The following is a 144,179-nucleotide window of genomic DNA, read 5'->3' on the forward strand; positions in this document are numbered from 1 at the left end:
AACAACTTTTTCGAGCCGAGAGTATCCATTGGTAGAAAATGTATGGTTATCGATGAAGAAGGGAAAAATTCTATTAGGAGAACAGTACGAAATGCCTACATTACATAAAGTTTTTTCAGTTATTCGTGAGGACAGTTTTTTCCTGATATAAGAAAAACTCGATTATGGAAGATATGACATGAGCTGAATTTCACTTTTGGAAAGGAAGATAGAAAGCATGTCAATAGAAAAATCAGATATGTAGAATGGAGAGAATGCAAAAATTTTCGGTCATAAGATTTTCAATCAACATACTGAAGAATGTATTACTTACCTACTTCCAGATACCTGTGCAGATAGGTATCCACTACCTAGTTTCAGGTAGTTGGTCGTATATAACTCTGGCGTTTTTGATAAGATTCATTTTAGTGCAACAGTGTACATACAGTAGAGGAGTTAGTGTTTGTACCATTCATTATATGATCAACGAGTTGTGTGAATGAATTTATAGTTTGTGTATAAGTACGAAATATTTGGTCCATTGTGGAAAGAGGATTCTTGTTCAAGAGAAAGTCGTACATACGAAAGTATAAGTGAATCTCGAAATGAAGTGTACTTGGAGTCTATTTAGGCATTTTTCTTCACTTCGTAGAAATGAGACGGCAGACGAATCGACTAAGAAAGGCATAGACTCGATGAAAAGGAAGGATCTAACAATTGACAAATACAAATCACTCGAGATCATTGGCAAGGGAGCCTTTGCAGAAGTCAATCTAGCCATCCACAAACCCACCGGTAGGAAAGTGGCAATCAAGGTCTTCGACAAGACTCAACTTACATCCGCTTCGATGCAGAAATTGTATAGAGAAGCTAGAATAATGAGAATGTTAGACCATCCGAATATTGTAAAATTGTTTCATGTGATTGAAACTAAAAAAACATTTCGCATTGTTATGGAATACGTCTCGGGAGGGGACTTATTTAAATATCTTGAACGCCACGGTAGGATGGAAGAGTCGGAAGCCGGAGCGAAGTTTATACAAATTGTTTCTGCGGTGGAGTACTGCCACGAGAAGGGGATCGTCCACCGGGACTTGAGTCCTATGTATAGACCGACCAGGTACAATCTCACGTGCCTTTTCCAAGAGGTAAAAATCACCAGGCGTGTTCGTTGCTGAACTCATTTTGGCCGCAGATAACGGAACAGGTCGACGGTCAAATATTGTTTGTGACAGAATATCGCAGACTACAAAGGCGGATGTTCTAAAATATTTGCATCGATTTCGAATTTTCATCCTTTATTATATCATCACAAGTATATCTAGCATTTTTTATTTCTAATAAGTGGAACGTAGTAATAAAAACAAAATCGTGTATTGGCTGCTGGGAACCATTCTTTTGGTGAAGTACAACCATTGGGTGCCGTCCCTTTCCATTTTTTCTAGTTATCAATAGGAAAGTACAGAACAGTGCTACTTTCAGTTATTCAGTCTTACTCAAAAGTACTGGCATGTGATCAAGGTTGTAGCCAGACAGCTGACCTGGATACATTTGTTTTTTACAACAATACTTGATAGATAAAGAGTGGAGAGGAATATTTATTGATCTTTACACATACAAATAAGATAAGTCACATATACACACGTACATTATTACTCAAGAATGAATATCATACTAAATATCTTGAAGAAGCATTTGGTTGTAGATCGTTTCAAAAGGACTAGCTTGGAAATAATCCGGTATGATAAGTGGTTGAATCAGGAATATGAGACGTGTACTTCTTTTTAGAAATATGGAAATTTGAGTCCTATGTATAGACCGACCAGGTACAATCTCACGTAGAGGTAAGAATCACCAGGCGTGTTCGGTGCTGAACTCATTTTGGCCGCAGATAACCGAACAGGTTGACAGTCAAATATTGTTAGTGGCAGAATATCGCAGACTACAAAGGCGGACGGTCTAAAATATTTGCATCAATTTCGAATTGGAGTCAATTGTCATTGTATCTGCTATCTTTCATCCTTTATTATATCATTACAAGTATATCTAGCATTTTTATTTCTAATAAGTGGAACGTAGTAATAAAAACAAAATCATGTGTTGGCTGCCTGTGAACAATTCCTTTTGTGAAGTACAATCCGTGCATGCCTCTTCCTATTTTTCCAGTTTTTAATAGAAAAGTAGAGGAAAGTCCTACTTTCAGTTATTCAGTCTTACTCAAAAGTACTGGCATGTGATCAGAGTTGTAGCCAGGCAGCTGACTTGGATACGTTTGTTTTTGAAAACAATACTTGATAGGTGAAGAGTGGAGAGAAATATTCATTGATCTTTACAGATACAAATAAGATAAGTCACATATACACACGTACATTATTACTCAGGAATGAATATTATACTATTCAACCAAAATAATTTTTTTTGGAGGGAAAAATCAATTTTTTATCGACCTTTTTTGGGTAATTGTTACCTTCCACAATCTGAAAAAATATAAATATTATAATGGAGAACTTTATACAAGGCCACATCATCTGAAGATCTTGATTTACCCATTTTCTCCCTCTTATAAAACAAAATGTAGGGTGTCTCCAGAGGCTCCAATAAATTCAATGCATCATCAGAACACTTCGTTACACGACTATCGTCAAACTTAAACCAGTCCATTTCTTCTTTGACCAAGGAGTAATAATGACCAAATTCAACGCCAGAACCACAGTCAACAATGACTGCATGAATATTATAATAGTGGTCTGCTAGATTCAAATGTTCATCTATTTCGAAATTTCGAAAGAGTTTTTTGCTTCCGTGAGGGGTTGAGTCTTGTTTGAAGATCATCAGTGTTATTATTAGATTGAATGGTGCCTCAGCTATACTTGTTGTCTTATAACAGTATGTTAGTTTGGTGCATGATTGACAATACAGTCGATCATCACCTGTTAAAAATTCCATTTTCAGATGATTTAACAATAAGCTTGGCACGGACTGGTTATTTGTCATATTAGGAAAAGCTAGATTTAAGATTTCATCACTATATTCCATATCGGGCCCAAAATCCTATGAAAATTATATCTAAAATATTAACATCATTGCAGAATTCTCCGGGAGCTTGATGAAAATGAAAAACAATTGTTATGAATGTATATAATTCTTTTAGAATACAATATCCGCCCGAAAAAAAAAGTAAGGAGGAAGTAGTGCAAAAATGCGCGAGTATGACCGGTGTCAATAAATCGACAATTTTTAAAATTCTCATGGAACTGAAGGAAAACAACAACTTTTTCGTGCCGAGAGTATCCATTGGTAGAAAATGTTTGGTTATCGATGAAGAAGGGAAGAATTCTATTAGGAGAACAGTACACTCTCATTACATAAAAAACGAAATGCCTACATTACATAAAGTTTTTTCAGTTATTCGTGAAGACAGTTTTTTCCTGATTTAAGAAAAACTCGATTATGGAAGATATGAGATGAGCTGAATTTTACTTTTGGAAAGGAAAATAGAAAGAGCATGTCAATAGAAAAATCAGATATGTAGAATGGAGAAGAAACTATTCAAGAGAAATAAAGAAAGCCAGAGCACTAGATAAATCTATTTTTTATTTGGATGAAACATGGGTCAATAAGGGTCATACCGTCTTGAAGGTTTGCAAGATCAGAACATCAAAAGTGGAAGACAAGCCTTTATAGAAGGTTGGTCCACTGGTTTGAAAATTCTAGTTGGAAAAGGTCGCTGTCTTATCATAACTCACATAGACAGCAGTGACGGATTCGTGAAAGATGGATTGATGGTGTTTGAATCAAAGAAAAATGGGGATTATCATCAAGAAATGGATGCCACAGTATTCGAAGAATGGTTTAAAAACATAGTTGTAAAACTTCCGCAGAGATTCGTAATAGTAATGGATAACGCAAGTTACCACAGTATACGAGTTGAGAAGCTGTCGACGTCGTGTTGGAAGAAAGCAGATATTACTGAGTGGTCACAAATGGAAGCTATTCCTTTTGAATCGACCATATTAAAAGCGGAGCTCCCCAACTTGGCTAAACGTCATAAGTCAAAATTCATCTGGTATGTCACCGATGAGATGGCGAAGACTAAAAGAATGTCGGTTCTTCGGTTGGCGCCTTATCTCTGTGAATTGAATCCAATAGAGTTGGTTTGGGCTCAAGTTAAAGGATTTATCGCAAGGAACAATAAGACCTTCAAGCTGTGTGAAATAAAGAAATACCTATACAGTGCTCTGGAAACAGTCGACCAAAAAGTTTAGGAAAAATGTATCCACAGAATAATCAGAATCGAAGCAGAGATGTGGGATTTGGATGATCGCATAGATTCAATATCAGAAAAAATTATTCCAGTTGTCATCAATCCTAATTAAACTGATTCATCCAGTGAAGAATCACTCAACGAATCTGTGTAGACTTTTTTCAGATTGAAATTATCGCAATGTCTTATTCGAAGTAAGTATTCCCATTGAATCTATAAAATAGTTTCTGAATCAACTATAAAATTCAATAAGGAATATGAATCTTCATTTCCAAACCAACAAGAATATATAAAGTGTATCTCTTAGTGCAGTCACAGTTTTTTACTTCATGAAAATGCCAGAGTCGAAGCCGAAACCCCGAACAACGCAAAATTTTGAACGTGGTTCGAATCGAAATCAGATGTTCAAATTTTTAACCGCGGAAATCTATTCTATTCGTATACTTATCTGGTGATGTTTCGAATACTTTATCCATCTTCATTATCATACCCACGATCAATTTGATATTATCAGTGTTAATGATAATAATAATATAAAATTTATTTACATCAAAAGACGAATCATACCTACGAATTATAAAGTTTTGAGTTAAATAGGTTGGATAAAAAAAAGACTCTATGTCTTCAAAACGTCATCAGATGATACATATTTCTTTCAATATGCAAATTTTTTCAAATTCAAGTTGATGACAAATTTGATTTCTTTCCAAAAAGCTAATTTATCAAATGCAGTAACTTTTTGCCCTTTCTACATGTGATTATTCTATAGATCTGCAGAAGGTAACAATTCCAAATAATAAAAAACTATTTCAAATATGAATTGTGAAAACTAATTTTGTTTAAACAAAATTAGTTTTCATCATATTTTAATTATCTCCCCATCATACATAATATATCAATGGAAAATATATTTATCTGTTCAATGTACCACTTAAACGACAAAAATGACAAAAGATAAAAACAACAATAAGAATTAATTGGCGTTCCGGGGCGACTACATTGATTCCAGTGGCGCATTTGCTTTTTCAGCTGCAGGAAAATCCGGAAAAACCTGCAGCACCATATCATCTGAAGATCTTGATCTGCCAATGTCCTATCTCTCATAAAACAAAATGTAGGGTGTCTCCAGAGGTTTCAGTGGTACATGAAAACTTTATATTAATACCCCCAGTTCGACGCCTATTAATATTATCTGAAACTTTATATCAGAAAAAACATGGAACGCTTCTTCTGGCGGTATTTTCACATTCTTTGTCGAAGTTTTCGCGTTCTTTGTCACATATCCCTATTTTAATGGCTCGTTAGTGGCGTCCTCAAGGGATATAGAGGGTAGACATATCTCAATGATTTTGTGGGTGAATTGAAGTGATATTTGCTTAAGACTATTATGTTGCTTTCTTTGATGTAGCGACATGTTTGCATTCTTGAAATCCTTTTAATCTCAGACAATACTGAACGAACTATAGCTGCAGTTGATAATGAAATAGGCATTTTAGCAATTTGACTTTTACCACTTATGAGTTGTTTCATCAATACTAAAATATCTGAGAAATATTTCATGACATTGAGAAATCATTCAAACGATTTTTTACAATTTTTTTCTCTTACGGAATTTACATAATTCGGTTTGATCCAGTTTCATTCTATTCCTGTGAATTATGCAAAAATTTTCGGTTATAAGATTTTCAATCAACATACTGAAGAATGTATTACTTACCTACTTACAGATACCTGTGCAGATAGGTATCCACTACCTAGTTTCAGGTAGTTGGTCGTATATAACTCTGGCGTTTTTGATAAGATTCATTTTAGTGCAACAGTGTACATACAGTAGAGGAGTTAGTGTTTGTACCATTCATTATATGATTAACGAGTTGTGTGAATGAAATTATAGTTTGTGTATAAGTACGAAATATTTGGTCCATTGTGGAAAGAGGATTTTTGTTCAAGAGAAAGTAGTACATGCGAAAGTATTAGTGAATCTCGAAATGAAGTGTACTTGGAGTTTATTTAGGCATTTTTCTTCACTTCGTAGAAATGGGACGGAAGACGAATCGACTAAGAAAGGCAAAGACTCGATGAAAAGAAAGGATCTAACAATTGACAAATACAAATCACTCGAGATCATTGGCAAGGGAGCCTTTGCAGAAGTCAATCTAGCCATCCACAAACCCACCGGTAGGAAAGTGGCAATCAAGGTCTTCGACAAGACTCTACTTACGTCCGATTCGATGCAGAAATTGTATAGAGAAGCTAGAATAATGAGAATGTTAGACCATCCGAACATAGTAAAATTGTTCCATGTGATTGAAACGAAAAAAACTTTTCGCATTGTTATGGAATACGTCTCAGGAGGAGACTTATTTAAATATCTTGAACGCCACGGTAGGATGGAAGAGTCGAAAGCCAGAGCGAAGTTTATACAAATTGTTTCTGCGGTGGAGTACTGCCACGAGAAGGGGATCGTCCACCGGGACTTGAAAGATAGCAACATATTGTTGGATAGCGAAATGAACATAAAAGTTGCCGACTTCGGACTATCAAGTGAATTCACCCCAGGATACAAATTGGCTACATTTTGCGGTAGTCCACATTACACAGCACCCGAGATATTGATGGGCATAAAATATGATGGACCCGAAGTGGATGTTTGGTCACTGGGAGTTATATTATTCGTGCTTGTGACGGGAACTTTACCCTTTGGCGGATCAACACTACAAGTGCTAAAAGAACGAGTGCTTCATGGCAAATTTCGGATCCCTTCTTACGTAAGCATGGACTGTGAAAATATCTTGAAGAAACTTTTGGTTGTAGATCGTTTCAAGAGGCCTAGCTTGAAAATAATCCGGTATGATAAGTGGTTGAATCAGGAATATGAGATGTGTACTTCTTTTTAGAAAATTGTTTGTGACAGAATATCGCAGACTACAACGGCGGATGGTCTAAAATGTTTGCATCGATTTCGAATTGAAGACAATTGTCATTGTATCTGCTATCTTTCATCCTTTATTATATCATTACAAGTATATCTAGCATTTTTTATTTCTAATAAGTGGAACGTGGTAATAAACACAAAATCGTGTATTGGCTGCCTGTGAACCATTCATTTGGTGAAGTACAACCATTGGGTGCCGTTCCTTTCCATTTTTTCTAGTTTTCAATAGGAAAGTACAGAAAGGTGCTACTTTCAGTTATTCAGTCTCACTCAAAAGTACTGGCATGTGATCAGGGTTGTAGCCAGACAGCTGACCTGGATACGTTTGTTTTTGACAACAATACTTGATAGGTAAAGAGTGGCAAGAAATATTTATTGATTTTTACAGATACAAATAAGATAAGTCACATATACACACTTACATTATTACTCAAGAATGATTATTATACTATTCAACGAAAGTCATTTTTTGTGGAGGAAAAAATCAGTTTTTTATCGACCTTTTTTGGGTGATTGTTACCTTCCACAATCTGAAAAAATATAAAAATTATAATGGAGAACTTTATACAAGGCCACATCATCTGAAGATCTTGATTTACCAATTTTCTCCCTCTTATAAAACAAAATGTAGGGTGTCTCCAGAGGCTCCAATAAATTCAATGCATCATCAGAACACTTCGTGACACGACTATCGTCAAACTTAAACCAGTCCATTTCTTCTTTGACCAAGGCGTAATAATGACCAAATTCAACGCCAGAACCACAGTCAACAATGACTGCATGAATATTATAATAGTGGTCTGCTAGATTCAAATGTTCATCTATTTCGAAACTTTGAAAGAGTTTCTTGCTTCTGTCAAGGGTTGAGTCTTGTTTGAAGATTATCAGTGTTATTATTAGATTGACTGGTGCCTCACCTATACTTATTTCCTTATAACAGTCAGTTAGTTTGGCGCATGTTTGACAATACAGTCGATCATCACCTGTTAAAAATTCCATTTTCAGATGATTTAACAATAAGCTTTGCACGGACTGGTTATTAGTCATATTAGGAAAAGCTAGATTTAAGATTTCCTCACTATATTCCATATTGGGCCCAAAATCCTATGAAAATTATATCTAAAATATTAACATTATTGCAGAATTCTCCGGGAGCTTGATGAAAATGAAAAACAATTGTTATGAATGTATATAATTCTTTAAGAATACAATATCCGCCCGAAAAAAAAAGTAAGGAGGAAGTAGTGCAAAAATGCGCGAGTATGACCGGTGTCAATAAATCGACAATTTTTAGAATTCTCATGGAACTGAAGGAAAACAACAACTTTTTCGTGCCGAGAGTATCCATTGGTAGAAAATGTTTGGTTATCGATGAAGAAGGGAAGAAATCTATTAGGAGAACAGTACATTCTTATTACATAAAAAACGAAATGCCTACATTACATAAAGTTTTTTCAGTTATTCGTGAAGACAGTTTTTTCCTGATTTAAGAAAAACTCGATTTTGGAAGATATGACATGAGCTGAATTTCACTTTTGGAAAGGAAGATAGAAAGAGCATGTCAATAGAAAAATCAGATATGTAGAATGGAGAAGAAACTATTCAAGAGAAATAAAGACAGCCAGAGCACTAGATAAATCTATTTTTTATTTGGATGAAACATGGGTACATGAGGGTCATACCGTCTTGAAGGTTTGGCAAAATCAGAACATCAAAAGTGAAAGACAAGCCTTTATAGAAGGTTGGTCCACTGGTTTGAAAATTCTAGTTGGAAAAGGTCGCTGTCTTATCATAACTCACATAGACAGCAGTGACGGATTGGTGAAAGATGGATTGATGGTGTTTGAATCGAAGAAAAATGGGGATTATCATCAAGAAATGGATGCCACAGTATTCGAAGAATGGTTTAAAAACATAGTTGTAAAACTTCCGCAGAGATCCGTAATAGTAATGGATAACGCAAGTTACCACAGTATACGAGTTGAGAAGCTGTTGACGTCGTGTTGGAAGAAAGAATATATTACTGAGTGGTCACAAATTGAAGCTATTCCTTTTGAATCGACCATATTAAAAGCGGAGCTCCTCAACTTGGCTAAACGTCATAAGTCAAAACTCATCTGGTATGTCACCGATGAGATGGCGAAGACTAAAAGAATGTCGGTTCTTCGGTTGACGCCTTATCTCTGTGAATTGAATCCAATAGAGTTGGTTTGGGCTCAAGTTAAAGGATTTATCGCAAGGAACAATAAGACCTTCAAGCTGTGTGAAATAAAGAAATACCTATACAGTGCTCTGGAAACAGTCGACCAAAAAGTTTAGGAAAAATGTATCCACAGAATAATCAGAATCGAAGCAGAGATGTGGGATTTGGATGATCGCATAGATTCAATATCAGAAAAAATCATTCCAGTTGTCATCAATCCTAAGTAAACTGATTCATCCAGCGAAGAATCACTCAACGAATCTGTGTAGACTTTTTTCAGATTGAAATTATCGCAATGTCTTATTTGAAGTGAGTATTCCCATTGAATCTATAAAATAGTTTCTGAATCTACTATAAAATTCAATAAGGAATATGAATCTTCATTTCTAAACCAACAAGAATATATAAAGTGTATCTTTTAGTGCAGTCACAGTTTTTTACTTCATAAAAATGCCAGAGTCGAAGCCGAAACCCCGAACAACGCAAAATTTTGAACGTGGTTCGAATCGAAATCAGATGTTCAAATTTTTAACCGCGGAAATCTATTCTATTCGTATACTTATCTGGTGATGTTTCGAATACTTTATTCATCTTCATTATCATACCCACGATCAATTTGATATTATCAGTGTTAATGATAATAATAATATAAAATTTATTTACATCAAAAGACGAATCATAACTACAAATTATAATGTTTTGAGTTAAATAGGTTGGATAAAAAAAAGACTCTATATCTTCAAAACGTCATCAGATGATACATATTTTTTTCAATATGCAAATTTTTTCAAATTCAAGTTGATGACAAATTTGATTTCTTTCCAAAAAGCTAATTTATCAAATGCAGTAACTTTTTGCCCTTTCTACATGTGATTATTCTATAGATCTGCAGAAGGTAACAATTCTAAATAATAAAAAACTATTTCAAATTTAAATTGTCCTTCCCGAAATGAAATATTTAAACAAAATTAGTTTTCACCATATTTTAATTATCTCCTCATCATACATAATATATCAATGGAAAATATATTTATCTGTTCCATGTACCACTTAAACGACAAAAATGACAAAAGATAAAAACAACAATAAGAATTAATTGGCGATCCGGGGCGACTACATTGATTCCAGTGGCGCATTTGCTTTTTCAGCTGCAGGAAAATCCGGAAAAACCTGCAGCACCATATCATCTGAAGATCTTGATCTGCCAATGTCCTATCTCTCATAAAACAAAATGTAGGGTGTCTCCAGAGGTTTCAGTGGTACACGAAAACTTTATATTAATACCCCCAGTTCGACGCCTATTAATATTATCTTAAACGTTATATCAGGAAAAACATGGAACGGTTCTTCTGGCGGTATTTTCACATTCTTTGTCGAAGTTTTCGCGTTCTTTGTCGCATATCCCTATTTCAATGGCTCGTTAGTGGCGTCCTCAAGGGATATAGAGGGTAGACATATCTCAATGATTTTGTGGATGAATTGAAGTGATATTTGCTTAAGACTATTATGTTGCTTTCTTTGATGTAGCGACATGTTTGCATTCTTGAAATCCTTTTACTCTCAGACAATACTGAACGAACTATAGCTGCAGTTGATAATGAAATAGGCATTTTAGCAATTTGACTTTTACTACTTATGAGTTGTTTCATCAATACTATAATGATAAAATTTTCTGAGCAGTATTTCATGACATTGAGAAATCATTCAAACGATTTTTTACAATTTTTTTCTCTTACGGAATTTACATAATTCGGTTTGATCCAGTTTCATTCCATTCCTGTGAATTATGCAAAAATTTTCAGTAATAAGATTTTCAATCAACATACTGAAGAATGTATTACTTACCTACTTCCAAATACCTGTGCAGCTAGGTATCCACTACCTAGTTTCAGGTAGTTGGTCGTATATAACTCTGGCGTTCTTGATAAGATTCATTTTAGTGCAACAGTGTACATACAGTAGAGAAGTTAGTGTTTGTACCATTCAGTTCGACGCCTATTAATATTATCTTAAACGTTATATCAGGAAAAACATGGAACGGTTCTTCTGGCGGTATTTTCACATTCTTTGTCGAAGTTTTCGCGTTCTTTGTCACATATCCCTATTTTAATGGCTCGTTAGTGGCGTCCTCAAGGGATATAGAGGGTAGACATATCTCAATGATTTTGTGGGTGAACTGAAGTGATATTTGCTTAAGACTATTATGTTGCTTTCTTTGATGTAGCGACATGTTTGCATTCTTGAAATCCTTTTAATCTCAGACAATACTGAACGAACTATAGCTGCAGTTGATAATGAAGTAGGCATATTAGCAATTTGACTTTTTCCACTTATGAGTTGTTTCATCAATACTATAATGATAAAATTTTCTGAGCAGTATTTCATGACATTGAGAAATCATTCAAACGATTTTTTACAATTTTTTTCTCTTACGGAACTTACATAATTCGGTTTGATCCAGTTTCATTCCATATCTGTGAATTATGCAAAAATTTTTGGTAATAAGATTTTCAATCAACATACTGAAGAATGTATTACTTACCTACTTCCAAATACCTGTGCAGCTAGGTATCCACTACCTAGTTTCAGGTAGTTGGTCGTATATAACTTTGGCGTTCTTGATAAGATTCATTTTAGTGCAAGTTATGTATATAAAACCCTCCTTTATGCTTATTCATCAAATGCTGACTAAGTTATAATAAACTTATAAAAGCTAGCCATCTTGAAGGAGGAGTCAGTTCTGTTAGTACGATTGTCAGAGTAACTTCTGTACAATAAAGTCTGTAAATCTAAATAAAGTCTTTTTAAAAAGTGGTTCCCGTGGCCCGAAACTATAATTGGCGCAGTCGATTGTAGGATAGTGGAAGAAAATCGATCCTGAATTTTCTTCAGTACCAACTGTTTGTCCACTACAAAAAACCAGCTTCGTCCACCAACCACCCACAAAAAGGACCGGATCGTCAGACTCAGCTACTACAGTCCTCCAGGAAAGAATACTGACACACCATCGAGGTAAGTCGAGTTTTCCTACCTGATTCCAAAATTTCCTTAAATCTTTATCGTAAATATTTGTGGAAGTTTCGGAAAAGTGATTATTATAATCAAAAAACGAAAACAGACATCATTTTCTCTTATAGCAATTGAAATTGGTGACAGGACTATAGAAGTCACGTAGATTAAGAAAGACAATTTAAATACCGATTTAAATTGAAGCAATTAAGTGAAAAACGCCGAATCAAAATTTCATACATTCAAATCATTTTTCTCTTTCCTCACTCATAGCAAACAATAAATGCATAGTGTTCACTAAATAGTAAAACAAAGAAGCTAAAGAATAACTTGCTGCTACTTATATCATATGCTTAATAGACAGAAAATAATCTATTTATATCACACGCTGATATAAAGAGAGTATTCATTTCACACACACACAACGACGCTTCAGAAATATTCTTGTGATAAACTTCGCAATATTATTACCGTGATTCTTTTCTGAATAAATGAAGAAAGCAAACTCTTATCTTGAATAGATTCGCTGAGTAATCTTTTCCGATAAGATCGCGACAATAATACATGACCGAACCTGAAATTGAAGATTTAGTACAGTCGCTTGTCTCTCTATCCGTTTCAAATATGTCCACCGAAATTAATTATACTTTATTTAAAATTTATTCTGACACCATACCTTTGTATGATGGATCTCCAGACACCCTCGAAATTTTTATAAATGCAATTGACAAATTTCATAATAAATATTATAGCGCTGACGATACACTAAATCAGTGTATCTTGAGTATTATTATTGGTAAACTCAGAGATAGAGCACAATTATTGATTGGTGCAAGAACAGAATTAAACACATGGATTTTAATAAGAAATGAATTAAGAAATACATTTGGTGATAGACAAAATTTAGATAACCTTGAACAACAACTTTTTACACTTGTCCCTAATAGAAACGAACACCCCCTCGATTTTGCGAAAAGAATACAAGTACTGAGAAGTAAATTAATCTTTAAAATTAATTCTATTGCCGCTGTAGACCCACAGACTAAAGCGATATATATTCGTCAATATCAATCACAGTCTTTGAAAGTATTTATGAGAAATTTAACTATTAGATTACAAGATAAAGTAATTGTTCAAAAACCAGATAGCCTTGAAGAAGCAATGAATTTAGTTTTGGAAGATGAAAATTTTAGACAAACACAAAATATGGTTTTTCAGAACCGCTCAAGCACTAACGTTCAAAAACAACACCCACCAAAACAAATAAAATCAAATTATAGTAATTTCCCTGTACAAAATTATTCACACTTACAAAATTTTCAACAAACTAACTTTAGAAATCCTACACCTTCTACTAGTCAAATGCCAAATAGACCTTTTAATAATTATAAAAATGGAATTATTATATTTGCAATTCATTTTCCGATACTTCTTGAAAATGTTTATGATTACTTCCATTTGTTCCCAATTCCAATACTCAACCAAGCTATCGTTCCTTTAAAACCCTATATAATTCTTAACTCGACTTACCATCATTATGAAGATGAACCCTGTACGAGAATTGAAAATACCTGCATATACCATGTTGACAACCAAATTTCAAAAGAAGATTGTTTACCGAAATTACTAATTGGTAAAACCGATCATCAATGCCAGACGATTCAAATTCAATTAGACCAGGACATAATAGAACCTGTCAACGATGCCTACATGATTATTATTCCCATTGATAAGATCATGATTGAGAAAAATTGTAAGGAGCATGGATACGAAAATATCAGACAACCACAGTTGATCCATATCCCACATAAATGTAACCTCACTGTTAGAGGCGAAGTTTATTCCAACGACGCCACTTCCGTTCAAGGAAACCCTCTACAGTTACCCGAAATAGATACTATTCAGCTACATCCTGAGAATAACCCTATGAAAGTTCCTGAAAGAGTAAACCTCGACGAACTAACCCGACTTCAGGACCTTGCTGAAAAAACCCAATTACATCGACTAGAAGCCTTAGAAGAAGACAGCACTTCTTATACTTTAATGTATATTTGTATATTCATAGTTATAATACTTATTACATATTTTATTTTATATTCCAAATATAAGAACAAATTCAAATGTTTTAAAAGGAAAAATAAACAAGAAAACATTCATTTAGAAAATGTTGATGAAAATAATGTTAACGTATTATTTTCATCTTAGGGATGGAGGAGTTATGTATATAAAACCCTCCTTTATGCTTATTCATCAAATGCTGACTAAGTTATAATAAACTTATAAAAGCTAGCCATCTTGAAGGAGGAGTCAGTTCTGTTAGTACGATTGTCAGAGTAACTTCTGTACAATAAAGTCTGTAAATCTAAATAAAGTCTTTTTAAAAAGTGGTTCCCGTGGCCCGAAACTATAATTTGCAACAGTGTACATACAGTAGAGAAGTTAGTGTTTGTACCATTCATTATATGATTAACGAGTTGTGTGAATGAAATTATAGTTTGTGTATAAGTACGAAATATTTGGTCCATTGTGGAAAGAGGATTCTTGTTCAAGAGAAAGTCGTACATACGAAAGTATAAGTGAATCTCGAAATGAAGTGTACTTGTAGTTTATTTAGGCATTTTTCTTCACTTCGTAGAAATGGGACGGAAGACGAATCGACTAAGAAAGGCAAAGACTCGATGAAAAGGAAGGATCTAAGAATTGACAAATACAAATCACTCGAGATCATTGGCAAGGGAGCCTTTGCAGAAGTCAATCTAGCCATCCACAAACCCACCGGTAGGAAAGTGGCGATCAAGGTTTTCGACAAGACTCTACTTAACGTCTGATTCGATGCAGAAATTGTATAGAGAAGCTAGAATAATGAGAATGTTAGACCATCCGAACATAGTAAAATGGTTTCATGTGATTGAAACGAAAAAAACTTTTCGCATTGTTATGGAATACGTCTCAGGAGGAGACTTATTTAAATATCTTGAACGCCACGGTAGGATGGAAGAGTCGAAAGCCAGAGCGAAGTTTATACAAATTGTCTCTGCGGTGGACTACTGCCACGAGAAGGGGATCGTTCACCGGGACTTGAAAGATAGCAACATATTGTTGGATACCGAAATGAACATAAAAGTTGCCGACTTCGGACTATCAAGTGAATTCACCCCAGGATACAAATTAGCTACATTTTGCGGTAGTCCACATTATACAGCACCCGAGATATTGATGGGCATAAAATATGATGGACCCGAAGTGGATGTTTGGTCACTGGGAGTTATATTATTCGTGCTTGTGACGGGAACTTTACCCTTTGGCGGTTCAACACTACAAGTGCTAAAAGAACGAGTGCTTCATGGCAAATTTCGGATCCCTTCTTACGTAAGCAAGGACTGTGAAAATATCTTGAAGAAACTTTTGGTTGTAGATCGTTTCAAGAGGCCTAGCTTGGAAATAATCCGGTATGATAAGTGGTTGAATCAGGAATATGAGATGTGTACTTCTTTTTAGAAAATTGTTTGTGACAGAATATCGCAGACTACAACGGCGGATGGTCTAAAATGTTTGCATCGATTTCGAATTGAAGACAATTGTCATTGTATCTGCTATCTTTCATCCTTTATTATATCATTACAAATATATCTAGCATTTTTTATTTATAATAAGTGGAACGTGGTAATAAACACAAAATCGTGTATTGGCTGCCTGTGAACCATTCATTTGGTGAAGTACAACCATTGGGTGCCGTTCCTTTCCATTTTTTCTAGTTTTCAATAGGAAAGTACAGAAAGGTGCTACTTTCAGTTATTCAGTCTCACTTAGAAGTACTGGCATGTGATCAGGGTTGTAGCCAGACAGCTGACCTGGATACGTATGTTTTTGACAACAATACTTGATAGGTAAATAGTGGAGAGAAATATTTATTGATCTTTACAGAAACAAATAAGATAAGTCACATATACACACGTACATTATTACTCAAGAATGAATATAATACTATTCGACGAAAGTCATTTTTTGTGGAGGAAAAAATCAGTTATTTATCGACCTTTTTTGGGTAATTGTTACCTTCCACAATCTGATAAAATATAAAAATTATAATGGAGAACTTTATACAAGTGTAGAAGGGCAAACTTTTTAGTTTACCCCGATAAGTTACTGCGTATAAATCAAAGTATTTTTCACAAAGAAAAATCTATTTATCAGTAACTTGTCGTATTTAACAATTTTGCCTATCAAAAAAATTATTAAGAAATAATACTTATCTTTTACGTTTCGGAGGCCGAAATCTGCCTCCGTCTTCAGGAATGGATAAAAAAAAAATCGAATATATACGCAGTCATTCCTTTTTTGATAGCTTATTCCTTTACTTCTTCGACAGATGTCAAAGAAGTTTTGAAATATGAAATTATGTCAATGTTGTTGATTGACAACTGAAACATTCGATGTAATACAAGGTACTCTCCGATATCAGTTTGTTGCCATTTCGCCACTATCCAAAGTTTTCTTCAAGATGGGTAGTCAGGTACGGTCTATTTCTAAAGAGCTATTCGAGATACAATTCTCTCCAGACATGAGAATATACGCTGATTCTTTTAGCTTACGTCTCTTAGAATGAGGCTCATTGGTAATCTTTCTTGTCCTATTCCATTCCACCCGATGTTCACCGTCTGATTTTAAAATGTGTTGTGATAATTTTGATCCTGTCAATTGTCTATTTTTTATATAATCTCGATGTTCATTCTCACGCACTCTCAATGGTCTTGAGGTTTCACCAATGTAACTTTTACTACAAGAACAAGGTATTTTATAAATACAAGTTTTTGTTTTTTCTTCAGTATTGTTGGGTTTTGTATGTGTGAGTATAGATCTCAGTGTATTTTTTGTTTTGAAAGTAGTCTAACATCATATCTATTTCCAATTCGTCTTATTTTTTCAGATAGTCTTGGAATGTAAGGTATAACGTTAGTTGTAAAAGGTGTCGTTGGATGTTGAGTCGGTAATTGTTTAGTTGGATGTTGTTGAATTTGTGAAGATGTTTGTATGTTCGTTTGGTTTTTAATTGACTCTTTATTTTCTATTGAATTTATCGTTGAATTTATGAAAGAATCTGGATAAGCGTTATCTTTCAAAACAGATTTAATTAATGATATTTCTTTATCGAGATTTTCGGTTGAATTGCATATCATTTTAGCTCTTTTGTAAAGGCAATTTATTATACCTTTTTTAACACTCGCATGATGATTTGATGTATATTGGAGATATCTATTTGTATGTGTTTTCTTCCGATGAATATTTGTATCTAGTTGATCTGATGACTTCTCCAACATTACATCAAGGAATGGGAGTCGACAATCTTGTTCAATCTCTATTGTGAATTTTATTGTCGGCTCCCGCTTGTTGATATAATTCAAAAAATATTCAGGTCATCATTGTTTCTATTCCAAACAGCAAAAATATCGTCAAAGTATCTTCACCAAATTTTGGGACCATTCTGATAAGTTTCAACAAAAGATTCTTCAAAATACTCCATATATATGTTACTTGAGATGGGAGATAAAGGGGAACCCATAGCAATGCCAAATTCTTGTTGATAGAAATCATCTCTATATTGTAGTTCTAATATAGAATTAACATCCAACTTCGTTCGATGTTTTAAAGTTGAGTCATGTGCCAACCTGGATTTGACAATTTGAAGAGTTTTATCAACAGGAACATTCGTGAAAAGACTTTCAACATCAAATCTCATCAGAACATCACCATCACTGAGTGTTATGTCTTTAAGTTTATCTATGAAATGGGTTGTATTTTTTAGGAAACTATTACTGTTTCCTGAAATTGGTTTCAAAATTTCCAAAAGGTATCTTGCTAATTTCTGACAGGGAGATGCAATGGAACTTACAATTGTTCCTAAAGGAAGATTAGCTTTATGTATTTTTGGTAATCCATAGAAATGAGGAGGTTTACTAAAATGACAAATTAGTTGAGTGCGTTCTGTTTTGGTTAGCATGTCTTTATATTTAGCCAATGTTCTATAAATTTTTTGTTCAATTGATTTTGTTGGATCATCCTTTAGTTTTTTGTAAACGTTTTTTGTTATATTATGTGTTCGGTATGTTGTGTTCGAAATCAACTGAGATAATTTATTTTCATAATCGAGGGTATCCATTATCACTGTGGCATTACCTTTATCAGCTGGAAGTATTTTGATATTAGTATCTGAACGAAGGGATGTTACTTGCATGTATATTCTTAATTGCGTAATTTACGTTAAATCAAATTGCTCCAAGTTTCAGAACAGAGATGATACATGTCTTCTTTCGGGCTTCACCCTGAGAAAAAACTATAACATTTTAATTCCTAGTCATAAGTTAGCCAAGGTCACTAATGGACCTCATATCATGTCAATAAAACTGTACAACAAGCCCCCAATATCCATTAAAAAAATAACTAGTGTAAAGCTCTTTAAACAAAAAGTTCGGAAACTATTATGTGAAAAGGTATTTTATTCGCTTGATGAATTTTTTCAGTCTGATTTGGAATTTTAAATTTTAATTTTTGTATCCCTTTTATGGTCATAATGTTATATAGTATATCTTATAATTATGTTGTTTTATGATTGTGACCTCATTGTAATTGTACTGATTTATGTGACTTTTTCCATGCCTTCCCTAGGTCTACGGAAATAAAGATTTTTTGATTTTTGATTTTGATTTTGATTGAAAGAAAGTTTTTGGCTTTCTACTACTCCATCTTGATACAAAAAAAAGAAGGATGAGGGAGTCTTCCAAAGAAAAGAAGGAAGTAACTATACATGGATGTGTAGATCATGCAAAGAAGTAACTTTCAGACACAAACTGAAAGAAAGTCCTCCTGAAATAGCTACTTTCATATAAACATTGAATTATACGAAAGTAATTAAATTCTTTCGAAACAAATACTTCTATATGAATACTGAATTATACAGAAGATACTTTTCTCTACTAAGTTTGTATTTCAAACATTCGTTGTGGAATAAAAATCAGATATCATTCACATGAGTTCTACGTTAAATGAATGGTAACAAATTGCACTTACATAGAACACTGCCATCCTCACTGGTATACACCGATGTTCCGCCTTAAGAGACTTGCCCTAAGGCTCTTCAGTACCAAATTGGATAACATTATAGAAAATACACACACTTTGAACCAATGTTCAATACATAATTTCATATTTCAAAACTTCTTTAACATCTGTCGAAGAAGTAAAGAAATAAGCAATCAAAAAAGGAATAACTGCGAATATATTCGAATTTTTAATCCATTTCTGAAGACGGAGGCAGACTTTGACCTCCGAAACGTAAAAGATAAGTATTATTTCTTAATAATTTTTTTGATAGGCAGAATTGTTAAATAAGACAAGTTACTGATAAATAGAAGACTTTTCTTTGTGAAAAATACTTTGATTTTTACGCAGTAATTTATCGGGGTAAACTAAAAAGTTTGCCCTTCTACACTTGTATAAAGTTCTCCATTATAATTTTTATATTTTTTCAGATTGTGGAAGGTAACAATTACCCAAAAAAGGTCGATAAAAAAGTAAGATTATACTGTTTCGCCGTTTATTTGTGTTTCTCTGGATGGGACAGCTATATATTCGTCAGTAGATTGAACACAATTTGAAATCAATAGATGTTTCACATACTTTTTGAACAATTATTGATTTAACATTTTGACATGGGGAGGTAAAATATTGTATAAGTTGACACTGATAGAGTTTTTACTTGACTTTTTCAGTCTGAATCTGCTGTCCCCCAACGAATCACATTCTCTAGTCTCATGATCGTGGAAATCACAATTTCTGTTTAAAGTTGATTCATTTTTATGAATATCTATCAGAAGTTGATATAGATGAATATAAGGTACTGTCATTATTTTCATCAAACGGTCTACAGGAGTCTAAGAAATCAGCCCCAGTTAATATCCTCACGACCTTTTTTTGTAACATCAATATCCTATTTGCGTTAGAACTATTTCCCCAGAGAATTTTTCCATATGAGATGTGAGAAGAAGAAATGTGTATTTCCACAGTTTAATGCTAAGTTGTTCAATATACTCTAACCAGCTTTGGCGGTTTTTATAATATTCATTCTAATGCTATAGTGTACACACAGTAGAAAAGTTAGTGTTTCTACCGTTCATTATATGATCAACGAGTTGTGTGAATGAAATTATAGTTTGTGTATAAGAGTATTATTATTATTATTTGGTCCATTGTTGAAAGAGGATTCTTGTTCAAGAGAAAGTCGTACTTACGAAAGTATAAGTGAATCTCGAAATGAAGTGTACTTGGAGTCTATTTAGGCATTTTTCTTCAATTCGTAGAAATGAGACGGCAGACGAATCGACTAAGAAAGGCAAAAACTCGATGAAAAGAAAGGATCTAATAATTGACAAATACAAATCACTCGAGATCATTGGCAAGGGAGCCTTTGCAGAGGTTAATCTAGCCATGCACAAACCCACCGGTAGGAAAGTGGCGATCAAGATCTTCGACAAAACTCAACTCACATCCGCTTCGATGCAGAAATTGTATAGAGAAGCTAGAATAATTAGAATGTTAGACCATCCGAACAGAGTAAAATTGTTTCATGTGATTGAAACGAAAAAAACTTTTCGCATTGTTATGGAATACGTCTCAGGAGGAGACTTATTTAAATATCTTGAACGCCACGGTAGGATGGAAGAGTCGAAAGCCAGAGCGAAGTTTATACAAATTGTTTCTGCGGTGGAGTACTGCCACGAAAAGGGGATCGTCCACCGGGACTTGAAAGATAGCAACATATTGTTGGATAGCGAAATGAACATTAAAGTTGCCGACTTCGGACTATCAAGTGAATTCACCCCAGGATACAAATTAGCTACATTTTGCGGTAGTTCACATTATACAGCACCCGAGATATTGATGGGCATGAAATATGATGGACCCGAAGTGGATGTTTGGTCACTGGGAGTTATACTATTCGTGCTCGTGACGGGAACTTTACCCTTTGGCGGTTCAACACTACAAATGCTAAAAGAACGAGTGCTTCATGGCAAATTTCGGATCCCTTCTTACGTAAGCAAGGACTGTGAAAATATTTTGAAGAAACTTCTGGTTGTAGATCGTTTCAAGAGGCCTAGCTTGGAAGTAATCCGGTATGATAAGTGGTTGAATCAGGAATATGAGATGTGTACTTCTTTTTAGAAAATTGTTTGTGACAGAATATCGCAGACTACAAAGGCGGATGGTCTAAAATATTTGCATCGATTTAGAATTGAAGCCAATCGTCATTGTATCTACTATCTTTCATCCTTTATTATATCATTACAAGTATATCTAGCATTTTTCATTTCTCATAAGTGGAACGTAGTAATAAAAACAAAATCGTGTGTTGGCTGCTGGGAACCATTCTTTTAATGAAGTACAACCATTGGGTGCCGTCCCTTTCCATTTTTTCTAGTTATCAATAGGAAAGTACAGAACAGTGCTACTTTCAGTTATTCAGTCTTACTCAAAAGTACTGGCATGTGATCAGGGTTGTAGCCAGACAGCTGACCTGGATACATTTGTTTTTTACAACAATACTTGATAGATAAAGAGTGGAGAGAAATATTTATTGATCTTTACACATACAAATAAGATAAGTCACATATACACACGTACATTATTACTCAAGAATGAATATCATACTAAATATCTTGAAGAAGCTTTTGGTTGTAGATCGTTTCAAAAGGACTAGCTTGGAAATAATCCGGTATGATAAGTGGTTGAATCAGGAATATGAGACGTGTACTTCTTTTTAGAAAATTGTTTGTGACGGAATATCGCAGACTACAACGGCGGATGATCTAAAATGTTTGCATCGATTTCGAATTGAAGCCAATCGTCATTGTATCTGCTATCTTTCATCCTTTATTATGTCATTACAAGTATATCTAGCATTTTTTATTTCTAATAAGTGGAACGTAGTAATGAAAACAGAATCATGTGTTGGCTGCCTGTGAACAATTCCTTTTGTGAAGTACAATCCGTGCATGACTCTTCCTATTTTTTCCAGTTTTCAATAGAAAAGTAGAGGAAAGTCCTACTTTCAGTTATTCAGTCTTACTTAGAAGTACTGGCATGTGATGAGGGTTGTAGCCAGACAGCTGACCTGGATACGTTTGTTTTTGACAACAATACTTGATAGATAAAGAGTGGAGAGAAATATTTATTGATCTTTGAGTCCTATGTTTAGACCGACCAGGTACAATCTCACGTAGAGGTAAGAATCACCAGGCGTGTTCGGTGCTGAACTCATTTTGGCCGCAGATAACCGAACAGGTTGACAGTCAAATATTGTTAGTGGCAGAATATCGCAGACTACAAAGGCGGACGGTCTAAAATATTTGCATCAATTTCGAATTGGAGTCAATTGTCATTGTATCTGCTATCTTTCATCTTTTATTATATCAATACAAGTATATCTTGTATTTTCTATTTCTAATAAGTGAAACGTAATAATAAAAACAAAATCATGTGTTGGCTGCCTGTGAACAATTCCTTTTGTGAAGTACAATCCGTGCATGCCTCTTACTATTTTTTCCAGTTTTTAATAGAAAAGTAGAGGAAAGTCTTACTTTCAGTTATTCAGCCTTACTCAAAAGTACTGGCATGTGATCAGGGTTGTAGCCAGACAGCTGACTTGGATACGTTTGTTTTTGACAACAATACTTGATAGGTAAAGAGTGGAGAGAAATATTTATTGATCTTTACAGATACAAATAAGACAAGTCACATATACACACGTACATTATTACTCAGGAATGAATATTATACTATTCAACGAAAACAATTCTTTGTGGAGGAAAAAATCAATTTTTTATCGACCTTTTTTGAGTAACTGTTACCTTCCACAATCTGAAAAAATATAAAAATTATAATGGAGAACTTTATACAAGGCCACATCATCTGAAGATCTTGATTTACCAATTTTCTCCCTCTTATAAAACAAAATGTAGGGTGTCTCCAGAGGCTCCAATAAATTCAATGCATCACCAGAACACATCGTGACACGACTATCGTCAAACTTAAACCAGTCCATTTCTTCTTTGACCAAGGCGTAATAATGACCAAATTCAACGCCAGAACCACAGTCAACAATGACTGCATGAATATTATTATAGTGGTCTGCTAGATTCAAATGTTCATCTATTTCGAAACTTCGAAAGAGTTTCTTGCTTCCGTCAGGGGTTGAGTCTTGTTTGAAGATCATCAGTGTTATTTTTAGATTGACTGGTGCCTCAGCTATACTTGTTTCCTTATAACAGTCAGTTAGTTTGGCGCATGTTTGACAATACAGTCGATCATCACCTGTTAAAAATTCCATTTTCAGATGATTTAACAATAAGCTTTGCACGGACTGGTTATTAGTCATATTAGGAAAAGCTAGATTTAAGATTCCCTCACTATATTCCATATCGGGCCAAAAATCCTATGAAAATTATATCTAAAATATTAACATCATTGCAGAATTCTCCGGGAGCCTGATGAAAATGAAAAATAATTGTTATGAATGTATATAATTCTTTAAGAATACAACATTCGCCCGAAAAAAAAAGTAAGGAGGAAGTAGTGCAAAAATGCGCGAGTATGACCGGTGTCAATAAATCGACAATTTTCAGAATTCTCATGGAACTGAAGGAAAACAACAACTTTTTCGAGCCGAGAGTATCCATTGGTAGAAAATGTTTGGTTATCGATGAAGAAGGGAAGAATTCTATTAGGAGAACAGTACACTCTTATTACATAAAAAACGAAATGCCTACATTACATAAAGTTTTTTCAGTTATTCGTGAAGACAGTTTTTTCCTGATTCAAGAAAAACTCGATTATGGAAGATATGACATGAGCTGAATTTCACTTTTGGAAAGGAAGATAGAAAGAGCATGTCAATAGAAAAATCAGATATGTAGAATGGAGAAGAAACAATTTAAGAGAAATAAAGAAAGCCAGAGCACTAGATAAATCTATTTTTTATTTGGATGAAGCATGGGTAAATGAGGGTCATACCGTCTTGAAGGTTTGGCAAAATCAGAACATCAAAAGTGAAAGACAAGCCTTTATAGAAGGTTGGTCCACTGGTTTGAAAATTCTAGTTGGAAAAGGTCGCTGTCTTATCATAACTCACATAGACAGCAGTGACGGATTCGTGAAAGATGGATTGATGGTGTTTGAATCGAAGAAAAATGGGGATTATCATCAAGAAATGGATGCCACAGTATTCGAAGAATGGTTTAAAAACATAGTTGTAAAACTTCCGCAGAGATCCGTAATAGTAATGGATAACGCAAGTTACCACAGTATACGAGTTGAGAAGCTGTCGACGTCGTGTTGGAAGGAAGCAGATATTACTGAGTGGTTACAAATGAAAGTTATTCCTTTCGAATTGTCCATGTTGAAAGCGGAGCTCCTCAACTTGGCTAAACGTCATAAGTCAAAATTCGTCAGGTATGTCACCGATGAGATGGCGAAGACTAAAAGAATGTCGGTTCTTCGGTTGGCGCCTTATCTCTGTGAATTGAATCCAATAGAGTTGGTTTGGGCTCAAGTTAAAGGATTTATCGCAAGAAACAATAAGACTTTCAAGCTGTGTGAAATAATGAAATACCTATACAGTGCTCTGGAAACAGTCGACCAAAAAGTTTAGGAAAAATGTATCCACAGAATAATCAGAATCGAAGCAGAGATGTGGGATTTGGATGATCGCATAGATTCGATATCAGAAAAAATTATTCCAGTTGTCATCAATCCTAATTAAACTGATTCATCCAGTGAAGAATCACTCAACGAATCTGTGTAGACTTTTTTCAGATTGAAATTATCGCTATGTCTTATTCGAAGTAAGTATTCCCATTGAATCTATAAAATAGTTTCTGAATCAACTATAAAATTCAATAAGGAATATGAATCTTCATTTCCAAACCAACAAGAATATATAAAGTGTATCTCTTAGTGCAGTCACAGTTTTTTACTTCATGAAAATGCCAGAGTCGAAGCCGAAACCCCGAACAACGCAAAATTTTGAACGTGGTTCGAATCGAAATCAGATGTTCAAATTTTTAACCGCGGAAATCTATTCTATTCGTATACTTATCTGTTGATGTTTCGAATACTTTATCCATCTTCATTATCATACCCACGATCAATTTGATATTATCAGTGTTAATGATAATAATAATATAAAATTTATTTACATCAAAAGACGAATCATACCTACAAATTATAATGTTTTGAGTTAAATGGGTTGAATGAAAAAAAGACTCTATGTCTCCAAAACGTCATCAGATGATACATATTTCTTTCAATATGCAAATTTTTTCAAATTCAAGTTGATGACAAATTTGATTCCTTTCCAAAAAGCTAATTTATCAAATGCAGTAACTTTTTGCCCTTTTACATGTGATTATTCTATAGATCTGCAGAAGGTAACAATTCTAAATAATAAAAAACTATTTCAAATATGAATTGTCTTCCCCAAAATGAAATATTTAAACAAAATTAGTTTTCACCATATTTCAATTATTTCCTCATCATACATAATATATCAATGGAAAATATATTTATCTGTTCAATGTACCACTTGAACGACAAAAATGACAAAAGATAAAAACAACAATAAAAATTAATTGGCGTTCCGGGGCGACTACATTGATTCCAGTGGCGCATTTGCTTTTTCAGCTGCAGGAAAATCCGGAAAAACCTGCAGCACCATATCATCTGAAGATCTTGATCTGCCAATGTCCTATCTCTCATAAAACAAAATGTAGGGTGTCTCCAGAGGTTTCAGTGGTACATGAAAACTTTATATTAATACCCCCAGTTCGACGCCTATTAATATTATCTGAAACGTTATATCAGAAAAAACATGGAACGGTTCTTCTGGCGGTATTTTCACATTCTTTGTCGAAGTTTTCGCGTTCTTTGTCGCATATCCCTATTTTAATGGCTCGTTAGTGGCGTCCTCAAAGGATATAGAGGGTAGACATATCTCAATGATTTTGTGGGTGAATTGAAGTGATATTTGCTTGAGACGACTATGTTGCTTTCTTTGATGTAGCGACATGTTTGCATTCTTGAAATCCTTTTACTCTCAGACAATACTGAACGAACTATAGCTGCAGTTGATAATGAAATAGGCATTTTAGCAATTTGACTTTTACCACTTATGAGTTGTTCCATCAATACTAAAATTTCTGAGAAATATTTCATGACATTGAGAAATCATTCAAACGATTTTTTACAATTTTTTTCTCTTACGGAATTTACATAATTCGGTTTGATCCAGTTTCATTCCATTCCTGTGAATTATGCAAAAATTTTCGGTCATAAGATTTTCAATCAACATACTGAAGAATGTATCACTTACCTACTTCCAGATACCTGTGCAGATAGGTATCCACTACCTAGTTTCAGGTAGTTGGTCGTATATAACTTTGGCGTTTTTGATAAGATTCATTTTAGTGCAACAGTGTACATACAGTAGAGGAGTTAGTGTTTGTACCATTCATTATATGATTAACGAGTTGTGTGAATGAAATTATAGTTTGTGTATAAGTACGAAATATTCGGTACATTGTGGAAAGAGGATTCTTGTTCAAGAGAAAGTCGTACATACGAAAGTACAACTGAATCTCGAAATGAAGTGTACTTGGGGTCTATTCAGGCATTTTTCTTCACTTCGTAGAAATGAGACGGCAGACGAATCGACTAAGAAAGGCAAAGACTCGATGAAAAGGAAGGATCTAAGAATTGACAAATACAAATCACTCGAGATCATTGGCAAGGGAGCCTTTGCAGAGGTTAATCTAGCCATGCACAAACCCACCGGTGGGAAAGTGGCGATCAAGGTCTTCGACAAGACTCAACTTACATCCGCTTCGATGCAGAAATTGTATAGAGAAGCTAGAATAATGAGAATGTTAGACCATCCGAACATTGTAAAATTGTTCCATGTGATTGAAACGAAAAAAACTTTTCGCATTGTTATGGAGTACGTCTCTGGAGGTGACTTATTTGACTATCTTGAAAGCCACGGTAGGATGGAAGAGTCGGAAGCCAGAGCGAAGTTTATACAAATTGTCTCTGCGGTGGAGTACTGCCACGAGAAGGGGATCGTTCACCGGGACTTGAAAGATAGCAACATATTGTTGGATAGCGAAATGAACGTAAAAGTTGCCGACTTCGGACTATCAAGTGAATTCACCCCAGGATACAAATTGGCTACATTTTGCGGTAGTCCACATTACACAGCACCCGAGATATTGATGGGCATAAAATATGATGGACCTGAAGTGGATATTTGGTCATTGGGCGTTATATTATTCGTGCTCGTGACGGGAACTTTACCCTTTGGCGGTTCAACACTACAAGTGCTGAAAGAACGAGTGCTTCATGGCAAATTTTGGATCCCTTCTTACGTAAGCAAGGACTGTGAAAATATCTTGAAGAAACTTTTGGTTGTAGATCGTTTCAAGAGGAAAGTCCTACTTTCAGTTATTCAGTCTTACTTAGAAGTACTGGCATGTGATGAGGGTTGTAGCCAGACAGCTGACCTAGATACGTTTGTTTTTGACAACAATACTTGATAGATAAAGAGTGGAGAGAAATATTTATTGAGATACAAATAAGATATGTCACATATACACACGTACATTATTACTCAAGATTGAATATTATACTATTCAACGAAAGTCATTTTTTGTGGAGGAAAAAATCAGTTTTTTATCGACCTTTTTTGGGTGATTGTTACCTTCCACAATCTGGAAAAATATAAAAATTATAATGGAGAACTTTATACAAGTGTAGAAGGGCAAACTTTTTAGTTTACCCCAATAAGTTACTGCGTAAAAATCAAAGTATTTTTCAAAAAGAAAAATATTCTATTTATCAGTAACTTGTCGTATTTAACAATTTTGCCTATCAAAAAAATTATTGGGAAATAATACTTATCTTTTACGTTTCGGAGGCCAAAATCTGCCTCCGTCTTCAGAAATGGAAAAAAAAATTCGAATATATACGCAGTTATTCCTTTTTTGATAGCTCATTTCTTTACTTCTTCGACAGATGTCAAAGAAGTTTTGAAATATGAAATTATGTCAATGTTGTTGATTGACAACTGAAACATTCGATGTAATACAAGGTACTCTCCGATATCAGTTTGTTGCCATTTCGCCACTATCCAAAGTTTCTTCAAAATGGGTAGCCAAGTACGGTCTATTTCTAAAGAGCTATTCGAGATACAATTCTCTCCAGACATGAGAATATACGTTGATTCTTTTAGCTTACGTCTCTTAGAATGAGGCTCATTGGTAATCTTTCTTGTCACCCGATGTTCACCGTCTGATTTTAAAATGTGTTCTGATAATTTTGATCCTGTCAATTGTCTATTTTTTATATAATCTCGATGTTCATTCTCACGCACTTTCGATGGTCTTGAGGTTTCCCCAATGTAACTTTTACCACAAGAACAAGGTATTTTATAAATACAATTTTTTGTTTTTTCTTCAGTGTTGTTGGGTTTTGTATGTGTGAGTATAGATCTCAGTGTATTTTTTGTTCTGAAAGTAGTACCAACATCTATTTCCAATTCGTCTTATTTTTCCAGATAATCTTGGAATGTAAGGTATAACGTTAGTTGTAAAAGGTGTCGTTGGATGTTGAGTCGGTAATTGTTTAGTTGGAAAAATATCGTCAAAGTATCTCCACCAAACTTTGGGACCTTTCTGATAAGTTTCAACAAAAGATTCTTCAAAATACTCCATATATATGTTACTTAAGATGGGAGATAAAGGGGAACCCATAGCCATGCCAAATTCTTGTTGATAGAAATCATCTCTATATTGTAGTTCTAATATAGAATTAACATCCAACTTCGTTCGATGTTTTAAAGTTGAGTCATTTGCCAACCTGGATTTGACAATTTGAAGAGTTTTATCAACAGGAACATTCGTGAAAAAACTTTCAACATCAAATCTCATCAGAACATCACCATCACTGAGTGTTATGTCTTTAAGTTTATCTATGAAATGGGTTGTATTTTTGAGGAAACGATTACTGTTTCCTGAAATTGGTTTCAAAATTTCCAAAAGGTATCTTGCTAATTTCTGACAGGGAGATGCAATGTAACTTACAATTGGTCTTGAACGGACATTAGCTTTATGTATTTTTGGTAATCCATAGAAATGAGGAGGTTTACTAAAATGACAAATTAGTTGAGTGCGTCCTGTTTTGGTTAGCATGTCTTTATATTTAGCCAATGTTCTATACATTTTTTGTTCAATTGATTTAGTTGGATCATCCTTTAGTTTTTTGTAAACGTTTTTTGTTATATTATGTGTTCGGTATGTTGTGTTCGAAATCAACTGAGATAATTTATTTTCATAATCGAGGGTATCCATTATCACTGTGGCATTACCTTTATCAGCTGGAAGTATTTTCATATTAGTATCTGAACGAAGGAATGTTATTGAAAGAAAGTTTTTGGCTTTCTACTACTCCATCTTGATACAAAAAAAAAGAAGGATGAGGGAGTCTTCCAAAGAAAAGAAGGAAGTAACTATACATGGATGTGTAGATCATGCAAAGAAGTAACTTTCAAAGACAAACTGTAAGAAAGTACTCCTGAAACAGCTACTTTCATATGAACATTGAATTATACGAAAGTAATTAAATTCTTTCGAAACAAATACTTCTATATGAATACTGAATTATACAGAAGATACTTTTCTCTACTGAGTAAGTATTTCACACACTTTGAACATTGACATAATTTCATATTTCAAAACTTCTTTGACATCTGTCGAAGAAGTAAAGAAATAAGCTATCAAAAAAGGAATAACTGCGTATATATTCGATTTTTGTTTTTCCATTTCTGAAGACGGAGGCAGATTTTGGCCTCCGAAACGTAAAAGAAAAGTAATATTTCTTAATAATTTTTTTGATAGGCAGAATTGTTAAATAAGACAAGTTACTGATAAATAGAAGTTTTTTCTTTGTGAAAAATACTTTGATTTTTACGCAGTAACTTATCGGGGTAAACTAAAAAGTTTGCCCTTCTACACTTGTATAAAGTTCTCCATTATAATTTTTATATTTTTTCAGATTGTGGAAGGTAACAATTACCCAAAAAATGTCGATAAAAAAGTAATATTACATTGTTTCGCCGTTTATTTGTGTTTCTCTGGGTGGGACAGCTATATATTCGTCAGTAGATTGAACACAATTTGAAATCAATAGATGTTTCAGATACTTTTTGAACAATTATTGATTTAACATTTTGACATGGGGAGGTGAAATATTGTATAAGTTGACACCGATAGAGTTTTTACTTGACTTTTTCAGTCTGAATCTGCTGTCCCCCAACGAATCACATCCTCTAGTCTCATGATCGTGGAAATCACAATTTCTGTTTAAAGTTGATTCATTTTTATGAATATCTATCAGAAGTTGATATAGATGAATATAAGGTACTGTCATTATTTTCATCAAATGGTCTACAGGAGTCTAAGAAATCAGCCCCAGTTAATAGCCTCACGACCTTTTTTTGTAACATCAATATCCTATTTGCGTTAGAACTATTTCCCCAGATAATTTTTCCATATGAGATGTGAGAAGAAGAAATGTGTATTTCCACAGTTTAATGCTAAGTGGTTCAATATACTCTAACCAGCTCAAATTATCATCTAGATATATGCCTAAGAGTTTAACACTGTGTCCTCCGACCCGAGAAGTGTTTGAGGTGAAAATGATGTGTTGAGTTTCATTTTCGTTCTACATTAGATCATTTCTTTTGAACCATATGTCAGCATTCTTTTGAATTTGAATAATATCGCGCATCAAATTACCCTTGATTTTTCCGGATGTCGTAAGAGTAGTATCATCGGTGGGATCAAAACAGTTATGAGGTGACATGAAGAAAAAGAGATCATTTATATATATTATGAATGAAAGAGGCCCCAGAACCGAGCCTTGGGTAACTCTACATATAACTGGTTTTAAGTCTGAATACGTCTCAGGAGGAGACTTATTTGAATATCTTGAACGTCACGGTAGGATGGAAGAGTCGGAAGCCAGAGCGAAGTTTATACAAATTGTCTCTGCGGTGGAGTACTGCCACGAAAAGGGGATCGTCCATCGGGACTTGAAAGATAGCAACATATTGTTGGACAGCGAAATGAACATAAAAGTTGCCGACTTCGGACTATCAAGTGAATTCACCCCAGGATACAAATTAGCTACATTTTGCGGTAGTCCACATTACACAGCACCCGAGATATTGATGGGCATAAAATATGATGGACCCGAAGTGGATGTTTGGTCATTGGGAGTTATATTATTCGTGCTTGTGACGGGAACTTTACCCTTTGGCGGTTCAACACTACAAGTGCTAAAAGAACGAGTGCTTCATGGCAAATTTAGGATCCCTTCTTAAGTAAGCAAGGACTGTGAAAATATCTTGAAGAAACTTTTGGTTGTAGATCGTTTGGAAATAATCCGGTATAAGTGGTTGAATCAGGAATATGAGATGTGTACTTCTTTTTAGAAATATGGAAATTTGAGTCCTATGTATAGACCGACCAGGTACAATCTCACGTACCTTTTCCAAGAAGTAAAAATCACCAGGCGTGTTCGGTGCTGAACTCATTTTAGCCGCAGATAACGGAAAAGGTCGACGGTCAAATATTGTTTGTGACAGAATATCACAGACTACAAAGGCGGATGGTCTAAAATATTTGCATCAATTTCGAATGGTAGTCAATCGTCATTGTATCTGCTATCACTCATCCTTTATTATATCATTACAAGTAAATCTAGCATTTTTTATTTCTAATAAGTGGAACGTAGTAATAAAAACAAAATCGTGTATTGGCTGCCTGTGAACCATCCTTTTGGTGAAGTACAACCATTGGGTGCCGTCCCTTTCCATTTTTTTTTAGTTTTTTAATAGGACAGTAGAGAAAGGTCCTACTTTCAGTTATTCAGTCTTACTTAGAAGTACTGGCATGTGATCAGGGTTGTAGCCAGACAGCTGACCTGGATACTTTTGTTTTTGACAACAATACTTGATAGGTAAAGAGTGGAGAGAAATATTTATTGATCTTTACAGATACAAATAAGATAAGTTACATATACACACGTACATTATTACTCAAGAATGAATATCATACTGAATATCTTGAAAAAGCTTTTGGTTGTAGATCGTTTCAAAAGGACTAGCTTGGAAATAATCCGGTATGATGAGTGGTTGAATCAGGAATATGAGATGTGTACTTCTTTTTAGATATATGGGTATTTGAGTCCTATGTATAGACCGACCAGGTACAATCTCACGTACCTTTTCTAAGAGGTAAAAATCACCAGGCGTGTTCGGTGCTGAACTCATTTTGGCCGCAGATAACGGAACAGGTTGACAGTCAAATATTGTTAGTGGCAGAATATCGCAGACTACAAAAGCGGACGGTCTAAAATATTTGCATCAATTTCGAATTGGAGCCAATTGTCATTGTATCTGCTATCTTACATCTTTTATTATATCAATACAAGTATATCTTGTATTTTCTATTTCTAATAAGTGGAACTAAGTAATAAAAACAGAATCATGTGTTGGCTATATTTCACTAGTTCGGACTTCCATTGTCTACTATGTAGAATGATTTGAAATCCCTGAAACAAGTAAAAAAGGATAATTAAAAAAGAATAATTGAAAATAACAATTATATTAAGCAACAATAAACCTGAAATGAAATGATAGTGAAATAACCTACAAGTAAAAATATAATAATTGAATAAATAAAAATTAAAGGAATAAAAAAAGATAATAATAAAAATAAAAAAGTGTAGAGATTCCAAGTCACGTTAGTTCACGACGTTTCGATTGTTAGTATCTACAATCGTCTTCAGGTGATGACTGTCCTAATTCCTCCGAGAGATGACTATTTATGGGTCGTTCGAGTACTTTCACTAATCCCCGCTTTCCATTTTTCCGCTTCACTGGTTCAGTGAAAGATGACCGTTTGGCGGGAGTTGGCCATTTTTCGCTTGATGATGGGTTTCCATATGTTGCGCATCTCTACGCTAGCTTGGCTGAATACGTTGTTGGACAACATGTATGCGGCTTCCTTGAATTTTATCCTAAACCAATGTTCCCCTCTGTGCAAGATCTCAGCTTGGGACCACTCGATGTTGTGTTGATGAGTCCAAACATGGTTTGCTATTCCTGATTGCAATACCACAATGATACAATTTTTTGTCTGTCAGTTTTTTATCGACCTTTTTTGGGTAATTGTTACCTTCCACAATCTGAAAATATATAGAAATTATAATGGAGAACTTTATACAAGGCCGCATCATCTGAAGATTTTGATTTACCAATTTTCTCCCTCTTATAAAACAAAATGTAGGGTGTCTCCAGAGGCTCCAATAAATTCAATGCATCGCCCGAACACTTCGTGACACGACTATCGTCAAACTTAAACCAGTCCATTTCTTCTTTGACCAAGGCGTAATAATGACCAAATTCAATGCCAGAACCACAGTCAACAATGACTGCATGAATATTATAATAGTGGTCTGCTAGATTCAAATGTTCATCTATTTCGAAACTTCCAAAGAGTTTCTTGCTTCCGTTAGAGGTTGAGTCTTGTTTGAAAATCATCAGTGTTATTATTAGATTGACTGGTGCCTCAGCTATACTTGTTGTCTTATAACAGTCTGTTAGTTTGGCGCATGTTTGACAATACATTCGATCATCACCTGTTAAAAATTCCATTTTCAGATGATTTAACAATAAGCTTTGCACGGATTGGTTATTAGTCATATTAGGAAAAGCTAGATTTAAGATTTCCTCACTATATTCCATATTAGGCCCAAAATCCTATGAAAATTATATCTAAAATATCAACATCATTTCAGAATTCTCCAGGAGCCTGATGAAAATGAAAAACAATTGTTATGAATGTATATAATTCTTTAAGAATACAATATCCGCCCGAAAAAAAAAGTAAGGAGGAAGTAGTGCAAAAATGCGCGAGTATGACCAGTGTCAATAAATCGACAATTTTTAGAATTCTCATGGAACTGAAGGAAAACAACAACTTTTTCGTGCCGAGAGTATCCATTGGTAGAAAATGTTTGGTTATCGATGAAGAAGGGAAGAATTCTATTAGGAGAACAGTACACTCTTATTACATAAAAAACGAAATGCCTACATTACATAAAGTTTTTTCAGTTATTCGTGAAGACAGTTTTTTCCTGATTTAAGAAAAACTCGATTATGGAAGATATGACATGAGCTGAATTTCACTTTTGGAAAGGAAGATAGAAAGAGCATGTCAATAGAAAAATCAGATATGTAGAATGGAGAAGAAACTATTTAAGAGAAATAAAGAAAGCCAGAGCACTAGATAAATCTATTTTTTATTTGGATGAAACATGGGTAAATGAGGGTCATACCGTCTTGAAGGTTTGGCAAAATCAGAACATCAAAAGTGGAAGACAAGCCTTTATAGAAGGTTGGTCCACTGGTTTGAAAATTCTAGTTGGAAAAGGTCGCTGTCTTATCATAACTCACATAGACAGCAGTGACGGATTCGTGAAAGATGGATTGATGGTGTTTGAATCGAAGAAAAATGGGGATTATCATCAAGAAATGGATGCCACAGTATTCGAAGAATGGTTTAAAAACACAGTTGTAAAACTTCCGCAGAGATCCGTAATAGTAATGGATAACGCAAGTTACCACAGTATACGATTCGAGAAGCTGTCGACGTCGTGTTGGAAGAAAGCATATATTACTGAGTGGTCACAAATTGAAGCTATTTCTTTTGAATCGACCATATTAAAAGCGGAGCTCCTCAACTTGGCTAAACGTCATAAGTCAAAATTCATCTGGTATGTCACCGATGAGATGGCGAAGACTGAAAGAATGTCGGTTCTTCGGTTAGCGCCTTATCACTGTGAATTGAATCCAATAGAGTTGGTTTGGGCTCAAGTTAAAGGATTTATCGCAAGGAACAATAAGACCTTCAAGCTGTGTGAAATAAAGAAATACCTATACAGTGCTCTGGAAACAGTCGACCAAAAAGTTTAGGAAAAATGTATCCACAGAATAATCAGAATCGAAGTAGAGATGTGGGATTTGGATGATCGCATAGATTCAATATCAGAAAAAATTATTCCAGTTGTCATCAATCCTAATTAAACTGATTCATCCAGTGAAGAATCACTCAACGAATCTGTGTAGACTTTTTTCAGATTGAAATTATCGCAATGTCTTATTCGAAGTAAGTATTCCCATTGAATCTATAAAATAGTTTCTGAATCAACTATAAAATTCAATAAGGAATATGAATCTTCATTCCCAAACCAACAAGAAAATATAAAGTATATCTCTCAGTGCAGCCACACTTTTCTACTTCCTGAAAATGTCAGAGTCGAAGCCGAAACCCCAAACGACGCAAAATTTTGAACGTTGTTCGAATCGAAATCAGATGTTCAAATTTTTAACCGCGGAAATCTATTCTATTTGTATACTTATCTGGTGTTGTTTTGAATACTGTATCCATCTTCATTATCATACCGATGATCAATTTGATATTATCAGTGTCAATGATAATAATAATAATATAAAACTTATTTACATCAAAAGACGAATCATAACTACAAATTATAATGTTTTGAGTTAAATAGGTTGGATAAAGAAAATGGATAGAGTCTTCAAAACGGCACTAGATGATACATATTTCTTTTAATATGCAAAATTTTTCAAATTCAAGTTGATGACAAATTTGATTCCTTTCCAAAAAGCTAATTTATCAAATGCAGTAACTTTTTGCCCTTTCTACATGTGATTATTCTATAGATCTGCAGAAGGTAACAATTCTAAATAATAAAAAACTATCTCAAATATAAATTGTCCTTCCCAAAATGAAATATTTAAACAAAATTAGTTTTCACCATATTCTAATTATCTCCTCATCATACATAATATATCAATGGAAAATATATTAATCTGTTCAATGTACCACTAAAACGACAAAAATGACAAAAGATAAAAACAACAATAAGAATTAATTGGCGTTCCGGGGCGACTACATTGATTCCAGTGGCCCATTTGCTTTTTCAGCTGCAGGAAAATCCGGAAAAACCAGCAGCACCATATCATCTGAAGATCTTGATCTGTCAATGTCCTATCTCTCATAAAACAAAATGTAGGGTGTCTCCAGAGGTTTCAGTGGTACATGAAAACTTTATATTAATACCCCCAGTTCGACACCTATTAATATTATCCTAAACGTTATATCAGAAAAAACATGGAACGGTTCTTCTGGCGGTATTTTCACATTTTTCGTCGAAGTTTTCGCGTTCTTTGTCGCATATCCCGATTTTAATGGCTCGTTAGTGGCGTCCTCAAAGGATATAGAGGGTAGACATATCTCAATGATTTTGTGGGTGAACTGAAGTGATATTTGCTTGAGACGACTATGTTGCTTTCTTTGATGTAGCGACATGTTTGCATTCTTGAAATCCTTTTACTCTCAGACAATACTGAACGAACTATAGCTGCAGTTGATAATGAAGTAGGCATTTTAGCAATTTGACTTTTACCACTTATGAGTTGTTTCATCAATACTATAATACTAAAATTTCTGAGAAATATTTCATGACATTGAGAAATCATTCAAACGATTTTTTACAATTTTTTTCTCTTACGGAATTTACATAATTCGGTTTGATCCAGTTTCATTCCATTCCTGTGAATTATGCAAAAATTTTCGGTCATAAGATTTTCAATCAACATACTGAAGAATGTATCACTTACCTACTTCCAGATACCTGTGCAGATAGGTATCCACTACCTAGTTTCAGGTAGTTGGTCGTATATAACTCTGGCGTTTTTGATAAGATTCATTTTAGTGCAACAGTGTACATACAGTAGAGGAGTTAGTGTTTGTACCATTCATTATATGATTAACGAGTTTTGTGAATGAAATTATAGTTTGTGTATAAGTACGAAATATTTGGTCCGTTGTGGAAAGAGGATTCTTGTTCAAGAGAAAGTCGTACATACGAAAGTATAAGTGAATCTCGAAATGAAGTGTACTTGGGGTCTATTCAGGCATTTTTCTTCACTTCGTAGAAATGAGACGGCAGACGAATCGACTAAGAAAGGCATAGACTCGATGAAAAGGAAGGATCTAACAATTGACAAATACACATCACTCGAGATCATTGGCAAGGGAGCCTTTGCAGAAGTCAATCTAGCCATCCACAAACCCACCGGTAGGAAAGTGGCAATCAAGGTCTTCGACAAGACTCAACTTACATCCGCTTCGATGCAGAAATTGTATAGAGAAGCTAGAATAATGAGAATGTTAGACCATCCGAACATAGTAAAATTGTTCCATGTGATTGAAACTAAAAAAACATTTCGCATTGTTATGGAATACGTCTCGGGAGGGGACTTATTTAAATATCTTGAACGCCACGGTAGGATGGAAGAGTCGGAAGCCAGAGCGAAGTTTATACAAATTGTTTCTGCGGTGGAGTATTGCCACGAGAAGGGGATCGTCCACCGGGACTTGAAAGATAGCAACATATTGTTGGATAGCGAAATGAACGTAAAAGTTGCCGACTTCGGACTATCAAGTGAATTCACCCCAGGATACAAATTAGCTACATTTTGCGGTAGTCCACATTACACAGCACCCGAGATATTGATGGGCATAAAATATGATGGACCCGAAGTGGATGTTTGGTCATTGGGAGTTATATTATTCGTGCTTGTGACGGGAACTTTACCCTTTGGCGGTTCAACACTACAAGTGCTAAAAGAACGAGTGCTTCATGGGAAATTTCGAATCCCTTCTTACGTAAGCAAGGACTGTGAAAATATCTTGAAAAAACTTTTGGTTGTAGATCGTTTCAAAAGGCCTAGCTTGGAAATAATCCGGTTTGATAAGTGGTTGAGTCAGGAATATGAGATGTGTACTTCTTTTTAGAAATATAGGAATTTGAGTCCTATGTATAGACCGACCAGGTACAATCTCACGTGCCTTTTCCAAGAGGTAAAAATCACCAGGCGTGTTCGTTGCTGAACTCATTTTGGCCGCAGATAACGGAACAGGTCGACGGTCAAATATTGTTTGTGACAGAATATCGCAGACTACAAAGGCGGATGGTCTAAAATATTTGCATCAATTTCGAATTGGAGTCAATTGTCATTGTATCTGCTATCTTTCATCTTTTATTATATCAATACAAGTATATCTAGTATTTTCTATTTCTACTAAGTGGAACGTAGTAATAAAAACAGAATGTGTTGGCTGCCTGTGAACATCATTAACACCATTTCAGAATTCTCCAGGAGCCTGATGAAAATGAAAAACAATTGTTATGAATGTATATAATTCTTTAAGAATACAACATTCGCCCGAAAAAAAAAAGTAAGGAGGAAGTAGTGCAAAAATGCGCGAGTATGACCGGTGTCAATAAATCGACAATTTTTAGAATTCTCATGAAACTGAAGGAAAACAACAACTTTTTTGTGCCGAGATTATCCATTGGTAGAAAATGTTTGGTTATCGATGAAGAAGGGAAGAATTCTATTAGGAGAACAGTACACTCTTTTTACATAAAAAACGAAATGCCTACATAACATAAAGTTTTTTCAGTTATTCGTGAGGACAATTTTTTCCTGAAATGAGAAAAACTGGATTATGGAAGATTTTCGATCAACATACTGAAGAATGTATTACTTACCTACTTCCAGATACCTGTGCAGATAGGTATCCACTACATAGTTTCAGGTAGTTGGTCGTATATAACTTTGGCGTTTTTGATAAGATTCATTTTAGTGCAACAGTGTACATACAGTAGAGGAGTTAGTGTTTGTACCATTCATTATATGATTAACGAGTTGTGTGAATGAAATTATAGTTTGTGTATAAGTACGAAATATTTTGTCCATTGTGGAAAGAGGATTCTTGTTCAAGAGAAAGTCGTACATACGAAAGTATAAGTTAAATTCGAAATGAAGTGTACTTGGAGTCTATTTAGGCATTTTTCTTCACTTCGTAGAAATGAGACGGCAGACGAATCGACTAAGAAAGGCATAGACTCGATGAAAAGGAAGGATCTAACAATTGACAAATACAAATCACTCGAGATCATTGGCAAGGGAGCCTTTGCAGAAGTGAATCTAGCCATGCACAAACCCACCGGTGGGAAAATGGCGATCAAGGTCTTCGACAAGACTCAACTTACATCCGCTTCGATGCAGAAATTGTATAGAGAAGCTAGAATAATGAGAATGTTAGACCATCCGAACATTGTAAAATTGTTTCATGTGATTGAAACGAAAAAAACTTTTCGCATTGTTATGGAATACGTCTCAGAAGGAGACTTATTTAAATAAAATATCTTGAACGCCATGGTAGGATGAAAGAGTCGGAAGCCAGAGTGAAGTTTATACAAATTGTTTCTGCGGTGGAGTATTGCCACGAGAAGGGGATCGTCCACCGGGACTTGAAAGATAGCAACATATTGTTGGACAGCGAAATGAATATAAAAGTTGCCGACTTCGGACAATCAAGTGAATTCACCCCAGGATACAAATTAGGTACATTTTGCGGTAGTCCACATTATACAGCACCCGAGATATTGATGGGCATAAAATATGATGGACCCGAAGTAGATGTTTGGTGACGGGAACTTTGCCCTTTGGCGGTTCAACACTACAAGTGCTAAAAGAACGAGTGCTTCATGGCAAATTTCGGATCCCTTCTTACGTAAGCAAGGACTGTGAAAATATCTTGAAGAAACTTTTGGTTGTAGATCGTTTCAAAAGGCCTAACTTGGAAATAATCCGGTATGATGAGTGGTTGAATCAGGAATATGAGATGTGTACTTCTTTTTAGAAAATTGTTTGTGACGGAATATCGCAGGCTACAACGGCGAATGGTCTAAATTGTTTGCATCAATTTCGAATTGAAGCCAATCGTCATTGTATCTGCTATCTTTCATCCTTTATTATATCATTACGAGTATATCTAGCATTTTTTATTTCTAATAAGTGGAACGTAGTAATGAAAACAAAATCATGTGTTGGCTGCCTGTGAACAATTCCTTTTGTGAAGTACAATCCGTGCATGCCTCTCCCATATCAGTTTTTTGCCATTTCACCACTAACCAAAGTTTTCTTCAAGATGGGTAGCCAAGTACGGTCTATTTCTAAGGAGCTATTCGGGATACAATTCTCTCCAGACATGAGAATATACGCTGATTCTTTTAGCTTACGTCTCTTAGAATGAGGCTCATAGGTAATCTTTCTTGTCCTATTCCATTCCACCCGATGTTCACCGTCTGATTTTAAAATGTGTTGTGATAATTTTGATCCTGTCAATTGTCTATTTTTTATATAATCTCGATGTTCATTCTCAAGCACTCTCAATGGTCTTGAGGTTTCACCAATGTAACTTTCACCACAAGAACAAGGTATTTTATAAATACAATTTTTTGTTTTTTCTTCAGTGTTGTTGGGTTTTGTATGTGTGAGAATAGATCTCAGTGAATTTTTTGTTTTGAAAGTAGTCTAACATCATATCTATTTCCAATTCGTCTTATTATTTCAGATAGTCTTGGAATGTAAGGTATAACGTTAGTTGTAAAAGGTGTCGTTGGATGTTGAGTCGGTAATTGTTTAGTTGGATGTTGTTGAATTTGTGAAGATGTTTGTATGTTCGTTTGGTTTTTAATTGACTCTTTATTTTCTATTGAATTTATCGTTGAATTTATGAAAGAATCTGGATAAGCGTTATCTTTCAAAACAGATTTAATTAATGATATTTCTTTATTGAGATTTTCGGTTTAATTGCATATCATTTTAGCTCTTTTGTAAAGGCAATTTATTATACCTTTTTTAACACTCGCATGATGATTTGATGTATAGTGGAGATATCAATTTGTATGTGTTTTCTTCCGATAAATATTTGTATCTAGTTGATCTGATGACTTCTCCAACATTACATCAAGGAAAGGGAGTCGACAATCTTGTTCAATCTCTATTGTGAATTTTATTGTCGGCTCCCGCTCGTTGATATAATTCAAAAAATATTCAGGTCATCATTGTTTCTATTCCAAACAGCAAAAATATCGTCAACGTATCTCCACCAAACTTTGGGACCATTCTGATAAGTTTCAACAAAAGATTCTTCAAAATACTCCATATATATGTTACTTGAGATGGGAGATAAAGGGGAACCCAAAGCCATGCCAAATTCTTGTTGATGGAAATCATCTCTATATTGTAGTTCTAATATAGAATTAACATCCAACTCCGTTCGATGTTTTAAAGTTGAGTCATTTGCCAACCTGGATTTGACAATTTGAAGAGTTTTATCAACAGGAACATTCGTGAAAAGACTTTCAACATCAAATCTCATCAGAACATCACCATCACTGAATGTTATGTCTTTAAGTTTATCTATGAAATGGATTGTATTTCTGAGGAAACGATTACTGTTTCCTGAAATTGGTTTCAAAATTTCCAAAAGGTATCTTGCTAATTTCTGACAGGGAGATGCAATGAAACTTACAATTGTTCTCAAAGGAAAATTAGCATTATGTATTTTTGGTAATCCATAGAAATGAGGAGGTTTACTAAAATGACAAATTAGTTGAGTGCGTTCTGTTTTGGTTAGCATGTCTTTATATTTAGCCAATGTTCTATAAATTTTTTGTTCAATTGATTTAGTTGGATCATCCTTTAGTTTTTTGTAAACGTTTTTTGTTATATTATGTGTTCGGTATGTTGTGTTCGAAATCAACTGAGATAATTTATTTTCATAATCGAGGGTATCCATTATCACTGTGGCATTACCTTTATCAGCTGGAAGTATTTTGATATTAGTATCTGAACGAAGGGATGTTACTTGCATGTATATTCTTAATTGCGTAATCTACGTTAAATCAAATTGCTCCAAGTTTCAGAACAGAGATGATACATGTCTTCTTTCGGGTTTCACCCTGAGAAAAAACTATAACATTTTAATTCCTAGTCATAAGTTAGCCAAGGTCACTAATGGACCTCATATCATGTCAATAAAACTGTACAACAAGCTCCCAATATCCATTAAAAAAATAACTAGTGTAAAGCTCTTTAAACAAAAAGTTCGGAAACTATTATGTGAAAAGGTATTTTATTCGTTTGATGAATTTTTTCAGTCTGATTTGGAATTTTAAATTTTAATTTTTGTATCCCTTTTATGGTCTTAATGTTATATAGTATATCTTATAGTTATGTTGTTTTATGATTGTGACCTCATTGTAATTGTACTGAGTTATGTGACTTTTTCCATGCCTTCCCTAGGTCTATGGAAATGAAGATTTTTTGATTTTTGATTTTGATTTTGATTGAAAGAAAGTTTTTGGCTTTCTACTACTCCATCTTGATACAAAAAAAAAGAAGGATGAGGGAGTCTTCCAAAGAAAAGAAGGAAGTAACTATACATGGATGTGTAGATCATGCAAAGAAGTAACTTTCAGACACAAACTGAAAGAAAGTCCTCCTGAAATAGCTACTTTCATATAAACATTGAATTATACGAAAGCAATTAAATTCTTTCGAAACAAATTCTTCTATATGAATACTGAATTATACAGAAGATACTTTTCTCTACTAAGTTTGTATTTCAAACATTCGTTGTGGAATAAAAATCAGATATCATTCACATGAGTTCTACGTTAAATGAATGGTAACAAATTGCACTTACATAGAACACTGCCATCCTCACTGGTATACACCGATGTTTCGCCTTAAGAGACTTGCCCTAAGGCTCTTCAGTACCAAATTGGATAACATTATAGAAAATACACACACTTTGAACCAATGTTCAATACATAATTTCATATTTCAAAACTTCTTTAACATCTGTCGAAGAAGTAAAGAAATAAGCAATCAAAAAAGGAATAACTGCGAATATATTCGAATTTTTAATCCATTTCTGAAGACGGAGGCAGACTTTGACCTCCGAAACGTAAAAGATAAGTATTATTTCTTAATAATTTTTTTGATAGGCAGAATTGTTAAATAAGACAAGTTACTGATAAATAGAAGACTTTTCTTTGTGAAAAATACTTTGATTTTTACGCAGTAACTTATCGGGGTAAACTAAAAAGTTTGCCCTTCTACACTTGTATAAAGTTCTCCATTATAATTTTTATATTTTTTCAGATTGTGGAAGGTAACAATTACCCAAAAAAGGTCGATAAAAAAGTAAGATTATACTGTTTCGCCGTTTATTTGTGTTTCTCTGGATGGGACAGCTATATATTCGTCAGTAGATTGAACACAATTTGAAATCAATAGATGTTTCACATAATTTTTGAACAATTATTGATTTAACATTTTGACATGGGGAGGTAAAATATTGTATAAGTTGACACTGATAGAGTTTTTACTTGACTTTTTCTGTCTGAATCTGCTGTCCCCCAACGAATCACATTCTCTAGTCTCATGATCGTGGAAATCACAATTTCTGTTTAAAGTTGATTCATTTTTATGAATATCTATCAGAAGTTGATATAGATGAATATAAGGTACTGTCATTATTTTCATCAAACGGTCTACAGGAGTCTAAGAAATCAGCCCCAGTTAATATCCTCACGACCTTTTTTTGTAACATCAATATCATATTTGCGTTAGAACTATTTCCCCAAAGAATTTTTCCATATGAGATGTGAGAAGAAGAAATGTGTATTTCCACAGTTTAATGCAAAGTTGTTCAATATACTCTAACCAGCTTTGGCGGTTTTTATAATATTCATTCTAATGCTATAGTGTACACACAGTAGAAAAGTTAGTGTTTCTACCGTTCATTATATGATCAACGAGTTGTGTGAATGAAATTATAGTTTGTGTATAAGAGTATTATTATTATTATTTGATCCATTGTTGAAAGAGGATTCTTGTTCAAGAGAAAGTCGTACTTACGAAAGTATAAGTGAATCTCGAAATGAAGTGTACTTGGAGTCTATTTAGGCATTTTTCTTCAATTCGTAGAACTGAGACGGCAGACGAATCGACTAAGAAAGGCAAAAACTCGATGAAAAGGAAGGATCTAACAATTGACAAATACAAATCACTCGAGATCATTGGCAAGGGAGCCTTTGCAGAGGTTAATCTAGCCATGCACAAACTCACCGGTGGGAAAGTGGCGATCAAGATCTTCGACAAGACTCAACTTACGTCCGATTCGATGCAGAAATTGTATAGAGAAGCTAGAATAATGAGAATGTTAGACCATCCGAATATTGTAAAATTGTTTCATGTGATTGAAACGAAAAAAACTTTTCGCATTGTTATGGAATACGTCTCGGGAGGGGACTTATTTAAATATCTTGAACGCCACGGTAGGATGGAAGAGTCGGAAGCCAGAGCGAAGTTTATACAAATTGTTTCTGCGGTGGAGTATTGCCACGAGAAGGGGATCGTTCACCGGGACTTGGAAGATAGCAACATATTGTTGGATAGCGAAATGAATATAAAAGTTGCCGACTTCGGACAATCAAGTGAATTCACCCCAGGATACAAATTAGGTACATTTTGCGGTAGTCCACATTATACAGCACCCGAGATATTGATGGGCATAAAATATGATGGACCCGAAGTGGATGTTTGGTCATTGGGAGTTATATTATTCGTGCTTGTGACGGGAACTTTACCCTTTGGCGGTTCAACACTACAAGTGCTAAAAGAACGAGTGGTTCATGGCAAATTTCGGATCCCTTCTTACGTAAGCAAGGACTGTGAAAATATCTTGAAGAAACTTCTGGTTGTAGATCGTTTTTGACGAAAATACTTGATAGGTAAAGAGTGGAGAGAAATATTTATTGATCTTTACACATACAAATAAGATAAGTCACATATACACACGTACATTATTACTCAGGAAAGAATATTATACTATTCAACCAAAATAATTTTTTGTGGAGGAAAAAATCAATTTTTTATCGACCTTTTTTGGGTAATTGCTACCTTCCACAATCTGAAAAAATATAAAAATTATAATGGAGAACTTTATACAAGGCCACATCATCTGAAGATCTTGATTTACCAATTTTCTCCCTCTTATAAAACAAAAAGTAGGGTGTCTCCAGAGGCTCCAATAAATTCAATGCATCATCAGAACACTTCGTGACAAGACTATCGTCAAACTTAAACCAGTCCATTTCTTCTTTGACCAAGGCGTAATAATGACCAAATTCAACGCCAGAACCACAGTCAACAATGACTGCATGAATATTATAATAGTGGTCTGCTAGATTCAAATGTTCATCTATTCCGAAACTTCGAAAGAGTTTCTTGCTTCCGTCAGGGGTTGAGTCTTGTTTGAAGATCATCAGTGTTATTATTAGATTGACTGGTGCCTCACCTATACTTATTTCCTTATAACAGTCAGTTAGTTTGGCGCATGTTTGACAATACAGTCGATCATCACCTGTTGAAAATTCCATTTTCAGATGATTTAACAATAAGCTTTGCACGGACTGGTTATTAGTCATATTAGGAAATGCTAGATTTAAGATTTCCTCACTATATTCCATATTGGGCCCAAAATCCTATGAAAATTATATCTAAAATATTAACATCATTGCAGAATTCTCCGGGAGCCTGATGAAAATGAAAAACAATTGTTATGGATGTATATAATTCTTTAAGAATACAATATCCGCCCGAAAAAAAAAGTAAGGAGGAAGTAGTGCAAAAATGCGCGAGTATGACCGGTGTCAATAAATCGACAATTTTTAAAATTCTCATGAAACTGAAGGAAAACAACAACTTTTTCGAGCCGAGAGTATCCATTGGTAGAATATGTTTGGTTATCGATGAAGAAGGGAAGAATTCTATTAGGAGAACAGTACACTCTTTTTACATAAAAAACGAAATGCCTACATAACATAAAGTTTTTTCAGTTATTCGTGAGGACAGTTTTTTCCTGATATAAGAAAAACTCGATTATGGAAGATATGACATGAGCTGAATTTCACTTTTGGAAAGGAAGATAGAAAGAGCATTTCAATAGAAAAATCAGATATGTAGAATGGAGAAGAAACTATTTAAGAGAAATAAAGAAAGCCAGAGCACTAGATAAATCTATTTTTTATTTGGATGAATCATGGGTAAATGAGGGTCATACCGTCTTGAAGGTTTGGCAAAATCGGAACATCAAAAGTGAAAGACAAGCCTTTATAGAAGGTTGGTCCACTGGTTTGAAAATTCTAGTTGGAAAAGGTCGCTGTCTTATCATAACTCACATAGACAGCAGTGGCGGATTCGTGAAAGATGGATTGATGGTGTTTGAATCGAAGAAAAATGGGGATCATCATCAAGAAATGGATGCCACAGTATTCGAAATATGGTTAAAAAACATAGTTGTAAAACTTCAGCAGAGATCCGTAATAGTAATGGATAACGCAAGTTACCACAGTATACGATTCGAGAAGCTGTCGACGTCGTGTTGGAAGAAAGCATATATTACTGAGTGGTCACAAATTGAAGCTATTCCTTTTGAATCGACCATATTAAAAGCGGAGCTACTCAACTTGGCTAAACGTCATAAGTCAAAATTCATCTGGTATGTCACCGATGAGATGGCGAAGACTGAAAGAATGTCGGTTCTTCGGTTAGCGCCTTATCTCTGTGAATTGAATCCAATAGAGTTGGTTTGGGCTCAAGTTAAAGGATTTATCGCAAGGAACAATAAGACCTTCAAGCTGTGTGAAATAAAGAAATACCTATACAGTCCTCTGGAAACAGTCGACCAAAAAGTTTAGGAAAAATGTATCCACAGAATAATCAGAATCGAAGCAGAGATGTGGGATTTGGATGATCGCATAGATTCAATATCAGAAAAAATTATTCCAGTTGTCATCAATCCTAATTAAACTGATTCATCCAGTGAAGAATCACTCAACGAATCTGTGTAGACTTTTTTCAGATTGAAATTATCGCAATGTCTTATTCGAAGTAAGTATTCCCATTGAATCTATAAAATAGTTTCTGAATCAACTATAAAATTCAATAAGGAATATGAATCGTCATTTCCAAACCAACAAGAATATATAAAGTGTATCTCTTAGTGCAGTCACAGTTTTTTACTTCATGAAAATGCCAGAGTCGAAGCCGAAACCCCGAAAAACGCAAAATTTTGAACGTGGTTCGAATCGAAATCAGATGTTCAAATTTTTAACCGCGGAAATCTATTCTATTCGTATACTTATCTGGCGATGTTTCGAATACTTTATCCATCTTCATTATCATACCCACGATCAATTTGATATTATCAGTGTTAATGATAATAATAATATAAAATTTATTTACATCAAAAGACGAATCATACCTACAAATTATAAAGTTTTGAGTTAAATAGGTTGGATAGAAAAAGACTCTATGTCTTCAAAACGTCATCAGATGATACATATTTCTTTCAATATGCAAATTTTTTCAAATTCAAGTTGATGACAAATTTGATTTCTTTCCAAAAAGCTAATTTATCAAATGCAGTAACTTTTTGCCCTTTCTACATGTGACTATTCTATAGATCTGCAGAAGGTAACAATTCTAAATAATGAAAAACTATTTCAAATATGAATTGTCCTTCCCAAAATGAAATATTTAAACAAAATTAGTTTTCACCATATTTTAATTATCTCCCCATCATACATAATATATCAATGGAAAATATATTTATCTGTTCAATGTACCACTTAAACGACAAAAATGACAAAATATAAAAACAACAATAAGAATTAATTGGCGTTCTGGGGCGACTACATTGATTCCAGTGGCGCATTTGCTTTTTCAGCTGCAGGAAAATCCGGAAAAATCTGCAGCACCATATCATCTGAAGATCTTGATCTGCCAATGTCCTATCTCTCATAAAACAAAATGTAGGGTGTCTCCAGAGGTTTCAGTGGTACATGAAAACTTTATATTAATACCTCCAGTTCGACGCCTATTAATATTATCTTAAACGTTATATCAGAAAAAAAACATGGAACGGTTCTTCTGGCGGTATTTTCACATTCTTTGTCGAAGTTTTCGCGTTCTTTGTCACATATCCCTATTTTAATGGCTCGTTAGTGGCGTCCTCAAGGGATATAGAGGGTAGACATATCTCAATGATTTTGTGGGTGAATTGAGGTGATATTTGCTTGAGACGACTATGTTGCTTTCTTTGATGTAGCGACATGTTTGCATTCTTGAAATCCTTTTACTATCAGACAATACTGAACGAACTATAGCTGCAGTTGATAATGAAATAGGCATTTTAGCAATTTGACTTTTACCACTTATGAGTTGTTTCATCAATACTAAAATTTCTGATAAATATTTCATGACATTGAGAAATCATTCAAACGATTTTTTACAATTTTTTTCTCTTACGGAATTTACATAATTCGGTTTGATCCAGTTTCATTCCATTCCTGTGAATTATGCCAAAATTTTCGGTCATAAGATTTTCAATCAACATACTGAAGAATGTATTACTTACCTACTTTCAGATACCTGTGCAGATAGGTATCCACTACCTAGTTTCAGGTAGTTGGTCGTATATACTCTGGCGTTTTTGATAAGATTCATTTTAGTGCAACAGTGTACATACAGTAGAGGAGTTAGTGTTTGTACCATTCATTATATGATTAACGAGTTGTGTGAATGAAATTATAGTTTGTGTATAAGTACGAAATATTTGGTCCATTGTGGAAAGAGGATTCTTGTTCAAGAGAAAGTAGTACATGTGAAAGTATAAGTGAATCTCGAAATGAAGTGTACTTGGAGTTTATTTAGGCATTTTTCTTCACTTCGTAGAAATGGGATGGAAGACGAATCGACTAAGAAAGGCAAAGACTCGATGAAAAGGAAGGATCTAACAATTGACAAATACAAATCACTCGAGATCATTGGCAAGGGAGCCTTTGCAGAAGTCAATCTAGCCATCCAAAAACCCACCGGTAGGAAAGTGGCGATCAAGGTTTTCGACAAGACTCAACTTACATCCGCTTCGATGCAGAAATTGTATAGAGTGTTATGTCTTTAAGTTTATCTATGAAATGGGTTGTATTTTTTAGGAAACGATTACTGTTTCCTGAAATTGGTTTCAAAATTTCCAAAAGGTATCTTGCTAATTTCTGACAGGGAGATGCAATGAAACTTACAATTGTTCTTAAAGGAAAATAAGCTTTATGTATTTTTGGTAATCCATAGAAAAGAGGAGGCATACTAAAATGACAAATTAGCTGAGTGCGTTTTGTTTTGGTTAGCATGTCTTTATATTTAGCCAATGTTCTATAAATTTTTTGTTCAATTGATTTAGTTGGATCATCCTTTAGTTTTTTGTAAACGTTTTTTGTTATATTATGTGTTCGGTATGTTTTGTTCGAAATCAACTGAGATAATTTATTTTCATAATCGAGGGTATCTATTATCACTGTGGCATTACCTTTATCAGCTGGAAGTATTTTGATATTAGTATCTCAACGAAGGACTGTTATTGAAAGAAAGTTTTTGGCTTTCTACTACTCCATCTTGATACAAAAAAAAGAAGGATGAGGGAGTCTTCCAAAGAAAAGAAGGAAGTAACTATACATGGATGTGTAGATCATGCAAAGAAGTAACTTTCAGACACAAACTGAAAGAAAGTCCTCCTGAAACAGCTACTCTCATATAAACATTGAATTATACGAAAGAAAAAATTATTTCGAAACAAATACTTCTATATGAATTATACAGAAGATACTTTTCTCTACCCAGTTTGTATTTCAAATATTCGTTGTGGAATGAAAATCAGATATCATTCACATGAGTTCTACTTTAAATGAATGGTAACAAATTACACTTACACAATTACCCAGAAAATGTCGATAAAAAAGTAATATTATACTGTTTCGCCGTTTATTTGTGTTTCTCTGGGTGGACAGATATATATTCGTCAGTAGATTGAACATAATTTGAAATCAATAGATGTTTCAGATACTTTTTGAACAATTATTGATTTAACATTTTGACATGGGGCGAAAAAAACTTTTCGCATTGTTATGGAATACGTCTCAGGAAGAGACTTATTTAAATATCTTGAACGCCACGGTAGGATGGAAGAGTCGGAAGCCAGAGCGAAATTTATACAAATTGTCTCTGCGGTGGAGTACTGCCACGAGAAGGGGATCGTTCACCGGGACTTGAAAGATAGCAACATATTGTTGGATAGCGAAATGAACATAAAAGTTGCCGACTTCGGACTATCAAGTGAATTGGATAGCGAAATGGATAGCGAATTGTTGGATAGCGAAATGGATAGCGAATTGGATAGCGAAATGAACATAAAAGTTGCCGACTTCGGACTATCAAGTGAATTCACCCCAGGATACAAATTAGCTACATTTTGCGGTAGTCCACATTACACAGCACCCGAGATATTGATGGGCATAAAATATGATGGACCCGAAGTGGATGTTTGGTCATTGGGAGTTATATTATTCGTGCTTGTGACGGGAACTTTGCCCTTTGGCGGTTCAACACTACAAATGCTAAAAGAACGAGTGCTTCATGGCAAATTTCGGATCTCTTCTTACGTAAGCAAGGACTGTGAAAATATCTTGAAGAAACTTTTGGTTGTAGATCGTTTCAAGAGGCCTAGCTTGGAAATAATCCGGTATGATAAGTGGTTGAATCAGGAATATGAGATGTGTACTTCTTTTCAGAAATATGGGAATTTGAGTCCTATGTATAGACCGACCAGGTACAATCTCACGTACCTTTTCCAAGAGGTAAAAATGACCAGGCGTGTTCGGTGCTGAACTCATTTTGGCCGCAGATAACGGAACAGGTCGACGGTCAAATATTGTTTGTGACAGAATATCACAGACTACAAAGGCGGATGGTCTAAAATATTTGCATCAATTTCGAATTGAAGCCAATCGTCATTGTATCTGCTATCTTTCATCCTTTATTATATCATTACAAGTATATCTAGCATTTTTTATTTCTAATAAGTGGAACGTAGTAATAAAAACAAAAACGTTCTACATTAGATTATTTCTTCCGAACCATATGTCAGCATTCTTTTGAATTTGATTTATATGGCGCACCAAATTACCCTTGCTTTTTTCGGATGTCGTAAGAGTAGTATCATCGGCGGAAGCAAAACAATTATGAGGTGACATGAAGAAAAAGAGATCATTTATATATATATATATATATATATATATATATATATATATATATATATATATATATATATATATATATATATATATATATATATATATATATATATATATATATATATATATATATATATATATATATTATGAATGAAAGAGAGCCTTGGGGAACTCTACATATAACTGGTTTCAAGTCTGATACATTGTTCAAGTCAATTGATACATATTGGTATCTGTTTGTCATATGAAGAAAAAAAGAGATAGGGGGTTCCTCTTATGCCATAGTCACCTAATTTTTTCAGTAGAATAGAATGGGAGACGTAATCGAATGCTTTTGTTAGATGACATAAAGCAGTGATAGTGTATTCTTGAAAAAAATGATATAAAATGATTTGAAATCCCCGAAACATCTAAAAAAGAAGAATTAAAAATGAAAAACTGAAAATGATAATTATATTAAGCAAAAATAACCTGAAGTGAAATAATATTGAAATAAAATACAAGTTGAAATAGAACGATTGAACAAAAATCAAAATCGAAGAAATGGAAATAAAAATGTTGAGAGATTCCAAGGCACGTTAGTTCACGACGTTTCGATTGTTAGTATCTACAATCGTCTTCGGGTGGTGACTGGACTGATTCCTCCTATGGGTCGTTTGAGTACTTCCACTTATCCCCGCTTTCAGTTTGCCCCGTTTCATTTCATTCCTGTGATTTAAGCAAAAATTTTCGATAAAAAGATTTTCAATCAACATACTACAAAATCTATCACTTGCCTACTTTCAGATACCTGGGCAGATAGGTATCTACTACCTACTTTCAGGTAGTTGGTCGTATATAAGTTTGGCGTTTTTGATAAGATTCATTCTAGTGCAACAGTGTACATACAGTAGAGGAGTTAGTGTTTGTACCATTCATTATATGATTAACGAGTTGTGTGAATGAAATTATAGTTTGTGTATAAGTACGAAATATTTGGTCCATTGTGGAAAGAGGATTCTTATTCAAGACAAAGTCGTACATACGAAAGTATAAGTGAATCTCGAAATGAAGTGTACTTGGAGTTTATTTAGGCATTTTTCTTCACTTCGTAGAAATGGGACGGAAGACGAATCGACTAAGAAAGGCAAAGACTCGATGAAAAGGAAGGATCTAAAAATTGACAAATACAAATCACTCGAGATCATTGGCAAGGGAGCCTTTGCAGAAGTCAATCTAGCCATCCACAAACCCACCGGTAGGAAAGTGGCAATCAAGGTCTTCGACAAGACTCAACTTACATCCGCTTCGGTGCAGAAATTGTATAGAGAAGCTAGAATATTGAGAATGTTAGACCATCCGAACATAGTAAAATTGTTCCATGTGATTGAAACGAAAAAAACATTTCGCATTGTAATGGAATACGTCTCGGGAGGGGACTTATTTAAATATCTTGAACGCCACGGTAGGATGGAAGAGTCGAAAGCCAGAGCGAAGTTTATACAAATTGTCTCTGCGGTGGACTACTGCCACGAGAAGGGGATCGTTCACCGGGACTTGAAAGATAGCAACATATTGTTGGATAGCGAAATGAACATAAAAGTTGCCGACTTCGGACTATCAAGTGAATTCACCCCAGGATACAAATTAGCTACATTTTGCGGTAGTCCACATTATACAGCACCCGAGATATTGATGGGCATAAAATATGATGGACCCGAAGTAGATGTTTGGTCATTGGGCGTTATATTATTCGTGCTCGTGACGGGAACTTTACCCTTTGGCGGTTCAACACTACAAGTGCTAAAAGAACGAGTGCTTCATGGCAAATTTCGGATCCCTCCTTACGTAAGCAAGGACTGTGAAAATATCTTGAAGAAACTTTTGGTTGTAGATCGTTTCAAAAGGCCTAGCTTGGAAGTAATCCGGTATGATAAGTGGTTGAGTCAGGAATATGAGATGTGTACTTCTTTTTAGAAATATGGGATTTTGAGTCCTATGTATAGTCCGACCAGGTACAATCTCACGTATCTTTTCCAAGAAGTTTTGGCCGCAGATAACGGAACAGGTCGACGGTCAAATATTGTTTGTGACAGAATATCACAGACTACAAAGGCGGATGGTCTAAAATATTTGCATCAATTTCGAATTGAAGCCAATCGTCATTGTATCTGCTATCTTTCATCCTTTATTATATCATTACAAATATATCTAGCATTTTTTATTTATAATAAGTGGAACGTGGTAATAAAAACAAAATCATTTGTTGGCTGCCTGTGAACAATTCATTTTGTGAAGTACAATCTGTGCAGGCCTCTTCCTATTTTTTCCAGTTTTCAATAGAAAAGTAGAGGAAAGTCCTACTTTCAGTTATTCAGTCTTACTCAAAAGTACTGGCATGTGATCAGGGTTGTAGCCAGACAGCTGACCTGGATACGTTTGTTTTTGACAACAATACTTGATAGGTAAAGAGTGGAGAGAAATATTTATTGATCTTTACAGATACAAATAAGATAAGTCACATATACACACGTACATTAATACTCAAGAATGAATATTATACTATTCAACGAAAGTCATTTTTTGTGGAGGAAAAAATCAGTTTTTTATCGACCTTTCTTGGGTGATTGTTACCTTCCACAATCTGAAAAAATATAAAAATTATAATGGAGAACTTTATACAAGTGTAGAAGGGCAAACTTTTTAGTTTACCCCGATAAGTTACCGCGTGAAAATCAAAGTATTATTCACAAAAAGAAATCTTCTAGTTATCATTAACTTGTCGTATTTAACGATTTTGCCTATCAAAAAAATAATTAAGAAATAATACTTATCTTTTACGTTTCGGAGGCCAAAATCTGCCTCCGTCTTCAGAAATGGATAAAAAAAACGAATATATACGCAGTTATTCCTTTTTTGATAGCTTATTTCTTTACTTCTTCGACAGATGTCAAAGAAGTTTTGAAATATGAAATTATGTCAATGTTGTTGATTGACAACTGAAACATTCGATGTAATACAAGGTACTCTCCCATATCAGTTTGTTGCCATTTCACCACTAACCAAAGTTTTCTTCAAGATGGGTAGCCAAGTACCGAGATACAATTCTCTCCAGACATGAGAATATACGCTGATTCTTTTAGCTTACGTCTCTTAGAATGAGGCTCATAGGTAATCTTTCTTGTCCTATTCCATTCCACCCGATGTTCACCGTCTGATTTTAAAATGTGTTGTGATAATTTTGATCCTGTCAATTGTCTATTTTTTATATAATCTCGATGTTCATTCTCACGCACTCTCAATGTTCTTGAGGTTTCACCAATGTAACTTTTACCACAAGAACAAGGTTTTTTATAAATACAATTTTTTGTTTTTTCTTCAGTGTTGTTGGGTTTTGTATGTGTGAGTATAGATCTCAGTGTATTTTTTGTTTTGAAAGTAGTCTAACATCATATCTATTTCCATTTCGTCTTATTTTTTCAGATAGTCTTGGAATGAAAGGTATAACGTTAGTTGTAAAAGGTGTCGTTGGATGTTGAGTCGGTAATTGTTTAGTTGGATGTTGTTGAATTTGTGAAGATGTTTGTATGTTCGTTTGGTTTTTAATTGACTCTTTATTTTCTATTGAATTTATCGTTGAATTTATGAAAGAATCTGGATAAGCGTTATCTTTCAAAACAGATTTAATTAATGATATTTCTTTATTGAGATTTTCGGTTGAATTGCATATCATTTCAGCTCTTTTGTAAAGGCAATTTATTATACCTTTTTTAACACTCGCATGATGATTTGATGTATAGTGGAGATATCTATTTGTATGTGTTTTCTTCCGATAAATATTTGTATCTAATTGATCTGATGACTTCTCCAACATTACATCAAGGAAAGGGAGTCGACAATCTTGTTCAATCTCTATTGTGAATTTTATTGTCGGCTCCCGCTCGTTGATAAGTTTCAACAAAAGATTTTTCAAAATACTCCATATATATGTTACTTGAGATGGGAGATAAAGGGGAACCCATAGCAATGCCGAATTCTTGTTGATAGAAATCATCTCTATATTGTAGTTCTAATATAGAATTAATATCCAACTTCGTTCGATGTTTTAAAGTTGAGTCATTTTCCAACCTGGATTTGACACTTTGAAGAGTTTTATCAACAGGATCATTCGTGAAAAGAATTTCAACATCAAATCTCATCAGAACATCACCATCACTGAGTGTTATGTCTTTAAGTTTATCTATGAAATGGGTTGTATTTTTTAGGAAACTATTACTGTTTCCTAAAATTGGTTTCAAAATTTCCAAAAGGTATCTTCCTAAATTCTGACAGGAAGATGCAATGGAACTAATGGAACTTACAATTGGTCTTAAAGGAAGATTAGCTTTATGTATTTTTGGTAAACCATAGAAATGAGGAGGTTTACTGAAATGAGAAATCAGTTGAGTGCGTTCTGTTTTGGTTAGCATGTCTTTATATTTAGCCAATGTTCTATACATTTTTTGTTCAATTGATTTTGTTGGATCATCCTTTAGTTTTTTGTAAACGTTTTTTGTTATATTATGTGTTCGGTATGTTGTGTTCGAAATCAACTGAGATAATTTATTTTCATAATCGAGGGTATCCATTATCACTGTGGTATTTTGATATTAGTATCTGAACGAAGGAATGTTATTGAAAGAAAGTTTTTGGCTTTCTACTACTCCATCTTGATACAAAAAATAAGGATGAGGGAGTCTTCCAAAGAAAGGAAGGAAGTAACTCTATACATATCATGCAAAGAAGTACCTTTCAGACACAAACTGAAAGAAAGTCCTCCCGAAACAGCTACTTTCATATAATCATTGAATTACACGAGAGAAAAAAAAATCTTTCGAAACAAATACTTGTATATGAACACTGAATTATACAGAAGATACTTTTCTCTACTCAGTTTGTATTTCAAACATTCGTATTAGAATAAAAATCAGATATCATTCACATGAGTTCTACTTTAAATGAATGGTAACAAATTGCACTTACATAGAACACTGCCATCCTCACTGGTATACACCGATGTTTCGCCTTGAGACACTTGCCCTAAGGCTCTTCAATACCAAATTGGATAACATTATAGAAAATACACACACTTTGAACATTGACATAATTTCATATTTCAAAACTTCTTTGACATCTGTCGAAGAAGTAAAGAAATAAGCTATCAAAAAAGGAATAACTGCGTATATATTCGATTTTTTTAATCCATTTCTGACAACGGAGGCAGATTTTGGCCTCCGAAATGTAAAAGATAAGTATTATTTCTTAATGATTTTTTTGATAGGCAAAATTGTTAAATACGACAAGTTACTGATAAATAGAAGATTTTTCTTTGTGAAAAATACTTTGATTTTTACGCAGTATCTTATCGGGGTAAACTAAAAAGTTTGCCCTTCTACACTTGTATAAAGTTCTCCATTATAATTTTTATATTTTTTCAGATTGTGGAAGGTAACAATTATCCAAAAAAGGTCGATAAAAAAGTAATATTATACTGTTTCGCCGTTTATTTGTGTTTCTCTGGATGGGACAGCTATATATTCGTCAGTAGATTGAACACAATTTGAAATCAATAGATGTTTCACATACTTTTTGAACAATTATTGATTTAACATTTTGACATGGGGAGGTAAAATATTTTATAAGTTGACACCGATAGAGTTTTTACTTGACTTTTTCAGTCTGAATCTGCTGTTCCTCAACGAATCACATTCTCTAGTCTCATGATCGTGGAAATCACAATTTCTGTTTAAAGTTGATTCATTTTTATGAATATCTATCAGAAGTTGATATAGATGAATATAAGGTACTGTCATTATTTTCATCAAACGGTCTACAGGAGTCTAAGAAATCAGCCCCAGTTAATATCCTCACGACCTTTTTTTGTAACATCAATATCCTATTTGCGTTAGAACTATTTCCCCAGAGAATTTTTCCATATGAGATGTGAGAAGAAGAAATGTGTATTTCCACAGTTTAATGCTAAGTTGTTCAATATACTCTAACCAGCTTTGGCGGTTTTTATAATATTCATTCTAATGCTATAGTGTACACACAGTAGAAAAGTTAGTGTTTCTACCATTCATTATATGATCAACGACTTGTGTGAATGAAATTATAGTTTGTGTATAAGTACGAAACATTTGGTCCATTGTGGAAAGAGGATTCTTGTTCAAGAGAAAGTCGTACATACGAAAGTATAAGTGAATCTCGAAATGAAGTGTACTTGGAGTTTATTTAGGCATTTTTCTTCACTTCGTAGAAATGGAACGGAAGACGAATCGACTAAGAAATGCAAAGACTCGATGAAAAGGAAGGATCTAAAAATTGACAAATACACATCACTCGAGATCATTGGCAAGGGAGCCTTTGCAGAAGTCAATCTAGCCATCCACAAACCCACCGGTAGGAAAGTGGCAATCAAGGTCTTCGACAAGACTCAACTTACATCCGCTTCGATGCAGAAATTGTATAGAGAAGCTAGAATAATGAGAATGTTAGACCATCCGAACATAGTAAAATTGTTTCATGTGATTGAAACGAAAAAAACTTTTCGCATTGTTATGGAATACGTCTCGGGAGGGGACTTATTTAAGTATCTTGAACGCCACGGTAGGATGGAAGAGTTGGAAGCCAGAGCGAAGTTTATACAAATTGTTTCTGCGGTGGAGTATTGCCACGAGAAGGGGATCGTTCACCGGGACTTGGAAGATAGCAACATATTGTTGGATAGCGAGATGAACATAAAAGTTGCCGACTTCGGACTATCAAGTGAATTCACCCCAGGATACAAATTAGCTACATTTTGCGGTAGTTCACATTATACAGCACCCGAGATATTGATGGGCATGAAATATGATGGACCCGAAGTGGATGTTTGGTCACTGGGAGTTATATTATTCGTGCTCGTGACGGGAACTTTACCCTTTGGCGGTTCAACACTACAAGTGCTAAAAGAACGAGTGCTTCATGGCAAATTTCGGATCCCTTCTTACGTAAGCAAGGACTGTGAAAATATCTTGAAGAAACTTCTGGTTGTAGATCGTTTCAAAAGGCCTAGCTTGGAAATAATCCGGTATGATAAGTGGTTGAATCAGGAATATGAGATGTGTACTTCTTTTCAGAAATATGGGAATTTGAGTCCTATGTTTAGACCGACCAGGTACAATCTCACGTAGAGGTAAAAATCACCAGGCGTGTTCGGTGCTGAACTCATTTTGGCCGCAGATAACGGAACAGGTCGACGGTCAAATATTGTTTGTGACAGAATATCACAGACTACAAAGGCGGATGGTCTAAAATATTTGCATCAATTTCGAATTGAAGCCAATCGTCATTGTATCTGCTATCTTTCATCCTTTATTATATCATTACAAGTATATCTAGCATTTTTTATTTCTAATTTCGTAGTAATAAAAACAAAAACGTTCTACATTAGATTATTTCCTCCGAACCATATGTCAGCATTCTTTTGAATTTGATTTATATGGCGCACCAAATTACCCTTGCTTTTTTCGGATGTCGTAAGAGTAGTATCATCGGCGGAAGCAAAACAATTATGAGGTGACATGAAGAAAAAGAGATCATTTATATATATATATATATATATATATATATATATATATATATATATATATATATATTATGAATGAAAGAGAGCCTTGGGGAACTCTACATATAACTGGTTTCAAGTCTGATACATTGTTCGAGTCAATTGATACATATTGGTATCTGTTTGTCATATGAAGAAAAAAAGAGATAGGGGGTTCCTCTTATGCCATAGTCACCTAATTTTTTCAGTAGAATAGAATGGGAGACGTAATCGAATGCTTTTGTTAGATGACATAAAGCAGTGATAGTGTATTCTTGAAAAAAATGATATAAAATGATTTGAAATCCCCGAAACATCTAAAAAAGAAGAATTAAAAATGAAAAACTGAAAATGATAATTATATTAAGCAAAAATAACCTGAAGTGAAATAATATTGAAATAAAATACAAGTTGAAATAGAACGATTGAACAAAAATCAAAATCGAAGAAATGGAAATAAAAATGTTGAGAGATTCCAAGGCACGTTAGTTCACGACGTTTCGATTGTTAGTATCTACAATCGTCTTCGGGTGGTGACTGGACTGATTCCTCCTATGGGTCGTTTGAGTACTTCCACTTATCCCCGCTTTCAGTTTGCCCCGTTTCATTTCATTCCTGTGATTTAAGCAAAAATTTTCGATAAAAAGATTTTCAATCAACATACTACAAAATCTATCACTTGCCTACTTTCAGATACCTGGGCAGATAGGTATCTACTACCTACTTTCAGGTAGTTGGTCGTATATAAGTTTGGCGTTTTTGATAAGATTCATTCTAGTGCAACAGTGTACATACAGTAGAGGAGTTAGTGTTTGTACCATTCATTATATGATTAACGAGTTGTGTGAATGAAATTATAGTTTGTGTATAAGTACGAAATATTTGGTCCATTGTGGAAAGAGGATTCTTATTCAAGACAAAGTCGTACATACGAAAGTATAAGTGAATCTCGAAATGAAGTGTACTTGGAGTTTATTTAGGCATTTTTCTTCACTTCGTAGAAATGGGACGGAAGACGAATCGACTAAGAAAGGCAAAGACTCGATGAAAAGGAAGGATCTAAAAATTGACAAATACAAATCACTCGAGATCATTGGCAAGGGAGCCTTTGCAGAAGTCAATCTAGCCATCCACAAACCCACCGGTAGGAAAGTGGCAATCAAGGTCTTCGACAAGACTCAACTTACATCCGCTTCGGTGCAGAAATTGTATAGAGAAGCTAGAATATTGAGAATGTTAGACCATCCGAACATAGTAAAATTGTTCCATGTGATTGAAACGAAAAAAACATTTCGCATTGTAATGGAATACGTCTCGGGAGGGGACTTATTTAAATATCTTGAACGCCACGGTAGGATGGAAGAGTCGAAAGCCAGAGCGAAGTTTATACAAATTGTCTCTGCGGTGGAGTACTGCCACGAGAAAGGGATCGTCCACCGGGACTTGAAAGATAGCAACATATTGTTGGATAGCGAAATGAACATAAAAGTTGCCGACTTCGGACTATCAAGTGAATTCACCCCAGGATACAAATTAGCTACATTTTGCGGTAGTCCACATTATACAGCACCCGAGATATTGATGGGCATAAAATATGATGGACCCGAAGTGGATGTTTGGTCATTGGGAGTTATATTATTCGTGCTTGTGACGGGAACTTTACCCTTTGGCGGTTCAACACTACAAGTGCTAAAAGAACGAGTGCTTCATGGCAAATTTCGGATCCCTTCTTACGTAAGCAAGGACTGTGAAAATATCTTGAAGAAACTTTTGGTTGTAGATCGTTTCAAGAGGCCTAGCTTGGAAATAATCCGGTATGATAAGTGGTTGAGTCAGGAATATGAGATGTGTACTTCTTTTTAGAAATATGGAAATTTGAGTCCTACGTATAGACCGACCAGTACCTTTTCCAAGAAGTAAAAATCACTAGGCGTGTTCGGTGCTGATAACGCAGATAACGGAGCAGGTTGACAGTCAATTATTGTTTGTGACATAATATCGCAGACTACAACGGCGGATGGTCTAAAATATTGGCATCAATTTCGAATTGAAGCCAATCGTCATTGTATCTGCTATCTTTCATCCTTTATTATATCATTACAAGTATATCTAGCATTTTTTATTTCTAATAGGTGGAACGTAGTAATAAAAACAAAATCGTGTGTTCGCCATTCATTTGGTGAAGTACAACCATTGGGTGCCGTCCCTTTAAATTTTTTCCAGTTTTCAATAGGAAAGTACAGAACGGTGCTACTTTCAGTTATTCAGTCTAACTTAAAAGTACTGGCATGTGATCAGGGTGTTTCTCTGGGTGAGACAGGTATATATTCGTCAGTAGATTGAACACGATTTGAAATCAATAGATATTTCAGATACTTTTTGAACAAGTATTGCTTCAACATTTTGACATAGGGAGGGGGTAGAATAATGTATAAGTTGACGTCGATAGAGTTTTTACTTGACTTTTTCAGTCTGAATCTGCTGTCCCCCAACGAATCACATTCTCTAGTCTCATGATCGTGGAAATCACGATTTCTGTTTAAAGTTGATTCATTTTTATGAATATCTATCAAAAGTTGATATAGATGAATAATAGGTACTGTCATTATTTTCATCAAATGGTCTACAGGAGTCTAAGAAACCAGCCCCATTTGATATCCTCACGGCCTTTTTTGTAACATTAATATCCTACTTGCATCAGTACTATTTTCCCAAAAAATTGTTTTATATGAGATTTAAGAATGGAAAACAGCGTAGTAAGCTGATAGTATCGCCGGTTGAGGGATTATATCTTTCAATTTTCGAAGAAGAAATGTGTATTTTCGCAGTTCAACGCTAGGTTGTTCAATGTGCTCTGACCAGTTCAAATTATTATCTAGATGTATGCCTAAGAGTTTAACACTGTGACATGCAGATGTTATGAATTGTCAGAAATGTCGATTACCTCAGTTATCAAAGATTCTCTTGTGGCTATTATTATTCCTCCTTTTTTTTATCGCTATTTGTTTGGTTTTATCTAATCTATATATGTTGAAACCAAAGTTTTGTTCTTTTACCGCCGACATTTTGAAAATACACAGAAAACTGATTGGGTTTTACCGTTTTGCAGCCCCTTCAGGGATTTGAGGTACTCCATTCACTTATTATAACATTTTCTCTCCTCTGCTTTCTATCATTAATTCCTTTCTTCATGTTTTGCCAATGTTTTACCTGTAGTGGAGTTAGATCAGGATTAAAGAATTTTTTTCCTCTTAAGTGTATCTCTTCATTCTATTGATTTAGTCAACTTGTTTGCATCTTCTACACTGGTAGAAATAACTTTTAAGGCATGGTTATCACTTTCATTCTTCTGTCCAACTCTGAATACCTATTTAATATGCAAATCATTAGGAGTAACTTCTTCAACTATTTTCTTAACAGTATTCAAGTCTGAATTCTAAGAATTACCTTCTGCAAAATTGAATATCATCACATTGTTCATTTTTTTTTGTCGCTCGTATATTTCATTTACCTATGACTGTTTCTTCGGCATGTACATGTTTCTTTTTGAATTCTTGATTTCTGTTCTTCAACCTCAGAAAGCAACTCATCAATCTTCTTGATTAAATTGAGTACTGATCTTACCCCTGTGAGACAATCATCACAATAAAACTTCAGCCGTTTTCTTTTTAAAGCCATTACCTTTAATTGAGATGCATTCAGATTTGGACATTCTGTTTCAGGAGGGCTTTTTCTTCCAGTTTATGCCTGTAAGTTACTTCTTTGCATGATCTGCATACCTATGTATAGAGTTACTTCTTGAAATTGATTGTTTCCTTCATTTCTCTGGAAGATTTTCACATTTTTTTGTAACAAGATGTAGTAGTTGAAAGCCAAAAACTTTCTTTCCCAAAAGATACATTTCATTCTTGAATCACAAGTCTGTTTTTCTATGCTGCACATAATAAATGGAATACAATTCCACAATCCACACATTCCAATTTTACCCATTTTGTTTCGACAGTATTTGAATGTTTCCTCACGGAAATCATTTCCTTTCAATACAGAGACAACTCCCAAGTGGCTGTCAGAAACCGCCATTTTCATTGTTAGTATCTAGCAGATAAAGGTTCCACTTTCCGTCGGCTTTTCTGAAGTCGGTCCTTCCTGAAAAGGATTTCCAAAGAAATTGTAAGAGATCTTGTTGAATGATTCCACTACGGTACAAGTATTTTCCATCACGTATACCGAATAACACATATCTTGAGAGAAACTCAAAGGAAATTCCAACACGATTATCACGAATATCCTCGAACGCGCCTTTCTGGGGTTGAGCAGGGATTATATCTTCTGATTTGTTTCCGAGTGAATGACAGATATATTCATAAATACGATGCGATGATTGTAATCGAATTTGATGTGTGGAATATTCAGACGTGTTCATCTGAGAAGAACAAAATCATATTATATCCAAGGAGCTTAATATTCAAATACTGAAATATTTTATTTCGCCAGTGACGAAACGACGAATGGAAATTTCAAAAGTGAAGAGTTACTCGGAATCATTTTGAATGTATTGATTGATTAATTGCATATCGAACAGGTTTTCGGTATTTTTCATATTATTATGAATATCTACTGATACTGATATGAATAGCGTGAACCACCACATTCTTAAATATTCCATATCTTGAGCGATCATCGATATGGCTTTCGGAAATAAAGATCAACAGGCGACCTTCTATCGTATGTCACCCATATTTGGAATAACGCAATCGATAAACATGGAAGGTCAAGAGCAGTTGCGCTTGATATTTCTAAGGCCTTTGACCGTGTGTGGCATGGGGGGTTTTCTGGCCAAACTTCGCTAAAATGACTTGTCATATCATTATTGTGTATGGCTCTCCAGCTTCTTGCAAGTGGCCGTCAATACTTCTCGAATACTTCTCCAATCAACGCTGGTGTTACCCACACAGCACCAGATATTCATGGAATATTCCCTGTATATCATAAAACGAACGTATGTATTCCGAATATTCATTGAATATTCTTGGAATATATACATGTCTTTAGAATATTCATAGAATATGCTTGAATGAATATGGCAGGATTATTCCCGAAAGAATGTGCATAGAATGTCTATAAATGGATTATTCTCCCTTGAATATTCTAAGAATATTGTCGATCGAATATACCATATGGTATATTCTTAGAATATATCCCCACGGTATATTTTGGAATATTCTATACAATGGAATTTTGAATTATCTTATAATAACGTATTCAAATAATTCAATATTATTAAAAACAAAAATATTTGAAGATCTTAATCGAATGCATAACCTAATGTATATAACCCTGATAGTGTTAACCAGTTTTTGAACTCAACGCGAAGATTCTGGATGAATTGCTCCAACAGCAACTGTTGGAAACGACAAAAAAATTCGAATGGGCCAATAAATGAACCAATTGCATCAATAAATTGGTTAATTCTCATCCTATTTGTCTTTTTGTATTTGAAATTATTTAATTACAAAGCGAAAAATCCTGGAAACAGAGAAATGGGGAAGTGAAGAATTGGAGTAAACGTTTCTCATTGGTCAATTGAAGTGTAGCGCGCGACAGTCGAATAAGCTCTGTGAAAGCGGCTGCCCCTTAATGCTTGGTACCTTTGCGTTAAGTTCGACATTTGATTCAACATGGCGGTTGACGTGGCAGGTTCGCGTGTGTAATGCATGGTGTTATTATCAAAGTATAATTCTGTCACGTTCAGTGTACCATTTATAATTTGGGGTTGTCCAATTTGCAGTACAGCGAATATTTTGATTTTGGATCTTCAAACAGGAGAGTTGCATATATTCAGTCTTGAAGAAAAGTAAGTAAAATGCAATAATATCGATAGTAAAGTCATGGTGATTAACCTACTATACCTCATTTTAGGTTCGAGGAGAGTTGGTGTGTGGGATTTGTTGGTTTGACTAAGTACATGTTTGAACTAGAGTGATTTCAATAGACAAAAGTAAGTGAATGACACATTCTTTTGTATCATTTGTTTTAATAATTTTTATCACTCGTTTTCAAGATAGTATCAATTTGCCCAAAAGGAAACAGAGTGGTACCTGGTACAGGCAGGTGCGCCAAGGAACTGAAAACGTAATGAGTACTTTTCAACAAGACAATGCAAGTTGCTCTCCAAGTCATAAAATGTTGTAAATGTTCATGAATAACCTATGCGAAAAATATCTATTTGATTTTTATTCCAGTTTTATTGTGCCACTTTCAAATAGTGATAATGAACGTTAATGTACATTTTGTTCCAGGTATTACTATTGAAACACTGGCTGATGCATTGTTGGACAAATATAAGGAAAACTATTCTGGTGAGCAAAGTTTGGATAACTTTAAGTAAGTGAAATTCATTGAAGAACCCATCATACCACTCATTTTAAATACGTCATTTGTGGGTTTATTTTTTTAAGTGAGAAACCTAACCTAACCTATTTCTTGATGTAATACATTTTTTCTTTTTCGATGAAAAGATAATATTTATTATTTTTTAATTAGTGCTGATGAATTCACAGAGTTGTTATTTTAGTATACATTCGTTTGAGAGTAGGAACATCCTAATTTGAATACATTTGTAATATTTGTAATATGACAGTATTCAGGAATATTTTATTCAGTGAATAAATATTTTGAATTAGATTTTTTATTTTTAATGTTGGTTGAAACGTCAAATATTTCAGTGTATATTGTTTTTAAAATATATTTGTTTATGAATATTATGTGTTTTATTACTTGTGTGAATCTTGCATCAAAATGCAATATATACATGCCTAATAGCGTTTACTCGTCACATTCTTGGAATATTCCAAATATTCCTAGAATATTCATAAAATATATTTGAAGAATATTCTATGGTGTTTCCCTATTGTATATTCCTACAATAAACTAAGAATATCCTGAATATTTTATGAATATTCCTCGGGTTCTATTCCTGGAATATTCTTAATAGAATATACCTTACATATTCTAAGAATATTATAAGATATTCCAAGAATATTCCCAAGGAATATTCTTAAAATATATCAAAGGTTCGCCAGGAGCACTTCCAGGGAATTTTCTCCAGAAGATATATATATATATATATATATATATATATATATATATATATATATATATCCATAGCATAATACAATATCCTTGAATGTATATTCATGAAATATACCTGGAATATCTATTGCTATGTGGGTAACCAGGGATCCATATTGTCTCCAACCCTGTTGTTATTGTATATTAACGACTTATTGGAAAAAAAACAAGAATCGACTATGTTGCATCCGGCTGCGAATGCACATCTTCATCGGCAGCAAGAGGAGGCATATCTTAATTGGAATCTAGAATTGATTTCGAATTAAAGTGAAAGTATCCAGGTTTTTTTTAAATATACTTTATTGTCCAAGAGTGAATTCTCATTGACAAAGTGTGATGAAAAATGTAAATATATGTGTATATACAGCGTGACTCACGGTCGATGGTAGGTTAGTCGTTTCTGGAAAACGCAAAGCATGATTTTTCTGAAAATTTCACCTCTCACATTTCCTTACCTCTTCTAGCGATCTAAAATATTTTCAGCATTGCAGCGTTCCCACTTCTATCAAAAAGTCCTAGCAATTTTATTTTTTTAAATGGAACACGCCGTATAATAATACATTTTTGAAATTGCTCTGTCATTTTAATATTTTTTTGTTATTAATGTCCTACACCTATCTCTATAAATTGTGCTTAATATGGTCCAAAACATAGCCTTAATTGAAATTAAGTACATCAGTACTCTCAATTCATGAAAAGTTGACCTTTTGAAGATAGTTTGGATAAACTCGAAATATTCAAATAACAACAAGGAATCGACTCCATATCATACAAGGCGTGCTGAAATTACTATTATTTCCATTGTGCATAAAAGTTGTCGAAAGTTCATTTTTTCAAATGAAACCCCCTGTATATTACACGATAAATTGAAAGATGGTGAAAAATGCTTCAAGATGATATACATGTCCCTATACCTAAATCGTCAAGTTTTCTTAATAAAGCCGTTTTTGTGGAAGAATACTTATTCACGTTTTACCTACATGTGTTGGAAGTGGCATTTTATTTTGTGAGTGGGGGTTATTGTAAAATGAGCGTCAGCAAGTGGAGCAAACTCACAATCAAAATAAAATCACCTTTAACAAATGTATCATACGAATTTTTTTGTATAACGTTAGTGCTGATAATAAAAAAAATTATAGGGTCCATGGGATTTGAACACACGATATTTGGATTACAAGGCATATGTTACAACTACATACGCCAACTCACGTTATTTTAAGGAGGATTATGGGTTAGTCATGAAGGACTTTCTACAGTTGGACTGAATACTACTTCGTCATCGTCAGTAACTTCACAGGTATTTAATATTACCAATAGCACGAACTGCATGTGTGAACTTTTTTAAATGATTTTTTGGTAGGTGTTCTGATTGAAGTGTTTTTATTAAAGAGATTTTCAATAACAGTTGTACAAAAAATAATTTTTAAATAATTTGATTTCTATTCTTCCATTCCATTCACAGTGCAGAAAAATATTTAGGTGTAGTATCACATGCTTCAGTAAAACGAATGCATCCGTATAAATTTACCAAAGTTCAAGCTCTAAAAGCAGAAGACTTCGAACGTAGAATGCATTTTGTGAATCCTTTTTGATTCATACACAGGAAGATCGGGAATTTTTGTCAAAACTAATTTGGAGCGACAAATCAAAATTTACGAGGGATGATATTTCCAATAGAAGGAATGAACATTTTTGGGCTGATCATAATCCTCATGTTACAAAAGAAATGGGGTTTCAAGAAAAAATTGACCTGAATGTTTTCTGTATTCTGAAGAACAATGAAATTAGCTTTTTCATCTATAAAGACACAATGAATGCAGAGAGATATCTCCAAATATTAAGGACGACTGTAACCGATTTTCTTAAAAATTTGCCTTTAGAGGAATATAGGAATTCATGGTTTCCACTGGATGGAGCGCCAGCTCATTCCACTCAGGAAGTTTCCAGGAAACTTGACAAACTCTTCGACGATCGTTGGTTTAGGCGTTTAGGGCCGTGGGATTGGCCACCGAGATCACCCGATCTCACGCCACTTGACTTTTTTTATGTGGTGTTTTAAAAGAAAGGGTATACAGTTCTCCAGTGCCTACCAAAGAAGAATTGCGACGGCGAATATTGCGGAGTATTGAAGATCTGGATCCCCAGGAAATTGAAGAAGCAACCACAAGTCGCGTACAAAAAAACATTTCAAAGTGTTTAGAATGTAATGGACATAATTTTCAGCATTTATTGTAAAAATGTGATACTTTGTTTACAATTTTGAATGTGAGACTTTGTCGACAAAATTGATCTTATGACAATAAAGTATATTCTCTCTCTCACCTGCTTAGAATGTTGGCTTTTGTGTTTTCGGAATTGTAACTTTTCACAGAAAGCATAAAAATTTGTGCTCTAATTTATCGAAAGAAACAATTTGAAAAATTGGTAAATGATACATGCATCCCGTATTATCAAAATCGATACTGAAAGCTTTCGCAAATGGTTATTCAATTTTCCTCTCAAACGTTTTCACCAACATTGTTAAACGTTGAATCATTGAAGCGGTGAAACGCTTTCGAGCAGAAATATTAATTGAAATGTAAAAGTCGAAGTAAACTCTGAAGAGTCTGCATCAGAATTCACATTCGCTATTTAAGAGGATGTTGAATAATCCAACAACAGTTGAATGAGTTCCGAGAAGTTTTTAAGGCAGATTTTTCATTCTGTTCTGATTTCAACAGTATCAAAGTTGTATTTATTTACTATAAAAACATTTTTTAAACTCTCATTGTCTAGTTTGGAGTCAGTTCGGAAATTTAGGATTTTTGTGTCAATTGAGATGATTAAATTCCTGAAAGTATCTAATTTTTGTTCACAACCCAAGTATTGGCCTAATACGGCAACATGATTTGATATTTTGTTCATTATGAAAGAGTTTTATGATATTTGAAGATGAATTTCCGAGAATAGGTATATATTTATAAGATAAATTGATAGGCAAACTATCATAACATAAATTTTTGTTTATTACATCGGAATTCGTATATACAGTGCTAGTCAAAAGTCCCCTCCCCCCCTCGTATCTTTTGAACGGGTATACTTATAATAATGAAATTTGGAGTGTGGAAATAAACGGATGTAGGCTTCTTAACTGGTCATAACAGGTGACGCAATAGTCATAAATGACGTCACAAGGCCACTGTGACCAAAAATTTTAAATGGGACCCTATGACAAGTGACAGCTCGTTTGAAAGGTATTGAAAATACCTATTCAGTCATACCAATTTTGTTTGGGTTTCGGCTGATTTTGATTGATAAATTGAAGAAATACGAAAATTATAGTTTCGCATTCAATTAATAAAGATTTAAGAACCAGTTCTTATAATAAGTGTTCAAAATGTGCTCCATCTACTTCCTGGCAGTAATGCATCCTATTGCTAAACTCTTGTCGTACTCGTCCCAGTGTGTCAGCGGAAATTGCCCTACATTCTTCAACAATTCGTTGTTTCAGAATGACAATACTGTCAGGTGCTGTAGCGTAAACCTTAGATTTCAAGTACCCCCATAGAAAAAAATCTAATGGTGTAAGGTCCGGTGACCGAGCTGGCCATTCGATCGAACCTCGTCGTCCAATCCATCTACCACGATATTCTTCATCTAGGTAACGTCTTACTGCACCGTAATAGTGTGCAGGAGCACCATCTTGTTGAAACGTTATTTCCAAGTTGTCGAATTCATCTGGATTATCTTCTAGAATTTCAAGAATTAACGCCTCAATATCAGTTTGTAACATCTCCAGATACAATTCACCGGTTAAGTTAGCATTGAGAAAAAGAGGCCCAACTATGTGGTTTCCCAAAATACCTGCCCAAACATTTACTTTTTCTGGAAATTGAGTATGTTTTTCACGAAAGATGTGAGGATTTGTGTCACTCCAATACCTCACATTTTGAGTGTTAACATTTCCATTGAGAAAGAAAGTACTTTCGTCACTAAAACAAATTGTCTGTATGTAGCCTGGTTGTTGATTCATTTTATCGGACATAGTTTCACAGAATTCTACTCTTCGGTCGGGGTCATCATCTGAAAGTTGGTGCACCATTTTTAATTTGTATGGATGAAATTTGTTTTTAGCCAACACCCTATGTACTGTCCTTTGACTGACTTCACAGATAGACGCAACTTGGGCTGTGGAAGAAGTAGGGTTCACTACCATTTCTCCAAGTATGTCAATTTTTTTGTCATCACTAATTGTTGGTCGACCAGATCGTTTGGCATCTTGAACACTACCTGATGCTTCAAACTTCCGAAGAAGCTCCCTCAAATAAACCCTCGATATAGGGCGATCGGGGTACCTCTCATTAAACAGTCGTTCCGCTGCATGGAAATTGTTTCTACATTCACCAATTATTAAGATAGCTGCTACTTTGTCGGCTACAGTACGTACCATTTTGCCTATGTAAACACTTAAACGTCTCGTTAAACAATAGCTTAGGTAAATTTTCAAGGTATAAACACTTTTGACAAGTAGATAATTCAAACACGTCAACCTTTTTGACAATGAACCAGAGGCGTACTTTAAAATCTTTATTAATTAAATGCGAAACAATAATTTTCGTATTTCTTCAATTTATCAATCAAAATCAGCCGAAACCCAAACAAAATTGGTATGACTGAATAGGTATTTTCAATACCTTTCAAACGAGCTATCACTTGCCATAGGGTCCCATTTAAAATTTTTGGTCACAGTGGCCTTATGACGTCATTTATGACTATTGCGTCACCTGTTATGACCAGTTAAAAAGCCTACATCCGTTTATTTCCACCCTCCAAATTTCATTATTATAAGTATACCCGTTCCAAAGATACGAGGGGGGAGGGGACTTTTGACTAGCACTGTATATATATATATATATATATATAAAATAGATATAAGTACTTTTTGATCATTCCCATATTGATTTCAATTTAAGAGCCACCGGTATGGAATTATTTTCCAGCAGCTTGACTGCATTAACCTTTCTAGATTTCATATCATTTCTAGAAACATGTAGATTCGTTTTCCGATGGCATTTCAGGTTATTTTCCCAAATTTCTGCTACCGCAGTTGTCGGTTGATTGGTCAAACCACCAACACTGACATAAAAACTTGGCAAGTTGACATGGGTGTCACACCAGTAGGTGGTTCCACTTATGTTTCGCTTGCGTTTACGCAGATATTTTTATCAAGTACGTTCTTGGTTTTTTCTCATTTTGTCTTCAATCGAGGACCGCCTGCCCGGTACTGACGATGCCCAATAGGCTGAAACAGGTGTCTACCGGTGGCTCTTAAATTGAAATCAATATGGGAATGATCAAAAAGTACTTATATATTCATTTTTTGATTTATATGGAATTATTTTCCAGCAGCTTGACTGCATTAACCTTTCTAGATTTCATATATACATATATATATATATATATATATATATATATATATATATATATATATATATATATATATATATATATATTGGATGATGTAACTAATTTTTTCTTTACTTTCAGTATTTTACTATTGATGTAAGTTACAAAAAGGATTTGAAGCTCTAGAAGCTCTATAACTTCTATTTGATTATCTGCGAGCGCTTTCGACAGCTGGTCGTGCTCTCTATCTGTCCTCTAGGCACTATTCTATCTGAACGTGTCAACCTGTGTATGTCATTTCATACGGTCCGTATAATAGCGTAGCTACTATGGTGATCGCTGCTCTCACTCACTCCGCCAACTACGCGCAACCTATCTCTTTCTATTTAAAATAAAATGTATTTTCATTTTTGCCGAGAATTAAACCCCAACAAAATTGTCTGGACTTTTATAATTAACTTTCTAAATACTTGATTAAGTAGCTGTTTGAATTTCATAATGAATCAAACATTTTATTTTGTTAAAAGAAAACTTTGAAGGAAATGAATTATATGTAAACCCTCTCCAAAGTGTCTGCCATCTTAAATTATAATTGAGAATTAACTAATCTTTCGATTAAAGTTTGTTGTCCTGTGAATCAAACACTTATTTTGACTTATATTTTTTAACACCTTTTTATTATGTGGAGTACCTGGTGTCCCGGGCAGGGTCAGACAAACACAGGTATTCGTACTTCTTATTCCATAGATACTAGCCTTACAAAATTTCAGGGTGCATCAAACACTTCACGAATCATGCGTCACTGGCTCTCCGACTATAGCACGAGTGGCTGGCTTAACCAATTTTTCACTATGAGATCATTCGGAAAACAATAATGAAAATCAATAAATTATTCGTTTCAGTAGTTCGGACTTCCATTGTCTACTATATAAAATGATTTGAAATCCGTGAAACAACTAAAAAAGAAAAATTAAAAATGAATAGCTGAAAATAACAATTATATTAAGCAAAATAAACCTGAAATGAAATAATAGTGAAATGAAATACGAGTAAAAATAGAAGAATTGAATAAATAAATGAAAAAAAATAAACAAAATAAATAAATGAAAAAAGAAAATAAAAATAAAAAGTGGACAAATTCCAAGTCACGTTAGTTCACGACGTTTCGATTGTTAGTATCTACACTCGTTTTCGGGTTATGACTGAACTGATTCCTCCAAGAGATGATTATTTATAGGTCGTTCGAGTACTTTCACTTATCCCCGCTTTCCATTTTCCGCTTCACTGGTTCCGTGGTAGATGACCGTTTGGCGGGAGTTGGCCATTTTTCGCTTGATGATGGGTTTCCATATGTTGCGTATTTCTACGCTGGCTTGGCTGAATACGTTGTTGGACAACATGTATGCGGCTTCCTTGAATTTTCTCCTAAACCAATGTTCCTCTCTGTGTAAGGTCTCAGCTTGGGACCACTCGATGCTGTGTTGATGGGTACAAACATGGTCTGCTATTCCTGATTTGCTGGTTTCCCCTCGCTGTGTGTGTTTCTTGTGCTTGGCAATGCGAACATTCAATGGCCCCTTAGTTTATTCCGAAGATATGAGAAGACTATGGTCAATCTCACAAAGGAAGGAACTCACCTCAATTTTCTGTGCAGAGCGAGAGACAACAACATCATCCCCAAAGGTTTTCTGCTGAAATCGCCAATCCCAGGAGAGAGACCTAAACGCATATTAGAACGCGCCAGCCGAGCACTGATAAGGTCTCAAATCAATTATCACCGTTGGAAGAGGTCAACTTTGTTGCATGATGCCACGGAACGATTTGAAGAGAGAGACATTGGAAAATGATCATGCACCAATCTTTGCCAAGATTGAAAGCACGTGCTTGAAGATCCGCTAAGACATGGAAAATATCCATAACAGAAAGTGGGGGAAGTAAGTTAGGAAACAATGCCCAAATACAGACCGAAAACAGGACAACTATGAAGCCGCCAATGTCATCAACATGACTTCCCGCCCGCTCACGGGAATAGAGAAATCCTTGTTGAGGAAAGGCCTAAATTTCGCCATTACGTCAACATCTGTGCCCACTTTGGAGATAATTACTGCAGTGGAATCCACCAGATCCCTTATTGACCAGACCGAGGCAGAAGAGTTCAGATGGAAAATTAGAGAATAGCTGGATCGAAAACCAATCTAACATCGGCAATGAAGAACGTAGAGCTCTGAACGGCCTACGTAGAGACAACACCATCAAGATCCTACATGCAGATAAAGGAAACACTATTGTGGTAATGGATACCGTTCTCTACGAACAGAAGATCGAAGAGGTTCTTCAGAAGGGACGATACACAAAGATCGTACGTGACCCTACTGCATCAATCGAAAGAAAGTTGTACCCGATTTTGAAAAAATACCAAGCCTATTTTTCGGACAAGGAAAGATCATCGCTAACACCGCACCACAGTAAGCACCCTCACTTGTATGGACTACCCAAAATCCACAAGAAGGACGTTCCGCTTAGACCGATCATCATCTCCAGAGACTCGGCTACTCAAAACTTATCTAGATTTTTACTTCCCTTAATACAACCATTACAAGGAACCATTACAACCATTACAAGACAACGTCTTTCGTGAGAAATTCAAGGCATTTTCTCAAACTACTAGGGCCAATTGAGGTCACACAGGAAGATCAACTAATTAGTTTCGACGTGGAAAGCCTTTACACCAACGTTCAGGTCGAAAAAGCATTCCAAATCATACAGAGAAAGCTATCCGAAGACGAGAACCTGAAAGAGAGAACGAATCTACCTATAGAAGTAATTATGGAATTACTAGGATGCTGTGTACGAAACTGTTATTTCCAACTGAAGGACGAATTCTTCACACAAGATGAGGGACTGCCAATGGGATCGCCACTTTCACCAGTCATAGCCAACATATATATGGAGTGGTTTGAAACTCCGGCCATTGAAGAAGCCCATAAGAAACCTCGTGTCTGGTTGAGATACGTTGACGACACCTTTATTTTATGGCACCATGGGAATACTGAACTAGACGCCTTCCTGAAACACATCAACAGCGTGAGAACTTCCTTCACTTTCACAATGGAGAAGGAAATCCATAACGAATTGCCATTCTTAGACGTTTTGGTGAAAAGGACTGACACTAAGTGGAAAACATATGTATACCGAAAACCCACTCACACGGGACAGTATCTGAACCACGAATCCAACCACCATCAATCGACTGGAAGAGGAATCATCAAGACTCTAATAAACCATGCTTTTGGGCTCTGTAATACGAAGGAAGGTCTCGAGGAAGAACCAGACATCATCAAAAATGATCTTCAACAGAATGGCTACTCCAAAGCGATGGTAGAAAAGACTTTGGCTAAAAGACAGCAGGAGCTTCGCAAGGAAGAGAAGCCGTCACAACCAGTGCTTGCACTTCCCTACATCAGAGGATCATCGAAGAGGATAAGAAGAATTGGTTTCAAGTACAACATCAGAACCTGCTTCAGATCTGGTAACACCATTCGTAACAGCATCATGAAAACCAGGCCATCAAACGCGAACTGCGATTCCAAGAATTGCATTTACCGGATACCCTGTGAAACTAAGAGGCTATTGAATGTTCGCATTGCCGAGCACAAGAAACACACACAGCGAGGGGAAACCAGCCAATCAGGAATAGCAGACCATGTTTGGACCCATCAAAACAACATCAAGTGGGCCCAAGCTGAGATCTTGCACAGAGAGGAACATTGGTTTAGGAGAAAATTCAAGGAAGCCGCATACATGTTGTCCAACAACGTATTCAGCCAAGCCAGCGTAGATATACGCAACATATGGAAACCCATCATCAAGCGAAAAATGGCCAACTCCCGCCAAACGGTCATCTCCCACGGAACCAGTGAAGCGGAAAATGGAAAGCGGGGATAAGTGAAAGTACTCGAACGACCTATAAATAGTCATCTCTCGGAGGAATCAGTTCAGTCATCACCCGGAGACGATTGTAGATACTAACAATCGAAACGTCGTGAACTAACGTGACTTGGAATCTCTCCACTTTTTATTTTTATTTTCTTTTTTCACGTTTCATTTCTTTATTATTTTATCCGTTCAATTGTTCTATTTTTAATTGTATTTATTCCACTATCATTTCATTTCAGGTTTATTTTGCCTAATATAATTGTTAATTTCAGCTATTCATTTATATTTTTTTTGTTTCAGGGATTTCAAATCATTTTATATAGTAGACAATGGGAGACCGAACTAGTGAAATTCATCATGAAACATTATCAATCACCTTCAAACAAAAATTATTCGTGTAATTTAAAAAAAAACTTCAATTTCACTTGTCCATCATTGAACTAAAAATATGGAAAAAAAACGTCCAAAGATCGGAAAAAATAGAATATTCTACACAAAACATCTTTATGAAGCTATGTAGATCATGCACATGAAATTATTTTGAATAGAAACTGGAGGAAATGACCTTTTGAAACAAAAACTTTCCCATGAACATTGAATTACAACTAAATTCACAATTTTCCGTTTCCCAAAAAACGTATCCCTTTTGAAAATAATTCCTTTTCAAATTTAATTGTTCCTTTTTTGTTTGGACAGGTATATTGAAAAAAATATCACATATCCTGAATTATATACGGGAACTGCATCAAGCGGATCCTTTAGTGAACGCCAAATTCAATATTACGAGAGCAGGTGTATTTTAAGCTTCGTTCCACTTCCCAATCTTGTTACTACTTTATAAAAGGGTATGCTTCTTCGTGATAGCCTGAAAAGGAAATGGGTATCGATTCATTCTCAACGTCGAACATAGAAACCCATGTAATGGATATTTCTATATAATTCATATCAGAAATGAGAAATTAGAATTGAAAATAGTCGTAGTTTTTAGCTGATACCACTATGGCTATCTCAGAAACGGTAGATCCTACAAGGACGGTTAAATGGAACAAAAGTTGCCTATCCAGGGATGCAACACACTGGTATTTCCAGATCTATAAAATCATCCAACAGTTTCTGTAGTCTGGGCTATAAGTTCAGATTTATGTTGAATGGACATACTATTAGTAAAATTAAGTGTTTAGGCTCATTCAATCCGGAATATTGTCTAGATAATTGTGCAAAAAAAGTAAATTAGTTCATAAAATATTCTAAAAGTTGTAAACAATTAAAGATCCTAAAAAGCATTGTTCGGTTTTGATGTTTATAGTTCGTAAACTATTAACATTTTTGAATTTTGACAAAAATATCCTTGAAGAGGAGGAAATTTACTGAAAAAAAGTTTCTACTCTTGAAACGGTATTTCCATTATTTATAATTTTAATTTAACGCTGAAAATAGCCGTCCGCGCGCCATTTTTAGGTTGCGCGCACGGCCTCTAAGCGAGTATGTGACTAGGAAATAATTTTTTTAAGGTACTTGAAGTAAATAGAAAAATAAAAAAAAATTATGATATAATCTAAACACCATAGAGAACTGATTTTCGTTGGAATTTTTCAATGAAGTTAATTTTTCAATAATCTAGACAATTGTTAATTAACAAAATTTTCTAAAACTTCCTTTATCGTTCAAAGTGAAATATATATTTAAATAATTAATTAATTGAAATTTTTTCGCTTCGTGGAGTCCTCTTCAGATACATACAAAAAAAGATTGATGAAAGTTCTGTTCATTTTAATACTTTGTTCATAATGATTTTTTAAAATAAACAAAAAAAGAAAAATCACAAGAATGTTGTAAAGAACTTTTTTTTTCGTTTATTCATCATTAGTTTATCGTTTTTATGTCAATGAAAGACATTCATAAATTAAAACAAATAATTTTTATCTTTATTTGTTCTTAAATTTTTTATATACAAATATACAAATTGTGAATCTTCTTTGAACTCATCTAAACGCCGATTTCATTATCGCCACCACATTCAGTAACCGTACATTTTCTTTCAGAGGGTTTTTAAATAGATCCATAATTCCGTAAAGTATTGTCGATTCGTTGAAAATATCTATGATTAGGTTGAAGTCGTTCTAGCAGGGGAGACCACGATGCAAAATGGGGATTTACTCGAGCGTCATTGAGACATATCAGGTTGCAAAGCTCAAATGATAAGAAGAAAAAAATTTATATAATATATACCTTTTCATCGGTGGGGGAAGCGGCTATAGATTTTTGAATATGTAAAAAAATACTGTTGCATGGACATACTCGAGCGCGTCAGATATTGATAGCATCAACGTCCTACGTATTTTTAATAATGTTGGTATGTTGAATCTGATCGTTTGCATGATGTGGGTGATTGTATGTAAGGGTTAAAAGTGAAAAGAAAAATAAATCGAGCCCGTCAGATTTTCTAAGGGGGTGTTAAGTGCAACACAAAAAAGCTTTCATTCAATAATCTGACGATTTCGATCTGACGCAAACTCACGACCATTATTTCAATGTGCAAAAAAAAATCGCCATTTTGAAATACTCAAGCGCGTCAGATTGAGATATATATGGTTTTAGACGTGGTGTCTCATAATCTGACGATTATCTAGAGGGATTCGCTTAATCTGACAAAAACAATATTTTTTTCAAATTGTTTTTAATTAATTGAACTTAATTGATTGAAAAGTTCAGGAAATAGCATGCAAATAAATAAGTGAATGTTTTTTAAGTAGAATACTTGTATTTATAAGAAAATAATTTTTAAAAAATGCTCAAAAAAAATTAATTTTTTATAATCAATTGATTAATTAATGAAGAAAAGAGAAATGATACTTTCTATGTTTTTTACCACTTTCATTTGTTACTAACATTACTGCAGTTTCGTCCTATATAAACTTATACAATATATAAATAAAAGTGGTAAAACACATAGAAAGTTTAGTTTCTCTTTTCTTCATTAAAATTTTCTACCACGTAGTAACGGCTATATCCATCAATCAATTGATTAATTAATCATCATCTTCATCTTCATCACCAACGAGTCTCTGTGATCAGCTGTGATGACGTCATCGCAACAGAATTCACAGTGAGGACAGAGTGAGAGATTAATAGATAGAGAAAAAGTGAATTGAGAATAGAGGAACAGAAACTCGGAGAGGAAAATATAGGTATCACACAGCTGCACGCATTAAACTTTATCGACGAATTTTTGTAATTTCGGCTTGCGGAAATCGTCAGATTATATATTTTTCGTTATCCTTGTATTATTTCCTTCCACATGAAAAAAAATTAGCTACGCTCGAGAATGTCGAAATGACGTTATTTTTTTACAACTTTGCTGCCCTCCCCTTTCTTTACGTCATTCTCAAATTTTCAGATCACTGGAATATACACTTTGTAGCACGTAAGTAACTCACCCTACCTAAATCTGACACGCTCGAGAATTTCTGATGATCAATTTTTTTAACAAACTGATCCTTTATCCCTCACAGGCACTAAATAAGTGTAAAACATTCAAGGAGGTTATTCCTCATCGAAAAAAAGATAGGATCTTTCATATAAAAAAATTCCTTTGGAGCATCCCTTGTTAAGATACAACCCCTCAAAGGGGGCACATAAAATATGTATAACAATTTTTTTCACAAGCACTTAAAAAGTTACAATAATGAAATTGACCTGACGTTTTGTACTACCAAAAAGACACTTAGCTAGATATTTATTTGGTTCACCCCATGGTTGTAAGGGGTGGAAAACACAACCCCTAAAATTTATTTCCATTGTAACTTTTTGTCTAGTAGGTCGCTATTAGCGATAGTGACAATTGAATTGGTATGACGCTGTCAGTTTGTGAATTTTCGAAATTGAAATAATACTAATTGTGTGTTGTTGTTCTGCTCTTAATTTGTTACTTCAATAACTCACTTGTTATTAAAATGGCATACACAAATGAGGAAATGACTGATATGCATTACGTTTACGGTCTGTCGCAGGGAAATGGGTTAGAAGCTTCTAGAAGATATGCTGAAATGTATCCTCAACGGCAGCACCCTTCACATAGAATATTTGCTCGACTTCATCAACGATTACGAGAATATGGTTCATTCGACAAAAGAACGCAGGATTGTGGTCGCCATCGAGAAGTACGAACACCACAGATTGAGGAAGCAGTACTTAATTTGATCAAAGAACAACCTACTACCAGTACTAGAAAGATTGCTTTCCAGCTAAATGTTGATCATATGACGGTATTTCGAATTTTAAAAGAACACCTCTTATACCCTTACCTCTTATACCCTTACAAATCTCCAACCTTTCTTCGATGTTCCAGGCTATCAAGGTTGCAAGTGATGTTTGTGTTTTGTAATACCTATCGAAAGCAATGTATGGTAATAAAAATTCTAACTTCAGGAAGAGACAGGTTTCTTCAGTTCATAATTTTTTAAACGCCGAATCTCTCTCTTATATAATGTTACTTACGGCAAAACCGAGAGTGTTTGTCAGGTAGCTCAAGATGTAAATACAGGCATATCAATATCCCAGCATTGAAAGTATTGTCATCTCATCGAAATATGTTTTCTGATGACCTACGTTGCACGTGGACGACGGTTACGAAAAACGATATGGGGAACGAAGGGGACGAAGTACTCGTGATTTCTTCCTGGTTTTTGAAAGGAGAAAAGACAGAGAGTTCTGGAAGCTGAGGCAGCGGGTCTTAGAGTAGTGCGAAAGTTTTTTCGGGAAGTGAGTCTGCGTGAATTTTGAGGTTCAAAAACTTGGGAGTTTGAAGGTTCTCTTGACGGTCAATCAAGGGCAGTATTTTTGTTTTGGGAGATAGTTTTCCTGAGAGGAATCTTTAATTTATTATTCTTGGAAAAGAGGCGGGTAGCGCGATTTTGGGTAGTCTGTTAGTCTGATGTAGGAGTAAATGAGCGTGTAAGGTTTGAGCGAAAATTGAGCAGTGAAGTGCAAAAGTTCAAATAAGGGGCGAGCAGGAAAAAGGCAGCGGTGAGTTGAATTAACATGGAGGGAGTTAGCTATAATAAATTTGTATACAGAGTGGACGTAATGATTGCCTTATAGATATTTAGCGGTCAGAAATCATTGGCCGAGTAAGAGCACTTCGTCACTTCGTATATTATAAATTTTCGGCGAAGGCACAAATACTCGTATAGAGTTTTATTATTTTGAGATTTGATTATGGTTATTATTAATTAATTTTTTTGGTGTTCGTTTATTTCTCTTCATTATTGAATATAGTATCTTCTGAAGGTTTCAAGCAGGCTTTTATTTCAAAATCAACCATAGTAACCTCTTGGAAGAAAGTGTCTGCGAATTTTTTTAAGATCTTTTCTCTCTGCAACTAAAGACCTAAAGAACTCCTCCTAGTGCATGATAAAGTTCAGGAAGGTGAACAGGTCACTAGAAGACATCACTACAGGATGGACGATGACCCAGAAGGCGACTCTTTGGGAGGATGTACAATGGGTCACATGTGGCCTAAGTGCTGTTAGTCGCCATGCCCCCTCCCGGGTTGAGTGCCCTGAAGTGGAAGCTTCCCCCCATCAGCTATTCAGCGAGGAGAACCTACTACTCCACTCCATTCACCTCCGCTCTCCGAGCGGTCCTCAACTTACTGATGGGCACTTCAGCAAGATTGACATCTGACCTCTTTTGGTCGAAAGTCAGCCTTCAGGTTCTATTCTTTCGCGATCGGTAAAAGTGTTTTGTCTGACTATCCCTAACTGAATTTTTGCATGGGGGCCCCCAAAAACTAACCGGCGGCTATAGCTGTTAACGTCGAGCGTTCCTCAGTGAATCTAAAGATGATTGTATCGCGGTCGAGTTGTTCTGCGGTGAACTTGCTGAAAGGAAATCTGATTAGTATGCTTACCGGAGCCGCCTGCCGGCAACTCGTATGGGCGGTCTTCGGTTCTGCTTCGTCGGCCGTGGATGTTTGTCCCTTTCTTGGCCCATTACTTTTCTTACTGTATATTAACGACATCTCAGCAAAAATTACCCTCTTTGCGGATGATACCACTGTACTGTGGCACAGTAAAACACCACAGCAACTGTTTAATGAAATAGAAAAGGATATGTGCAAAATAAAACAATGGTGTGACTCAAACTTTCTAGCTCTGAACTTAAATAAAACTAGCATAGTCACTTTCCGCTGCAGTGTTCCTGATATACCAATGTCAAATGAACTAATAAACTAATAAATCATAAATGAACTAATAAATCACAAACGAAATTTGTTGGGTTCGAAATTGACAATAAATTGAAATTTGAATGTCACATAAAATATTTGTGTAAAAAACTCGCATCAGGTTGTTACGCAGTTCCTATAATCTCCAATGACTTGGGTAGTTCCACGGCCAGAACTACTTATTTCGCTCTGATTGAATCCCACATGAGATATGGAATCGCCTTCTGGGGTGTTCGTAGTACCTACTTATTTGATAGTGGGTTTATTCTGCAAAAAAGAGAATTATTTAAGCATCATAAAATATTAACAGTAACATCACTTTATATACTTGAGACGGTGAGCCTCATACACAAGAATAGACATATCTTACATAGATCCCTGAATCATCGTGAATCGAGGCAAAGCTCTCTCTTCAGACTACCTATCCCCTTCAGCAATTTAATAAAGGATTCAATCATCTATAATGGGATTAAAATCTACAACCATCTTTCGACAGTTATAAAGGACAGCGCATGCATTAACCGTTTCAGAAAATCGTCCAAAAAACTACTGCTTGAAATCTCACCTTATACCCTTAATGAATATTTTTCCTCCACTTTTGACTAATTATCTTAATAACTGTATGTTTACTACGTGGGCTGCTCGAAAAACATCTCAGCATGTATCCATATAGGAATATAAAAATCATGTGTAGAGTTGTAAAACATGTATAAATCTCAATTTATGTATATTACTATTAGGATTTAGATATTGAGATTTTTTACATAGATGTAATCTAACTAATTGTTTGACCATATCACATTGTATAGCTTTGTCTACGAGAATTATGTTCTTCTGACAATAAAGCATATCTTGATTGATTGATTGATTGATTGAACCTGGGGTCATCCATGTTCAACGCATCGTGCAGATCGCGTAGCGCTGGGTTGCTGTGCGATCTGATTCTATTGAACACGCTTTCTGTGTGTTCTCTCATATAGACGTCCACATATTGCGTGTCCAGGTCTAAGTCTCTGTATATGTATCTATTTGGGATATAGTACAGCGCGTTTACTGCGGCCCTTACGCTCGCGTTCATGAACGACTGTATCTGCTTCCTGTATGTCTGTGCGCACTGGCCCCAGACACTGCAGGCATTCAGTATTATGGGCATGAGGACGGTTTTGATCATTAGCAACTTCACTTTAAACCCCATGTTGCTTCTGCGTCCTATGATAGGTGCCAGTCGTTGTCTGGCGTGTCTAGCCATTCCAATTCTCTGCCGTACATGAGACTGAAATGTTAATCTCATGTCTAAGATGACCCCCAAGTATGTCGCTTTGCTGGTCCACTTGTCCACTCTTGTCCGTTGAAGGTGACGTTGCCTTCCGGTTGATCCAACCTGCGGTTGAACAGTATCGCCTGACTCTTGTCGGGGTTTATACTGATCTTCCACAGGTTGGCCCACTCCTCTAATCTGTCTGCCTGTTGCTGCAAGTATCTTTTAACATGCGCTTGGCTCGTAGATCTCGCCAGCAGGGCCGTGTCGTCTGTGTAGAGCGCCAACTTGTTGAAGTTGTTCTTCGGCTTGGGCACGTCCGCTGTGTATACGGAGAAGAGGTGAAGCGAAAGGACTGCTCCTTGCGGGACCCCTGCTTCCAGTAGTCGAATTGTTGATAGTTCGTCTCCTACTCTGCATCGACATCGCCTGTCAGCTGGAAAAGACTGAATTAATCTTACCATTGGTTTTGAGTATCCGAAATCGCTCATTTTGGCCAGTAGTCCTTGATGCCAAACTCTGTTGAACGCCTTGGAGACGTCTAGGAAGATTGCACCGGTGTTGTGTCCTTTGCCGAGGTTGAAGCCTTCGGTCGCAAAGTCTACTACCCTCAAGACTTGTAGCTCTGTGGAGTGTTCTGATCTAAAACCGAATTGTTCAACCGGAGGATTCCTAGCTCTCTAGTTTGATCTTCGAGTCTCTTCAAGATGACACGTTCCTTCACTTTGCTTATGGAAGGTATTGAGCTTATTGGCCTGTGATTGTCTGGGAACAGATGGTTCTTCTTGGGCTTCGGGATGTGGATAACCGTTGCCTCTTTGAACTGGTATGAGAAGTGCTGCAATCTGAGTATAGCGTTTATGATGTTAGTTATGGCTGCTATACCCTTGCGCGGTAGTATTTTCACTGCCCGGTTTGTTATGTTGTCCGGGCCTGGAGCTTTCCGAGTGGGTAGACGTCTTAGTATGTCTTTCACTTCCTTGGGAGATGTCGGGGCCAGGGGTTGCGCGTTGTTCGTTCGTTGTCTCAAACTTCGTATCGTTCTTTCCACCTGTCTCTCTATTTCGTCTACTTCGTCCGTGAACGGGACGTCGTTCTCTCTGCACTGCCTTTCGAAGTTGTCCGCGAATGCTTCCGCCTTCTCCTGGTCAGTGTAGACGATTCCTTGCTTGCCGTGTATTGGCGGGCATGGCTGTCGAGGTCCTTCCCTGAGTACTTTCTGCATTCTCCATGCAGACTGGTCTTCAGTGTTAAGTTCTTCCAGACGAGTAGTCCATTGTATGTCTCGAATTTCTTTTAATCCTTCTTTCAGTATCCTGTTTGCTCTTTGCATGCACCTCTTGTCCATAGGTACCGTCTTTTCAGGCGTCTCCTTATCCTGACCAGTTCCATCGTTTCTGGTGGGAGCTGACTTCCCGTGCGCTCCTTTCCATTGTTTGGATTATCGCCTGCTGCAGCTGTTCTGTGGCGTTCTCCAGATCCGTTATTGTTTCGATGCGTGGTATCTCACCCATCGCATTGTGTATGGCGCGCTGAAATCTTATCCAGTTGATGACTCGCTTTGTTGAGTTGTCTGTTTTCACTTCACCTCTTCCTATTGTGAATAGAATGGGGTTGTGGTCTGACGAACCTTCGTCTAGTACTTCCATATCCGTAGTTTCGATGTTCTGCACTAGTGCGATGTCGAGAATGTCCGGGACTTGATCTTCATGCGCGTAATATGTTGGGTTGTTCGGTGCTACTACCGCTATGTCCTCGAATATTTCTAGGATTATGCCTAGTTATCTGCCTCTCCTGTTTCCATTCCTGCAGTTCCAGTCACGCGACTTTACATTGAGGTCGCCAATGGCAACTGTTGGATGGTGGTCTGGGAACATTTCTGCCATGTCGGTTCTTTCTAGTCTAATACCTTGCGGAGGCAGGTATACCGACGATATTATCAGCTGCTCGTAGCTTCTCAGTTTGACTCTGACTGCTACTGCTTCTCCGTGTTGGACTTCTGGTTTTCTGTCTTCCTTTTGTGTTAAGTCTGTTTTTACTAATGGCGCCGCCCCTCCTGCGGCGCGGCGCCCCCTGGTCTGTCTGTCCTGTATATGTTGTATCCTGGGATTCGGTAGCTCTTTCCGCTCCTTAATTTTGTTTCCTGCAGTGCCATGATGTCTATGTCTAGACGCGAAAGCAGCTCCAGTAGCTTGTTCCGTTTTTCTATGGAACCATTTATGTTCCATGATCCTACTAGTAGTCTTTCCGGAACTCGTGCAAGCATTACTGTCGTCCGGGTGCTATTGAGGCGGCTGAGACCGCTTGCGCGATCTTTTGCTGCTCAGTCGTTAGGCTCCCTAGAATTTGGACCAGCTCGTTTCCTCCGACTTGTTGCGCCTTCGGTGTTGGTTTCCTTTGAGCTGGCTGCTGTCGGGACCTCTGACTCTCCGCTTGTCGAGGCCTGTCTCCTGCTGTTTGTATGTGTCTTGGTTTGGGGAACATCCTGCATCCCCTGTAGCTAGCCGGGTGCGCACCCAGGCAGTTTGCGCATTTGGCTGGCGCTTCTCTTTGTTTTTGGCAATCCCTTGTCTCGTGCTGTTCTCCGCATTCTACGCAACGTGCGGTTGCATGACAGCATCTTTGTGCGTGCCCGAAGTATTGACATCGGTGGCACTGTCGTATTGTCCCTTTGTTTATTCTCTGCGGCTCCGCCCGCACGAACAGGTTTACGCACGTTCTTAGTGCGGAGATTTTCTCTTGGTTCTTTGGTACTTTCACCAAGAATAGCGGTAGTGTTTGCCTTGTCTTCCATTCCATTACCTCGAATCCCTGTTTTCTCAGGTCATCCGTCACATCTGCTTCCTCCACGTTCTCCGGTATCCCCTGGATGATCGCATGGAGCGGGACTTCTTCCTTTAGCTTGCATGATAAAGTTCAGGAAGGTGAACAGGTCAGTAGGAGACATCACTACGACAGGATGGACGATGACCTAGAAGGCGACTCTTCGGGAGGATGTACAATGGGTGACATGTGGCCTAAGTGCTGTTAGTCTACTTTTACCCTCCCCACTATACAGATGCGGTTCATTACCTAGTTTACAGGCAGATGGGGCGACGACAAACCTATTGTTTGTTGTATGCTTCAGCTTAGTTCGAGGAATGATTCTCGGAGGGAATTCGATTTTCAATTATCGGAAATCATCGACTTTATGTTGATGATAGACACTATTTTGCACTGACGAGTGGCCAAACAGCTCGAAACCGGTCTGCAAGTGTGTTCCAATAATTGGAAATAATTTTCGGCAGTTGCATCGCCAACAGCATAGGTAGGAATAACTTCAGTGGAAAATCCTGCACTGACACCTGTCGTGGTATAAGCCAAAGGAGTAGTTGTTCTCTGATAAGTGTCAGTTCATCAACCTACAGTATAGAGAGTTGAATCAGGCCTGAACGAATTGTTTTTTGATGATTTGATATATTATATGTTACTTTCAAATAAATATGATAAAATGCCTGAAAAGTATACAAAATAATATATACAGAGTGTCCCAGCAAAAACTCCGCGGGCAAATATCTGAAAAATGAGAGAGAATGTCCATATTTGATGAAGGCAGATGATTTTGATGTCGAAGGGTCCTCTTATTTGCGAAGAGATTCAGCAATAGGTGTCATCCTTTAGGGCGTCGCGACAGCGACGCCAATTTTTTAAATGGTAACCTGGATTTTCCGATTCGTTTTTGAATTGTGCATTAAATTCTGAATTCAGCCATATAGCACACTTGTAGTTTTCCTTGAATACTGATGAAAAAAGGCAATTTCATTGCATATCATAAAAAGGGCCATGAATGAGTCAAAATGAGTGCAATGAAATGAGTTTAATAAAATGAATCCATCAGTTATGATTTCGTTGTCTGTTCAATTTTACCTAGTTGCGTATTGCTGTATAAATTAAAATTAATGTTTCAAATTACCAAAAAATACAGTACTTTGACCATGACTCGACTAACATGATGATAACGAAATCAATTAGTGATAACAAGAATCATTTTAGTAGGTGTTCGAACTGCCTTCCTTCACGTAGAATACACATATTGCATCTTTTTAGTAATTCCCGATTCGTGACAGCTAAAAGCGTCTCTAGCGTTATGGAAGCACAAACATTTGTGATTCCTCTACATTTTGTGGACGCCGCATATAAACTAAGTCTTTGATATATCCCCACAAAAGGAAATCTAGTGGAGTAATATCTGGTCTTCGAACTGGTCATGGTATTGGACCCTTATTTCCAATCCATTTCTCATTAAAAGTATCATCCAAATAATAGGTAACTATTCTATTATTATGTGGAGGTGTTCCATCTTGTTGAAACCACATATTCAGACGAGTTTGTATTGGTAAATTCTCCGAGAGATTCGGCAACACATGTCGTAGAAAAACCAAGTACCTCTCCCCATTGAGAATTCCTTCGAAAAAATGGGGTCCTATCAAATAACCATCAATGAATCCGCACCAAACATTAACTCCCCACACAGACTGAAATCTCGTTTCTTGCACCCAATGAGGGGTCACGTCAGACCAATAGTGACAATTATGTTTGTTTATTACAGCGTTGTTATGGAAACGGCTTTCATCACTCCATAATATTTTTTTCAGAAACTGATCATCATCATGTATACGGGTGGATAATCAAGCAATGAAGTTCAATCTTTTATCAGCATCTCCTGAATATGGGAATATATTTCAGTTATTAACCCTCTGTTAGTGTGCCCAAATGATATAACACAGTAAGTGTACTGGGATATGTCGTACTCCAAAGGAATGTCGACTCTGAATTACTAAAATATCAGAATTTGGTCATTTTGAAAACTGGGCATGTTTCTATCCGTATTTGAAAGTGTGTTGAAGCAAAAAGTCAGTTGAATATTACTTTCTGAAATATATAAACCACCATTTACAAAATATATATTTATTTTAACCTCAAAAAACACAGTCGAACTATATTCAACATAAAAAATTCCAATTGTGACATTGCATATAGAACCAAAAAAAAAATTCTAGAAAAATGTTTCACAAACAACACAACATGAAACTGGAAGTAATTACTTGACAAATAAAAGAGTTATGGGCCCTCGATATTGACACAATTTTCGCATGTCATCATTGCACGCTCCATACAAACTCGACTCTCACATCGTATACATACATAAAATGTCTTTCTGTCCTTGTTTCTTGGACAGACAGAACATCTGCTGCTTGTTCGCCGTCGCTTCGGTCCAGGTTCATGACGTTCAAACTCTTGGTTTTCCCGTAGTCCTCGGCGTAGACAGGGGTTTTTCCTACGTTGATTCCGAAATTCAGATATCAGTTGCATACCCAGTTCTTTCAAAAAATGTCGTCTCTTCAAATTGTGTTTCTGCGTATTTGCTTTGAATATAATTTGAGCATTTACTCCAGCGGAATTCATGAACGAAAAAAAAAGTTTCAAAGGCCAACGGCGGCTGTTTCTCGAAACACTATAATTAGCAGATAACTCATCCAATGTGTCTACACCGTCCTTGGTGGAATTATAAAAGCGGATGATTTCAGGTAATTTTTTGTCACCAGATTCATCAATTATAGCATCATCATAATGTAATGTAGAGAAGAGAATGACATTTCTCGACTTTTTTGGCACATATGACACAGCTGTGATATTTTCCCTGAATGCAAATACAGAACTGCGAGGTTCTCTGGTTCTTATATTCAGAAAAACGGATGGTATTTGTCGTTTGTTCTTTCTAACAGTTCCAACTGATGTAAGCTTATGCCTTTCGAGCAGATTCATCATGAGAGGGTAGCTGGTAAACCAGTTATCGAAAGTAATATTTCGTTTAGTTCCAGACACTGGTTCAATCAAACGTTCGACTATATCTTTGCCTGTAAGGCCCATCTGGCTGTGTGCCAACGTAAACCTCCATGTTCAAGCAATAATAAGTTTTTGCATACACAAGTGCAAAAACTTTCAAACCATATTTTGCAGGTTTCTTAGGCATATACTGAAGGAATGACACTCGTCCCCTGAATGGCTCCAACTTCTCATCAACTGTTAGATATTCACTGGGTGAATAGTGTATTTTGCAGTTATCAACAAATTTTTCAAAAATTCCTCTGATGGGTGCCAATTTGTCAATTTCTTTTCGCTATTCTCTATTATATTGTCAAATCGCAAAGACTGCAACAGGATATATAATCTTTGAAGGGACATTGTCGTTCGAAACAACTCAATACCACTTCCATCAGTATTCCAGAGCTCTGACATGTTTTGTTGGTGTGCTTTATATAACCCTGTCAAATAAAGCAACCCCATAACTGCTTTCATTTCCATTTCATCGGTCTCTTTTACCAAATACTGATGGCTCGTATTATATTTAGTTGCTTTATTTCCTAACTTGCCGTTCGTATATCGAACTATGTCATCAAGCATATCTTCAGTAAAAAATAAAAGCCAACAGTCGATAGCGGTCTTTTTTTGTCGTGCAATTCCTTTCACGCCAGGTAAATGTTCGGAAACTTTGCCCATTTCGACTTGTTTTTATCCAAAAAATACCTGTTACCATCTCTATTTGAATCTGCACCATTTTCCATATTCCGTATCCGAATCAGAAATAGCATTTTCCAATTCTTCTTCTGCATGTACTGTTCCTTCTTCAGCATATTCTGTTTCTTCTATTGGGTGTTCTTCACCTCTTCCAGCGATTCCAACTTTTTCTTGCATTCCATCCTCACCTTCAGAATTACTGCCAATGAATAAATCATCATCAGAACTGGCGCCAAACTCTTCCCATAAATATTTGAGTCGTTTTTGTTTCTCTTCGTAAGACATTTTACAATAATTGATACTTCTGAAAAACTATTTACGAAAATTACCAATTATACTGTGCACACAACTATGGAATTTACTTCAAAGCCCGATGACACAAATAGTTACACCAAAAGTGTTCCGGGGTATAACGTACCCGAACTGCACTTGAAGAAGTCTCACGTATAACTGAGAATTCGGGGAGAGCTGGAAATGTGTCATCCCTGGAAGAATATGTTTCAACTACAGCTACTGAGCACTAGAGGTCTGTAGTTTGGTTAGTTTTTGCTGAGGAGCTGTGATTTGTGGTTCTGGGGTATGACATACCCCTGAACACTAATGGAGGGTTAAGAATGAAACATGAAGTTCATTACCTGGATGTAGTCCTTGAACCAAATGTATTTTGTATGGATGGAATTAGTTTTTTGACAAAATACGTTGTATTGACGATTTCGAAATGTTACAATGCATTGCTACTTGTTTGGTAGAACTATATCTATGGTCATTGCTACTTGTTTGGTAGAACTATATCTATGGTTCCAACAACATTTGACCTAGCACTGCAACACTGTGATTCTCATCAGTAGCCGTTTTTGTTTTTTTTTTCGCTTACGTTCATTAAAACATCCATTTCATGCCAAAGATAAGGCTGAGCCAGCGAATGTTTTATCTGACGGTAATTTTTTGTCAGGTTACCGATTAGCGTATATTCTCACTGCTCCTTTTGAATTCCTTCTTGCTCAGCCATAAATACATATCATATCCAACTTTTCTGCATTTGAAAATTGAATTATTTTTCACTTTTACGTGTTACAGTTACAGTTACGTTACAGTTCCACAAAACTGAATACACTTTCGTCAAATCTGACAGATCGATAAATACATTATTGTTTTTATTTTGACTTATTCGTGGCCTTCTTTATAATACGCAATAAAATTGCCTTTTTTCATCAGTATTCAAGGAAAACTACAAGTGTGCTATATGGCTGAATTCAAAATTCAATGCAGAATTCAAAAACCAATTGAAAATACTGGGTTATGATTTAAAAAAATTGGCGTCGGTATCGCGACGCCCTAACCGATGACGCCTAGTGCTGGATCTCTACCTGATCAAGAGGACCCGTTGACATCAAAATTATCTGACGTCACGAAATATGGATATTCTTTTTCATTTTTTCGATATTTGCCCGCGGAGTTTTATATGGCACACCTTGTATAGATAGAAAATGTTGAATATAATGTATCTATATCAAATACATTCCATATATTACATAACTGTTGAGCTGATATAAATATTATCAATAGATTACACGGTATTGATTCAATCTGGATAGTTAGATTATTGAAACAAATATCTTCACAGAACAGAAATCTATCGAGTTCTCGTTCTTTCAGAATAATTTCTCTTGTGAAATTCCCTCAGTGAAAAAATTTAGATGAAAATCATGAAAATTCGTAACTGGCCAAAGAGTTCTCAGTGGGTACTAATTTTGAATTACTTCACTCATAGTAATTGATCAATATTGACTGGTTTGTTTTGTTGTATTCCAAAGAAGGATTCCAGTATCATACAACAATGGAACTTAGTCAAGTTATGAATGTGGTATTGATCATTATCAGATACACACTCATATATCATCCATTATTACAACCCATTTAACCGTGTGCGAGTCACTTCAGGCTTGGTGTGACAGTATAAATTTGATTAATTCATTCGAGTTATCTTCCTTCCAATGAATAACGTTGCAAGTTATACAGAAAAAGGTCAATTAGTTCAATTAATATTGCGGTGAACCAGTGACATTACGAACAAAAACAAAAAAGTCTTGAACGAAATGCCATTTGCGTGCTGGCAACATTCTCCAATTATGATTTCCATTATAAAATCAGTGAATATATTTATTTATACTTTAGTGCATATTTTGAAGTAAAGGCGAGTCTCATGACCAGTAATCAATCATGAAAGTTGAAAAGTTGGACTGATACTCGATATTTTTTCCAGTCATTCAAAAATTCAACTTTTGAGAAATATAGAATGATGGAAAATATGTAATATCTACCCTGTCTGCTCAAAAACTTGATGAATTTTAATTTCTCTCAAAAAATATCCATTCAATCATCAATTAATATTTTGTCTCTGTAACATTAATAGCCACGATTAATGCTTAATACTTCAATTATCAAAATAGCCATTACATAAAATAATTCATTATTAAGGTACACTTTGCCCACTTTGGAGATAATTACTGCAGTGGAATCCACCAGTTCCCTTATTGACCAGACCGAGGCAGAAGAGTTCAGATGGAAAATTAGAGAACAGCTGGATCGAGAACCAGTTCCAACATCTAATATCAGCGATGAAGAACGTAGAGCTCTGAACGGCCTACGTAGAGACAACACCATCAAGATCCTACCTGCAGATAAAGGAAACGCTACTGTGGTAATGGATACCGTCCTCTACGAACAGAAGATTGAAGAGGTTCTTCAGAAGGGACGATACACAAAGATCGTACAGGACCCTACTGCATCAATCGAAAGGAAGTTGTACCAGACTTTGAAAAAACACCAAGTCTATTTTTCGGACAAGGAAAGATCATCGCTAATACCGCACCACAGTAAGCCCCCTCACTTGTATGGACTTCCCAAAATCCACAAGAAGGACGTTCCGCTTAGACCGATCATCAGCTCCAGAGATTCGGCTACTCAAAACTTGTCTAGATTTTTACTTCCCTTTATACAACCATTACAAGAAAAAACATCGTCTTTTGTGAAGAATTCAAAGCATTTTGTCGAACTACTAGGGTCAATTGAGGTCACACAGGAAGATCAACTGATTAGTTTCGACGTGGAAAGCCTTTACACCAACGTTCCGGTCGAAGAAGCACTACAAATCATACAGAGACAGCTATCCGAAGACGGGAACCTGAAAGAGAGAACGAATCTACCTATAGAAGTAATCATGGAATTACTAGGATGCTGTGTACGAAACTGTTATTTCCAACTGAAGGACGAATTCTTTACACAAGATGAGGGACTGCCAATGGGATCGCCACTTTCATTAGTCATAGCCAACATATATATGGAGTGGTTTGAAACTCCGGCCATTGAAGAAGCCCACAAGAAACCTCGAGTCTAGTTGAGATATGTTGACGACACCTTCATAATATGGAACCATGGGAATACTGAACTAGATGCCTTCCTGAAACACATCGACATCATGAGACCTTCCATCACTTTCACAATAGAGAAGGAAATCCACAACAAATTGCCATTCTTAGACATTTTGGTGAAGAGGACCGACACTAAGTGGGAAATATTGTATACCGAAAACCCATTCATACGGGACAGTATCTGAACCACGCATCCAATCACCATCAATCGACTGAAAGAGGAATCATCAAGACTCTATTAGACCGTGCTTTTGGGCTTTGTAATACAAAGGAAGGTCTCGAGAAGGAACTGGACATCATCAAAAATGATTTTGAACGGAATGGCTACTCCAAAGCGATGGTAGAAAAGACTTTGGCTAGAAGACAGCAGGAGCCTCGCAAGGAAGAGAAGCCGTCACAATCAGTGCTTACACTTCCCTACATCAGAGGATTATCGGAGAGGATAAGAAGAATTGGTTCCAAGTACAACATCAGAACCTGCTTCAGATCCGGTAACACTATCCGTAGCAGCCTCACGAAAACCAGGCCACCAAACGTGGACTGCGATTCCAAGAATTGCATTCACCGGATACCCTGTGAGTGCGGAAAATCCTATATTGGTGAAACTAAGAGGCCATTGAATGTTCGCATTGCCAAGCACAAGAAACACACACAGCGAGGGGAAACCAACAAATCAGGAATAGCACACCATGTTTGGACCCATCAACACAACATCGAGTGGTCCCAAGCTGAGATTTTGCACAGAGAGGAACATTAGTTTAAGAGAAAATTCAAGGAAGCCGCTTACATGTTGTCCAACAAAGTTTCAACCAAGCCAGCGTAGAAATACGCAACATATGGAAACCCATCATCAAGCGAAAAATGGCCAACTCCCGCCAAAACGGTCATCTCCCACGGAACCGTGAAGCGGAAAATGGAAAGCGGGGATAAGTGATCACCCGAAGACGATTGTAGGTCGTCTTCGGGTGATGACTGGACTGTAGATCATGAACTAACGTGACTTGGAATCTCTCCACTTTTTATTTTTTTTCTTTTTTCTTTTCTTTATTTTTGTTTATTCAATTGTTCTATTTTTACTTGTATTTTATTTCACTATTATTTCATTTCAGGTTTATTCTGGTTAATATAATTCTTATTTTCTGCTATTCTTTTTCAATTCTTCTTTTTTAGTTGTTTCAGGGATTTCAAATCATTTTATATAGTAGACAATGGAAGTCCGAACTAGTGAAATAATCTTTTTTTGTTCTAACATTGGCAAGTAATTATATAGATAATGTGTATGGTACTCTAAGTCCAAGTTTTCTGATGGCTCGGAATTAGTTAGACAGGCACGAGATAATGTGTCCGCATTGTACAAATATTTACCTGGATTATGAGTGATTATAAGATTATATCTGTGCAGTTGTAATAGCATAAGTTGGAGTCTGTGTGATACAGATGGCAAACTTTTTTTTAAAATTGCACCCAACGGTTTATGATCTAAATAAACTTTTACTTTGTGTACTCCATATATGAAGTAGTGAAACTTTTGATGGCTAAACACAAATGCTAATAATTCTTTCTCAATCTGTGCATATTTGATTTCACTCTTGGTCATACTTCTAGAAGCAAAAGCTACTGGATGCTCGTTTTGAAGTAAACATGATCCAATTGAATCTGTTTCAATTTCAATGGGCAAAGATGTATCAAAGTATGCAAGGACAGAGGCTTCTGTTAACAGATGTTTAAGTTGTGATAACGATTCCTCGTGGTCTCTTACCCAATCCAATTCAACGTCTTGTCTTATTGAGTTCCGTAGTGGAGCAGTAAATTTGGACATATCTGGCACAAATTCTGATAAAAACTTGACTATGCCAAGCAATCTCCATAAATATGTTTTATTTCTAGGTCTTGCCATATCACTAATGGCATTTACTCATGACTGGCATGGTTTGACACCATCTTTGAAAAAATCTGCCCAAGAAATTTCACCTCTTTAGATTAAAATTGAATTTTAGATTTATTAAATTTGATGTTGTGTTTTGACGCTCTATCTAATACTTTTTTATAATGCTATCATGTTCTGCCTCTGTTTCTTCTGCTATAATTAAATCATCAAAATACAGTTGAAAACCTTCAATATCTCCAAAGAGTTCAAATATTTTCCTTTGGAAACTTCTGGTGCTGAGCTTATGCCGAATGAAAGACGAAAAAACTGGTAGGGACCAAAGGTACAATACTTAGATGACTGATCATCAATTTTCATTTGAAAATAGCCATTTTTCATGTCTGAGACTATGAAAAAATATTTGTTTGTAGATTTGCTAGCAATTTTGTCGGCTGTCGGAATAAAAAAAAGCTCACGTTGTATATTATTGTTCAACATCTTAGGATCAAGACACAACTTCAAATCTCTATTCCTGTTCTCGACAATAACTAATGGATTCAGCCATTTAGTAGGCTCCTCAACTTTTCTGAATATCTTTCTTATTTTTTTCATTTTCATTTATTATTATTATTATTTTATTTCTGTGAAGATTCCTGCACTGACGCCTGTCGGATATAATCCAACGCCCTTCGTGGTATTAGTCAGGGGAGTAGTTGTTTTCTGATCAGTCCATTCAACCTACTGTGTAGGTATATCAAGACTGGCTTGAACGTTCAAAGTTCATTTCTTTAGATTTATTTATTGCCATTCTTCAAGCATAGCCCACTGACTAATAAGAAAGTGTTTCTTCCTTATTCAGAGGAATCGAGAAAATTACGCATATGCAGTTGGTTAGTACCTCGTCCACTAGATGGAGTGACATTTGACATTTTGTGATGTTCGCTCCAACTTCGGAAGTGGAATGAAATACTCTGAAAGAATTCCGATTTTCAATTATGGAATATCATTGACTTTAGGTCGATGATGGCCACTATCTAACACTGATGAGTGGCTAATGAGCCCGAAACCGCTCTGCAAGTGTGCCCGTTCCAAAATTGAAGGTCGACTCTTTCAGTTGTATTGCCATTTGCATATGCAGGAAATTTTCTGTGAAGATTCCTGCACTGACGCTTATCGGATATAATCCAACGCCCTTCGTGTTATCAGCCAGGGGAGTAGTGGTTTTCTGATAGGCATCAGTCCATTCAACATACTGTGTTATACCTTGACTGTGAAGATCATCTAACTTGTGCTTACTGATTGAGCATGTGGTAGGTACATTATCTTTTTTTTAAATAATTCTATGCTCATTTGGAAAACAAGCTAATTCTGAAAAAACTTGAGAATACAACTCAACTACATCATTAACACTGTTAAAAGTCAGTGTGCAACTGTCAATTCTCCTAATTGAGTTTAGTTCTAAACATCCTTTCAACCCTAACAAAGGCGTCTGATTTTTACTATCTACCACTACAAATGATAAATATTCACAAATATATTTTATACTACATTTAAAGGAGATTTCTCCTACAGGTCTGATTTTGAAATCGGGGCTGCCATATTTGCTTCCATCATCTGCATACGCTCAAAGGAAGCACACTTCCTTAGCTCCGGCATTCCGGCATCTAGTTTGAAGTTGACTGCTTTACATTCTACTGATACTTACCACTGTTTGCCTGCACTCTATCAATTTTCTTTTGCAAAGAGCTTACAAAGGAACTTTAATCCTTACTCTCCTTTTCTGAGTTTTCACCTACCTCCACTTGGCAAACTTGTTCTCTGCTTTGGCTTGACGATACCTCTTTTCTTCTGCATACACTTGCAAAATGATTTTGGCCATGACAAACATCACAAACTTTTCCATAAGCTGGACACTTGCATTTTCAATGACTCTAGCCACAGTACTCACACTTCTGTTTCTCATGATTACTAGGCATTTTCGCCCTATTTAAGTGCAAACTGCCCTGACCACTGCTTCTGTTTGTAAGGCTTTTGCCTGAGATTTGCTAGCCTCAATTGCTCTACAAATGTCTATTGCCTTTTGCAATGATAGGTCCTTTATCATAGTAATCGCCCTTACCATATCTTGTAAATCTGAGCAATCAGTGGTTTTGACTGCTATTTTTAGTTCAGTAACAAAACTATCAAGATTCTGTCCTTCCTTCTGATCTATTGAGTTAAATATCAACCTCTCATATATTACATTCTTTTGAGAGGAGCAATGTTCTTCAAATTTCTTCCTTATTTCTTTCAAGGATTTCTTTTCCTCTTCTGTCGATATGAATGAATTGTAAATGTCCAACACTTCTTCTCTACTGAATGCACAGGGGCTCAGGTGGTTCAAATAACGATTCCATAGTTTTCCAGTGTTCAATTATACACACTCCAGGGTTCAATCCAATTTATCTGACACCATGTAACATTAATAGCCAAAATTAATATCTTAATACTTCAATTATCAAAATAGCCATCACATAAAATAAATCATGTGGTATTACTATAACAAGCCGGGGTTCATCTTCTGTCAGTGTTGCCAACTACTCTATGCAATCCGTGCACTTGTGGAAAGGTATATATCGGAACCACCAAACGATCCATGGGAACAAGACTAAAAGAGCATAAAAGGAACTGCAGACTAGGCCAAGCGGACAAGTCAGCTGTGGCAGAACACGCGCTTAGTGAAGGAGACCACGTAATTTTGTTTGAGAACACAGAAATAATTGCCCCCAACCAGGGATACCATAGTCGACTGGTACGGGAGGCAATAGAGATCCACAAACACACGGATAATTTTAACAGAAAAGAAGAACCGGTGAACCTCAATCAGGTACAAATACCGGTACAAATACAACTGATTACCTGACAAGGCATAAATATGCTTTACGAAGCCTTAAAGGTAATCATCGTACAGCAAGCCATGATGGTTATACCTCTGAAGAAGCTAGCCACTCGCGAAAGCGAAACGTCAGGAAGAAATTCCAAAAATCCACGACTTTCAAACTCGAAAAGCAATGGCACTGAATACCTTAGCCCTGAAAGTGTAAACCATTTTGTCCTACTCTATGCAATGTTATCAAAATAATTACCATATAATACAGTCCCCTTTTATGTAGTACCCTCCAAACACTTATGCCAGCTTTTTTTCCAATCTTCGAAGCAGTCCTGATATGCACATTTTGGTTTGTCTGTGAGCTCTCTCAGCGATTTGATTTTTATCTCCTCAATCATCTCGAAATGCCGTTCTTTCATGGGTCTCTTCAATCTTGGGGACAAGAAAAAATCACAGGGGTGCTAATCTGGGGAATACGGTAGCTGGGGCATGATAACGGTGTTGTTTCTGCCCAAAAAATTACAAACAAGGAATGACAAATTAGTAGGAGCATTATCGTGATGCAAAAGCTATGGAGTGTTTTTCCACGTTAACGGAGGTTCTATTCGTATTGCTTCTCGCAAACGGCACATGACTCCAAGATAGTACTCCTTATTGACCGCACAGATCAGAGGTTACCATTGGAGGTTGTTGGCTCAAAGCCACATAGTGGGGCGAACCACACCTCCAAGGAGTGGCTTGCGAAGGCATTGCAGACAGCCACAGCCACGATGTAGACATGGAAGAGCTGTCTACACCACAGCGCGAGAATACTCTCAAACAGATCCTCTAATACTCAGTAACAAGACTACTTCGTTCAATTCCAAGATGAACAAGTGTCACAGCCAAGCCCAAACCTAACAAGGACCAAATCTTCCTACCTGATAAGTCCAGCCTCAACTACATACCCAGAGCCAGAAAAGGAAGAACTGGACTTACAGTCACCGAGTCATCTTCTTGAGGAAATGAAATCCAGGCAGGAGAAAGGACGAATAGAAACCATTAAAAGGAGAGGAGAAGCACGGGTTCAATTGCGGATCTCGAAGGTCAAAGACAGACTGCTGAAAAGATCACAGGCCCACAGGAGATAACTCGCCCGAAATCAACCTGATTACCACGTGTAACGGTGTTGGGTACGAATTTTGATCTTTTCATTTCTTGTTACTCTGTGGACATTTCGATTATTTCATTCTATTCGTTTTATTGTATTTCTCTTTCATGTTTTAATGCTTATATATTATTGCTATTTCAGCTATTCATTCTGATTTTGTTGGTTCTTCAATAGATTTCGAATCATATCACTTAGTATCTTTTCATAAACTACGCCTCACGATTTGATTTCCACAAAAATTATTTGAAAAATATATCACGACATGTTTTGCTAACACAGTAGCTTCATCAATAGAGATTTTAATACTACAAGTTACTTCTTACACTGATATTTATATACTATAGGTAATCATAATGGAGACTACCTTCAAAAAATAACCTAAACCTCTACCTGAAGTACCTCTTCAATTATGATTACCTGAAGCATATTTCCTCACATCTACATCAATAATAACTCTTTCTCGGTTTTCTGAAAACAAGTTCAATAATGGTGATGGGCTTTTCATGATGAGCGTTAATTAGCTGTTTCTGGCAAAATATTCAACGGATCAACCTGAAAATTCCACAATATGCATAAGTTAATATGACCTACACGCCTAAAATATTTTAGACTTAGTGGCATTATTGCTTCTACTATAAAGTAGCGGCTTCTTTGATTTTTCAAATGGAACACCCCGTATGTAATACCATATTATGATTCATTGTCACTTTGTCAACAAATTCATATACTATTTCCCTAAACCTATCTATTACCGTTTAGAAGATATAAATTAATTTCGATATTTTTTTTACCAAACATGAACTTTTATAAATGCTGATAATCTTGGACTCTCTTGCACTGAAAGGATCAAATTTGAAATTGAGTGGAGTGATACTATGAGGATCTTCACTCGGAGTCATATTTTCATTTGCCTCATACAGGGTCTTCAAAAAATGCAGATACTTTGATCTTATGAAAAAATGAGTGGAACTCAATTTTGTCAAATGGAACACCCTGTATATTTCAACATTTTTGAGCTCTACATCTAATTTTAGATTAACTTTGTTCAGATAATACTATTTCTATTTTGAACCGTTTTCGAGATGAACTGTTTCAAACGGAAATTGACATGGTTTCCTTGTTCATCACTCATTTTTGTAAAACAGATTTCGTTTGATGTTTCTCAATTAGTCACAGATAATAAAATGAAAAGATAATCATTAAAATACTCCTCAAGCATCGAATTAAACTTCTCTTCAAACAATAGTTTTATTGACGCTGAAACACGAACTGAAAATAATAAACCCATAAACTAATGAGTTAATTTAATCGTCAGTGTATTTCAGAATATGTTCGAACACATCTCCACCTCTACTTAAACAAACATGTAATCTCTTCAAAAGATTGTCATGTGTAGCGCTTCTGATCAAGTCTGGAGTCAAACTATTGAAAGCAGTTGTAACTCTTGATTTTATATCTCCCATTGTTATTATTGGAGTAGAGTAAACCATATTTTTAATGAAACCCCACACGAAATAATCTAATGGATTGCCATTTGGTGTTCTAGGAGGCCACCAAAAAGGTCCATTATCACCAATCCATCTGTCTTCGAAGATTTCGGTTGAAGCTTCGCTGACTGAATGAGAATTATGGGGTGGAGCACCATTCATTTGGTACCATACACGTTCTCTTCCTGATCTATTATTTAAAATCATTTGAATTCCATTCCTCAGTAGATTTTCATATTTTGATGCATTCAAATTATCATCATAAAACTCGATATAAAAAATTGACTTATTCTTTATGGCACAAAATACATTGAATTGCCATCTTTCTTGAAAACCCCTTTGGCGGACAACATGGGGATTTTCTGGCGCCCAATAATGACTCTTGTGTCTATTGAAAACTCCATTTTTTGTGAACTTGGCCTCATCTGTCCATATGATATTGTCAAGGAAATGTTCATCCTCTTGAGTCTTGACAAATAACCATTCAAAGAATTCCACTCTACGAGGTAAATCAGTCTCTTTCAAATGTTGGACACAGTAGAACTTATAGGGATGCCGTTTATTCTTCTTAAGAATTCGACAAATTGTCACGTAGGGTATACCTATCTCCCTTTCAGCCTCGTGCAGAGAAGCATGTGGAAATGCATGAAAGTATCCCAGAACTGTTATACCATTGTCATCATCATCCACTTTAGTCTTCTTACGAATGATTTTTGAACGGAAGGTTCCATTCACCTACAGTTTTTTAGTAGTCGATTTATCACATTATTATTCGGCTTCGGAAGTTGTGGATATCTTTCATGAAATACTCGGCATATTCTACTTGCAATTCTATTGCACTCATCACAAATTATTAATAAATTCAAGAAATCTTCATTACTGTAACCTAATCTTGATATTATTCTATTATAATTGGTAGCTATCACAATCAGTCAAAACCACCAACGAAAGTCTGACGTTGAATAATTGGTTTATTTATTTTTCCAAAGCACACTATTAAAAAATATTAATGTGTACTGTTGTACGTTAGAGACTAATACCTCAATGTATACAAATTGTAATTTTTTCTAAGGTAGGTATATACCAATTCCGAATTGACTGATCTGAGACAGTTAAAAAACTGGATCAAAAAGAAATATTACTGAGTATAGAAAAAAAATGTTGAATATCCAAAATAAGTGATGAATTCAAAAGAACGAGAAAGAAAACCACGTCAGTTTCCGTTTGGAACAGTTTATCTCGAAAACGGTTCAAAATAGAAAGAGTATTATCTGAACAAAGTTATTCTAAAATTGGATGTAGAGCTCAACAATGTTGAAGTATACAGAGTGTTCCATTTGAAAAAATTGAGTTCCACTCATTTTTTCATGAGATCAAAGTATCTGCATTTTTTGAAGACCCTGTATGAGGCAAATAAAAATATGACTCAGAGTGAAAATTATCATAGTCTCACTCCACTCCATTTCAAATTTGATCGTTTTAGTGCAAGAGAGTTCAAGATTATCAGCATTCATAAAAGTTCATGTTTGGTAAAAAAAATATCGAAATTAATTTATATCTTCTAAACGTTAATAGATAGGTATAGGGAAATAGTATATGAATTTGTTGACAAAGTGATAATGAATCATAATATGATATTATATTCGGGGTGTTCCATTTGAAAAATCAAAGAAGCCGCTACTTTATAGTAGAAGCGACTACGCCGCTTCGTCTGAAATATTTTAGGCGTGTAGGTCATATTGATTTATGCATACTGTGGAATTTTCAGATTGATCCGTTAAATAGTTTGTCAGAAACGTCTAATTAACGCTCATCATGAAAATCCCTGCATTCAAATCCCGTTTTGTCATTCATTAGAATGTTTGAAGTTTCAAGTTTGATAATTTCAATTGCTTCCAACCGATTCAGTTCCAAACCTTTATTTTCTGTGTAAAATTTCGAACTCTCCGTTGGAAATATGATTTTCTTCTAGAAGATGATTTGAATATGTTGAATTTGTTTTCTTATTAACATAGCTCATATGATGTTCCTGGATTCGATTCCTAAATGTTCTGCCAGTTTGACCAATATATACGTTAGGACACGATCCACAGTTCAATTTATATGCTTCTAATTTCTCGAATTTGGATGTTTTATCTTCATTACTTTCGAATGACTTTCCGAACGTATTACTTTTTTTCTCAAAAATGAAGCCACTTGTTCCTTTGTTTGTCCAAAATACGTCAAAGCTCTATAATTTTGATTATCAATCTCAGGAAAAACGTCTCGAATCGCTTTTGCGTACACTTTTTTGGAAAGTATTTTATTTCTTAATTCGGCTATAAACCCATTACTTGCTGTAATTATCTATTGAAAGAGGAACATGGACTTATCTGTGAATTATGCTATTATAAGCAGCTACTTTCTGTTGATAAGGATGAGTAGAATCGTAATGTATAGTAATATTCGTATAGGACGACTTGTGATAAATTGAAAAATCATGTTTGTTGTTCATTCTACTAATTGTTAAGTCCAAGAAATTGATTGAGTTGTCTGCCTCTACTTCAATAGTGAATTTGATGTTTTCATGAATTTTGTTAATATCCCTATGAATAGTATCTAATTGTCTCTTAGTACCTATAAAACAAACCAAAACGATATCCACATATCTATGCCAATACAAGAAATTCTTAATGAAAGGATGTTTGAAAATCGACTTCTCTAAGTTATCCGTGAAAATTTCATATTAGTATCATCAGACAATGGAATTCTACACTGATAAAATTCTTCATCATTTCGTCAACCACCTTCAAACAAACTTTCTTTCTTGAGATTTCTAGTTTTTTCTCGAGATCTCTAGTTCCTCTTCGAAATTTTATCTTTCTCCTCAGATCTTGAAAGTTCAAAATTTCACGAAGAAATGTTCTGAAAACGAATCAAATTGAAATTTAAGGAGCGATCCTTTTAGGATTCCTCAAAAATATCTCCAGAGTATTTTATAATTGAAGGATCTGATTTCGATCAGCAACCTTTCATTAATAGAAGAGTTCTTTAGACTAACACGGAAGGAAACGCCAGTTGCTTTCAACATCCAACTCCACAAGTTCATGTGTGAGTGAGTTTCAAAGTTGGAACAACCCGTCTATATTTTATTGATTTGACCTCCTTCGAGCCGTACATGCTACTCCGTTGAGCCCCTACCCTTGATGTGTCTGTAGTCGTTATGTCCACTGCAATCATTTCATATCGCCAAAGATTATTCTCATTCCAAAAGTATAACCTGCAATGAATAAATCATGGAAAATTTGAATGGAGTTTCAACTCTGGGATAGAACTTGATGAATAATTTCTATCGGACATTATCTAACCCTTTTGGAAAAGATGATAAATCAGTTAGGAGATCACTGCATTTTTCATGTTCAGCAGGATTGAAGAACAATAGTCTTGAGGAATTCTGCAATGCAGTGAAACGAATATATGTATTTAAAATGAGGAACATGGTTGTTGAAAAGTTTGCAAACTATGTGGAATATCATAAACTACTAAAATTGCGGAAATAGCAGAGACTGTCGAAAGACAGAGTGTGTGTCATCCCTGTTTGGAAAATGATGAAACAGCAGATCACGTACTTTGTGACTGCCCCGCTGGGGACGGAATCATTTTTTAGAATTCGCCAGAGCCGTGCACAGTAAAAATTATTTCTTTCAAAGAAGATCATAGGTTGCTTTGAAATTTTTATCTCTATTGGAGAAACTATTACTTCATCCCAACAGCGTAATGTTCCACAAGAGAATCACACTTTTTTTAACGAAGAAATCAAATTTCTTGGACTCTCAACGATATCATTCGTTTGATTATATTATTGCGAAGATGAACTATTTTGAATCAAGAAAATATAATATCGTCTCAAAATCTACCACCTGTTTGATTTCAAATGGAGAGCAAAATCAACTTGATCTGAACACATATTGTTTGTTTGAATTTAAAACTGTATCCTTTCAAATAACTCCATTCGATTATGACAAGAGTTTTGTGAATCTATATACAGAACTATATTATTATGATGGACTGAAGATAACAAGAATTTTGTATAGAATGAACAAAGTTTCTTTTAATGAAGTGTTTCATCGCGTACGCGCCAGTATGTGTTGGAAAGTAACTTGGTGTGCTGCGATTTCAAGGAGGGAGTGTTTTATGTGTCTGTAGGCAGTGCAATTCTTTTCCGATTATTTTGTATCTACCATAATGGAACAGATTTTACAAGACTGGGGTCTTACACAGTTGGAAGATATTTTCATGGGTAAGTATTATAATTGGATGAAATTGAGGTGTTTGGGTTACTTGAGAAAGAAACTCCGCTCATTAGTATTCGTTGTATACGTAGTACCGACGAGAAAGTGGTGAACTTTGGCAGTAACTCTTAATTTAGTCCTCATTTTGCGAAAATTATATCAATGCTTCCTAATTTTTCACACATGCATTATTACATTTGCCGAGCTCTACAAGTGTATATTAATTTGAACTGAAAAATCCTCCACGTTGATTCCAATCTCTTGTTTTGAACATATCTTTTATCTTGTTTCAAGTAAGTACATTTTCTCTAAATGAAATTTGATTTTCTCTTAGACAGATTTTTTGTAGTACGCACCCCCTCGGAGGGGTGCGTCCGACGACCCTTATTTAGATAGGGAAAGTAGGCACCTTGTTTCAAAGGTCTTTGGAATACCTTTACATCTCTGTTAAAAGAAAATTTTTGTAACGATTACTTTTTGAGATAATTTGAAGATTTAAAAGTATTTTTATTAAGTTCCACTCTTCTTAAAATGATTCAAATTGTTTTTAAGGTACAATATACGTTCAGAACTTTCATAAAAAAAAAAAATTTTGCTTTTTATGAGAATAGAGATTTTATCGAGTGTGTATGATACAAATCAAGAAAGAAATAAGTCGTGGACACAACACTCAAAAAAAGGGGGGGGGGCAAACCGCGGACACGTGTTTCTGGCTATTGGCCTCATCAGCGCGGTGCAGTCAAGTGTAAAGATGGGCAAAAAAACCTACTTTCTTGGTTTTTCTCATTCTGTCTTCAATCGAGTACTGTCTGCCCGGTACTAACGATGCCCAATAGGCTGAAACAGCTGTATACCGGTGGCTCTTAAATTGAAATCAATATGGGAATGATCCAAAAGTATATATATATATATATATATATATATATATATATATATATATATATATATATATATATATATATATATATTATGTATCAATTGAGTGGCAGCTGATGTCATATTTTTACCTTTCTAGATATTTGAAATAGTGGCTAAGGATGATCTGCTGATTTCTTCTTTCGTTTCAGAATCCAAGTGATGTTCAGGCAATTGTGGATAAGCAAAAGCAGAATGCAGAACTTGAGATTTTATGCTTTTTCAGGATGATATTTATGATCTGCAAATGCTTGAAGTAAACCTGAAATAAACCTGAATAAAGCTGTTCATATTACAGATGAGATACTTTGGATTCAAGTAACTAAATACATCCATATGGAAGGAACAGTTTATACACAGTAGAAAGTCCATTGGCTTTCTACTACTCCTTCTTGATACAAAAAAGGATGAGGGAATCTTTCAAAGGAAGGTAGGAAGTAATCAATTTGAAAATAAGTAACTCTATACATGGATTTGTAGATCATGCAGAGAAGTAACTTTCAGACACAAACTGAAAGAAAGCCCTCCTGAAACAGCTACTTTCATATAAACATTGAATTACACGAAAGAAAAAAATTCTTTCGAAACAAATACTTCTATATGAACACTGAATTATACAGAATATATTTTTCTCTACTCAGTTTGTACTTCAAACATTCGTTGTGGAATAAAAATCAGATATCATTCACATGAGTTCTACTTTGAATGAATGGTAACGAATTACACTTACATGGAACACTGTCACCCTCACTGGTAAACATCGATGTTTCGCCTTAAGACACTTGCCCCAAGGCTCTTCAGTACCAAATTGGATAACATTATAGAAAATACACACAGTTCATTCGTAAATTACGATTTTTAATGTCACGGAATAAGCTTGATCTGCTTATGTCATCGATGAAATCGTAATGACATTCATTCACCTATTTGATTCAATCCCAGCCAAGAGGAATCTTATTTGAATTGAAGGGGTTATATTTTTAGGGTTGATTAATTTTTGTGAAAGAAAGTTTTTTGGCTTTCTACTACTCCGTCTTGCTACAAAAAAAGAATTAGGAAATCTTCCAAAGAAACGAAGGAAGTAATCAATTTAAAAATAAGTAACTCTATACATGGATGTGTAGATCATGCAAAGAAGTAACTTTCAGACACAAACTGAAAGAAAGTCCTCCTTTCATTTAGAAAAATGAGATAGGTACATACATTTATTTCGTAAAAAATATTAGTTTGGACACGCTATAATGTACAAAATTGAATCAAGATATCTTTTGTATATTCTTATCAGTGGTCAAATGGACATCGAGTTTATGGCGTAGAAATAGGAAGAACGTCCATTTTTCGAAAAAATGCTTTTTTAAGAAAAACTATTGAATCTAGCCATAGAAAATACTTGATGAAATTTGTATAGGTTTCGTTGGGGCTCCTTATGGATCAATAATATACAGGATGTTCCATTCAAAATAAGGAACATTCTGCAAATTTTTATTTACAATATGCGGCAAGCGGTTTTTCATACCCTATATCTCACAGGTCGACTCAAGATATATCGTTTGAGAGAGTTACCACTGTAGAATATCTGACCAAAAAAACAATTCAATTGTACTTGGCACAACTTTGAAATTTCAAATATTCCGAGTGACGAATATTGGAAAAAAAAAACCTGTCATGCTAGATATCTCGAAAACCGTCAATATTTTCGAAGTGAAGATATACAAGAAGTGTCTTTCATTTCTATGAAAAAGCGATAAAAAATATAGGTTGCTGTTGCACAGTTGGGATCCACCCAGAAAAAATTGAACACCCTGTGTGACCGCCAAAATTTTTATTTTGTCGAGCTCGTGCAATGAGGTAATATTATACAAACTTAGATTTCTATCTGTTTCCTAAACTGAGATATGGAACACCGCGCCACTGTTGCAGGACCCTGTATATTTATACATAACATGGTGGATCATATATTTGTTTTGTTATATTCCTTATATATAGTTAATGTTATATCATACACATATTATTGGAAAAAAGTTTTTGGCTTTCTACTACTCCGTCTTGATACAAAAAATGTGGAAATCTTCCAAGGAAAGGAAGGAAGAAATCAATTTTGAAAGAAGTAACTCTATACATAGATATGTAGATCACGCAAGGAAGTAACTTTCAAACACAAACTGGAAGAAACAACTCCCCCCATATAAACATTGAATTACACCAATGAAAATTTCTTTCGAAACAAATACTTTCATATGAACACTGAATTATACAAAAACACTTGTTTCTACTCAGTTTGTATTCCAAACATTTGTTATTATGGAATTATATCAGATATCATACATAGGATGTCTACACAATATACTGAAGGAAGTTAAAAGTTTCACTTACATGGAACACTGTCATATTCACCGGTAGACATCGATGTTTCGCCGTAATACACTTGCCTTAGGGCTCTACAATACCAATCTGGATAATGTTATAGAAGAAAACCACACAATTCATTCATAAATTACGATTTTTATGTCACGGAATGAGTTTGATCTATTTATGTCATCGATGACATCGTAATGACATTCATTCACTTATTTGATTAAATCCCAGCCAGAAGAAATCTTGTTTATATTGAAAGAGTTATATTTTCAGGAGTGACCAATATTTGGAATGGAGTAGTAAAAAGCCAAAAACTTTCCTTCCCAAAAATTAGTCACTTCTAGAAATATAATTTTTTCGATATATACATATTACTTTTAACAACTATAGACTCATTTCATATTCTTTATATGTACTATGTTATGATATCATTATTTTCTTCAGATTCAATTGTACCTCCCCGTCTTATTCCCTACGCACAGCCTTGATATTCTGTAGGTTTGCCAATTTATTCCCATTCCCCACTTTTCTTCTGAACTGTGTCACATGTATGTACAATAATGTAAAACTAGAGGATAATATATCATTATTATTATTATATATTACTATTACTGTGTTTGACTATAAACCACATATATGATTTTCCTTAAAAAAAACGAATGCTGAACGAGCTGTCGAAGTGAGGAAAAGATTGGGGTTGCTGTGAAAACCTATACGATTTGAGTCAAGCCACTGAAATTCTCAAGGTAAGCACAGTTTGGTTCAATTTGAATTCTTTGCTCTCTCTATTCAGCAAAATCACGCAGGAAGACAACATTCAAATTCGTATCACACCCACGTACATCGTTACTCAACATAATTTTGTTCCTTCTAACCGAATATTCGTAATTTGATTTCGTACATTTTTAACTCTGTTGCGAATTTACGTGGTATTATTGCTTTCAGATTTCACATAAAGGTGGTTTTCTCGAAATCTAATTACTAGCTTTCTTACTGATATTTTAGTTTGGAAATCCTGGATAGATTTATGGTATTGATCTATAACTAGTTTGACTGAATTCTTATCCATTAATCAGTATTTAATAATCTATGGCAGTGGTCGCCGACCGCTACTTTGTTAATTTTGGAATAAACAGCGAGCTACCCACACGGAAGCCACGTAACGCAACGTAAATGAAATAATCCACAGTTAATTTATCATTATATGTATTTATTTTACTATTTAACTGGTAATACATAATACATAGGTACTAATAATAAACTAATAACAAAATAACTAATATTACTAGTACGTACTTGTTCATAGCTACATTCTTACCTATCAAACGAAGGTGTTTGAAAAATAAACACAAACTTTTATTCAGCCACAACGGCATGTCACGTATGATTTAAAAATAGTTAATAATAACAACAAAAAAGTAATGCACTATCATGAACATAAAAATTGAAAAATAAAAAAGCACGTTCAATGAGAAGGCTGACACTCAGGCTCATCGATAATTTTTTTAATGTTTGCAGTATAATTTGATGCAGCCATTCGAATACAATTATCCAAATGTTCATCTGTAAGTCGATTGCGATATTTGTTCTTAATAAACTTCATATTGGAAAAAAAAGATTCACACAAATAGGTTGAACTGAATAATGGTTTCACTTTCAAGGCAACACGGCATAGAACTGAATATTTGTCTTTACTTACAATAGGCCAGATACATTCAGTACTTGAGACTAACGATTTTAAGGCTGAATCATATTGAAACTCAATGACTTCCATTTCTGTTGCAGCGATGTCTTCGCCAAAGTTCTGCATAACACAAGTTGCAAACTGTTGGATATCAATTTCCATAAAGGGTGAAACAACAAACTGCGCTACTAAAGCCATTTCATTGAAATCCTTAAAACGATTTTTGAAGTTATTCTTCAAGGTAGGAATTATTTCTACATGATATTTGTTGCCATAGGGTTCTAATGGATTGGATTTTGAGATATTTTTTCTGAAAGGATAGGAAAATGCTTGGCATCGCTGTTAAATAGGTTTTGTTCCCAAAACTCCAGCTTTTTGATAAATGCTTTTATATCAGAAATCATTTCCGCTAGTTCTTTGTGTCTCCCCTGAAGCTGCAAATTAAGTTCGTTTAAATTCTCTGTAATGTCCACGAGAAAACCAAAACCTCTAAGCCAGATTGACTTTTCTAGTTCCGGAGTCGGTTCATCGCGTTGTTTGAAAAATTGAACTATGCCAGATGGGACATCATTAAAACGTTTCAGCACCCGTCCTCTACTTAACCATCGGACTTCAGAGTGAAGGAGTAGGTCCCCGTATTGACAGTCAACTTCATCGGCCAAGGTTCTGAATAATCTTCTTTGTAACGCTTGAGATCTAATCTTGTTCACAATTTTTACCACCAGTTTCATAACGTTGTTTAGTTTCAGGAAATTTCCACATAATGCTTGCTGATGGATAATGCAGTGGTAACAGAGAAATTGCGGAAAAGTTTCATCTTTACGACATAACGCCACCAGACCCTTATCACAACCCACCATAGTTGGAGCGCCATCGGTTGTTAAGCCTACCATTTTCGATATTGGAATTTTCTCGGAAGAAATAATATTTTTTAAATGAGAAAACAGCTCATGTCCAGTAGTGTGTCCTTTCAGTGGAATGAACTTCAAAAGATCTTCTTTAATCGTAAAATCACTAAAAACCATCTTGACGAACACGGCCATCTGGGCAGTGTCAACGACATCTGTTGATTTATCCAGTTGAAGTGAAAAATGAACACAGTTATCTAAGTCAGTTCTTAACTGTAAAAAAATATCATTGCTCATTACTTCTACACGTCTCATCACTGTATTAGCAGAAAGTTGCATAGATTTTATAGCTGAAACTATCTCGTCTTTATTTCTAAAGTTGACAAATAACGAATCAGCAGCTTCTAAAAACGCCTGTTTTTATCATTTTCCCGTCTTCATGAGGTTTCTTTTCTTGTGCAATTATCTGGGACACACGGTACGATGCTTCAGTTGCAGCCTTATTTTTGTCGACTGTTAAAAATATTGATTGTTGTCCAATTAACTGCTTTTTCAACTGTTTCAGTTTCTCCTTTTCGGCGGCAAAATGTAGTGGGAATGATTTTTCAAAATTAGAATGTACAGTTTTATGTCTCTCAATATTTCCTTTTTTAGCAACGGAGACCGAAGTATTACATAACACACATTTTTATCTTTAACTTCTGTAAAAAAGTATTGTTCTTCCCATTCCGAATGAAAGTGGTATGTCTTTACCTGCTTACAACTGCTTGCCATAATATTATTTTTGTTGTTCTCTACTAACCCAACCGCTGGACGTTGGTTACGCGTTCAGCTTTAAACTAAGCGCAATGTCGCCGCGCCGTGCGTATTTATCCCGTTCAAAGCAATCCAGATCGTTTTCGAACACTAACGCGCTGGTCCGGCTGGTCGGTTCTAGCCGATTCTAGCTTGATGGTGTCAGCGGCAGATCGCTCACCGCAACGTTGCCGCTGTTTATGTTTAATATTATGACAATTAGATTTTTTTGTGGAATTTTCGGAAGCTTCTCTGATTTTTGCAGTTTGTATTTTTTGAATTAAAATCGTTGTGAGAGCTACCAAAATTGACATGTTGGCGATCACTGATCTATGGTTATAAGTAAAAAAGTATAATATTCGTTTTCTTTTTCTTTTGATGAACTAATACGGTATCATTATTGCGGTCGTGCAAATCAGTCCAACTCAATCTATCATTGATTTATCAGTTTAAGAACAGTTTTTTGCTCACCTTTTTTTTCCATTATTTCTTTTTTGGTGAAGGTTCAAGTAGTTTTAGCGGAGGTTCAATCAGTTTTGGTGAAGGTTCACGTTGTTTTAAACAGTTTGAAAATAAAGGGGCGAGAAATTATTTCAGTTCCCTGTAACAAAATTGAACATGGCGTAATAAAACAAAATCAACTATTACAAGGTTATGCTTAGGCATTGATCGTATGAGTGAATTACACTACTTCACAGCCAATTTACGACTGTAATGCCAAAGCCAGTTCATTGTTAATTTTTGGCTCCTAAATGCGACAATAATTGTACAAATTTCCTAGCACGTAAGATTTTTGAGTTATGATTTTCTTCACAAAAATTTAATGAACACGTCATTCCAAATTTGCTTTTTCCCTAAATTGAGGAAATTGTTTAAAATCTGGCAACACAGCGGCTCTGCCCAATATTCGAATCTGCTTTCGCTGTATATTAGACTTGTAACGCCTCTTCTCGAACTTCCGATACTCAAAGTTTCCATAAAATACCAGAAATACTATAAAAGTAGCAGGTTGACAATCGGATCACCAATATTGTTTTAACGCGAGTGGCGGCGAGTTAGTATTAGAGAAGCGAGGTGAGAAGACACGCGAATATTAAGAGTATTATATTAGTGTTATCTTTGTGAATGAAATAAGTTGACTCTTGTAAACACAGTATCACATATTTGAACTCGACGTATGCAACAGCACAAAAATGCCCAAAGTACAGAAACGTGGCTGCGTTTATCCCGCAGATAGTTTTTGCTATATATGTGGTCAGTTCACTCCCAAATCGCAGAAACGGCCAATTAATCAAATGACCAAAGTAGCTTAGCATAAGTATTTTGGGTGTATTGTTGGTGATCGAGATCGGGATTGGGCTCCTCACGTATGTTGCCAAACCTGTACAGCGAATCTAAGTGACGAATGCTCTTCTATGCCTTTTGAAGTTCCAATGATTTGGCGAGAAACAACAAGTGTTACTTTAGCATGACAAACGTGTCTGGTTTTTCAAGAAAGAGCAAACACAAAATTGTATATTCGGATATTCCTTCTGCAAGAAGGCCGCTTCTTCATGGAGAAGGTTTACCAGTTCCAACACCCCCGGAAAATTGGGAGGAAGATTTGGAAATGTATGATTACCAGGCAGCTTCACATGATGTGCCAGAAAAAGCCGGTCATGAGTGTGAAGTAAGAACACCGCATTTAATCGAACAACTTGAATTAAATGACCTAGTTCGGGACCTCCACTTGTCCAAAGAGTATGCTGAACTATTAGGGTCTAGATTACAACAATGGGATTTACTAGCCCCTAAAACAAAAGTTACATTATTTAAGAAAAGTAATCATGAGCTATCCTCGTTTTTTACTATGCAAGATAAAATGTGTGTTTCTATAAATCCAACTAGTGTGATGGAAAAATTAGGATTTGCACATAACCCGGCCGAATGACGTTTATCTATAGATTTGTCTAAAACAAGTTTGAAAGTCGTTCTGCTCCGTAATGATAACAAAAGGCATATGCAGTTGCCAATAAGAAAACTCACGAAAGTATGTCAGTTATTCTAAATGCAATAAGTTATAACACGTATGAGTAGCAAATATGTGGTGACATAAAAGTCATAGGACTATTACTAGGTATTCAATGCGGGTTTATGAAGGTTTCCTGTTTTCTTTGCCTTTGGAACAGTAGGGCCTTTATTGGCCTCCGAGAAATAAATATATTCCAGGTCAAGCTAAGGTGAAGAATATACCTTTAGTTGATCCCAAAAACGTTTTGGTACCTCCATTACACATTAAACTGGGGTTAATGAAAAATTTTGTAAAAGCATTAGACAAAGATGGTGATGTATTTGAATATCTTGAAAACGTTTCTAGAAAATTTAATATATTTGTTGGAATACAAATTTGAAAACTATTGGGTAAATAAACAGTTCCGATCAAAAGTAATGTTTAATTAGCTGCGTGGAGTTCTTTCAGAAGAATTGTTGAAAATCACTGCAAAATGGGATGTCGCATGTCTCTCAAAATCCATTTTTTGCACTTCCATTTGAATCCTGTCAGTGACGAACAAGGAAAAAGATTCCATCAAGACATACTGACAATGAAGCAACGTTACCAAGGCAGATGGGATGCAGCAATGATGGAGGATTATTATTGGTCCTAATGAGGGAAAACGATGAAAAATACAGTGTCATCCCCAAAGTATGCAACGTACGGGAAACTTATTTATTAAGGGTTTTTCGACGAAAAGTTATGCTTGATAAGAGTTTGTGCATCCCCTGAAACTGAACATACACCAACAAAATACAGACAACAGACGTAATATTTCATTTTGTGACAAGAGTAAATTACTCTTATTTTGAAAAATTTTGGGAAATGTCATTTAGAAAAGTTGTTCAGCATTGAAAAATACATCTAGATGACCATCTGACTGAAGTTTCATTTTTTTAATCATTTTTTTTTTTGAAATATCTCATTTCCTATGGGTTTTGTGCTATTTGTATTTATTATCAATATTGTAGAATACAAAATTCTCTACATAAAAAAATTTTTCATACGGTGAACCGTTTTCGAGATTGAGGGCGGAGAGCGCGCGGTCACAGCATCACTTCAGGTCAACCGGTGCCTCCGGTCGAAAACGCGCCATATATAGTTGATGAACATGAATACATATTGCATGAATTATTTACAAAGGCATTACAGTTATAAAATAATTGTTGTATTTGACGGATATTCAGACTACAGTAAGAACGTAAAAGCTATGGAGCAGCAGAGAAGACCTGCTGCACTTTCAAAAACGTATGAAGTTTGTTTCGATGAAACAATGGTTGTACCAGTTACTCAAGAAAAATTCTTATCAAATCGAACTAACAAAGATAAGTTCATTAATATGTTAACTGAAAAATTACAAGCTGCAAATATTACTACTAAACAAGCCAGAGATGATGCGGATGTTCTTATTGTTGAAACAAGCCAGAGATGATGCGGATGTTCTTATTGTTGAAACTGCAATTGAATAATCAATGTCTAAAAAAACTGCAGTTATAATAGGACAAGATTTTGATTTACTTGTCATTTTAATTGGGCGTACACTGCCTTACGAACAAGAAATTTTCGTTGAAAAAGTTGGGAAAGGTAATGTAAAAACGGAGATATACTCGACTAAAAGTTTTGATAATTATCCTCATTCTAAAAAACATATTTTATTTCTGCACGCATTAAGTGGGTGTGACATAACTTCTGCGCTTTTTAAAAAGGGAAAAAATCATTTTTGAAAGTTTTTGAGAAACTGACAGATTTGGATGAACTAGCTGCAGCATTTGAGGAAGAAAATTGTTCGGCCCAGAGATTATTAGAGAGTGGAACTCAAACCTTATTGGCAGTCTATAATGCTCCGAAATCTGTGAAAAGTCTCGATCATCTTCGTTATATGCATTACGTCAAGTCTAAAAAACTTAATAAACCTGTGCAGCTTTCAAATATTCCACCAATATGTGCAGCTGCTCATCAACATTTCAACCGTGTATATTATCAAGTTCAAACTTGGTTAGGACATGATTTGGAACCCCAGGTACGGGTTTGGGCAATGCGAAACGATTTTCTGGAGCCTATCATGACAATTTTACCACCTGCTCCAGAATATTTGCTAAATACAATTTTCTGCAACGGCAAGAGTGGTTGTGGTTCGCGATGCGGATGCAGGAAAGCGGGCTTGCAATGCTCTTTAGCTTGTGGCCAATGTAATGGGCAAGCTTGTCTCAATGCTCTACCATATCAGAGCGACATTAACGAAGATGGCACCTTTGACCCCGAAATCATGGAAGAACTTGAGACAAATGTCGTTGAAGACGATAATGAAGACCAGTTTAAAATTTACCAGCAGCCAGAAGACGACGATGAAGAGGAAGAAGATGATTAAAATTATAAATTGTAGTTTTTGTACCCTTTATTCCATTTCTTTACTTTCAATAAAAATAAATGTATTCAATGATATTTTTTAATATAAAGATTCATTCATAATTTGTTTTTTTTTCATCATGTAAGAAGTTATAAATAATAATTAGGTTAAAATTCAAATATAATTCCTATATTTTCATTAACAATTCTGCAATTACATGGGCAGGTAAGTGTTGTTCAATAAATTAATACCGAATAAAAAGTGGATAGGTTAGGAAAAAAATGATAAAATATAATATAATAGTTAATAAAAATTGACAAATATTTATAATCATTGATTTATCAATAGTTCATCAACTATATATGGCGCGTTTTCGACCGGAGGCACCGGTTGACATGAAGTGATGCTGTGACCGCGTGCTCTCCGCCCTCTATCTCGAAAACGGTTCACCGTATAAAAAATTTTTTTAACAAAATTTGTAGAGAATTTTGTATTCTACAATATTGATAATGAATATAAATAGCAAAAAATCCATAGGAAATGAGATATTTTCAAAAAAAGCGCAAAAAACCGAATTTTGTGACCTTTGACCTTGAAATTTAATAGTTGCTTACACCCTACCATATGTAGGTTTTGAAACAACTTTTAGGGTGTCAATATACAAGTATTTACAGACTTACTGCTGGGTATCCCGAATTCCGAGGTGAACTTACTATAATGAATGAAATGTTGGGAACAATTTCATAAACTACACCTTACAATGTGGTTTTCACAAACTTCATTTAAAAAATATATCACACCCTGTTTCGCTAACACACTAGCTTTTTCTTACTGAATAACGAACTAAAAGTTCATTCTTACTCTGATATTTATATACCCGACGTAATGTTCAGCTAAAGCATATTATATCAATTCTATATCAATAATAATACTTCTTTTATAAAACAAATTCTATAATGGTGATCTATATGAATCCAGTTGGTCATTCAGTAAAATGTTTGAATTTTCAAGTTTAGGTATTAATTTCTATTGCTTCCAAATGATTGAGTTTCAAACCTTTATTTTCTATGTGCAAAATTTCGAACTCTCCGTTAAAGATACGATTTTCTTCTATAAGATGATTTGAATATGTTGAAATTGTTTTTTCATTCATACAGGGCTTTTCATGATGAGCGTTAATTAGCCGTTTCTGACAAACTATTCAACGGATCAACCTGAAAATTCCACAATATGCATAAATCAATATGACCTACACACCTAAAATATTTTAGACGAAGCGGCGTTGTCGCTTCTACTATAAAGTAGCGGCTTCTTTGATTTTTCAAATGGAACACCCCATCTGTATCTGTAGAGTAGAGAGGGTGAGTGTAAGCCCACGCACTTAGGCCACATGTGACCCATTGTACATCCTCCCGAGGAGTTGTCCTCCTAGGTCATCGTCCATTCTGTCCTTTCCAGGAAGGTGGACAGGTCGCTGGGAGACATCTCCTTTTGGAACACCCCATATATAAAATCATATTATGATTCATTATCACTTTGTCAACAAATTCATATACTATTTCCCTATACCTATCTATTAACGTTTAGAAGATATAAATTAATTTCGATATTTTTTTTTACCAAACATGAACTTTTATAAATGCTGATAATCTTGAACTCTCTTGCACTAAAACGATCAAATTTGAAATGGAGTGGAGTGATACTATGAGGATCTTCACTCCGAGTCATATTTTCATTTGCCTCATACATGATCTTCAAAAAATGCAGATACTTTGATCTCATTAAAAAATGAGTGGAACTCAATTTTTTCAAATGGAACACCCTGTATATTTCAACATTTTTGAGGTCTACATCCAATTTTAGATTAACTTTGTTCAGGTTTGTTTGAAGGTGATTGACAATGTTTCGTGATGAATTTCACTAGTTCGGACTTCCATTGTCTATTATATAAAATGATTTGAAATCCCTGAAACAAGTAAAAAAGAATAATTAAAAAAAAGAATAGTTGAAAATAACAATTATATTAAGCAACAATAAACCTGAAATGAAATGATAGTAAAATAACCTACAAGTAAAAACATAATAATTGAATAAATAAAAATTAAAGTAATGCAAAAAGAAAATAATAAAAATAAAAAAGTGTAGAGATTCCAAGTCACGTTAGTTCACGACGTTTCGATTGTTGGTATCTACAATCGTCTTCGGGTGATGACTGGACTGATTCCTCCGAGAGATGACTATTTTATAGGTCGTTGAAATACTTTCACTTTCTCTACTTTCCATTTTCCGCTTCACTGATTCCGTGAGAGATGACCGATTTGGCGGGAGTTGGTCATTTCTCGTTTGATGATGGGTTTCCATATGTTTCGTATATCTACGCTGGCCTGGCTGAATACGTTGTTGGACAACATGTATGCAGCTTCCTTAAATTTTCTCCTGAACCAATGTTCCTCTCTGTGCAAGATCTCAGCTTGGGACCACTCGATGTTATGTTGATGGGTCCAAACATGGTCTGCTATTCCTGAACTTTGTTCAGATAATACTATTTCTATTTCGAACCGTTTTCGAGATAAACTGTTTCAAACGGAAACTGACGTGGTTCTTGCTTGTTTTCTAGAATTCATCACTTTTTTTGGATATTCAACATTTTTTTTTCTATACTCAGTAATATTTCTTTTTGATCCAGTTTTCTAACTGTCTCAGATCAGTCAATTCGAAATTGGTATGTACCTACTTTAGAAAAAGTTACAATTTGTATACATTGAGGTATTGGTCTCTAACGTACAACAGTACACATTAATATTTTTTAATAGTGTGCTTTGGAAAAATAAATAAACCTATTATTCAACGTCAGACTTTCGTCGGTGGTTTTGACTGATTGTGATAGCTACCAATTATAATAGAATGTCAAGATTAGGTTACAGTAATGAAGATTTCTTGAATTTATTAATAATTTATGGTGAGTGCAATAGAATTGCAAGTAGAACATGCCGAGTATTTCATGAAAGATATCCACAACTTCCGAAGCCGAATAATAATGTGATAAATCGACTACTAAAAAACTGTAGGTTGAATGGAACCCTCTGTCCAAAAATCATTCGTAAGAAGACTAAAGTGGATGATGATGACGATGGTATAACAGTTTTGGGATGCTTTCATGCATTTCCAAATGCTTCTCTGCACGAGGCTGAAAGGGAGATAGGTATACCCTACGTGACAATTTGTCGAATTCTTAATAAGCATGAATGGCATCCCTATAAGTTCTTCTGTGTCCAACATTTGAAAGAGACTGATTTACCTCGTAGAGTGGAATTCTTTGAATGGTTACTTGCCAACACTCAAAAGGATGAACATTTCCTTGACAATAACATATGGACAGATGAGGCCAAGTTCACAAAAAATGGAGTTTTCAATAGACACGACAGTCATTATTGGGCGCCAGAATATCCCCATGTTGTCCACCAAAGGGATTTTCAAGAAAGATGGCAATTCAATGTATTTTGTGCCATTAAGAATGAGTCAATTTTTTATATCGAGTTTTATGATGATAATTTGAATGCATCAAAATATGAAGATTTACTGAGGAATGGAATTCAAATGATTTTAAATAATACCCCAGGAAGAGAACGTGTTTGGTACCAAATGGATGGTGGTCCACCCCATAATTCTCATTCAGTCAGCGAAGCTTTAACCAAAATCTTCGAAGACAGATGGATTGGTAATAATGGACCTTTTCGTTGGCCTCCTAGAACACCAGATGGCAATCCATTAGATTATTTCGTGTGGGGTTTCATTAAAAATACGGTTTACTCTACTCCAATAACAACAATGGAAGATATGAAATTGAGAGTTACAACTGCTTTCAATAGTTTGACTCCAGACTTGATCAGAAGGGCTTCACATGACAATCTTTTGAAGAGACTACATGTTTGTTTAAGTAGAGGTGGAGATGTGTTTGAACATATTCTGAAATACACTGACGATTAAATTAACTCATTAATTTATGGGTTTATTATTTTCAGTTCGTGTTTCAGCGTTAATAAAACTATTGTTTGAAGAAAAGTTTCATTCGATGGTTGAGGAGTATTTTAATAATTATCTTTTCATTGTATTATCTGTGACTGATTGAGAAACATCGAACGAAATCTTTTTTACAAAAATGAGAGATGAACAAGGAAACCATGTCAATTTCCGTTTGAAACAGTTTATCTCGAAAACGGTTCAAAATAGAAATAGTATTATCTGAACAAAGTTAATCTAAAATTGGATGTAGAGCTCAAAAATGTTGAAATATACAGGGTGTTCCATTTGAAAAAATTGAGTTCCACACATTTTTTCATGAGATCAAAGTATCTGCATTTTTTGAAGACCCTGTATGAGGCAAATGAAAATATGACTCGGAGTGAAGATCTTCATAGTATCACTCCACTCCATTTCAAATTTGATCGTTTTAGTGCAAGAGAGTTCAAGATTATCAGCATTTATAAAAGTTCATGTTTGTTAAAAAAAAATATCGAATTTAATTTATATCTTCTAAACGGTAATGGATAGGTATAGGAAAATAGTATATGAATCCGTTGACAAAGTGATAATGTATCATAATATGATATTATATATGGGGTGTTCCATTCGAAAAATCAAAGAAGCCGCTACTTTATAGTAGAAGCGACAACGCCGCTTGGTCTAGAATATTTTAGGCGTGTAGGTCATATTGACTTATGCATACTGTGGAATTTTCAGGTTGATCCGTTGAATAGTTTGCCAGAAACGGCTAATTAACGCTCATCATGAAAAGCCCTGTATAGCTCATATGATATTCTCAGATGCGATTCCTGAATGTTCTGCCGGTTTGACCAATAGATACCTCAGGACACATTCCACACTTTAATTTGTATACTCGAATTGTGCTTTTGTCTTTACTATTTTTAACTAACTTTCCCAACGTACTACCTCTTCTATATGCAATTTCAATATCTCGTTCTTTCACAAATGAAGCCACTTTTTTGTTGTTTGTCCAAAGTACCCAGTTTTCATGTTGACTGAATTATTCAACATGCGTACACGTTGGCAAAAGCACTGATTCAAATGGCACTTATTTATATTAAATTGAATGATTATTCACTGAAATTGAATTGAATTAATGAAAAACTTATTATTGGTCAATTTCATTCAGCATCAGTCACATTTACACTGGAAATGGGTGATAAAGAATTTTTTATTACGGGTAATTATAGTGAAGTATCAGACCAAACCATTTATCTTCCTGATAAATTACTATTATGAAAAAAGCTTTTTGAGATATTTCTGTGAGTGATCGTGAGAATAAATTTATTTGATATATCGTGAGATATTTCCCCATTATAGCCAGACACTCATGCCACCAGTCTTGGAAATTCACAACAGATGTTCCTGGGATGGTAGAACAGGCAATATATGAAACCAGCAGCCGTTCGATAAAATTTCCATTAAAAACGTGAAACGAGTCCGTCACTTGTATTTGGAAATGTAATTAAACGGAATTGAATCAAGATGATCCCGGCTGTCGGGTCACTGATTTGGGATGATATGAAAATATCTTGTAACAATATTTGAATGGGAATTTGAATCACAGTGGAGTTATTCTGAACTACTCTTTCTGGAAAATCTGGGTATCAACAGCTATCAATATGGAATGAAGAAAAGAGAATTGAAACTTTCTCTTTTACCAATTTTATTTGTAACTGAGGCTTACTGCAGTTTCGTCCTATAAGGACAATTTCAAACTCATACATTAAACCTACAATGGTTCATTACATTAGCCTTTATATACCACCCCTGTAGGTACTGATAGAAGTACTTGGCTTGACTGAGTACCTGAATTTACAGTTTACAATGCGGATGTGCCAATTTGAAAACCGGTGAGTAATTAACTGAATCGATTTAGATAGATAGATACCACTGATTGCTGGTAATAAAGGAAATATCTCTTATTTTAAAGGATTATATTTTCTAAACTGTGCATTAAATCACATATTGGCTCTAAGTCGAGCTGCTCCATAAAAACAATAGTTTTTTTATATTCACGGTCGAGTAGCCAAACAGGGTGGTACTCGACAAATATGCCAATATATAACACCTCTTCCCTACATTTTACAGATATTTACAAAAATTATTTCTCACCAATGGAAAATAAAATAAAAATTCTGGGCCAAATCTGACTGGTTTTTTTTGTTTGACTACGACGCCTTAAAGTTTTTGGTGACAATGTGTTCCTATTAGTCATTTCACTATTTTCATTATTACAAGTTCCACTATCACAATGATCACTCATCATAATGTCACTGTTTGAATTTCCATTATTTACAAATTCACTACATGTGCTCAAATATGTATTCTGTTTCGCCCTATTTACATCATTCGTTTCATTTATTTGGGATCGTGGAGTGATTGAAACTGACACAGGTTCGTTATTCGTCATATAATTTGCTTTGATTTGATTTTTGTGCCTTTTTCATGTCATTCCACAATCTGTTTGAATCACATATGTTCTGGAACCAAGAACTCGCTTTATAATACCTGAGCACCAAGGAGGGGTACTTGGTCGAAAATCTCTCACCCATACCTCATCATTTTCCTCGAAAAATGTATATTTCTTTGCCTTATAATATTGTTTTAGCCTTCGTTTGAAGGTGATTGATATTGTTTCATGATGAATTTCACTAGTTCGGACTTCCATTGTCTATATATAAAATGATTTGAAATCCTTGAAACAACTAAAAAAGGAGAATTGAAAAATGAATAGCTGAAAATAACAATTATATTAAGCAAAAATAACCTGACATGGAAGAATAGTGGAATAAAATACAAGTAACAATCGAACGATTGAACAAAAAATAAAAAATAATGTATGTAAATTATAAAGAAATAAAATGAAAATAAAAAAAAAAAAATAAAATTCAAGAGATTCAAAGCCACGTTAGTTCACGACGTTTCGATTGTTAGTATCTACAATCGTCTTCGGGTGATGACTAGACTGATTCCTCCGAGAGGTGACTATTTATGGGTTGTTCGAATACTTTCACTTGACAATAGTTGGGTGTACCAAGTTGAATAAAAACACAATACCAACTTTCACGTCTTCCTATGTACCGTAGAGTTTTTCGAAAGTTTTTTTTTCATTTTTAGGTACCTATTCATTTTTTTCGTTGCTTTGAACGTTTTCTACAATGAATTTCGAATAGGAAAACCTTTTATGATTATCTGAAACATATCTACATCAAAAATATATCATATTTGTTTCAATAAGCAGAAAAAAAAATGATAGCAGTAATAACATCCGAAACGAACACTATAATTGTAATGAAAATTGAAATGAAGTAATTTATATACACAAAAAATTAATGGCGCAATAAATGTTGGAATTGGAGTCCTTCCATTTCGAAACATTTTTGAACTCGGTTTTTCAAACTATTCATTGCCCCTAACACACTTATTTGCTGCATTCTTGCGAAATCATTCAAAATACTCAATCTCAAGTCTTCCACATTTTCTATCTCTCTGCCAGCGTGAATCCTATTTTTCAATGTCCCCTATAGGAAATAGTCCAAAATAGTAAGATCTGGTGATCTTGCAGGCCATTATATTGGCCCAATATTTGTCTCGAAATGGAAGGACTCCATATCTATATATATATATATATATATATATATATATATATATATATATATATGGGGGTGGCCCAAGTCAGATGACACCCTATATAAAAGATTCATAGATTTAACATATTTTATATTATACGTGAAGGCTGAAAGAATATGAGCCCACCTTTGCAATCGATTAGAAGCAATTATTGGTAAACCCCTTTTATCCCCGAATATAGTCAACAACGGTTTGTGATCCGTATACAAATAAAAATGTTGGGCATAAAGGTACTAAAAAAAATTTTCCACCCCGAAAATTATTGCTGCTGCTTCTTTTTCGATTTGAGAATATTTAATTTCGGCTGTGTTAAGTAATCGTGAGGCGCAAGCAATTGGTTTTTCTGAAAATATACAAAAAAAAACATTCAATTCAATTAAATTCACACATTGCATATTAAACTGACAAATTACAAATTATATTAATAATATAAATGAAATAATATAATTAGATTCAATTGACATTTTATAAATGAATCAGCCTTCACAAAGTTGACATAAAACAAATGAAAGTTATATAAAAAAAACTATAAATGAAAGGTTCCATGTAAGATACAGTCCTTGATAAAGTTCAAAGAGTTTTCATTAATGTCACACATGTTACATACTGAATTGAAATTATAACACATTAAATTTACTGGTGCTTTGAGATTCACCTTTGTTCTACTACTCTGACAATGAACTGTTCGTATCTTGAGTTGAGGCGTAATACATAAAAATGTATTTTTTGTAGGAGCGAAGTACAGGGGATATTATTATTTATTAAATCATATAGAAATGTGACCGTAATGAGAAGTCTACGTGTTTTCAGTGATATAATATTAAATTGGTTCAGAAGGATGGAATAGTCAACTCTCCTTTGGGGATAAATACCTGTAGTGCAAAAAGATAAGAATTTCAAGAACTTTCTTTGAACAGCTTTAATTTGCTGTAGGTGAGAATTATAAATGGGTACTAGATCATCGCCCCATATTCTAGTTTGTATCTCACATAAGCATAGAATAGCGTGATTATCACCTTAGTATCTCTAAATTCTCTGGTGTTCCTCATTATGAAGCCCAATATTCAACTAGAGGACGAAACAGCTTGGTTTATATGTGAAACAAAAGTGAATTTCTGATCAAAATTAATGCCAAGGTCTTTCATTTCATCAACTCGACTCATAGTATTGTTATCAATTTCGTAAGTAAATTGTATTAGACTTTTCTTACTGGAAAAAGACAATACATGACATTCAGCAATGTTAAGATTCAAACGATTATTGGAACACCAATCATATATCAGATCTAATTCATACTGTAAGTCTAAGCACTCTTCATAATTTCCTATCACCTTGAATATTTTAAGGTCATCAACGTAGAGCAGTTTTGAATTGTTTATTATTTCAGTTAAATCATTAATGAAAATCAAGAACAAAAGAGGTCTCAATTTGAGCATTGGAGCACTCCGGAACTGGGAGTATATAAAGCAGATTCAGTATATAAAACAGAAGTCTTCATACTTTACATACTGTTTTCTATCGAGTAGATAGTTTGACATGAGTTTCACCAATTTTGCTGAAAAACCAAATTCTGAGAGACGCTTGAGAAGAATGAAGAGATTTATTTGATCAAAAGCTTTTTGTATGTCTGTATAAATGACGCCAACTTGCAGTTTTCTATCCAAAGCTTCAAAGACACATTTTGAAAGATATGCAAGATTGGTTATGCATGACTTGTTTTCTACAAACCCATGCTGATCATCTGATATGATATTTCGTATTGGATTGTGAATATTAGAGTATAATATTATTTCAAATAATTTGAAGAAACTTGTGGTTGCATGCCAAGGAATGGTTTGAAGTGAAAGAGTTTTTGAATAGTGTAGTTTGAGGTGTACTGAGTTGAAACTCAAAACGATGAGCAGCCACCATCCGACGCGTATTTCTGGTATGTACCGCTCTTGGTGCAATCAAATATGCCAAGTCACTTGAATCCTTTCCTTGAAAGTATCTATAGAAGAGTGACAAATCTACAACGTTTCTTCGATGTTCCAGACTATCAAGGTTGCAAGTGATATTCGCGTATCCAATCAGGCGGATGGCTCTTCTCTGGATGGAATGCAGCAGCTTCAGGGTATGTTTGGGGGCGAAGCTCTATACATGAGAACAATACTTCAAAGACGGTCTCATCTGAGCTTTATGAAGCATCAAAAGCTGTATGTAATTTTCTTCTGGTTCGAAACAGTGTTCCAAGCTTTTGAGAAGACGCATTTGCAATTCCCGCGACATGACTGTGCCAAGACATTGGTTTTCATTGTCTATACATTGATCATCACCAGCTGAAAACAATATTATATGATGCTAGCCTATTGAAATTGGTTTTGTTTACATGGGATCATGCCAGAATCTTTCATACAGGTGTTTCCTCAACGTTGGAAATAGTTGAGTAGTTTAAAATGGTTTTTCCATCGCAATTTGTTTTCATTGACCATTTTCTTTTCGAAATCCAATTACTGAAGAGGTAATAGTTACTTTCAGTGGCCTATTACATTTCAAGTACGAGACGAATGGTTGTTCAGATGAAATATCTTATTTGGGTTGAATCATTGCAATTTTACTGTTCTGTATGTATTGAGGCGTTGAAACTCAGTGAAGTAATACCTCTTTAATTTCTATTTTTATTTCCTTCAATTTTTGTTAATCAGTTTCTTTGTCGAATATCCCACTTGGCGCACTGAAAATTATCAATTACGATGCAAAGTGTAATAACTGCCATTGTGATAGTTAACGAAAACTATATTATTCACAACGATTGGGGTTGGTCACTCGGTTTTTCGGTATCAATACTTTTTCAACAGAGTAAGCGTTGAATTCAATTTATGATTGTTGAACCTTATCGGCATCAGGAAGATTATGTCTCCTTTCAAAGTAGACTAAACAAACGTATCCTGTTGATAAGTTATAATACTGGGAACGCAAAAAATGCAAGTTATGAGTTTGCATTTCAGCTTCGTGGACTGGAAGTTCGGCCATATCTGAATAGGTGGGTCAGAAAATTTATTTAAAATGAAAACTGACCAAAGACTTCAATATAAAGAAGATTCAAGTCTTGATTAGAAAGGGTTATGGAGAATTCGGGAATATTAAACAAAGAACAGACCAAACAGGGGACGGTAAAAGGTAGGAGTGTTAGGGACAGTTTTTTGGACTTCCATATACTAACGAGTCGGTTAATTGGGACGGTGGCAATTGGACGACTGAAAAAGTCGGTTAAGAGGGATTTTGCGATAGAGCAGTTGCGAAAAGATTCTTTTGCGATCGAGAGTTAATTTGGGAGAGTCGCGAAAAAGGGACTTTTTGAAAAAGGATTTTGCAATAGTGGAATTCCGGTAAATTGCGGGTAGTGAGTTAATTGTGGTATTGCGTTTAGTGGCACTTTCAACGGGTGTGTACTTCACACGGATACCGTTTCAGAAAGGGAGAACAGAACCCAGTATAGTATCGTGAGTCAATTTGGATTTTTTTACTAACCCCCACGTCGGTATAGAGAGAGAGGATGTCATTTTGATTTTGTGATAATTGTCTTATTGTTGTTGCAAAAGAAAACACTACACCCCTTTCATATCAGCAAATTAGTACACACGGGTTTGAAGCCAGGCAATTTCAAATAATCAATTCAGAATTTCTACAAAACTCGAGTAGAGTAATTTAGGTTTCCGTATAAGTTGGAATTCTACCTTATAAGAGAATATTAGTAAGATTTCACAAGTCGATAAAGAGATAATTTTTGTTTGACAATCAGCTATTTGAAACATGCTTCCTTGTAAAATTTTGATCGTACTTTTCGAACATTTCTTCTTATTGTTTTGTTGTACTTTCATGTTATATTTTTACATAGTTTTTCTTTTGTAATATAAGCCTAATCTGAAGCTTCTTGTTGTTTTTAATAGCTCACTACTAGAGTAAGTCCCGCACCATTTCAGGATAGTTGAAAGGCCTCTAGCCTTAAGTATTAGTCTCCTGCCTCGTTCTGGAGTAAAACTTAGAAGAAAAACTATCCCAAAAAGGTACACGGTGTAGTTAGGTTTCCAAAAGACCGGCCCTCGTGCGTTCGGCATGAACTCTACAGCTTTTTCGGACCTGCCTTTTTATTAAAAATTTGATGCGGATAAATCTGCATCTGGTGACAGCCACTGCTAAATTAATAATGATGGATGAAACTATATATGAATAGAATACACATATATCAGAGGGCATTACAAAAGGATATAATGTTATCGATGAATGATATTCAAATGAATATTATAGGCATCACGAAGATGTCACTTTTCACTTCAACTTCTTGAAAATGTCAGTGATTTCAAGATGACAGAGCAGTTTCGATGAATTATAGAACTCATCAGTAGTGCTAGACTGAATCATTGTTATAATCATCTGTCCCTGAAGGACGTCTATTTTCCTAATATAAAAAGCTAACACGGGATCAACTCAAGAAAAAACAAACTGAAAATCAATCGTAGTACGTCTAAAAATCTAGCTTGTGATGAAATTACTATTTTTTTTCAAGTCACGATTCCGACAAACAATCATCCGAGAGAAGTTCAGTTGATATTTTATCACAAGTTTTATTTAAAAAATCTTGGTTATAAATTGATGGATGTAGCTGTTACTCCGTGGTAGGAAATCATAATGAAAAAAAGAGAATTGAAACTTCCTATGTTTTTTAGCACTTGTATTTGTAACTAACGTAACTGCAGTTTCGTCCTACGCAGACCCTTCTTTCCCAGGGGGCACTTTGTGCAGGTGCCCAGGGCTCCGCGATCGATAGGGGCCCCCCTCAAATCAAATACAAAATTCCTAGTTCCTGACAGATCACCAAACGATAACCAATATTTATTAGATACCAAAAAACTTTTATAATTCGAACAAATCGAACCTAACTTACTGACTACAATACCAACTTACTAGCTTTTACATGCGCGAAGCTATTCTTCTCTCGCCCAAAAATTAGGCTTTCCGACTTCAGCATGGTTAAATAAATTCAAATATATAATGGTTTTCTAAGCACATACACATTTTAAAGGAAAATCATCAGTAGTAAAGTATCTCCAATACCAATTGGAACAGCACAGAGAAGGAATTCCCGCCTCTACATTGGCGTCGGCATATTACTTTTCAGTGGTAGTTTTTCAGTTACTTATTCTTGCAATCATAGCAATTGATCACTCCATGAAAAAGTTATTTCAACTGAATTTTTCCACCATGGGTACCTACTTATGAAAAACTTCAAAATTTGAGGTAGTTGATTTCCGAGTCGAAAACTCTAAAATACAATGAAAACACAAATAATCACACCGAATTCTCGTCAAACATATATTTACAAAATAATAGAGGCCAACAAAATTGCTAGAAAAATCAAAATTTTTCTTCGCTATATTCGGATGAGGTGGAATCATCATCGGATTGAATAACGATCGGATTTATGGAACTTTGCCCATAATGTTTGTTCTCTTCTTTTATAACATGGGCCACATAATTCTTCCACACCTCACTATTACCTACTCCATTCACCACTCGCCTTATATTGTCTAGCACCACAGCATTCAAAGTCGGTGACTGATTAAATTACCGCAACCTTTCTTTCATTGTTGCACAAACCATTTCAATTGGATTGAACACACAATAGTATGGAGGCAAACGTAAGAGAATATGACCACGTGTTTCACACATCGAATCAATAATATACTCTTCTTTGAATTAACGTTGTTTTATGCTCGCCAGTAATACCTTTTTCGTTGGGATTTTTTTGGGTATTTTCATATCATTATTTCGAATGAAATCAAAACAATATCTGCTTTTTTGTGTTATCGTTTGGTATTTTAGTCAATAACCGAGAATCATCAGACAAATCTTTTATATTTGTGGCCGACACAAGCAAACCGTTAGGTACGAAACCACTTTCATTTCCGGCATGCAAAATTATAACACGTTTTCCCCTTGAAGAAGGTGTGTTCAAAGCACAATACTTGGTTTCGTGTACCTAGCCATATTTGACAACATCATGGGTGTCAAACCAAGTTTCGTCGAGGTAGATTATATGTCTGCTGGATTCTCGGTAGCGTTTCATTCGACTCAAATATTCTTGTCGGAGTTGAACAATGCGTGTCGATTCCATTATGACCATCCGATTGTTCAATTTTTTATATTTGAAACCACAAAACAATAAGACACCTCGAAGAGTTTCTGAAGATTTGTAATTGTAATCGGAATAGTCGCGTAATTTATACCGAATCATTTCCAAGGTTGGTACTTCATTTTTTTGGTATATACCATAAATTGTTCGCCGGATCACATCTTTTGTAGCACCATCAACGTTTGCGAATTTTTTATTTCTTTGCTTTCGTTTCACTGCATGGTCAATGACATCCCCTATTTTAATGATTCGAAGAACTGTCGAACGAGATAGTTTCGTTAACTTGAATATTCTATTCACAATAGCATTCTGTGAAGTGTGACAGTTTTCCTTCTTCAAACATTCATAAATATTTGAAATTACTCGCTGAACTTGAACATGTGAGTCCTTATTTACAAATTCCGGATCCCTATCGATTGACACAGATTCCTCACACGTAATGTTATCATTTGTTTCAAAAGATCTCCAGGAAGCCATATTAATGAAAGTACCCAAAAACACTAAGATTTTCACAAAAATCAGTTTGAACGATGAGATTGAAAGTTTTGGTGTGAAAGTTGAAAACTTTTTTTAGAGATCAATTACCCTGACACCAAACTGATATTTTTGCACTCGACGCGCGTTTCGCTAACAAGGTTAGCATCTTTTGGAGAAGCAAATTGATACTGAATCTAAAGACAAGGGTTAGCTGTTTATATACCTAAAGTTTTTTGGTCCGATGTGGACTTTGTTTGTCAAATGGTGATTATCCTAATTGATTTTTCTTAACCAGTGGAACCACAAATTAATTTGTCAGCAATAGATTGAAAAGCGGACAAATTAATTTGCAGGTAATGGTTCCACCAGTTAATTACCGAAAAATCAATTAGGACAATCATCATTCAACAAAAAAAGTCCACATCGGACAAAAAAACTTTAGGTATATAAACCGCTAACCCTTGTCTTTGAATTAAGTATCAATTTGCTTCTCCCGAAGATGCTAACCTTGTTAGCGAAACGCGCGTCGAGTGCAAAAATATCAGTTTGGTGTTAGGGTAATTGATCTCTAGAAAAGTTTTCAAAAATCGGTTTACTAAACCACTCACTACCTCACCTAACCCCACGAACACACGGCACTAATAAAGAAATATTGTGAAACGGACAAAAAATTAGTATTCAGCCAGTCCAGCTAGCCGAGCCTTTATTCCTCAACTACATTTGATAGCACGTTTACTAACTATCTGGGCGACTAGGGGCCACAAACAAGAAATGTTTATGACTGTACCAGGGACGCTTTGAACATAAGAGCACTGGTAGTATATACATTTCCCATTTTCCGGGCAGTGATTATGAACACCCCTCGTAGTGCTCTTATTTTTATTGCCGTTCCAATTGGGAATGGATAACTTTATTTCGGGCTCTACTCGTCGATGGAATATATTAACAGAACATTTAGGTTCAAAAAAAGTTGTTAAAAGTGTGTCACAAACCAGATGGTCAGCCCGAGCAGATGCAGTAACCGCCTTGCATGAAGGTAATGAACAAGTTATAGAAGCTTTGATATCCATCGCAAAAGATATAGAACATGCACGAGAAACTAACGACGAAGCCGTTAGTCTGTCCAGAAAAATGGAAAAACTCGAATATATTATACTAATGGAAATTTGGAACTGTATATTGGAAAGAGCAGACAAAATAAGTAATTTTCTTCAGAAATAAACAATAACACTAGACGTTGCAACTAATATGTTTACTTCACTTGATGATTTTATTATTAACCTCAGGGATAAATTTGATTATTTCAAATCGTCTGCCAAAGAAAGAAACCCGGAATCTGACTACAAGGACCTATCTCAAAGAACAAAACGCAGAAGTTCTCGCCAGAGTGTTTTTGATGGCTCTGTGCCGTGAGTCCAACTGAATGGAAGAGGGAAATTTAAAATAGAAACCTTTCTTCCCATAATTGATACTCTCAGCGTTCATTTAGCGATTAAGTTGGTATAAGAATATCAGTAAACGTTTTTGCTTGAAAACTCTGAATTCTGAAGAGTTGAGAGAAAGTTGCAAAGAATTTGCTGAATTTCATTATGAAGATGTTAATGAGAAAGGGTTAGAAATATAATGTTTAGTAAATAGGCTGCAAGAGTTCTAAAAGTTTTCTTATGGAGATTAACATGGGAAAACGGCTAAGGTTCATTCTGCAATTTTTGGTTCCTTTCAAGGTCACGCGTACGGCAGAGTCCAATCAGAGCGCTCCAAATTGTCACGTGACCCAGATGCATCGTCGCGAGTACACCACACTGGCGCCACCTATGAGTCACTAGCTGAACTATCTATTGGTTGAAGAAGGACACTGTGAACACTAATCCTAGCGCCACCTATGAGTCACAAGCTGAACTATCTATTGGTTGAAGAAGAACACTGTAAACACTAGACATATGGGTGTTGTCATGCGACGCAGTATGCGCAGTTGCCGGTTTTATGATGTCTGTCAATACGGATCGGTGTCTGTGCAACTGTCAAATGTCAATGAGGGTGCAGGACGGTGTCTGTGAGGGGGAAACGTGTGACGTCATCGACGCAGGATGGAACGAGTATAGTAGCGATTTAAGCGTGGAACTCCGCCCCTCGGCCCCCTCGGTACTTCACCTAACCTATCGGCCCCCTTGGTACTCCACCTAACCTATCAGCTCCCTCGGCCCCCTTCAGTCACGTGATTTTAATTAAAAAAAGCTTATAGTTATGAGATTCGAACCTGGGTCGTCCGCGCCGTAGACATTGTCCTTAGCCTCTACACCATCGTAAGATATTGAAGTTAACTGCGAATGTTGGGTATATACAGCGTTAGTTTTGTCGGGACCGAAATTGACTCATTCATTATACTTGACAGCATTTTTATTTTTGATTTCCGTAGAATGTAATCGTCATTATCATATTGAAGATAGGAAAATATACTTAGATTTGGGAAATAATTAATATTTCATGTAAAGAGGTGCATGTGTGTGTAAGAGCGAGAGGCGCGTGTAACGTAATCGATGCACAAATTTACGTGGCTTTGCGTATATTGAGAGATTCATTATAATAATTTATCGTACAGAATTGTTTCATGTCCTGTTATCAGTAACCGCACAAAAATAAGTGCTCGATTCATCGATACAAAAGTATATGGACAAAAACCAAAGTTATAGAACACAGAGAGTCATCTATAAGTCACTAGCTGAACTATCTATTGGTTGAAGAAGGACACTGTAAACACTAGACTCATAAGACTGCATCTGTCAAATGTTAATACATGCCAGCATGTCAGGTTCGGCGTTGCCAGTTGTACAATAAATCATTGTTTATGGAGTAATGTAGCGTTGCCGGTTTTGGAATTGATCGTGAACTACTCGACGAAAATTGGAAGCGCGAAAGTGATATATTAATAATAATGAATCAGATTTAAGAAAAAACATTACAGATTAATGAGGCTGTATCGTTTCAAAGTGTGATCCCTCAATGTTACAAGGTATCTCAAAATACATCATTGAAAACAAATATGGCGTCGAAGTGTACAGGGTGCGTCAAAATATATCATTTAAGGAAAAAAACATGTCGATTTGAAATATGATATTAATGTGTATACAGGGCGTTTCAAAATACATCATTTAAGAAAAAAACATGTCGATTCAACAGAAGTCTAGCGTTCCAACATGTCGGAAGTCTCGTATCTTTGTTAACCAAGTTAGCATCATCAGGAGAAAGAGGAGATCCAAAAGTGTCGAGAGGTTGAGCTTAGTGGACTCAACGTGAGGGCGCGAATAGGGGAGCGAAGTATTCGACAATGACATTTCAATATACGTTGTTTTCCATGCGTTTTCGATCGTTTTTCGTGCGTTTACGATCGTTTTTCGTGCGTTTACAATCGTTTTTCGTGCGTTTTCGATCGTTTTTCGTGCGTTTTCGACCGTTTTCCGTGCGTTCATTCGTTATCGTTTCATTGTTATTGTCGTAACGGTTTTTCGTGTTTCAATATGACAGTCATTTATCATTTAACGCGTTTCGCTAACCAAGTTAGCATCATCAGGAAATGACTAAAGTCCATGCTTTGTCATATGAAGATTCATTTTGCGAATTTTCAGACTCTTGAACGGAACCTTGTGGAACACCCAACCTAACTTCTGTTACAGAGTAGTGTCGGTCAGCCAATCAGAATGGAGAAATCAAATATCGCTCGATTGATTGTGCCAGATGAAATTGAACTGGAGAATGAGGGTCGAATAATAATAATAATAGTGATAAAACATTAAAAGCTTGAAAGTGACGTAGTCAGCGTGATAGGTGGTGGCGTGTGTGATAATGAATGGGTTATTACAAAGAATAATAGCGCAACTGTCAGAAGGGCACTGAGTTGTATATTTACTAATAATGATCAGATCGTCGCATACGGCATGTCAAATGAAAGGATAAGAAATGGAGAATTCGTCGACAGAGAAAAAACAAATATGGCGTAATGAATATAATATCCAAGGCCGAATGTAAAATAACATAGGAAGAATTGCAAATTCAACAAACTTGTAATTAAAAAATGTTGGGTTATGAACAACTATGAGTTTATTCCAATTGCAGAATCTTGATTCAAAACGCAGAATTTATTGACAAAGAAAATGAAAAAAATTATTGGATACTGAAACATATGATATATTTGGATTCCTTAGGGTGAGAAGGATTCGAATCCATCAAAAAACGACCACTTCCGGTTTTCACTTCCGGTCCTCCGATTTCGATGATTTCAACATCAATGGATTCGTTTAGATGTCATGAAACATAATTAATCATTTGTCGAAGCCAAAAGAACCTTATAACCTATTTTGATTATACTAGCAGCAACAGACCGATGTGGGTACTCATTTCAAATGATGTCATTTGTAGATTATGAAAAGTATAATATCGAGCATCTAATGTGAAATAGCATAGAAAGAATGGCACATTTGAAAAAAATCATTGAACATATTTGAAATTAAAAGTTGTTGGGTTATGAACAACTACGAGTGTAATGTAATTGCAAAAGTTTGATTCAAAACACATAATTTGTTGACAAAAAAAATGAAATAATCATCGTATACTGAAACATATGGTATTTTTGGATTCCTTAGGGTGAGAAGGTTTCGAATCCGTCAAAAACAGGTCACTTCCGGTTTTTACTTCCGATTCCGATAATTTTGACATCAATGGATTCGTTTAGATGTCAAAAAACATAGTTAATCATTTTACGAAGCCAAAAGGACCTCATAACCTATTTCTCCTATACTAGTCGCAACAGGTCGGTGTGGCTACTCATTTCAAATGATTTAATGTGTAGACTATGAAAAATATAATATCGAGCGCCTAACGTGAAACAGCATAGGAAGAATTGCAAAGAGAATCATTGAAAAAACTTCGGATCGTTACGTACATCATGTCAAATGAAAGAAGAAAAATTGCAGAATTCATCGACAACGAAAAAACAAATATGGTGCAACATGTCAGAAGGGCACTAACCCACATCTTTATTAATGATAACTGAATCTCAACGTGCAGCACATCAAATGAAAGGGAAACGAATGCAGAATTCATCCTCAGAGAAAAAGCAAATCTGACGCAACATGTCAGAAGGGCACAAAGCCACATTTTCGTTAATAATTGTCGAATCGTCACGTACAGCACGTCAAATGAAAGGAAAAGAAATGCAAAATTCATCGACAGAAAAAAAACAAAGATGGCGCAGTATGTCAGAGTGACACTAAGCAACATCTTTGTTGATAATAGTTGGATCTCAACGTGCAGCACATCAAATGAAAGGGAAACGAATGCAGAATTCATCATCAGAGAAAAAAAAACGGAGACGATGCCAAGAGGGCCCAAAGTTGTATCTTCACTAATAATAGTCGCATCATCACATGTAGCATTTCAAATAAAATGGGGGAAAAAAGCAGAATTCATGTGTTTGTTGCGCTATTCAAATCCAAGGTGACATGGATCAATGTCAACGCTGAATATGCATCTAACAAAGACTCTTTGATTTTCTTTTGTTTCATTTCAGAATATGTCATCACTAATTTTTTTATTTAAACCCAAAGTGACATTGATCACTGTCAATGTCGAATCTACATCCGGAGATACGCAGTTCTCAAAGCGACGAAACAAAGGCTCTTTGTTTCATTTTGAAATATGTCATCACTTATTCTACTATAAATACGTCATGCATGGCGAAATGAGTTAGTTGCATCCGTTGAAAGTGATACCAGTGACAAGTGCACCGATTCTATTTGAAAGTAAGTGTTTTAGGTTTGACTTTTTCCTCAGATGAATTTATTCAAATGTAATTTATTTGAAAATTGGTGAGAATTGTTGAATCATTTGATTTCCAAAATTTTTCTCGACATATATATGTTGGATGATTTCAGTCAAATGTTTTACATGTCGTGGTTTGTTTGAGATAGTATTCGCATATATTGTCAATCAAAACATGAAGCTTTCATTTTTTATTTTTCACAGAAGGATTTACAAAAGTTGAATGCAAGTTCGATCGTGAAGAGAAAGCCAAGTATCAAAGTAGTAGATTCGCCTGTGGAGATGCCGCAGAGGATATTCACTGCCAAAATCGTGAAAGGAAAATTTGGTGAGGCGGTCTTGTTAGATTTGGGAGATAAAGTATCATTTCTGCCCCACCGAGTGACGGAGGCGTATCGTCCTCACTTAGAAGAATTTTCATCAGGAAAATACGCTATTGTGTTCAAAGGGTTGATGGACATTGGGAAACTGAATCTTGTCGTTTCATTTGAGATTGTACAAAATTAAGGTTAGTACTGTTTCCAATTTTTTCTTTGTTTTATAGGCAGAGTTTTTGGGTGTATACAATATTTTTCATTCGAGTCAGAAATTCTCACTCACAGATATGATCCGCATAAAGTAGTGTTTCCATACAATATATTTCCTTCACTTAGTACGTGCAGAATATATGTTTTAAATTCATTATTTTGAATGACACTTGATTTCTTTATTTTCATTATATGTGTAGCAATTACTTCATGGAAGACATTACCCTCTCTGTTGTCAAAAAAATTTTTTTAGTGTATGTTTTTATTAAAAAATCGAATTTATTTCAGTGTATGTTTTTATTGAAAAATCGAATTTATTTCAGAATAATACATCAACGTGTGCAGTATCAGTCAGAGTCATCTCAACAACAACATTCAAAACCGTCATAGCAACCTTTCCAGAACGAGTTTCAAATCTAAGCAGTTTCCATTTTTTTCAATCTATAGAGGCTTGAATTTGTCGATATTCAGTGATTTGTTGGACAAACTGCGTCTATTCAATATATACACAACCGTAATGAATTTGGAAGACTTTGAAGATTCATCGTGGTGTGTTCCAAAATTCAAGAAAAACACGCCGTTCTGTATGGGTCATTTCAAAGGAAATTTGTTCAGCTGCAGTCTCAATAACGTTGATATTTTATATAAATGGCTTTATAATATACTACCAAAATAAATACAATACATATCACACACATCTTTTTTTGAAAATGAAAACTTATACAGGGAAAGTTGTCAAAAATGTGCAATAACAAAAAATTATATACCAGATTTTATAGAGATGAAGAAACATCATATTGAAAGATACTAAGTTGACAAAAACAGGACATTTCAGAAATAAAGGAAATAAGTTTGTCTGTCATTTTAAATTCTGATTCGTTGGGTCGATATAACAAAAAGTGGCATTTTATATCTTGAATTTTATTCAGGACACTATTATAGATTATTGACATTTGTCATTAAATTTCAAGTGTGATATTTGGAAATTCATTTCGTATTGTAGTTTTTTCGAAATTCCCTTTCAAAATAGCATCCTTTGATATAGATACCGGACGAGTTCATTATGTGTAGATAACCTGAGTTTCATTTTTATGACAATGTCGTTTGGTGTGATCACGAGTCCATTATAACAGGGAGTGAAATGAATTCTCAGACATATGAATATAACAAAGTAACGATACAGACAAATATGAAAAATCGTTATGAAATAATTCAAAGCCATGAATCGAAATACATGAATTGCTTCGATATTCTGAAACAAAAACACTCAGTATTCACAATTCCATTCATTATTCCAACTATCTTCAAAATGCACATCAAGCATTTTGTCGTAGTACGGTGACCGGAGCAAAGTTACAACTTCAGCATATGAATGTTTATAAATAGTGAGGTAGGTCAAGATCTTCAACAGGTATTACGAATGTCATTCGGTGTTCATTGATCACGAAACGGTTCGTAAGCTTTCGGAATACAATGCAAATAATTTTCTTTATGACTATTCGTTAGATATTAAATATTATTACCTCAAAATATATCGAAATCATAACACGTTTGCGATTCATTTTTTCAGTTACACTTGAAAAGTGAGTTTCAGTTTGCAGAAATAATAGCCCACACATGTTGGAAATTTTGCCATAGTGTGGTGAAAATCGTATTGAAAATTCTACGAAATATAAGCGCATACATACAGAGTGAATCAATATTTGAAATACGTCGTTTGGAACCCCCCATAACCCTTCTCTATCGAATTTTGGCAGAAATAATGCTGAGTCGTATTGTAGAGTTAACGTTCGAAATTGGGGAAAGTGAAGTATTCAACAGTTTTGCGTGCGACGGTTATGCGTGCGTTTTCGAACAGTTTACGTGCCTTTATTCGTTATCGTTTCGTCGTTATTGTCGTTTTTTTTTCCTATTTCAATATGACAGTCATTTAACACTTAATGCGTTTCGCTTACCAAGTAAGCATCATCAGGAGATGACTAAAGTCCACGCTTTGTCGTATGAAGGTTCGTTTTGCGAATTTTCAGACTCCTGAACCGAACCTTGAGGAACAATCAGCCTAACTTCTGGTACAGAGTGGTGTCGTAAGCCAATCAGACTGGAGAAATCAAATATCAGTAGAATGATGGTTTTAGATGAAATTGAACTGAGGAATGTGGGTCGAATAATAATAATAATAGTGATAAAACATTAAAACTCAACTTGTGTTACAGAGTGGTGTCGGTCAGCCAATCAGAGTGGAGGAATCAATCAATGGCGTGGTAGAAAATGTATGAGGATTTGTGGAAATGAATGAGTTATTAGAAAAAAAATGGAGCAACTGTCAGAAGGGCACTAAGTTGTATATTCGCTGATAATAATCGAATCTTCGCTTACAGCACGTCAAATGAAAGGACAAAAAATCCAGAATCCATTGACGAGAGAATACAAAGATGGCGCAACATGTCAGAAAGACATTAAGTCACAATTTCACTCATGATATTTGGATCTTAACGTGCAGCACATCAAATGAAAGAGAAACGAATGCAAAATGTTATCGACAAAGAAAAAAAAAAAACAAAGACAACGTAACATGTCAGAAGGGCAATGAGCCGTATTTTCGTTAATAATGATTTGTTCTCAACGTACAGCACATCAAATGAAATGGAAACGAATGCAGAATTCATCGACAGAGAAAAAACAAAGATGGCGCAACATGTCAGAGGTGCACTAACCTGCTTCTTCGTTAATAAAAGTCGCCTCGTCACGTGCAGCATATCAAAGAAAAAACAAAAGAGGCAACCAAAAGGGCACTGAACCATATTTTCGTCAATCATAGTCGGATCGTCGCATTTGACATGATTCATTCACTCAAAACTGAAATATTTAGAAGATACCAAAGGAGATCTCACGGTGACTATAAGTTCTGGTATGCTTTGTTAGGTATCGAATGATGCGTGCAATTTCGTTAATTCCAGCGACATGATTATTCCAAGACATATTGGTGTCCATTTGAACCTCAAAAAACTTATCGAAGCAGAAGGTGGAACCCCAAAAAATAGGAGATATAGTACACCAAGTCAGTGAAGAGCGGCATTTTTCTGCCGAAAAATTTTTGAATTTCTTCAAATTTTCCAAATATCTGTAACAGAAAGACAAAACTCAGCTGCGGAACGCTTCTATCTACTAAAGTTAAGTATGTGTCGGTAGTGTGTAACGAAGGTTTCCATTAAATTCACTGGTTGCGCCCTCTGGAGGATGTTTGTTGCGATACACCATAGGTGACAATATTTATTGTTTATCATTTCGAATCCGTTGAATACAAGGGGTTTGGAAATAGAAAAAAACAACGTTTTAACGCTTTGTAGACCACCCGATTGTATGACCACCAAACATTCGATATTATCGGGATTGAAGGGAGCTGATAGGTTAGGTGGAGTACCAAGGTGGCCGATAGGTTAGGTGGAGTACCAAGGGGGCACGCTGGATGGAACGAGTATCGTAGCGATTTAAGCGTGGAACTCCGCCCCTCGGCCCCCTTGGTACTCCACCTAACCTATCGGCCACCTTGGTACTCCACCTAACCTATCAGCTCCCTTCAATCCCGATAATATCGAATGTTTGGTGGTCATACAATCGGGTGGTCTACAAAGCGTTAAAACGTTGTTTTTTTCTATTTCCAAACCCCTTGTATTCAACGGATTCGAAATGATAAACAATAAATATTGTCACCTATGGTGTATCGCAACAAACATCCTCCAGAGGGCGCAACCAGTGAATTTAATGGAAACCTTCGTTACACACTACCGACACATACTTAACTTTAGTAGATAGAAGCGTTCCGCAGCTGAGTTTTGTCTTTCTGTTACAGATATTTGGAAAATTTGAAGAAATTCAAAAATTTTTCGGCAGAAAAATGCCGCTCTTCACTGACTTGGTGTACTATATCTCCTATTTTTTGGGGTTCCACCTTCTGCTTCGATAAGTTTTTTGAGGTTCAAATGGACACCAATATGTCTTGGAATAATCATGTCGCTGGAATTAACGAAATTGCACGCATCATTCGATACCTAACAAAGCATACCAGAACTTATAGTCACCGTGAGATCTCCTTTGGTATCTTCTAAATATTTCAGTTTTGAGTGAATGAATCATGTCAAATGCGACGATCCGACTATGATTGACGAAAATATGGTTCAGTGCCCTTTTGGTTGCCTCTTTTGTTTTTTCTTTGATATGCTGCACGTGACGAGGCGACTTTTATTAACGAAGAAGCAGGTTAGTGCACCTCTGACATGTTGCGCCATCTTTGTTTTTTCTCTGTCGATGAATTCTGCATTCGTTTCCATTTCATTTGATGTGCTGTACGTTGAGAACAAATCATTATTAACGAAAATACGGCTCATTGCCCTTCTGACATGTTACGTTGTCTTTGTTTTTTTTTTTTCTTTGTCGATAACATTTTGCATTCGTTTCTCTTTCATTTGATGTGCTGCACGTTAAGATCCAAATATCATGAGTGAAATTGTGACTTAATGTCTTTCTGACATGTTGCGCCATCTTTGTATTCTCTCGTCAATGGATTCTGGATTTTTTGTCCTTTCATTTGACGTGCTGTAAGCGAAGATTCGATTATTATCAGCGAATATACAACTTAGTGCCCTTCTGACAGTTGCTCCATTTTTTTTCTAATAACTCATTCATTTCCACAAATCCTCATACATTTTCTACCACGCCATTGATTGATTCCTCCACTCTGATTGGCTGACCGACACCACTCTGTAACACAAGTTGAGTTTTAATGTTTTATCACTATTATTATTATTATTCGACCCACATTCCTCAGTTCAATTTCATCTAAAACCATCATTCTACTGATATTTGATTTCTCCAGTCTGATTGGCTTACGACACCACTCTGTACCAGAAGTTAGGCTGATTGTTCCTCAAGGTTCGGTTCAGGAGTCTGAAAATTCGCAAAACGAACCTTCATACGACAAAGCGTGGACTTTAGTCATCTCCTGATGATGCTTACTTGGTAAGCGAAACGCATTAAGTGTTAAATGACTGTCATATTGAAATAGGAAAAAAAAACGACAATAACGACGAAACGATAACGAATAAAGGCACGTAAACTGTTCGAAAACGCACGCATAACCGTCGCACGCAAAACTGTTGAATACTTCACTTTCCCCAATTTCGAACGTTAACTCTACAATACGACTCAGCATTATTTCTGCCAAAATTCGATAGAGAAGGGTTATGGGGGGTTCCAAACGACGTATTTCAAATATTGATTCACTCTGTATGTATGCGCTTATATTTCGTAGAATTTTCAATACGATTTTCACCACACTATGGCAAAATTTCCAACATGTGTGGGCTATTATTTCTGCAAACTGAAACTCACTTTTCAAGTGTAACTGAAAAAATGAATCGCAAACGTGTTATGATTTCGATATATTTTGAGGTAATAATATTTAATATCTAACGAATAGTCATAAAGAAAATTATTTGCATTGTATTCCGAAAGCTTACGAACCGTTTCGTGATCAATGAACACCGAATGACATTCGTAATACCTGTTGAAGATCTTGACCTACCTCACTATTTATAAACATTCATATGCTGAAGTTGTAACTTTGCTCCGGTCACCGTACTACGACAAAATGCTTGATGTGCATTTTGAAGATAGTTGGAATAATGAATGGAATTGTGAATACTGAGTGTTTTTGTTTCAGAATATCGAAGCAATTCATGTATTTCGATTCATGGCTTTGAATTATTTCATAACGATTTTTCATATTTGTCTGTATCGTTACTTTGTTATATTCATATGTCTGAGAATTCATTTCACTCCCTGTTATAATGGACTCGTGATCACACCAAACGACATTGTCATAAAAATGAAACTCAGGTTATCTACACATAATGAACTCGTCCGGTATCTATATCAAAGGATGCTATTTTGAAAGGGAATTTCGAAAAAACTACAATACGAAATGAATTTCCAAATATCACACTTGAAATTTAATGACAAATGTCAATAATCTATAATAGTGTCCTGAATAAAATTCAAGATATAAAATGCCACTTTTTGTTATATCGACCCAACGAATCAGAATTTAAAATGACAGACAAACTTATTTCCTTTATTTCTGAAATGTCCTGTTTTTGTCAACTTAGTATCTTTCAATATGATGTTTCTTCATCTCTATAAAATCTGGTATATAATTTTTTGTTATTGCACATTTTTGACAACTTTCCCTGTATAAGTTTTCATTTTCAAAAAAAGATGTGTGTGATATGTATTGTATTTATTTTGGTAGTATATTATAAAGCCATTTATATAAAATATCAACGTTATTGAGACTGCAGCTGAACAAATTTCCTTTGAAATGACCCATACAGAACGGCGTGTTTTTCTTGAATTTTGGAACACACCACGATGAATCTTCAAAGTCTTCCAAATTCATTACGGTTGTGTATATATTGAATAGACGCAGTTTGTCCAACAAATCACTGAATATCGACAAATTCAAGCCTCTATAGATTGAAAAAAATGGAAACTGCTTAGATTTGAAACTCGTTCTGGAAAGGTTGCTATGACGGTTTTGAATGTTGTTGTTGAGATGACTCTGACTGATACTGCACACGTTGATGTATTATTCTGAAATAAATTCGATTTTTCAATAAAAACATACACTGAAATAAATTCGATTTTTTAATAAAAACATACACTAAAAAAATTTTTTTGACAACAGAGAGGGTAATGTCTTCCATGAAGTAATTGCTACACATATAATGAAAATAAAGAAATCAAGTGTCATTCAAAATAATGAATTTAAAACATATATTCTGCACGTACTAAGTGAAGGAAATATATTGTATGGAAACACTACTTTATGCGGATCATATCTGTGAGTGAGAATTTCTGACTCGAATGAAAAATATTGTATACACCCAAAAACTCTGCCTATAAAACAAAGAAAAAATTGGAAACAGTACTAACCTTAATTTTGTACAATCTCAAATGAAACGACAAGATTCAGTTTCCCAATGTCCATCAACCCTTTGAACACAATAGCGTATTTTCCTGATGAAAATTCTTCTAAGTGAGGACGATACGCCTCCGTCACTCGGTGGGGCAGAAATGATACTTTATCTCCCAAATCTAACAAGACCGCCTCACCAAATTTTCCTTTCACGATTTTGGCAGTGAATATCCTCTGCGGCATCTCCACAGGCGAATCTACTACTTTGATACTTGGCTTTCTCTTCACGATCGAACTTGCATTCAACTTTTGTAAATCCTTCTGTGAAAAATAAAAAATGAAAGCTTCATGTTTTGATTGACAATATATGCGAATACTATCTCAAACAAACCACGACATGTAAAACATTTGACTGAAATCATCCAACATATATATGTCGAGAAAAATTTTGGAAATCAAATGATTCAACAATTCTCACCAATTTTCAAATAAATTACATTTGAATAAATTCATCTGAGGAAAAAGTCAAACCTAAAACACTTACTTTCAAATAGAATCGGTGCACTTGTCACTGGTATCACTTTCAACGGATGCAACTAACTCATTTCGCCATGCATGACGTATTTATAGTAGAATAAGTGATGACATATTTCAAAATGAAACAAAGAGCCTTTGTTTCGTCGCTTTGAGAACTGCGTATCTCCGGATGTAGATTCGACATTGAC

The 144,179-nt window shown here is 35.3% G+C and overlaps 10 pseudogenes; all 10 read left to right on the top strand.

Moving 5' to 3' along the window:
• The first annotated feature begins 584 nt into the window (after positions 1–584).
• On the top strand, positions 585–7,140 carry LOC141480237 (serine/threonine-protein kinase MARK2 pseudogene; annotated as a pseudogene).
• A 6,987-nt stretch (positions 7,141–14,127) lies between these two features.
• LOC141480238 (serine/threonine-protein kinase MARK2 pseudogene) lies at positions 14,128–15,888 on the top strand (annotated as a pseudogene).
• A 4,809-nt stretch (positions 15,889–20,697) lies between these two features.
• Positions 20,698–21,606, top strand: LOC141480239 (serine/threonine-protein kinase MARK2 pseudogene; annotated as a pseudogene).
• A 5,474-nt stretch (positions 21,607–27,080) lies between these two features.
• Positions 27,081–28,028, top strand: LOC141480240 (serine/threonine-protein kinase MARK2 pseudogene; annotated as a pseudogene).
• A 9,504-nt stretch (positions 28,029–37,532) lies between these two features.
• LOC141480241 (serine/threonine-protein kinase MARK2 pseudogene) lies at positions 37,533–38,441 on the top strand (annotated as a pseudogene).
• A 1,031-nt stretch (positions 38,442–39,472) lies between these two features.
• LOC141480242 (serine/threonine-protein kinase MARK2 pseudogene) lies at positions 39,473–40,358 on the top strand (annotated as a pseudogene).
• Positions 40,359–44,453: 4,095 nt separating this feature from the next.
• On the top strand, positions 44,454–45,290 carry LOC141480243 (serine/threonine-protein kinase MARK2 pseudogene; annotated as a pseudogene).
• Positions 45,291–50,592: 5,302 nt separating this feature from the next.
• Positions 50,593–53,619, top strand: LOC141480244 (serine/threonine-protein kinase MARK2 pseudogene; annotated as a pseudogene).
• A 4,274-nt stretch (positions 53,620–57,893) lies between these two features.
• Positions 57,894–58,856, top strand: LOC141480245 (serine/threonine-protein kinase MARK2 pseudogene; annotated as a pseudogene).
• A 1,367-nt stretch (positions 58,857–60,223) lies between these two features.
• On the top strand, positions 60,224–61,132 carry LOC111502078 (serine/threonine-protein kinase MARK2 pseudogene; annotated as a pseudogene).
• Positions 61,133–144,179: the final 83,047 nt, after the last annotated feature.

The sequence above is a fragment of the Leptinotarsa decemlineata genome, unplaced genomic scaffold (assembly GCF_025532065.1).
Source record: "Leptinotarsa decemlineata unplaced genomic scaffold, Ldec_3_MD MMD2_P_RNA_scaffold_7, whole genome shotgun sequence".
NCBI lineage: Eukaryota > Metazoa > Arthropoda > Insecta > Coleoptera > Chrysomelidae > Leptinotarsa > Leptinotarsa decemlineata.